The sequence below is a fragment of the Neospora caninum genome, chromosome IX (assembly GCF_000208865.1).
Source record: "Neospora caninum Liverpool complete genome, chromosome IX".
NCBI lineage: Eukaryota > Apicomplexa > Conoidasida > Eucoccidiorida > Sarcocystidae > Neospora > Neospora caninum.
The window spans coordinates 1,479,327-1,584,951 of record NC_018390.1 but is presented as its reverse complement, the minus strand read 5'-3'; the positions used below and the strand labels follow the sequence as shown (position 1 = coordinate 1,584,951).

The window sequence follows — 105,625 nt, the reverse complement described above, 5'->3', positions numbered from 1 at the left end:
GACACAAGTCCGAATGGTGGCTTCAGCCCCAGGACCAGTTCTTGCCATTTGCCTCCCACAAAGCGCCGTAGTTGTCTATTCTACGGTCTTACGCAGAAGAGATGCCACCCTCGGCAGAACATGGCTGAAGCGTTTATATTATCGGTGCGCGCCCGATGCCCCGCTGCACTGCGTACACTGGAGTAGGCGTTGTGACTCAAGATTCCTGCGCGGTTAAAAGGTGTGCCGTGGCGGAGAATTGCCAAGACGCCGGGGATTGTCCTGATACTCGGTAGGTGAACACTTGCGGTCACAAAGCAAATCCGGTGTATCTCTCGAAGCGGACTCTCTTACTAAAATGTCAAGAACCGCCGGGAAGTACTACTTTCATTTATCAGCCGACCCCCTTTCGAACCAGCAGCAAAGGCCATCGGGTTCGACGCCCTCGAAACTACGGAGGATACCGCATATAGCACCGCGCGGCTTCTCCCTTCACACGAATCCCCTGAAGCTTCCGGGACACGAGCCTTCCGCTCCGGACTCTCCCGTTCAGAAACGTCCCCGGTTTCTGGCCGTAGATGCTCCGCTCACTGAAGCCGTGGCTACTCATCTTTGCATCTCGTCGAAAAATCTCACGCGAGCAACATGAGCGTTGCAGACCTGGACGCCGCCGCAACGCCAGAAAGCGAAGCCAAGCAGCTTTCAGAACCTCTTTGCCGCTCCGCAAAGCATAACCGCGAAATTGGGATCTCGTCGCGCCTAGACGATGCCTCTTCCAACGGTTTGGACTCGCGTCCGTTTCACCCCAAAAAAACCCATGAGGAGCACGGGGACAGGCGCTCGCAAAGCAGGGAAAGCCTTGTTTCGTGCCGGGATGTGGCGCGTAGCTTCGCGGCGACCGGGCTGAGAAATAGTGCACGGAAAACCTTCAAATCATTCTCTCCCTGCTGCGTCTATGCGGCTGCGCAGCCGCACACGGGGATTAAATAAACAGAAGACCCGTGAAACGCCCTGAGTCGCAGCTCTCGGCTCTATGAGCAAGAAACGAAGAACTTGGGAAGGCGTCGAAAGAAACGAACTGTGTTCGCCCCCCCTTCTCCACTCAGCCAGCCGGTCGACACCGCTCGCTCGTGTCACAGTTGGATTGAAAACGCTCAGGACTTGCGCCGCGGTCCAAATTCTTGTACCTCGCCTACAGAATCTTGGAGAACCCACACAGCAGACCCGCACGGAGTCGGTCCGAGTCGTCTGCGGTCTTCCCCGGCGCTCCTCAGGGTAGTCGGTCGGACACACCAGCTCCGCACGTTCCGGCTCTCTGGCTTGTGTGACGAAGCGCATTCTCGAGGTAAGAGATCAGCGCCTAGAAGATATCTGGACTGTCGGAGAATCCGGCTTCAGCCTTCGCTTCCCAGTAGCCTCCCTGTGCGACAAAGCCCAGACACCGCCAGTTTCATGATGTTCGTCAGTTCATGGACACACGTCTCGATCGTCCGTGTCACACCCGCGTCTCACATTCCGCATCAGAAGCTTTCGTGGGAAACGCGCGGTCGGCAGTGAAGCGCAGATGAACTCCTGCAATGTGGAACTTGCTCGGCCGCTCCACTTTGTGTCTCTCAAGCACCCACGACCGGTAAAACCATGCGTCCACATGACGCATCTCTGATGCACGGGAGCACGCGGCATTCATGACGTTCACACCCCGATGGCGCCCCCGGCGCTATCGGCGTAGGAATTCTGAGAAACGTTTTGTCCAAAGAGAGCCGAAACCCACGGGTGGGGCAGCGTGACCCCCGGTTCCTTTCGATTCTTTGGCAGATCTGAAATCCTTCTCATGTGTAGGCAGTACCCCAGATCATGAACGGAGCACGCGCAGAAGAGACGAGAAGACAAGAAAGCCTAGCACCTGTCCACAGTATCTCGTTACCTTGTAGATCCACGCGGGTTCGTGAGTGATGGGGTCTTCGCCCTTGGCGAACCAGAGCGGATCGTAGTCCTCCTCGCCCCGGGGCCGGAGTCGCGCCGCGCTCCTGAATGACACGGGTGAGAAGAAGGATTCAAACGCAGAGACTGAGAGACGACAGCGCACGCACGATTTTTAGGTTGCGCGCGTGTCCACGCAGCACCTTCAATCGCGGTCACCCCCGTGACCAGTGCAGGCACCTGTTACAGTGAATCGACGGCCTGGAACGGCACGACGCGCAGCTCCTCTCGCGAGGCCGTGCGCATGCGCCATGGCTCCTATGCAGCTCATCCAAAAAGGTGAGACGAAACGTACCTCTGTTTCTCTTCCAGTCGCGTCTTCTCCTCAATCGCTTCCTCGACGCGTCCCTCCTCGTAGAGTTTCTGGTCGGGACGGAAGCGAGAGTCTGTTGGAGCGACGACTGCGCCCTTCTCAGGGTCGTACTCGTCAGTGATTTCATTCAGTTCCATCGTAAGGTACCTGGGAAAAAGAGGCCCAAGACACCCCCCAGACGCATGGCCGGCTTTCCTTTTTTGCGTTCACGATACGCCGCTCTCCCAGACGCTCACGGCCTCGTCTGCCTCCCTGCTGCCTGTCCTGTGTCTACGACGGCCGCAAACCTGCCGGCAAAGCTGCAGTTCGCTGAGCTAAGGGAGGACAAAACTCCTGACTGCGTTTCTGTTGTACTTTCCCACATGTCAGCTGAACAGACAAGGGACGCACCCAAAGCCGTAGTAGGCGTCAGAGTGCGCGGGGCGCACTGCAGGTCGCCAGATCAGCCGCCGGGAACCTTCTTTCACGGGTATCGTGTCCCACATGCCTGCACAGACGAAACACGACAAGGGGAAAGACCGCTCAGAAAACGGCGGATGCGCGCAGAGGTTTTTAAGCTAGATGCAGACCAAGACAAAAACCTGGGTTTCGCTCCTACGTGACGCGCAACAAGCAGTCCCCGCCCGTGTCTCAACCCTTCCTCGTGTGTCTGGCGCCTTATCCTGTTGTCTGCTGTTGAGCTTACAACGCCGCGTCGCATGCGCATGCGGGGACACCGACGTCGTCCCGCAAAAAGCGGAGCGAGCGCTCAGGGTTTCTCCCGGCCACCACCCTAGAGAAAAGCTGAAACTTCTCCGAAAGCGCTCCTTCTCACCTTGAACAAGATGCTGGAGTTTGTTGTCTGGGCTGTCGGAGGGCGGCGGCCCCTCTGAACGCCAGTAGTCCCGCATTGAAGAGCCGGGGACTGGCTGCGGCGCGTTGGGAGCGGCTCGGCACTGCTCGTATTCTTCCACGTACAACGCATGCGACCAGCTGCCTGAGAGGCGATACACCGGCCGGCCAGCCGCGGAGAAGACGATCGCCCGAATCATGTGCATCGACTTGTCCAACCTGACAGACACGACGCGCGGAGGCAGCAACAAATGGCCGAAAAATCCGTGAGGGGGGCGGCGCAGCTCCTCTGCGAGCAGGATGCGAGAAACGCGAGTTCAGCGACCCCTTACCAGCCTTTTCGGAGGAACTGAATGATGCTGTAGTCGCCTTTCTTCTGATTCTGAATGAGAGTCGTGCCGTCCCTGAGCGCAGTTCAGACACACCAAACCACCCAAGCTCCATACACAGATATGACTCTGTAACCAGCTGCACTCACTCACATAAACACATACACAGACGAACCTAGTCACATGTAGACTAGGAAATCTGTCGGCCTTTTCCAAACGCAAACAAACCAATTCCAGAATGTATATATATATATATATATATATATATACCTGCGCAGTAGGAGGCATATATATATATATATATGCCGGTGTACCGATGTAGGTTTTTATCCTCGTTGGATCGATGTGAACGGTGATTCAGTTCAGATGTCTTGGGGGTCGAGAGTCGGTACCGTGAGGCGACCCGCCACGGTTTCTCGCCCTGGGCTCTCGCCGTATACGCTTACACTTCGGCCCAGAGTTTTCCCCAGATGACGTTGTGGACGAGGAGTTTGACCCGGCGATACGTGTAGTGATCGTCGACGCTTGGAAAGACAACGTGGACGGTGCCGGGTGTCGTGACTTCCAAGGACTTGCCGGTGAACCGATTGCGCACGACGACGTCGCCCCAACAAAGGAAACGGTCGTTCGACACGTGGTACGCCGTCCGTGGCGGGTGGTGTCCCACCTGCAAAGCGAACGGGAACAGAAGAACCGAACACACCGTACGGATACACACACACACACACACACACACGGCTCAAATGCCCTCTTTGCACGCAGACCCAGGGCGCATCCCACGCACATATGTATGATTATATGCATCGGAGGAGCTAGGAAGAACAGAGACGAAAAAACCGCTCGTGTGCAGGACAGGGAGGCCTGCACGTGCACACGGATCTCCAGCCTCCTTACAGACACGTTTATATATATATATATATATACATTATATGTATATATATATATATCGATAGATAGATAGATGCACATGTGTCCAGAATCGTACACAGCTTGTAGCGGCGGATTTGATCAATCCTCTTGCATCAGCACGAACCTTCTACGCTGTTCCTTCCTCACTCATACACGCCCGTAGGCACTGAGCGAGGGCGACAAAGAAAGAGCGGAACCTCAATCCCCCGGGGGGACTTGAGGCGACAGGACAGAGAGCCCCAAGCCGGAGACAAGAACGGACGATCACGAACAAAATCAAGACCGTTAACAAAAAACGGAGCTGAGAAGTCGGCAGAGAAGCGGTGGCGCACGCAGCAGTCAGAGAGTCTCCGGACAGTGGTAAACAGATCGGCCGATCCAGTAGACACTCAACCACAAAAAAAGACGAACTTGCTCGGCGATGAAATTGTAGCCGCGATGTGTGAATTCGAATGTCTCTCCGAGAAGGGGATTAAACGGTTTGTAGGTTCTGTGGAGGAACATCACGCAAGGCAAACGCGACGGCGCAAAGACTGGAACAGCAGCTACCGGTCAGAGATTCAAACAGAACCTAGTATACCCCAGAAACAAGACAACGGGGAGAGGGACATACAGATACAGAGAGAGACGCTAAGGGAGATGGAAGAAGATAGAGCGTCTACGAAGGGCTGTGAAGAAAAAGAAGAGCTTCTGGCGAAGGCCTTGCCCCACGATAAACATGTGAATTAAAAAAAACAATTGGTCAGCCGCTGCTGCTCCTTCACGTTCGGTAAGATGTTTTCTTCCTTTTTCTGCTAAATGGAGCCTTCGTCTCCTGCCTCTCTCATCCTTTCCGGTGTCCTTCTATCCTACGCAAACCCGTCTCGTTGCGTCGCACTCTCCGGTTCTTTCCTCCTTTTTGCCTCCTTTATTCTCGTCCTTTCTCCGGCCCTACTCACTCGCAGCACCGCCTCGGACCTACCTGCCAGTAGCAGAAGCGTAGGGTGATATCGCAAAGAGCGTGACAAGCAAAAGACGGTCGACAGGGTCGGGGAAGAGCGAAGCCTGCAGAGATTCCCGGTGATCCACCGCATAACTCGAAATATATCTCCGGCCGTAAATGCATAAATGTATAGGTACATATATGTACACACGTATATATATATATATATATATTATCAGGGAGATACGCACTGACTAATAAGAGGACTGTAACCAAGGTCCATAGAGAGAAAGACACTCCGCGGATACGCATGCGATTCCATATGCGTTATGTACATGAAGATATATATATATATAATGTATATACATCTTTCTATCTATGTATATGTATGTATATACGTGTAATGAATGGGATTGTGGGTGTGCGGCTATGAAAGGTGTCTTTGACTCCTTTCTTGGTGGCTGGAGACATACCGCGTGGACAAGATCGGCATACTGGAAGTCCTCGAGGAGTCTCTGTAGGAAGGAAGTTGGTTCGTTGAAATAGACCGGCATGCTGATGCGGCTCAAATCTTTGCCGATGCAATCCTTCAAAATAGACCAAAGACCCACCTGCAGCACCAGACAGGCGCCACGCAACACGACTTATCGTCAGTTTCCTCTCCTTTTTGCATGTTTTATACACTTCAAAGCAACCTATTTTAGGAAGCCTGACTCCTGCCGGCACTCCGAACCTGTCGCCTTCCTTCCCTTGTGCGTCTCTGCTGTTCCCTTGAGACAGGTCTATTTTTAAACGCCTTCGTTTTCGAACCCGCAAACCGTGAAACAGAGAAAAAACTGGAGCCGTCGCGGCATGTGCTGCTCTGTCGCTTCGGCCTGCTACCCTCGCCGATATCTCGCCTGTTCGTTTGTCTTTTTCTTCCGTTTCTTCTCTCGAGAGATCCGCACTTTGAATTCCGTTCGCGGCTTCGACAGCGCCGTGCGCCGCTGCGGCATGACGCCGCCCAAACGCCCGGCAGAGGCTTCCAGGAAGTTCAAGATGGGAGGCACGTCAGACGGAAAGAGCAGAGAGAGCGCGTAGTAGGCCGGTGACTTGACAGGCACGAGCGTGTTCGACGGCTCCTCTCCCTTCTTCATCGCTTCCGCACCTGACGCAGTCGCCCGCGCAGCAGCCGACGCAGCCGTCGATCCGGAACCTGTAAACAGGTGAGAGAAACCGAACCGAAAGTGCAGCTGCCGCGCGGAAAGGAAAAGCGCGACAGCAAGCTCGCAATGCGCTTTGTGCTCCGGTTCACTCACCCAAGTCCTCGGGACTCTCGGGCACGGCAGGCGGCGGCGGGAGATCTTGAGGCGAGCCGTAGGCCTGAGGGGACAGAAGAGACAACAACAGAAGTTCCATTACGCATTAAGGGGGGAAGCGCAACGAGATCCACCGCCTGTCGATAGAGGGGCCTTTCCAACCACGGAACGACGTCGGTCTACTACGACGAAATGCTTCGCCTGCGGCCGCCCACCCTCTATTTTTCTGGAACTCTCTCTCCGTAGCTCGCCCGATGCATCCATGTGAAAGGCCACCTTTCTAAGGAGTCTCTTGGCAACGGAACATGGCTGGCGTTTCAGCGTAGGGATACCACACTCTCGCGATCTACCTATCTTCCGATGTATCTGCGTCTATGTAAATACGTTTTCACGTCAGAGACGTCCCCTGCGCAAAGCAGCGGTTTTCTTTCCTGTGCAACGAGTCGAGGAGCTGTGCTGCCTCGCCTCATACATTGAAGCCTACCTTTGCAGTTTCACAGCCAACGTAAAAATATACACACCGGCAGTCGCAAGCGATTCTACACGATCGCTGCCATCTGCCTGCGCATAAGTATATATGTAAATAAACGTATATGCGGAGAACCATAAAAGGCGACACGTGTGTGTCAAAGGCCACCGCTGCTGCGAAATCCACTGCGCCACTGTTCTCGCAAACACTTTCACCGCCATTTTGTTTCCTCATCAACGAACCTCCTGGTCTTCGCATTCGAAGAACTCGACGTCGTCGTCGTCTTCTTCTCCTGAACTCGAAGACAGCTGGTGATCCGTCTCCAACGGGACCCCGGCGCCTCCTCGCGGCGGGGCGCTGGCGCCTTGGGCCAAAGCGGAGACACTCGCGCCTGCAGTTGTCCCTCCGGCGCCTGAGCTTTGGGCCCCGTCGGGCAGTGCGCCGAGAGCCAGCATGCGTTGCTGGGTCTGAGCAAGAAATGCCAAAGGCAGAAAAAGGCGAAGAAACGAGGCCATGGCCACGCTAAACCTAGAAGCGGGCATGACATGAGTCGCCGTTGCAGAGAACGTAGCTACAAGCATCTGCTCCTGCATGCAAGCGTGCGTCAACCGTACACTGCGTCGCAGATATTCACATGCACACAGACACGAGCGCGCACATACATTTCTGTGCGTGTGCGTTGCGCTTCTTGAACGTCAAAGTTCCGGAACAGACACGTACCTTTTCGAGTTTGTAATTTTGTTTGGCCATCGACCTCAGAGACTTCTCGAGCTGTCTCCTTTGCGAGTTTTCCTCCGCCAGAAGCGCCTCGGTCGTGCTGAAGTGACGCTCGACGGTCACCTGGAGACTGTCGATTTTCTGAAGGAGTGCAACCAACTGCCGCTTAAGCTCGTGGGCCCCGGTCCCCGCTGAGCCTGGAAACACACGGAAGAACCCATTATATCTCATCGATTCAACCCGGAACAATCTGCCTGTCTCAAACAGGGAACGCCCTGCACTGCAGATTCCAATGGACACTTTCCGTTTTATAAAATATCGAGACAGTCGGAAGCATGCGCGTGAACCGCGAGGACGTACACCTCATCTCGCCACCTGGACCAAGACGCTCACTTGACACAGCGGTAGATATCAACCGATGCGCCGCCAAAACACAGTCAAGGAATGGTAAACCAATATACATATATATATAAGAGGTTATAACAGGTAGGCAGATATAAACCTCTAACCGACTTTCCACGTGTAAATATACGTATATATAAATGCACAAAGGGGTTGGTTCTGCTTGACTTACTGCTGACAATGGCGCCGACTTCTTTGAGGGCTCCGGCCTGCAGCGCCCGGATCTCGGCGCTTGTGCTCTGGAGAAGCAAGGGAACGCAAATCAAGAACCGGCGACATCTCTAGACCCCACTCACACTTGCTGGTACACAGAATACCGGTTGACAGCTTGTGGTCGAGAATGCCGGAGGAAGTCGCGACTGCTGCTGCCCCTGCCGACAGAAGCGCCAATGCACAAAGTCTGCTGACTCGGGCTGCTGCGTATGTCCACCTCTCGGCAGGTATCTTTCTTCCAGCGTTGTCCCTTTTTGTGCCGCTGGCGTTTTCATGGCGAAACTCACGTTGCTTTTTTGTCGTTCACCTCCCTCTGCTCCACTACCTGTACAGCTTCCTTCAGCTCCATGACACGGAGCATCTCTGCCCCCCCCCCCCCCCCGTCTGCTTGGCCTAGGCCGACCGTTCAGGCTTCTACGCCGTCCCCGCTTCAGGTGCTCAGCAGCTGCGGGTCCTCTATCTCGGCCTCCTGACGCAGGTTTCTTCTCCAGCTGTATTTCTGTTCGAACAGGAACGGCAACAAGTCCGTTTCGGCTTACCTGGACTTGCTGTCGAGACGCAATAACATTTTCAAGTAGAAGCACGAGGGGACTGCCTTCTTTGCCTAGCCACTCGAGAGAGGCAGAGCCTGTGCTGCCTAGAGACTGCAGCGATGGCGACAGCGGCCCCGACGCATTCGCTGGGGCTCCAGTCCCTGTCGCAGCTCCGACCGCGGTCGTGGAACCCGAGGTGGCTGTCCCCTCCGAGGCGCTAGCTCCGGACCCGCTGGGTGCCGCCGAGGAGCTGGGAGAAGACGCCGAAGACAAGAGCGAACCGCGAAATTTGCTCGTGGCGTACGCCGCCGCGTAGTTCATGCCGGAAGCAACGGCCCCCGCAAGAGCCCCGGCCACGCTGCCCGTGGACGAAGAAAGAAACGATCCAGTGGGCGAGAACTCTTGCGACGAGCCGCGAGGCGGAAGCTGCGCGCCAGGCGGACGCGAAGACGCGAGCGAAGACAGCGAAGACCGAGAGGACAGCGAAGACGAGGAGTGCGACGAACTGGGCGACGCCCCTTGCCTCGCTGGCGACTCGGACGACCCGGATTGGCTGAAGGCATACAAGAAACACGATTTGCATGTGTGTGTGTGTGTCGAGCCAAAACCGCGCTGCGGAGAACATAGTCGAGACGGGGTCATTAAAAGGACATGCATACACGATCGACGCGCTTATGGCCGCGGGTGTGCAGTGCTTCTACTCTGAGTGAACCCGAAGTTCGTTTCTTTGCTCTCCCTCTCTGTTTCTTTCCCTAGCACATGGTCCACCGCCGCGCGTTCTCGACCTCCGATCGCTGTAAACTAATTCCTCTCTTCTTTCGTTTCTCCTCTCTTCCCCCCGCCTCTTTCCCGTTCGTGTCGTTCCCGACGCGCCTGTCCCCCCGCGTTTTTTCTTGCTCCTTCTCCAGCAGCCTCTATTTCTATCCTCCGACCACCACGAACCGTCGCTCCTCGCTGTCTCCTCGCCCCCTTTCTCTCTCGCTTGTCTCCCGTTTCCCGCACGCACACGGATGCAGGAACAAATCGACATTTCCATTGCACTGACGAAAACTCCTCACCCTGCGTCGCCGCGGTGTCGGTCTCCTGATCCAGGCGGCGCGCGGTCGGCAGACCCCTGGCTTCCCGACTGGGCTCCTGCAGCCTCTCGGGGCGGTCGCGGACCGCTTTTCTCCGAGAAGGAAGACAAAGAAGCGAGGGGAAGAGCTGGGTGGCGTGCGCAGTTCAGGAGAGCGCGCTGCGCCTGTTTGAACGCCGCGTACCACAACTGCTTCTCTTCAAGCGTCTCCGTTCGCAGATACAGAGTCTGCTGGTCCACGACCTCGACCTCGAACCGCACTGGATCGTCTGAGACACCAGAACGACGGAGAGTCGGAGCAAAGGCCAGGTGAGAAAAACGAGGGAAGGCAGGAAAACGGAGAGGCGCAGAGCAAAAAGCGGAACGCGGAGCTACACACGCGGCACGTCGTTTCCCTGCGCGTGACCAAAAGGCGAGACGCGACGCCTGGGAGACAACATGACAGAAACCCAAAGAGATGGGAGTGTCTTTGGCGATTCGACAGAAATACCCGTTTTTATTCAAAGTACGCGTACGCGAGGGTTGTACATCCTGAGGGGCTCCTAGTTGCTTAGTTCCAAGACTTCTTGCTCTAGTCGTCACAGCGGAAAGTCGCGACGGGCAGAGTCACTCTTGCCTTCCCGCACTACCTGTGCGAAGGTCGACAGCCAAGCGTCTTCGCACGTGTGCCTCATTCCGGCACGGCCGCGCGTTCCCAGACTTACACGGACAGAGGCGAATGACGCACTGGTTGAGCATGAAGACTTCCTTGGGCGGCGCGCCTTTCTGCACGGAATACTTGAAGAGCCCCGGCATCACGTAAAAGTATCTCGGTCGCCAGCTGGACACAAGATTTGTCCACTTTTGCAGCCAGCCCTGCTGAATGACGCTGTTCAGGAACTTGGAGGACGACTGGGGCGAGCCTGTGTAGTACCCGACTGCCCCGCAAGGCCGCGGGCCCCCCGCCGCATGCACCTGCCGCGGCGCCTTGAGGCTCTCGTTTCCAGAAGCCGCCAGAGCGCGTCGAGACGCGAGAGACGCAGGCCGAGAAGACGCCTGCTTGCCGGGGCGTGTGCGCGGGCCGGAAGCTGCACTGTGGCGCAGTCGCGCATCAGCGAGAAAGGCAGATGTCAGAGGAGTCGCTGACAAATCTGATGGCGAGGGAGGAGGATTTCCCGAGGCAGCAGAACACAGAGGTGAAGACGAAGCGCCGGTAGACGGACACGGAGGCTCAGGAGGCGCCCCAGTCGCGGAAGGCGAGCCCAGAGGAACGGGCGATGCCGGTCGCGAAGGCGAGACAGACGACGCGAGCGATCCGGAGCCGCCAAAATGGGAAGCATTCGGTGGCGGGGACGGATTCTGGGGCCTCCACAGCGCCGATGGCTGAACAAAAGAGACGGATAAGGAACCACACACGGTGAAGGCGAGGCAGCCTGCCGCACACGTCGAAGGGACACAGAGACCCCGGCACGCACTCGATCTCCTCTGCGGACACTGCTCAGCACGCCCTGCAGTCTCTCGCCTCCTGGCGCATATATGTTGTAAAGGCCTATCTCCAAGCGATTCGTGCGAGACACAGCTGCTGTGACAAAAGAATGCACGCATTAATATCGTTCAGGTCGGTCCGACCTACATGCAGAATCACAGTGAACAATTTGAAATTTCATCGTGTAAGGGGATAACGACACAAACATGCGCACATGTAACAATATATATATATATATATAGCTTTTCAAGTGTTTGCGAATTGACGCCCTTCCTTGCGACTAGCGTAGACTTCTGTCCTTGCCTGTCCTCTGGGCTGGCTTCCTTTGCTGGGTATTGCGTGGGGGAAGTGCTTCTGGCGACTTTCGTCTCGGACGTCTTGCTCTGTTTGTTCTTGGCCAGTTTTTTGGTCTTCCCTCGAAGTTGGCGCCGCTTCTTGGTCCTCTTCCGTAGGTGGACCACCATAATGTGGAGGCAGAGCAGGAGCGGCAGAACCTCGAGGAGACGCCGAGGCGGGAGAAGATGCAAGGTGAGGAGAGCCTTCGGAGTCGTCCGGTGAGCTGGGAGACGCAAGGGGTCGGACCCTCGGCCCGGCGCCAGTCGCATGACTCATCTTTTTGTGGGCTGTGTCGAGATCTGTCTGGTTGGCGAAATGAGGAATTCCCTCCCTCCGCATTCTCCTCGGTTCAGACTCTCCCGAGCGGCTGCGCGGAAGATGCGTCCTCGCGGAGCACCCCGAAACAGACACGAGCAAAGAGAGTGCGAGCAAGCGCTGACGAGTCGGGTCAGGGATGATAGAGAAAGAGGGTTAACAAAGTGGAGAACTGAAGAAATCTGGCCTGGTTAAAAACTGAAAAGAGCGGAGAAGCCTAGAAGAATCGTCTCTTCCGGTCTTTTCTGGCATTCGGCCACCAGACGGTTTCGGATCTTGCAGCTCCGGTCAGTGCAGAACCTCCTTTCGCTGACCGCCTGCTGGCACCTCTGTGTGTGTACATACACTTGAAGCTGGAAACGAAACGGGAAGAAATCGCATGGACACAGCGACGGAGGTTTGCGGCTCTCCAGAGACATACGCAAACGCGTAGCATTTGTCCGTGGGTCCGCTCCCTGCGTGTACGCGCCTCTCACACACCTATCTGTAGACGAAAACGCGTCTTCCGCCAACTCTTGCAGAGGATGTGGCGGTTTGAATAGGGCAGTCGGGGGCTTCCTCGGTTCCACTTCGGCGTTGACAGGAACCTCGAGAAGAACCCGCAGAATGGAAAAAGTTACGTCGTGAGAGGAGGCACGAGCGAGCGCAGATGCATGTTGGAAGAAAATGTGTGTCCTTTGTGAGGAACCTAGACAGCAGGTAAGACGCAGCGCTCGGGAACGGAAGTCGGATTTCGGAGGTGACTTTGTTACTAGAGATTAGAAGCGCAGAGTCAGGGGAGAACTCTTGAAGACGACGGAGAAACAGAAAAAGAACGGCAACTGTCTGTGAACGATCCGAAGAGGCATTTAACATCCTCGTCCAGAGGGTGCGTATTAAAAAGAAGGGACAAAATGTGCACGATGACTTCCTCTACCAACTCTCACATTCGTCTTTTCTTGGCATGCGCCGAGAGACTAGCCGTCCACCTCTACGCTCAGACGGCCCCCAGGAGAACTCGGCACGGTGTTGGGTCGCTTCTGTTTGGCGCGAGTGGCGCCGAAAACGCGCGACGCCTGTTTTTTTCGGAAAGGCAAGACCGCAAACAGCTATGGTTTGTCTTTAAAAAGAAGTCCCAGGAACAATCGGAATACCTATGACCTGAAGAGGCGCAGAAAAAAGGAACAGGTTTCTTATCCGCCCCCCTCCATCCCAGTTTTCCAAGGAGCCAGATATCGCATGCGAGTTTTTGGCAAGCTCGTGTGCTGCGGAGCTATTCCCGAGGAGGGAGACTGCGAGTTCTCTCTCCTTTTAGTCCTTGCCTCTCCAACCAGAAAACGCTGAGTCTCCCTGTGTGTGCTGACTACCAACGTCAACTGTCAAACACGGGTGTTCTGGGGTTGCCTTGTCTTGCGAACCACGGGCGACAAAGAAACGTGCCATATCTTTGTCTTGGAGAGGAGTCAGGCCCCGGCCGTGGGTACTCTTAAACAAAGGGTCGGCGCCTGTTCGTATGCAGCCACGCGCGTTTCCTTGAGGAGCAAACGTCCAGTTGTGAGGAACCCGCGGCACTCGCTCCGTCGGGGAACTCCCGGAAGTTGGTGCGCAACGGGACTCTGTGTTAGAAAGCCGTTGAGGGGCGTAAAGTGGAGGTGTTCCAAGACGCAGAAAACCGCGTAGCATTCAGATTGGCTCTGTAATGGTCAAAGATGGGTTTGGCAGCTTTGCAGAATACCTCGAAAGTGAGGCCCAGGCGCATGCTTGCTTCACACAGCTCTAGCAAGAGAGGAAGGCAGGCGGGTAGTGCTCGAAAGAAAGGGGATCTTCCGGCTGAAACAGTAGCTGGAAAAAGGAACCTTTAAGTGCGAAACAACTTCCAGTGGAAACGCCCGCGACAGTTTTCCAGCATACCACGAAGGAAAACACGATCTCGATCATTTGTGCGTTGCGTCCGGGCACCCCGGCTGGCCGCCATCAGCGATACCTGCAGGGGTTCTCGAGACGCTCGACGTTCCCCAGCTGTTGGCCGAGAATGGCCCAGAATAGAGAAACAAACGTTGAGCGCACACGCGTTTCTGATCCCTCTGATTGGAGTGCCAGGGTACTTGGACACCATTCTCCCGTATCTCGTAATTTGGTAGTGGATCATCCCACAACGCTCGGAACAAACTTCCAAAGCCGCGTTCTGTAGTCGAAGCCCATCCGGTGACATCTGGTCTCGTTTCGGCCATTCACTAGCGCTTGCCGATGTTCGAGAAGAAAACGGTGATGTCCCCCAAGCGTGGCGCCTGCACCATTCGAGTCTCTTTTGCCATCCAAGCGACCGGTGTGGTATTTCAGGAAGGGCCGACACCCCTCCCCGCTCTCCCTCGTTTGACTTATGAGGCTTCTCTCGTTCTTACTGTCATTAAAAGGTTCGGACGCGTACGACGACCTGTCGGCTGTTTCCTGTTATGCAGATACGCTCTTGAATGTTGACGACTGTATACGCTGTCGAGAGGAACAGTCAGTGAAATCCGTCTCTCCCTCTCTGCCGCCCGTGCTCATCTTACTGTGATCGGTCACTCGTCCAGTTGGCCAGCAATGCCGGGTAGCAGAAGTCGCCCTTTTCACTCTTCTGTTCCACACTTCCTCATCCACAGATTGCGGGATTCGCTCAAAAGGCGCGAACCCCTCCAGGTTTTCCCAGTTTCAAAGGCAGTGCCCGACCATAGCGTTATCAACATCCTTTCCTTCTCGAAGACGAATGGGGGGAACGACCGTTTGCTGACCCACGAAACAGGCATAGCCACCTGTCTATATCTGCCAGTATAAATGCGTATGCATATGCATATCTACATAGCGATATAGATATGAATTGTGTTTGGTGCCCGTGATGTTGCGGCTTTCCAACTCGAGATGCCTGCGGCCGGGGCAGTGAAACGACATTCCCTGGTTCTGACCATGCTTTAGCTGTCTTGCCGCTGCATTGCGGGAGAGGGTAAGCGGGTAAGGAGAGGTCTGGGCGGGAAGCAACCCAACTCGTCGCGTCTCTGCGAGACTTGCAAGAAGCTGTAGTACCAGCACTCGGCGCATTCGCACATTTCAGTTCACGCACCAGGGTACAGCGGTGGCTTTCCAGCATTCTCCTCTTTGTTTTTTGAACGAGAGCGAATCCCGAAATTTGAAATTCTTAATTACTAACGAAAAAGAGTTTTATTCAATAGAGCTCCTACTTTTTACATAGTATGAATATACAAACATTTAAAACTACCGCTGTCAGTAAGGCAATGTCAGGGGCCCTAACATGTGGGTACACAGCGCCTGCGATTCCGATATTACATGGAGAGCTCTTCACTCCGCCAGTGTCTTTTCCTACGTTCGCCTGGCTGTCTGTCGCACGTGATACGAGCGGGGACGGTGCGGCGCCTCCTGTGCCTCGCTGAAATGAGCCTACTGGAAAACTCATCCAGATGGAGCTTTGCAGCGAAGTGGTGGAGATTCACTTCCCACACGGTTTCTGGAGGATGCCCGTAAAGAAAAGGACACACCACCAAACACCACGCCACGTAGAAAACACGTCTACATTCATATGTGAAGGAACGCGGCTTTAAACAATCCCGTTTACTGTGTTTTTCACACGCTTGGCACAGACACGCACACACACCATATAGCTGCTTTGTCATAGGTGACGAAAAAGCCTGCCTCACACACCATCTGTATGTCGTAGAGGCAGATACATATTTGAATGTACGTGGACAAACAGACTCACACTCGTGTATGCATTGCGTTTCGCCTTTTTCGTCGAGTCCTCCCTCTCGCCATTTGCACACCAGCGCTGGATTCTCTCCCTTCGTCGCAACTTGCGCTCTCGGGCTATACCAACTACGGACTGAAGAAAGAGCATTTCGTGTCGGGTTTAGTTGACACGCGAAAAACACACAGCGCTCCCCCCTTCAGACCTGCTGGCTTCATCGGCGCCACGCGGTTTCCTCGTCTTCTCGTTCCACAGGCTCTCTGTACTTCTTCCCGTCTGCTCTGCCGTAGCTTTTTTACGGTACAGCCTCTCCTCACCCTCCTCCGCATCCTCTTTCCTCCTTTTGCTACACCCACCTGACCGTCAAAATCATCCCATCTTCGTGCGTTGCTTGCCTTCTCTCTCGCGTTGTCCCCGCGCTTTCACCAAGCTAACTGCCTTTCTGTACCTCCTTTTCAAAGAAAGAATTGCCATTCAGTGTCTCGGCCTCTCTCCACCATTCTCTCTCTCCCGCAAACGCATACCTACACTACTATATATATATATATATATATATATATATATATAGCTCCCTGACGTCTTGGTCTCCGGACTCTTCGTCTCCCGTGAGTGTCTTTTTTCTTCGGCGCTTCCTAGCAAGCAAGAGCCACAAAGCCTGCATGTTCGATGATCTCAGCCGCTTCTTCCAGTTCCTTCAGCGCAGCCTCCAACTGCTCCTCTGCATGCGCAAGCACACCAACCCAGCAACAGCACACTGGCGTCGCGCATGCAGACACGGCCCCATTGGTTCTCGGGTTCAGCGTTTTGCAAGAGACGAAGCGTGATTTACTAAGCTGCAGGAACGTGCACGTTTAACAGCTGTCTTTGCAATTCGAGAGACAGCAAAACCAGCCGGAGAACAACCGGGACACCCATGAGAAGGTGCGCGCGAAAACGAGTCTCGTCCCAGCCCGAGCCGCGACGCAAAAGAAGGCGAAGAGAGAGGAACAAACACTCACCTTGGTTCCTCTTGCGAAAGGCCGATGAACGCCCACAGGCTGCTCTTTTAACAGGCTGAAGAGCATCGCCAGTCCCGTCCCTCGCGCCTGTCTCGCCTCGACGTGTGTGGAAACTTGCAGCGGAGACAGACACCCCTCGCCTGTGTTCTGCTTTTCTTCTGGCGTGCTTACCCGTGCATGCGCGGTTCCGTCGCAGCGCTTCAGCCTTCACCGTGGCCCTCGGCGCGCGTTTCGCCCCCCCGCCTTGCGTGAGGAGAATCAGAATGATCTCGCGCTGGACAAGGTCCTCGATGTGGCCGTAATCTGCCAGCAGCTTCTGCGCCTCCTCTGCAGCGGACAGAGTGAAGCGCCAAGGCACAAAGGGACACATTAGCCAAAGCCGCGAGAGTTCAGGTTCCACAGCGGCACACCTTGCCTTCGTTTGTCTCGCTTCTCAAGGTTGAAAACACAGCCGCTCCAGCGCACACGCCGCGACCGCTCCCTGGCAGAGGTTCTGACCGCATGCACGGACACGTCTGAAAGAGCACCAGACACCTCGGAAGCCTGCGCCACCAAGCGCGGCGGTTGGCGCTGTTTTCAAGGAGCGAAAAGCTATCGCAGTGTCTCTACGGCGATGTGGGAGCTCTCGGATTGAGTGTCTCCACTGCAGGCGCCCAACTGTCTGCCTCGCGTTCTGACGTTTCTGTCTCGTTTCCTTTCTTCAGCCGCTGGCCTCTCTCTCTGCGTGGCGACCCGATACCTTCTCTTCGCAGAGTCCTTGTCAACTCCCGCGCACACTCATCCCCGCCCCGATTTGTGGAGTCTCTGTCGCTGTCTCTCCACAATGGGTCTTCTCGCTTTGCACCCTCGCTCACCGGGGGACAGATGCGCCGTCGCCTCCGTTTCGCCGTCGCCTTCGTGCTTCGTTTCTGCTTTCGCGTCTTCGGTCTTGATCTTCTTGACGGCTTGGTCGCCCTCAGGCTTCACCTCCTTCTCTTCCTGCGCCTGCAGTGTGCCGCGTCTCGCGGCGAACGTCGCGGCTGCGTGCGCGACCGCTGCAGGGTGGAGGAGGACGAATTCCGCGGGGTCTTTGATGGGCGAGCAGGCCGACGCCGAGAGGGACACCTCGCCCTTCAAGTCCGTCGACACGCCTGCGGCGATGCGCACGAGGGATCCGACCTCGAGGAAGCGCTTCTTCCCACTCAGAACCTGGACAGCTTCCGCAGTCTGGTTCCGGCTTCCCGTCTCTCCTTCATCGCCATCCTTGCCTGCCTCCCGGGTACCGTTGGCGTCGAGCTCGGGCACCACCACGCCTGCAGCCTCTTCCTCGAAGACACCCCACCACGGTTTGCCGTCGACGACGTCGTACTCGACTTCGACTTGGCCTGTGCCGTCTTCGAGTTTGAAGCGCACGAGCGACGCGAGCTTCTCACACCCTGGAGGCGCAACCCAGCCGCGGAGCCCCACCAGGCCGACGTCGTTGCCATGGAGTCGGAACGCCTTCTTCTCGCTCTTTGTCTCCTCGCCGCCCTCGCGCATCTCCCGCGCGGCGCGGTGTAGCATCCCCACAGTCACGTAGACGAGACCTTCGGCGCCGGAGGCTGCGGTTCCCTGGAAGGAAGGCGAGGCGCGGCTCTGCTTGGTCTGCTGGGAGGGGAGGAGCGAGGGCGAGGCAAACTCTTCGAACGGCTGCGAACTGAAACCTCCGCTCGAACGCCGGGGCATCAGCGCGTCGCCGGCATGTCCGCCAAAATCCCCCCCGAAGGAGGAAGAAAAGAAACTCGACGAGTCGTCGAAAAACGCCATGGCGACGAGAGCAGAGACAGGGACGAGGGAGATGAGAGACGGGGGGAGACGAGCGAGGGGAGGATGGAGAAAAGGTAACTAGGGGATAGACAGGCTCGGACGTGAGGGGAGAAGAGAAACACAAACGGACAGGAGAAAAGGACACAGCACTACAAAAGGAGACACAGGGATTGTGTGAACGAGGCGGGAGAGACGCGGCGCGGCAGCGAAGAGAACCTGGAGGAAAGAGAGGCCGTCCTCGTTGGATTCGCGATTTCTGCCTTGACTTGAACACGCGAGAAGCAGAAAAGCGACCAGCTGAGAGTGCAAAGACTGGATGCGACACGAATGCGACGGCGTGCGGTTCAAGAGCGCAACTGGCGAACCAGAGGACGGAGCAAAGGACAGAAGAGAGTGTGTGCGGTTCCCAGTAGAGGCATCTTCACGGAACCTCCGTCTGAACCTCGGGTTCCTTTCCTTCGCAACATGCACGCAAACAAAGCAGAGATTGCCGGAGAGCTTCAAAGTGGAACAAGCGGCCGAGACGCGAAAGACACAACGCAAAGCGGCGCAAGGGTGTGCGTACAGCCCGGAGAGGCCGCGGCGGCGAGGAGGCAGAAGCGCAGAAGAGATACCGCGAGACGGTGCGGTTGCTCCAGAGGAGTTTGCCGAACGAGCGCGATGGAAAAGAAAGTCCAAAAAAAAGGAGACGGGAAGACAAGCGAGAGAAAACCTCGGAGGGGGGGGAGGGGGGGGGGGGGGTTGGCGCGTTTTTGCACGGAGAACACCACGCTCCTTCTTCTCCTCGCTGGTGAAGAACAGGGGAGGCACGGGATAAAAGGGACCGTTTCGACGGTGTGCTTCTTTTCTAAAAAGGAAAGGAACACAAGCGGGGCCATGCGCAGGAAAAGGAATCTCCGGGGAGACGCACCGTACTTGCGCAACCGGTGCGCCGTTGAGCGATGAGGAAAAGCGGGTTGTACCGAGGACACGTGTGTGTGTGCAAGACCACCTCAAGCGCATGCGCATGCACACGGCTCGACGGAGAAAAGCAGACGAAGAGCGACTTTCAACTGGAGGAAAACCACCGCGAAGAGAAAAGTCTGAAGAGAAGCCGAGACGGCAAGCGAGAGAGAGATGCATGCAACCCTGAGTTCGTATCTCTTTCACACTTCCACGAGCTCCTTCCTTCCAGGATCTCTCGCACACAGCCGCAAGCGAGAAAGACGCGTGCCAAGCCAGAGAGACACTCACGCTGCCTGCCGCGCAGCAAAGAAAAACGAAAAAGCTTTTTCCGTGCACGAAGCCGAGAACCGTTTTTCCTCACGCGACGGAGAAACCGACAGAAACCCGGGGCGAGTTAAAGGAGAGAGACAGCGTCTTCCTGAAGAAGCGACGGTGAGGGAAAAACAGGATAACGCTGCCTTCTGGAGCACCTCTTTTCGTCTGCCCCCTCCCCCCCCTCCCTTGCGTTGGGGTTTAGAGTCTTCTTCCCCCCCTCTCCCCTTCGCTGTTCCTTTCGCCGCCCCCTCCTTTCCTGGCGCTTTCCTCTCGCGAGCACCACTTGTGCGGAGACAGGAGAGAAAGGGAGACAGGAGAGACAACCGAGCGGAAACCATCGAGGGCATCCCCCGAGGACGCCGCACCCCGCAGCTGCCTCAGATGCACATCGTTCGCCGATCGATCTGGAGAGAGTCTCTTGCGTTTCTCGCGTTTCTCACGTCCGATGGGCGGACAAGGCTTCTGCATTCGGCAAAAGCGCTCCTTTCCCTTTCCTCCCTCACAGTCGACATTCGCTGTCCTCTTCTGAGGGCCCGACGCTTCGCCGTCCCATTTTGGTGTTCTTGGCCGTCTGAGAAAACCCAAGCCACTTCGCCCCTGTCTCCCCGTCTGCATCGCGCGCTGCCTGGAAAGAACTTTGGTCAATTTGACTCGCTTCGAGCCGCCAAGGTTTTTAAAGGCTTCCTACGCCTTTGCTCTCTGACTGGTGAAGGGACGAGACGAGGAAGGCGTTTCTCTTCTCCTTTCCTCTGTCTTCCAGCTGAAGCCCCCCGACTCCGGCTCTCCTGCAACGCTTCTCGCTCTTGTGTAGCACACTGCCGTGCGCGCCTGCCTCTTCTTCCTCTTCCTCCTGTTGACTTTCTTCCCCTTCTTTCCCCTCGTCTTGCTCTTCTTTCTCAGTTTCCTCTTCTGCCGCCTCTCGCTCGGAGTGTCCTCCGGGTTCTCCACGACCTCGTTTCCGGTGTCTGTCTCCGTCTCTGGCCTCGTTCCAAGATGCTGCCTGAGCAAGGCGACTCTCCGCCGTCTCCCCCTCGCGACGCCGGCGTTGGAGCCTGGGGGTTTCCGAACGGCACACAGCCCAGGCTTCCCGCTTGCTTGGACGCCGTTCGGTGCGAATACTCTGCTGCGCAGCAGGCTCACGTTCTCCACTTTCTCTCTCAGCTTTCGCCGTCAGAACAGAGCGCGTTTGCGCGCCAGCTCGCCTACTACGATCCCTGCAGAGTTTCCAGCATCTTCCGATCAGCTCTCAAGCGCCACCAAGACAAGGCTGCAGCCGCGACGGACGCTCAAACGTCAGAAAGGCAGCGCTCGGTCGCTGCGCCTGCCACATGCGCAGCTGGTTCGGCCTCCGCTCCTCTGCCTGCCGAGGCGAGGGGTGTGAAGTCCCGCGCGGTGTCAGATGCATGCGCAGGCAAAGCAGCGCGGGAGGGGAAAGACGGGGGAAACGGTTCCGCGCGGAAAGAAGGCCCGCAGCTGGACGGTGATGAGGCCTCGTGGGTCCAACTCCCGTCAAGGTGCTGTCGAAAGACGTGCTTTCCTCCAGATGTGATCTCCTGGAGTAAACAGGCTGGCGCCGAGGACTCGGGTGACGAGAGAGGCGACTCGGGAGGGTCAGGGGAATCTCGCGACGATGGCGGATGTCTCGCCAGTCTCTACGCCCGAATGGAGACGAGCGCCTGTCCTCTCGTTCGCCTAGACGCCACCCCGGAGCGCGTGCGACGCCACTGGTTCTCCCTGGGTCTAAAACTGATTCGTAAGACCAAGCACGCACGACAATAGGCAAGATCCACCACAGAGCTCTCAACTTTCACATACACACGTTCGGATGCTTAACATATATATATATATATATATATAGATACATATATGCGTGTTTGTGTATGTTTATGCTTTACATGTGCGTATGCCACTGTTCATGTGTTTGTGAGGGAACCAGATACGCGTTTTGAAATAGATGACTGATGAACGTCGTGTCCACGTGGATGCGAGAGACGTGCCGTGCATCCGACTCTATCCTCTTTGGTATGTGTAAGTGGGGAGAGGCGAGGTGCGCCGCTGGTGAAGCGCACGTAGCACTGATCTTACTCGTTCTCTTCAACCGCAGCCGCCTTGATCTTCTTCTTTTTTCGTTGCCCATCCCGGGCATTTCCCAAGTCGATATACTCGCTATTGCACTCGCTCGACACAGGCCGATGAACGTCTGAGGTTGTTGCTCCTTTTCTTCCCCTCTTTTCACTTTTGCTCTTTCTCTTTGTCGCTCTCGCCCGTGTTACCCGTTCCGTGTTTCTTCTCACGTTTCTTGTCGGTCTTCTTTATCCTCTCCCAGTGGGCTTCGCGCGCGTCTCCCGCGCGGTTCGTTCTCGTCCTTGTGTGTGTGTTTCTTCGTTTTCGTCTCCCTCTTTTTCTCTTCTCTCTCTTCTCTCTCTTCCCTTTTCTCCCCTCTCTCCTCTCTCTCTCCTCTTTTCTTTTCTCTCTCTTCTCTTTTCTTTTCTCTCTTCTCTCTCTTCTCTTTTCTTTTCTCTCTTCTCTCTCTTCTCTTTCCTTTTCTCTCTTCTCTCTCTTCTCTTTCCTTTTCTCTCTCTTCTCTTTCCTTTTCCCTCTCCTCTCTCTCTCCTCTTTTCTTTTCTCTCTCTTCTCTTTCCTTTTCTCTCTCTTCTCTCTCTTCTCTCTTCTCCCCTCTCTCTTCTCCCTCTTTCTTCTTTCTGTCCGCTATCGCCACTGTCGGCTTCGGTTTCGTTGCTTTCTGCAGGCGACGGGCGCGTGGCGGTGCTCGTGTTGGCGGGAGGCGACGGCACGCGCCTCGGCTTCTCCGGGCCCAAGGGCGTTCTTCCTGCGGGCCCCCTTTCGAGGAAGAGCATCTTCCAAATCTTTGCGGAGCGCATTCGGCGGCTGTGCCAGCTAGCTGAGGACGCACCGGAAACCGCAACCCCGGCGAAGCACAGGATAGCCGAGGAGACAGAAGAGACCGAAGAGACAGAACACACAGAAGAGAGAGGGGAGGAAGGCGGGAGCAGGAAGGTGTTGAGGCCCGATTGCGGCGCCACGGCGACATCCCGGAAGCCCCCACGCGTCTCCTTGCCGCTGTTGATAATGACGAGCGAACGAAATGACGCCCAGACTCGCGCGTTCTTCGCAGAAAATGACTACTTTGGCCTCTCGCCCTCCACTGTCTCCTTCTTCGTGCAACCCTCCCTGCCGACGTTCTCGCCGGACGGCCGCATCCTCCTCCAGTCTCCCGGATGCATGCACACCGCGCCGAATGGCAACGGCGGAGTGTTCAGCGCCCTGGCGACGTCGGGCCTTCTGGGGCAGCTGCAGCGACAGGGCGTCGTGGGGATCCAGGTGTGCAGCGTCGACAACCTCCTCGCGAAGGTGGGCGATCCTCTCTTCTTCGGGATTTGCGTGGAGGCGAAAGTGCCGGTCGGAAACAAAGTTCTGGCTCGGCGCCACCCGTACGAGAAGGTCGGCGTCATGTGCCAAGTCCTTGCTGAGCCTGCAGCTGGCCAGGAAGAGGATCCACGGGGAAGTGAAGACTGCGAGGGGACGCGGATCGGGAACGGGGACAGGAAGGGGGCCGGGTCCACGACAAATGGGAAGAATGGTGAAGAAAGGTCGGCGTCGCGGAGAGGAAGGCGACGCATTCCGGCCGTCATCGAATACTCGGAACTTCCGGACGAGGTGCGTTTGGCGCGAAGGGAAGTGAGTTCGGCTTCTGGAGACACCGGGCGAGCTGGGGCCGCAGAGGCGAGTCGGACGCCGGCGGAGAAGGCGCTGCTGTTTGAGTGGGGGAATGTTTGCCTGCACTATTTCGACCTCGGGTTTATCAGCGCGGTGTTGCGCAACCGGCGCACTCTGGACGGGGCGTACCACCTGGCGATGAAGAACGTCGACGCGATGCTCCCACGCGGCGACGAGGGCGACTCGCGGGTAGGGCCGGTGACGGAGATCCGGTGCCAGGACGGCACAGGCACCGTCGAAAATGGCGAGGCCATTCCAGTTAAACAAGGCTTGAAGTTGGAGCTTTTCATCTTCGACGTCTTCGCCCTCGCCTCCCGCGTTCTGGTGAGCAACGCCTCTGACTCCCCTGCGAGACAACGAAAAGAAAAGAGAAGGAAGGGAAGAAAGAGAAGAAATGAAAGAAAGAGAAGAAGAAGAGAAAGTGAACACAAGGAGAGAGTGAAGAGGGAGATGAGACGAAGAAGGGACACGGCCAAGCGAACGATGCAATGAAGAAACTTCGAGACTTCGGCGTCGCTCCGCACGACCTCTTGTGCAAAACGGTCGTCTCGTCCGACAGGAGGGGGGGCACCGTCTTCTTGTGAGAACTCACGCAGCCTTTCTATAGATGTATCTATACGTATATATATATATATATATATCCGGATATAGGTGTACATGTCTGTATGGTAATTTAGAGTGTCTTTGGTGGCGAACGCGGAGAAGGTCTGAACTGAAGCGCGTCTTGGTCGCGCGCCGGTTTGTTTCTGTCTACTCTCTTGCCACATAATCTGGCGTGGCGTGTAGCGACGTCTCTGCGTAGCGGCAGCTGGAGACGACGCACCGGAGCCTGAACCCTTTCTGGTTTTGTCTTTGCTCTCCCTTCAGTGTGTGGAGGTCTGTCGGACTGAGGAATTTAGCCCCATCAAGAATGCGAGTCCCGTTCCCGATCCGAGCCGGCTGTCGGAGGTTGCAGAAGACACCCTCTTCAGCGCCCAACGCGATCTGTCGCGATTGCACTGCTCGTGGCTGAGGCGGGCGGGTGTTCGCGTCGCATGCAGCAAGGCCACGGCAAAGCAGCCTGGAGTGGCGCCTGAACGAGGTGAAGAGGCAGCACCGAGAGGCGAGTCGCAGACACGGGAAAACGGCGAAGACGGCGAGGAAACAAGCAAAGGCAAAGAGGAGAAAGAGGAAGAAGGCCAGGGTTTCCGAGAACTGCTGTGTGAAATCTCGCCGTGCGTGTCGTATGGCGGCGAAGGCCTCGACGCCTTTGCTTCCCGTGGCAGTCTCCCGTCTACTGTGGCGCTTCCGTTTCTCTTTGAAGGCTAATGTCGTGCTTGCCTGTGCCGCGGCAGAGTTGTCGACCGCAGGCGAACCCATTGCGTCAGCTGCGAGTGTGTGTGGCAGGCCAAAGGCCTTTCTGTGGGGAGGCGAAAGAGAGGAAGAAAAGGAGACATGCACGTACAGAGACGCCCGCACGCGATCGCCGGGAATTCTGTCCCGACTCTGGTCACGTACCGAGGGCGGCGTGGACTGCCGTTCTCAGCTCAGATGTCTTGGCTTCAGAGCCTGCTCGAGAGTGGGGCGACGAGCGCCGACTCGACACAGTTGTCGCCGGCTTTCGCGGCGTCGCCAATCTTTGAAAAATTTTTCCCTCCTGCAAGCGTTTTGTGCGTCGTGTCTCGGCCCCGCACTCTGGGCGTCGCGCGCGGAAGACGCGCAGGTTCCTGAGCGAAGGACATCCCAAACGCCTCTCGCCACCCTTTGTGAGAAAGCGTCGACACTCCAACGGAAATCTGCATTTCCCTACCCGGTCGGTCGCGTTTGCTCCGCGCGCTCCTGTCCTCGAAGGACGCGCAGGCAGATAGGCCCTCTTTCTACGAAGAAGGAAAACGCCGGATGCAGCGCGTAAGTCGTCCCAGATGTCGGGGACGGGAAATAGCAGCTTCAGGCGACGAAGCAGAGGATGGAGACACCCTGGTCGGAAAAACACGATAGAGATCCCAGAGCGAACACAATTTTGAGAAACCGGACGAGCGGACGCCGTTTCACAGGACTCTCGCGAATCGTTCGCCGGAACCGAAGGGGCCCGGCGCTCTGGCTCTTCGTTCAGCGCGCGGGAAAATGTGGCAACGTCTTCGCAGTTCACGACCTCCCGCATGTACACTTAGGGCAGGCCTCGCAGCTTTTAGACTCTCGTTCGTGTTGGGAGCGGGAAGTGATGGCGACCTGCACAACACAGCCATTTGCCCACTGCTCTAAACAACGCGTGTGCCTAACTATCTGTAACGGCGCCGATACTGCCTTAATCTCTCTCTGTGTATACACACACGTCTTTATATGCATGGCAGTATAACAAGGAACAGATACAGTCAAGCTTAGGGTGTCATGACATGTATAGACTATCATCTGTAGCGAGAGAGACGCCGATGCCACTTGATCTGCGTGAGAAAGTACGTGTGGCTGGGAGCGAAGAGTCCGGCAATTCGTGATTGTGTGGGTGGAGCGGTCAAAACCAACGCGCACCGCAGAAAACCTCCTCAAAGGGGTCCCAACGTTGCTGTCGAGTCTCGCGGGAACGCCCAAAGGAAACCAATACCTCCGCGGGACGGCGAGCGTAGCCGCGAACCCGGGATCCACGCCAGCAAACACGAACATCTGGCCTTACAAATCAATTCAAATCTCTCTCTCTCTCTCTCTCTATATATATATATATATATATGTATATAGGTATGCAAAGGCGTTTCACATTTACACATACATTTGCATGTATGTAGATACGCTTGAAACATCTGGAGTCCGCACCAAAACTGGGTTAGGGTCAACGAGGCCAAAGAGGAAAAGGACAGCGTTGGAGAACCCCCCGACCGTGCTGGTGTGCGGAGTGCGTCGCACCGTCCAGGGCGGTGGGGGCAGAGAGCGCTTTTCCTGTCCAGTTGACACACACGCCAGGGTGGGACCGCCGACAACTCCGCATTTGCCTGCTTTAAGAGTGTGTCCCTCGCAGTTCGGTTCCGGAACGCCTCACACGCCCAAGACAGAGGCCGTCCCTGCACGGCACTCAAAAGAACGCGGCGCCAGCCCGCTCGCTTGCTCTTCATTGCTCTACCCCCTCTACCCCCACTGGACTGCTTAGGACAGCAAAAGGTGGATGCCGATATTCTACGATAGTAACGTTTTCCTTTCGCTCGCTTTCGCCGGCCACCGTCTGCGGTCTTCTCGGAAAGCCAAGCTGCTGCGTTCCGTGCTTTTCCCCCCGAGAATCGTCACGAGCTCGTGCCAAAGCGCGAGAGGAATCTGACACGAGAACTCCAGGCCGCGAGCGTCCGTCGCGCGCCGACTGTAGTGGAGCTGCCAAAAGTGGAGGAGACACCAAAAGTTGTGGACTGGGAGGCTCATGCCCCGCAAGTGTTTTTTGTCGCGCGCCAGGCCGCCCGTGCCTTCCTCGTGCTGTCGCAGCAGATGTGCAGCGCAGTGGAGGAAGTCTCCGCCAGCAGCGAGACTCTGACCAGCTCCACCCGTGCGCCTTTTTGTCGCGTGAACGCCTCTCAGTCGCTCCGCGTCGTCGTTTGCGGACTCCGGCGTTCCGCGCAGTCTGCGGCCTGGACGGCCCTCGGCGGCTCCAGCTTCACCCAGAGAAGCTGCGGGGGGCGACAAGGCACGGCCTGGGCTTCTCGACTCGCGCGGACCCTCGCCGTTCTTCTCTTCCCTCGCCCTCGTCCTGCCGCGGCCTGCGTCCTCGCCTTTTTTCCTCTGGCCTTCGCGCCGGGTGTCCGTTCTCTCCCGCCTCGCCCTCAGGCGGTCCAGGGCGGCCCGCCGACACCGGCGGCAACTTGCATGCGCCGCCGAGAGGAGCGTCGGGACGTTGCCGGCGTCTCGGCAAATGCGGAAGAGAAGAGAAGTCGCAGCAGGCGCGACGCGATGCGGTGCCGCAGCCGGCGGCGAGGGCCAGGCGCCGCGCGCCTGACGGGCGAGGACGGGGCAGCCGCCAGCCTGAGGGGAGAGGAGAGCGAGAGACACAGAAAGGCGGTCGGGAGAAGTGCGCGCGTGGGGGCCCGAAGGGAGGCTCGGAACGGCAGAATCCACCGAGAAGTGAAACACACAGAGTGAGCAGAAGGCAGGAAGCGAGAGGCGCCAAACCAGGAGATACACGAGAGCGCGCAGAGGGTGGAAAAGGGAAACGATTAACGGTAAGAGTGAGAGAAGCCGAGACAGGCTCGACTTTGAAGAATAACTGAGGATAGAGGAGGAGGGGGAAGCGCGAACATGGCGAGTAGATGCCAGTGCCTCGGGAAGTCGGTAGAGCGAGCGTGGCCAGGGCATCCACACGATGGAAGCGAAGAGCGACACGACACCCTGGTTCACGAAATCCAAGTGCGCTGTCTGCAGGTTGTCTTCAAGGTTCCTTCTCTTTTCCGTACCTCTTCTTCCGCCAAGTCGCGCCGAACTGTGTCCAGCGTCTCCTCCAGTTCGCCATCCAGCAACGCCAGCAATAGCAGAAGAAGACAGCTGTTGACGCAGCAGATCGTGTCAGGGGCGACGGTGTCGAAGGGGACCACTGCGGGAGACACAAGCACGAGAAAGGCAGAATGGGGGGAAGCGAAGACGAAAGGAACGCTGGCGAAAACAAAGCCTACAGGCCAGCGCGCGCACACACAAGACACACATCGGAACACAAAAACCGGCGGAAAGGACGGAGGTGTGAGACTCTCTTCTCTCGAGCAGACTGCTGCTCAGGCCGCGGCCGCGGGAGCTGGGGCAGAGTCGCCAGCCGCGGAGAGCAAAGGCGAGAGGCGCGCGAGGACGGCAAAGGCCGAGAGGTGAAGCAGACAGGCCCGCGAGAGGGGGGAAACAGACAGGAGAGACGAAAGGCGAGATGCGACAATACCGGAAGTCTGGAAAGTATATCGCAACGAACCAAAAACAATCTGCGAGAAGACCCGAGTGACCGAAAGAAGAACGATCCCTCCGCGCGGGACGGAGAGAGAGCGAGAGCAAGCAGCCAGAGTTTCCACCCCAACTTACCGCACATGAGCTTCTTGATCAACGCCGTGCGCTGGAGCCTGCAAAAGAGGAACAGGGGCCGTTGGGCCTCTGCTTCGCTTCCAACATCGGGAACGACGTCTTCGATGTCCACGGCGTATTTGGTGCGGAACACTGCATGCAGTTCACGGCACTTCTTCAGGGCGTTGTCGGCCATGGCTGCCGAGACTTCCACGCGCAGATCCGCACGCGCGTCGCGCAGCGGCGCCCGCTGCCAGTACCCCCCCTTTGCAGCTGCTTCCGCGAGGTCAACAGAGGCCGGGAACGGCGAAGAACCACATCGCGAAGACAAAGAAGAAGCTGCGACTTGGCGCAAAGACGCGGCCTCGTGCGTCGATGGACTGTCGCCTTCTGGGTACGGTTCTGGCCTGGATCCGCGAGAAGTAGCAGAGGGCCCATGGAACTGGTCTGAGGCCGCGTCGAACTCGCCGTCTGCTTCTTCGCATGCGCGATCTGTTCGCACCCTGTCACTCTCCTTCGCTTTCGCGTCCTGTCCGTTCTGGTCTTCTCCCGCGACTCTCCGTGTCTCCTCGTCGCATGGCTGTGTCTGCCTTCGCCCCCGCTGCGTCTCCGACCGCGCGAGAAGCGAGCGCAGGGAAGGGCCCTCGACAAAGGGTAGCGAGAGGCCCGAAGGCGCCGCGTGCCAGCCGCGAACGCAGCAGTCGCTGAATTGATGAGGCATGCCGAATCTGTCACAGGTCGGCAGGGTTTCTCCCTGTCTCCTCTCTGTTTTCCCGCGATGGCGCTTCTCCGTCTCGCCTCTCGCGGCATCGCGTCCGCCAGCCAGGGCGCGCGCCGCCGCCGCCACGGCGTTGTGGGCTCCTCTGCGGGCTCGGGGAGATGCGGCGGCGCGCCGCAGCCCTGAGGGATCTTCCGCCGCATGCAGTGCGTAGGGGTTATTCGCGTTTCTCTCAAACACGTGGACCGCTCGCCAGAGCGGCAGCAACTCCTTCTTCAGGAGCACGAGCGCATCGTCGACGTCCCGGGACAGAGAGTCTGAACCCGCCGACGCCTGGGCGTCTCCGATTCGTGACCTCGACGGCTCCGAAGGCGGTTCCCCCTGGCGCCCAAAGGCGGCTCCGTGTGCAGCGGGTGCATAGCCCATGTCGTCGGGCCCCGAGGCGAGAGTCGCGGCTGCAGCTGTGGCTGCAGCCGCGAGAGAAGGCCCCCGACTATAGGGCGCGCCGAAGGCACTGGCGGAGTATCGAGTTTGGAGGATGGAAGGCCGAGGCGGAAACGCGAGCGGTGCCTTGGGCGAGAGAAGCGGCGGGGCCCGGAGAGGGTCGTTCATCGCGGCCTCGAGGGCCTGGAGCTGAATGGATCGGCGCGCCGCCGGGGAGACAGGGAAGCAGCCACTGTCTCCGCCACTCGCGGGCAGCAAGGCTGGCGGTGGGAGCGACAGGCCGTCCCTCCCTAAGGCGTTTTGTAGACTCGCGCTCGGGGACACCTTCATCACCCTGAGGAGGCGAGCAGGCAGCGTCACGAGCGCTGCCTCTCGAGGCCCGACGAGCCCTGGGCCGTCGCCGAGGCTCCAGAGCGGCAGGGGCGAGGCAGGCGCGGCGGCGGCGCGAAGGGCCGTGCGCGCCGCCCCGACAAGCAGGCAGTGGAGATGACGCACTTGGCGACAGAACTCGATGGTGAGGTAGAGCGAGCGCAGGAGGACATTGCTGTCCACGAGGTTCTCCACGAGGACGTTGAGCAGCAAAGCCAGCGTCCGGGGCCGCGAGGCCAAGTAGACGTTCAGCATGTGCAGCACGTAGGGGTTGAACTTGATGAGCTCGCCGAGAAGGTCACAGCAAGACTGGAGAATCCCTCGATGGACAGGCGAAGGATGAAACGGCGACAACGCCGCGTCGACACCATCCGCATCTGACAGCTCCCCGCGTCCGTCTTCTCCGCCTCGCGGGCCCGGAGACCGCGCCTTTCCGTCCGCCCTCTCCGGCGTGTCTCGCCCAGGTTCCCGTTCGCCCTCATCGCTCGGCGCCGCATCGCCTCCGCACTGGTCGTTCTGGTTCGCAGAGGCTCTCCGCAGGCGCCTCCGGCTCTGGAGCGCCTGGACGCGGTGCTGCTGGCGCGCGATCTTCACGATGTCTCGGAGGAGCACGTGCAGCAGACCTCGCTCCGCAGCGAAAATCTTCAAGAGCGGATCGCCGCCCCGAATGCACGCTTCAATGGAGGAGGCCAGCCAGAACTTGTACACCGAGGCACACGACTCGCTCGCGTAGACAGCAATCAACTTCGTCAGCAGCCCACTGGTGCCCTTGAAAACATACCGCGTCATCACCCGCGGATGACGCTCGCCCGATTGATGCACACTCCCAGAACCCAGTCCGCCAGCTCCCCCGTACCCGCCACCGTCGCTCGCCGGATCGCTACCGCAAGCGTCCGGAGGAGACAAAGAGACACTCGAGGACCTCGACGAAACGGACGACGAACGAGAGGACGCGACAAGCGATGAGACAGAAGACGTGCGTGAGGAGGCGGCCTTCGGGGGATCCCTGTGAGGTGACCACGGTGTGCCATCAGAAGCCACGTCTGGAGTTGTGTCAATAGCATCGAGAGGTTTCGGATCGCCGTCGCCTTCTGAATTTCCAGTTTCGCCGTGGCGGTCCTCGGGCTGCGGCCGTCCGCGTCGTCTCTGATGCGTTTCCCGTTTCCTCTCCTGTCTCGCCTTCTCGTCCTCTCGCTCCTGCGCTGACCGCGAAACGCACATCATCGGGTGGGGGTGAACGACGGCGGCGCGACGCCGAACCACGCGGATGCAGCACGGCGGCCTGCCGTCGCGCGCAATGTCGACGCGCCGAATGCGGCGCAGAGAGTGCATGACCACGTTTTTTTCGTGGACGGTCAGCAGCTGCCTGTAACACGAGAGCGAAAAGAAAGGCGCCACCGATAAGACAGACGTGCAGGCAAAGACAGTGGAGGTCCCAAGAAACGCAGATGAGCCTCCTTTGAAAGCAGAGAACGAAGCGAGCCCGACGCGAACAGAACCCCTCGCTGCAACCTTCCAATCCGCCCATCTCTCAATCTCTCACTCCAGATGGATATGTACACACATGCATGCACGTATATATATATATATATATATATATATGGATGTATTTGTGTAGGGTAACGAGAATAGCTGTTAATATGTATGGATAAGTTGACATGCGTCGGTCCCCACTCTTTCCTCAGAGTTCCCTGTCTCTGCCTCTCTGGAGCTTGGTTCCAGCTTTCACCACGTGCCCCGACTCTGTCTTTTCTCTCTCTCGACGGAAAGGCACCGACCGCGCCCGACCCGCGTTCGAGAAGGCGAGCCAGCCCCTGCGCGACCGGCGCTTCGTCGCCTTCTTACCGTTTCGTGGCGCTGGCGACGGTTCCGGATTCGAAGTCGCAGACGTCGTGGATGACGCGGAGGAACTCGACGGTCAGTCCGCAGAGCGAGGACTCGCACGCGAGCTTGAGAGGATCCTCTCCCTCGAGGTCGTCCTCTTGCCGCTCGGCTCCGTCTTGGCTTGGGCTCCTCGCCTCGCCGCCTCGGCACCCAGGCGCCGCTGGCGTGGTCTCTGCGCCCCGCTCGAAATCGCGGTCGCTGGGCGGGTAGCCCCTCCCTTTTCCGCGGGACTTCTTTTCGCGAGAGGGGACGGGAGCGAACCAGACGAGAGTGTCGAAGAGCTGCGAGAGCAGCGGGAGGAACCGTCGCTGGTTGAGCCGTTGCTGGACCTCATTCCGAAAGCGCCCGGCGAGCAAACCGCAAATCACAAAGTACTGCTCCGGCTGATGCTGGCAGAGAGAGGCGATCCTCAGCACGTAGGATCGATTCGGCGAGGCAAAATGTTGCACGAGGCCGTTGAGAAGCACGTGCAGCCACTCGTTGTTGCTGCGAGCGGCCGCTTGCGCCAGAGCCGACAGCGCCGTCGCCAGCATAAAGTCCACGCTCATCGCGCCCCCGCCGAGCTGTCCCGCGCCGAGCGCAGCCAAGGCAGCGGCGTCTCCGTCGCCGACGACTCGCGGAACGAAACTGATGACGTTGCGCGTCTCCGGCAGGGTATCGAACACCAGAGGCCCCGTGGCCTGTGCAGGCGCGCCGCCAGCGACGCGAGAAGAGACCGACGAGGCAGAAACAGAGGAGGACGGGTTTGGTGGCTGCGCGGCAGACGGCGAAGGTCGATGCGAAGGCGCAGGGCTGGGGCGCGCCTGGGTCTCGCTTGCGCGAAGGGGAGAGATCGCCGAGGCGCCGTCCTCAGATGCCGACGGCTCGCCCTCAGGCAGGCGACGAGACGAAGACGAGGAAGGCAAAGGGACAGACGAAGACGAGGAAGGCAAAGGGACAGACGAAGACGAGGAAGGCAAAGGGACAGACGAAGACGAGGAAGGCAAAGGGACAGACGAAGACGAGGAAGGCAAAGGGACAGACGAAGACGAGGAAGGCAAAGGGGCAGACGCAGACGAGGAAGGCAAAGGGACAGACGAAGAGGACGAGGAACGAACGATGGAGGAGTGTCGCACAGAAGGGAAAAGTTGTTCCCTTGACGCGGAGCGAAGAGAACCTGTGGTCTCGGGACTCGGGGCCGAAAGCTCACCGGGGCGTTCGTCCGCGCCGAACCCTACGCGTCCTTCGTCGTCTCTGTCGGACCTTTCCGCCACGCCGTCATCTGCCGGATTGGTCCCCAGATTGCAAGGATCTTCGTCGCATCCGTATTCTCGCTTGTCGAGATTCGGAGGGACTGCCCGCCCTTTGCTCTCCCGACGCCAGTCGCTCTGGGGACACTGTTCACAGTCTCCGTCGCTTTCCGGCTGCCTTTCCGCTCTCTGTCTCCTCTGTTCGCGGTGCTCCCCCTCGGTTTGTCTCTTCTCGCCGGCGTTGCCCCTGGCAGGTTCCACAGGATCTTTTCTCGTCGGTCGTCTGTGCTCCTTTTCCTTTCGGCTGGCGAGGGCGTCGCCGCCGTTGCTCGCAGTGTCCGCGCCGCCACGAGCGGCCGTGGGGCGTCGTCTCGGCGCCCTGAAGAAATTGAGGGCGTTCGAGGGACTGGAAGAAGTGGAGAAGTTGTCTTCGCTTCTCTTTCTCCCAGCGACCGGCTTTCGGCGAGCAGTCAACGACGACAAGAACTCAAAGTCCGACGGCAAAGCCTTCCTCTCCAAACGGAGCAACTTGATGGTCTCGTCCGCCTCATCCTCCGTCGAGGTCGACATGAAGCTGCTGTCCGAGCTGGAACTCCACGAGCTCGTCAAAGTTGCAGTCGCGTTGCTCGACAGCGACAGGGCCTGGTCTCGCGAACTGTCCTCGCTTCTGCGAGAAGAATCGCCATCTGTGCTACCCTCCGACGCGAGACGCTCGCCACGGCCGTCGCCTTTCTCCTCCTCGCTCGTCGCCTCGCCGGAGGCGCCGAGGCTTCTTGCACGACGCGCAGCCTCCAGGTGTCTCTTGGGCCCCCCGCGGGCCCAAAGGAGCGCGCGAGACAGGCCCGAGGGCAGGGCTGCGTGTGGCGTTTCGCCTCTTCCTTCGACGTCTCGGGTTGGATCTGTTTCGCTCTTCGCCTCGTCGCCACCTGCGGAAACGGTCGGTGAGCCGTCTGCGCTTCGCTCTGTCTTGCCTCTCTGCTCGCGCGTCGCCTCTGTCCGCTCCATGCGCTTTCGGCGCTCCAGCCGAAGAATATACCGTCGCATGCGTGCGCGCTCTCTCTCTGTCAACCCACTCACCGGCTGCGACGGTCGGGCCTTGCTCTCGCCTTGAGCGCGCGCCTGACTGTCTCCTTCCGTCTTCACCCGCCAACCCCCCGTCCCCCCTAGGCCGCGCCCTTCTTCCCGTCCTCTCGGATCGTCGCCTCGTCGAGGCAGCTCGCCTCCCCTCTCTTCCGCGAGTCTCCACTCCGCAGTCTGGGGCGCAGGCGCCAGCGAAGCGAAGGAAGCCATGTCGCCAGGCAGCGCCTCAGAAAAAGAACGGAAGTCGGTGTCCTGTAGACTCTCCGCACTGAGCGTCGAGTACGATCGCTCGAGAGAAGGGAGGAGAGGAAAAGAAGAGGACGAGATGGACAAGCAAGGAAACAAACCGGAAACCGCAGACCTGCCGGAGCAGACGATCCCATCTTCTCCGCCAGTTCGTCTCTCGGCTGCCTCGCCTAGACCGTCAGCATCTTCCACTGAAGCCGTGCGAGGCCGCGACGACGAGGACGCAGGCGAGACCAGCGAGGCCGACCCCCCCCAACAAGGCGGGGGCTGAGGCGCCTGGCCGCTGCCTGACGCCTGGATTTGCGGTCTGTCTTCCGTCTCCTCGGGATCGGCCAGGCGTAGCGCTTCACCCCTCTGTCTGTCTCTGCTTCCTCGCCTCGCCCCACCCACGGCGTGGGAAGGCGAGCGACTGCGCCCGCCTTCCCTCCCTTCGCCTCCGTTTTCGTTCACTCCTCCCTGGCTTTCCTTCGTTTCAACAGCCGCCTCTGAAGCTGCCGCACGGGGCGAGTCGGCGCCTTCGGCCGGGCGTCCCTCGCGACGACTGTTGGCGTCTGCAGTATCCCACCTGTCTCCGGCGCGCGATTCACTCGTACGCGACATGAAAAAGGAGGAAGAAAGACGCCTCAGGAGGCGGGTGAACACGTTGCCGTCTGGCGGCTCGGCCTCGCCTCCCGCGCCATCCGCGCCCTTCCCGGTCTCTTCGGGTTCGACAGCTCGAGAAGAAGAGATCGCTCCCACGCGGGAGACGCTCGCGTCACTGCTGCGCTCCCCCTTGGGATGAATGCGCATGCAGCGCGAGGAATCGGTCGGGCCTTCTCGCGCTCTGCCTCGCTCATTGCCGGGGCACTCTGGGGCCGCATACCCAGTCGAACGGCGCGAGGCGACTTCGTCCCGACCGCTTCCTGCCCCGTCGGGGCCTTTCGCGCTTCTGCCCGCCGATCCGCCCGCGTCCGCAAACCAAGAACGACGAGGCCGACGCCGAGCCACCGAAGACGAGGAACAGGAAGAAGACCGGGAAGAGGCCGAGCTGGAGGGGCGCGCGCTGGCGTTTGACGCATGCGTGCCTTGACGTGAGTCAAAAAGGTTTATTCCGCTGCAAAGAGCCGGCTCTGGAGCGGCAGACGTGGCAGCGTCAGGCGCCGGCGGGTTTCGAGTCACGCGTTCCGCTGCATTCGGAAGTGTGCGTCGCCCCAGTGCTCTCTCGGGGGATTCTCCAGCGAGCGGATCCTCGTCCACGCCCCGCCTCTCGCGCCGGTGCCTCTCCCTGGCGGCCCGCGCCTCGCGTTTCACAGCTCGGCGCTGACTTCGATAGCCCTCGAACGCCTGGTCCAAGACGCGCTGAAGCTGCTCCAGATCGCGCTGGGTCCCCTGTTGAGCGCCATCACCGCCAGCTTGCAGCGAGGAGAGATCTTCCAGATCTTCAGTTGTCCACAGCGTGGTGCTCAGGCCCTCGCCGAGGATGTCGCCGACCCCTCGAGTCGCAGCGAAGTCAAAGGAGGAGACGCCCACGGGGCCCGCGCCTGCGGCCAACTCCGCCGAGTGGCCGCCAGTACCAGACGTCGACGCCATCCACCCTGTCTCGGGGACAAATGTCCAGCGATTCGCGGTCGCGCCCCCGGTGAGGCTCTGCGCGCGGTTCGTGGGTGCGGCAGCGAGGGAATCTGTCGAGTTCGCACCCGCCCCAGCAGGCGCAGGACGGAGCGAACTGGAAGGGTGTGCGGCAGACGCGTCAGCCTGAGGGGAGAAAAAACGCACAACGTCGAAAGAGGCATGGGCCCGTCGAGGACGCGGTCACCGAAGCGGGAGGCTCGCGAGATGGGTGGCCGTCCGAGACGCTTGTCGCTGTGCGATAACGAGAGCTACAAGATATATACTTATAAATATACTTATATGTATATATATATATATATGAGTCTGCGAGGGTGGAGCGCCCTCCGCCTATCAGTGGCATCAGCGCTTGAGCCGAGGAACCCTCCGTGCGACTTACGGCGGCACCAGCTGCGCCGGCGAAGGGGAGAGAGAGAGGGAAAGCAGAGGACGCTAGCTGGGCGTCGGGGCGCGCTGGCATCTGCGCCCCCAGGAGCGCACTCGGGAAAAAATCTTCGTTTCCCGGGACGGCTGCGACGGCTTGAACCATCACCTGGACGACGGTCCGCGCGCCCGACGCGTTCGCCACGCCGCCCGGAAACGGAACCGAAGGAAACGAGGAGACGACAACGGAAGGCTGTCCGGCCTGTGGAGGAGAGGCCGGAGTCGCCGCAGGTGCTTCCGAGCTGGCGCCGGAGGCCTGCGGAGCCGCATGCGAGACGGCAGGTTCGGGGAGAGAAGGAAGGGAAGCGTTGGAGCCCAGGGAAAGAAGATTCCACAGATAGTCCGCTGCACTGCTTCCGCTCGAAGCTGCCGGCGGGTCGGACGAACTGGGCGAAGAAGCCCCTGAAGACGCAGTTTCCGCCGAATCCTCCTGGCCTGGACTCGCGGCATCTGGCGAGGCGAGTGGCTGGGAAGAGGGGCGAGGCAGCACGAGGACGAAGGGCGAGAACGTCGCCGCAGTGCCCCCAGTCGTAAAACTCTCCGGAAGGTAGACGATGGGATGGCCCGCGGCCGTGAGTGGGAGCACCGTCGCCGGGTTCTCGACCGCCCCGAACGCCCTCGGGAACCAGACAAAACCTCCCATGGCTGCTAGGGCTGCTGCGAGCTCGACTTCAGTTTCCGCAGAGCCGGAGGCAGCGGGCGCGAACGGGACGAGTGTCTCCCTCTGCGAATTCGGCAACAGTCCCGGAGAAGCCTCCAGAGCAGCCTGGCGACTTCTGTGCCGCGCCTCGACGACTGCAGCGACGGGAAAAGTGATCCGCGGAAACTGGACGGGTTCGGGAATCACTCGCATCGTTCTCGTTCGGTGAGCAGGAGAGGGGACGAAGGTTGGGATGGCGGAAAGGCCTTCCTCAGCTGCCGTGCGTGTTTCGCCGGAGCTGGCCGGAAGCAACGTCGCAGACGGAGACAGCGCCTCTCCTCCCGCCGGAGCCGCGAAGCTGTCTCCTCCCTCTGCAGGCGTCTCGGCTGGGCTCTCGCCGTCTGACCCGCCTGCAGACGAGAGTGCCCAAGACGCCCCGTCGTCCGTGGCCGCCGCACCGCTGGATGCAACCCCGGGGACCATCAGCAACCCCTCGGGCGTGAATTCGAGCGTGATTGTGGCGCTGACTTGCCCCACAGAAGACCCGTGAGACGCCGCCAACTCGGGCCCCGTCGCGCTGCCAGGCGCTCCCTGAGAGGCACTGCCTTCTGCGCGACTGCTCCGCCGCTCAGCCGAAGAAGCGGAAGACGAAGAGGAAGAAACGGAGGCATCTGAAGAGGGCGGGCGACGTTCCCCAGCGGAGCTGCGATTTCCGGTCACGAAGGACGACAGACGACGCCAGACAGAGGGCGACGGGCGGGAAACGCCGCCAGGTGCGCCACTCGTCGTCTGCCCCGAGTTGGAAGCGTCGCGGCGGCCTGCAGGCTGGTGCGAGGCAGCCGCGCCGGGGACAGAGGCGTTACCCGAAGCAGACTCGGACAGAGATTCTTCTCCAGGCACGGCTTCGAGGGAAGACGGCGCGGTCGGCAGAGACGCTGCAGCCGGCGGAGAAGCCTGAGTGGCTTCGCGTGTCAGTGTGCGCGGCGCCTGAGGGCGACAAGCCGGAAGAGGGAGGGGTGCGCGTCAGTGGAACCCGGTAACGCCAGACGGAAACGCGAAGACGAAACGCGCGGCGAAGACGCAGAGACGACACGAACAGGCGCCACCGAGACGGGGTGACACGGAGACACCGCAAACGAGGAAAACGCAGAGAGAAAAGACACCATCGAAAAGGAGAGCTGCACGAGAGGTAGACATTTCCAGGTTTATATGAATGTGTGTAAGCGACAGATCAATTGACATTGATCCACGTGCGCACCTTTACGTACGTGGCTGCGTATACATTCAGGTGCGTGTGTATTCTACAGAGCCATGCAGAAACAGGAAGTGCAAGCACGGCCAGAGCACTAGGACGAGTCGGTTAACCTCCCGTTCTTCCCGACACTGGACCCGACCCGTGGACAGCAAACGACTCCAAGGGACCGCCGATCTTCGAACAGGCTGCACTCTGGCAAACGAGAGCAGAGATTCGCTTGCAAGTCTGTGGAGCGAGACCGCACCTGACTGCGAGGGGTAGGCTGCGAACGGGCGGCAGCGCTCGATGTGGAGCCTTGCCCGGAGCCGCTCGCGCCCGGCTGGGCGTGAGGCGAAGCACGGACGGCATGCGACGCAGATGCGGAAGAGACCGAAGCGGAAGATGAGGAAGGGAGAGAAGCCAGGCCTAGGGCCTCCTCGAAGAGAGGAGTTGTCGATTGACTGAGACGCTGAATGAGGGCGTTCGCCGAGTCAACGCCGGGCATGTTGCCACAGGTCAGCCCACTGATACAAGCCGGGAGAGGCAGAACCTGGGGACCAATCCACAGAGCGAGGGAGCATAGAGGTGAAACAACAACACACACACACACACTGGGAAGACCAAGGACAGCCACAGGAAGAGAAAAGGCACGACGCGACGCACAACGGCGCCAGCGACTTGGAAGAACGACGAGCAACGCAGAGAGGCAAGAACAGACGGTCGAGGGGGGACGAGGAAGTAACTGACAGAGAGCGCGACAGTGAGAGGAGAGCCAGTGCACGCAAAGGCGCACACAACAGGCAGTTTGGTGGGAGCGACAAGGCAGGCGCCGTCAACGGAAAGAGGCTAGCGACGAAGGGCCGCGCCACACAGCGACGGCGACACTCCAGACCCGCTTTCCTCCCGACCCGACGAGCTCTCTCGGAGCTTCACTCACCTGGAGCGCCAGCAGATCGACAAGGCGCTCAAGGAGTTGCGGGCAGTCGAGAATCGCTCTCTGATTGCCGACGAGACAGACGTCGCACGAGGCGCTGTGGAAGAGTCCCGTGGCGGCCAAGGGGCAGCAGCGAAGAGTCCTCGCCTCTCTTCTTCCGGCGCCGTCGTCTAATTCTCGAAGCAGCTCGGGTGTGCTCTGCGTGTGGACATCGACATAAAGCTGCCGGTCGAGAGCGAGACAGGACGGGCGGTTGAACCGCTGTTCGATCCACGGTCTCTCGCGCCAAACTGCACGCGTTCCCCCTTCTCTCCTGTCCCCCCGGTCGCTCGCTGCGTCTGCGCGCCTCGTCCACCTGCCGCGCCACGCATCGAAGTACAAAGCAGCCGGGACGGTGCGCCGCGACGGACTCTCACTCCAGTGCCGACAGGCTGGCCTTTGTCTTCGTCGACTTCTGCCTCTTGTCTCCAGCTGCGAGCGACCGTTTCCTGACGGAAGTGTCTCCTCGCCCCGTCGATCGCCGGCTCCGAACTCGCTTCCGCCCCGCCTCTCGAGCGAGGTCGAAGACCCGGGAGACCGATTTCGAGATCGAGGCAACTCCTCATCCCGGCTCGGTTCCAACTCGAGGCCGGCATGCGCAGGCAAACTGGCAGGAGGGCGCGGGGCGCCTTGCAGGATGAAGGCATATGCATCCGCTTCAAAGACGTCGCCCTGTTCTTCCTGTTCGGTTCCCCCCGCACCATTCGGAGCCTCCTTCGCAAGCGAAACCGACTCCATACCCTCTCTTTCGTCGCTGCGCGGGCGGGCGGGGCTGCACGTGGAGCACGAAGCGTCCCAGCTAGCGAGGAGTCTCCGTCTCTCTCCGGAGGCGTCACGAGCGTCGCTGGCGCCGCCGTCGAGCACGCCACCTTCGCCAGACGCTGCAGATGGAGACGACGACCGAAGCCGCTGGCTTTCCCCCCGGAGACGGCGATCCAGGGCGCGACGCAGAAGGCGACCTACGTTCTCGCGAGACGAGTAAACGGGTTGAATAAGGCTCGGGAAGATGTACGGGTATTTCGGTTCCTCTTCCTCCGCTTCGTCCGTGGACGTCCGGCTGTCGTCCACATCGCTCTGATTCCATATCGAATCTTCTCTCCCGCTGGCTCGAGAAGACGAGGATGACGAACTCGACGTAGCGCTGCTGTCGCTTTTTCCTTTCGTCGCCGGACGGTCACTTTGCGCCTTCGGCCGCTCCTCACCCTTGGCTTTCAGGACCGATCTTCGACTCTCGTCAGGTCGGTCCTCTGGCTCGGCGTCGCTCTCCGATGCGGCTTGTCTCCAGCGCACGCGTTCCTCGGTTTCCCTCTTTTGCCGTTTTCTCTGTTTTCTCCGCTCCCGGCCCTGTCTGTGCTCAGCGTCTGCGCGAGGAATCTGGAGAAGCGAAAGTGTGTCTTCGCACGCGTGCCGGTCGTCTCTTTCGAAGAGCAGGAGACTGAGAAGGCGGGTCATCACAGCCACATGGCGCATGCTGAGACGGGCAACAAAGTTCGTTTGACGGACTTGCCCAGATCGGAAAGGCGAGGACGCCGACGAGAAGGGATCCGCGAGCGGCGAGTGCTGAGTCTCTGTGCCTCCTGCTGGTCTGGCGACCGACACTCCGGCCTCGCCGTGGCCGCGCGAGGTCTCGCGGAGCTGCGCAGATGCAGACTGCGGGAGAGTGGACGACGGATGTTGGAACCACTGCGGGCACCCTTGTCGCGCGGAAAGCAAACCCTCGCGAGACGACACCAGTTCTTCTAGGAGCAGCTCAGAGCTGTCGAAGGTAACCGGGGATTCGATCATCTCAAAGAGAAGACGCATCAGTTCAGGATTCCAGGCACATATGGCAGCGAGTTGCATGTTGCTGATCGCCAGTTCCCGCAGCAGGTACATGCACTCGTTCTTTACGTAGATTAACAACTCTTTGAGTTCTGCAAAGATGCCGACGCCGGACACGAACCCGTTCGGCTCATCCGACGCAAGTGCGGTTTCCTTCACCATCAGAGTGCGGACCAGCAGCGCCCCCCCTCCGTAGCCGAGAAACAGGAGCACATTCTGCTGGGCAGAAGCAGGTGTTACTGTCGGAGCGGGCGCCGTCGACTGCGCGTTCACCGGGGACTGCCTTGCGCTGCCGCTCCCTAGGTTCCCCGCAGCATCTGCAGGTCCAGAGCTCCCGCCAGACGGCGAGGCCGGGTCCGCGAGCGGAGCTGTACTCGCGCCTGCCTCGCCAACGACTTCCGTGTTGGTGCCCGCTTCTGTCGGCGAGCGCACTTGACTTTGGAGGTCATTTTCGTCGGTTTCTGGACCTCCAGAGGCGTTCGCACTTGCCCACGACGCCGGGTCCGAGATGGTGAGATCTGCGATCTTGAAGATCAGCTGTCTTAGATCCTGCAAGTCCTGCCTCTGTTGCTGTTGCCGCTGTCTTCGGGTCTGCCGGGCCGAGGGGCTCGTCGCCGGCAGAGACCCCAGACTCGCACGCGTCGCCGTTGGGCAGTGAGGCCTTAGCAGAGCCGTACTCTCCTCCGTTGCGTCGTGCGAAGGCACTGTCGATCGCCCCTCAAAAAGAGTGTCGGAGCCCTCAAGGCGATCCAACACCTGACGTAGCTGGTCGACAACACCGAGAATGTCCGCCGACGCTGCGAGGCCTGTCGAAGGTTCCTCGAGGCCAGCCCGTCTCCTCACAGGTTGCTGCTGAAGAAGCACTTGCTGCAGAAACTGCTGAGGCCGTCCGGCAGAGGTGCTTGCGTTTCGGTGAGACCTCCCAGCTTGGACTCTGCGTGCGCGTTGCAGGAGAAATGCGTTCACCGTCTCTGCTGGTGCCGCATCTCGCACAGATGCAGGGGACTCCGCTGCATGCGCCGTCGGATACAGCGAATCCGTCCCTTCGCGCCACGGATACGTGGAGGATGGAGATGCCGCGAAAGGGTCGAAGAGGGAAGAAGAGCTCGAGGACGCAGCGCGGTGCTCCAAGGAGGCACGGTCACCCTCCGAAGGAGCATGAAACTGACAGAGCTGCTGTTCCACCTGCGGACGAAGACGGCGTGGAGGAGGAAGAAGGCTAGACGCAGGAAGGTACGCAACCCCGTCAGAGCTCCTGACAAATGGCGGAGAACGACGCGGATCGCCTCCCTGTTGTGGTCCTGGCAGAAGCGAGGCCGTAATCAATCGACTGGAGGAGACCGGCAAAGACCACGGAAGGACGGCAGGAAGAACTGTCTGGGTCTTCCGTTTCGTCACTGCGGAGGCGCTAGCTGTGGTTGACGCAGGTTCACACACGCTCTCTGCACGGGTGCTAGCGGGTGCGGCGTCTGTTTCTCTGGTTCGAACGGCAGGACTAGCCTCTGGGTCGGAGTCCCCATCGGCGTCGCCTCTTTCTACGTGCGCGGTCGCCGCCTGCACACCGTCACCCGTCATGCTACCCATTTTTGAAGTTGCCTGCGAAAAACTGTGCATTTCTATTCAGAAATAGAAGATCGACCTCCCTCAAAGAGAGCTCTCTTTCGGCCGCTACCAGGACGTCGACGAGAAATCGCCCTTGACGTTACGTTCTATACAGGAGGGCAGCAGAGCGCGGTTGGGGACACCTGATGTAACAGTTGACGGCAGAGGGGGTTAGGTGCTGTCGTCACATTAGATGCGCAGTCATCTCAAAACACTAGTACTATCAGGTGAAGGAACACCAGAGTGCGGAAAAACCTCAGCGAAGATTTCCACTAGACGAAAAGACGCGCACTATCCTGAGACAGCATCGGGGGGAGTAGTCGAGTTCACGTGCTCTTTGATGTCTCCACCATTTTGTCGCACAAGTTGCCAGGAAGCATCCACACGACTTCGTGCCGTTAATTGCTGTGTAATACCACAACGCACTGTTTCCTCCCACAAACTCGGAGGAAACATGAAAACGCAGATGCCGCTGCGTTTGGTTTGAGTTGGCCTGTGACAGACCCACGACACAGGCTCATAAAACGGCGGTAATGAAGCAGGCGACAAACGACTTCCGGTACAACCGAGAGGCGAGACTCACCGACAGTGAAGGAGCTATCTTCGTCCACCTGGGAGAAGTGAAACAGATTGCCTAAGTAGACGGCTCAAACGGGGAAAAAGGCGGCTGTCTGTGCCAGATAAAAATGCAGCTACAAAAAAACGGTGATGGGACCACGAAACGCGCAGAGGCTAACATGAGTCTTCATAGCTTTGTCGCAGTACGCGTAGGGCCTCGGACAGGCTACCTTTTTTTCCAGCAAAAAAGAGAATCCGAAAGGCAAAAAAGTATTGCCTGTGAATCGGCAAAGGAAAAGGTTCAATACAGCGTTCATAACAGATGATTCCTTTCCCACGCTCTGATAACGCGTGGGGAAATATGGTGGTCTGGCGTGCAAACTGTAGAAGAAAAACAGCAGCTCGCATCCGGAAAAGGATTCATGCACGCGGCAGAAAACGCCAGAGCTGGAGGGCGAGGGGGGACCAAGAAACGGTGCAAAAGTGGCGCTCTAGCACTGCCCTCAAACTTCAGTGTGCTTTGTTTGACATAGCACCCACAATTCCCTCCTCTGTACTAGTTTTCGATAGCATCGACGACGTAGGTTTGAAGTGTGTCAGTAAGTTTAGACATCAACGCTGCTGGCGACTGACCATTCCCATGTCGAAAGGAGCAACATCTCGCGAGAACAGCCCACGTCATCCTGCATGCTAATGCCGCAAAGCAGGCATTGGCTACAGAACGATCAGAGGAAGTGGGACTGCTGCCGCGTGTGCTAGGCAGCCAGTCCAAGGCCACATTCTACGCAAGAAGATGAGTGGCGACTTTTTGGTGCCTTTCTTTCTATAGGGACACGTATTTTCCTGTCACCGCAGTATCCTCTGGCTACCCGTTGTGCGAAGGGGTCATATATGTTCGGTAATTGGACGGCATTTTACCATTACTGTGTTTGCTCCCTTGCGGTACGGGGTTCTTACCGTATGGGAGCGCTTCCGTGTAACCCGGTGACCCCACGGCTTGCGCGGTCAGTCACACAGGCACACCAGCCGTAAAAACCCGATTCATCTTTTCAGACACAGGGAACCGGTAATGAAATTAACAGCGAGTGCAGTAACCGAAGCCTTGGTTGCACGGGGACTCACTGGGGTGGATATACAGCCGGTGCAGCCAGGTGTAGAACTCATCAGTCCTGTTTGCCTCCATGGTCTATGTTGGCATAGTGTTTTGACCGTGACAAAAAGGTTTACGCCCTGATTTGCTGCAGCAAGGCACAGGCAATAGATATGTCCAAGATTCTTTCCGTATCAGAAAATATGGAAACGGAAGCACGCGGGACTGGGTGGAGGGTGGTAGACGAGATCAGGCTCATGAATGGACTGCGGGACGACCTGGCCTCTGCTATGCAGAGCAGGACAGCTTACTGTCTCAGGTGAGGCGCTACCCAGGAATTCGTTTCGCTTTCGGCACAGAAATAGCTGATCAGATTAAAAACATCTTTCGAGGCACATCAGTCAACACTGACGTTGGTCGATGAGGAAATGGCTTCCATCGACTCGCAAGTGCTCGGAAGCTCGGAAGCGCTTCGACAAGCGAATTTCCTTCTCGAGAAACTCAGTGTTTCTGCCGTACACCTGCAGAAGACTAGTGGCATTTTTGAGAGTCAACTCTCCAAAACACATGAGAAATTAGAGCAGGGCCAGAAACGTAGGTCGCTCTCCCGCTCGTGAAGGAATAGTATTCCTACAGGCGATATCTTGCACCCAGGTGTTTACGAGCTTCGGCAACAACTCGACAACTACAAAGACGCCATTGGATTGGTGCAGCAAGCGTACGTTCTTTGCTTAAGCGGCTGTGCTTCAACTGAAGCTCTGTTTTATGGGCTCGTTTGCAGGAAAGCTACAAAAGCGGCCATAGTCGAAATTCAGGCAATCAAGGCAGCTAAGCAAGCACTGGAGAGTGAACTAGAGGCATGCAAAAAACAAACAAATGAGCTGGAGCAAGAAAAAGAAAAGCTTGAGCCGGAGCTGCAACGGCAGCGTGCATCCCTGGGTTGGTCTGCATGTTCGCTGGAGTTCCCGGTTCATATCGTGAAGCCTTGAAACAGTTGCAGCTGAAGAGGCGCATAGACTCCACCAAACAAAAAACAAGGAGCAACTGGAAGAGCTGCACCGGTTCAAAGAGGAATACATTCGCCTGCAACATGTAATCATCTCTTGACTGACGTTATGCTCACATTTGCTCAATTGTGAAACAGCGGCAAAAAAGTCTCGAAGACCGCTTCGTTCAGCTTCAAGCTGAGAAACAGCAGTTCGAGGCAAGCAGACATCTTATGTTGTGTTGGACTATTTCTTGCGAAGAGCACCAGTTCAGAAAAATGCATCAGATCTTAACGAAAGGATCGATGCCGAAGTGTTTGCAACAAAATCCGCCTTAGTAAGGAAATATCTCGAAGTGGCGTGATCGGGTGTCCCAGGTCCTGTGGTGCTCAGTCAGAGGCAACTGCAATACTGCAGCAAACCGTATCGGAGATAGAATCAAAGCAAAGGAAGCTTGCGCAAATCCTGGATGAACGAAAGCAGCTAGATGCCGAGATGGTTGAGACAACGAACAGGATGTATTCCTCAATCTCAAAGATGAATGAACTGAGAGATCGGTAATCAACAGCCTATCGTGTCCTGCATATCATGTGCGACTACTGAAAAACACTATGCTTGTTACAGGGACAAAGAAATTTCCGAGTCAAGAAGCACAGTCGAGAAGGATATCAAAGCTCGAAGGCATGAGCTGACCCGTCTAAAGACGGAATCGCATATTATTGAGGAATCCAATGAGGCGGCCGCGAAGCTGAAGCAACTGCAGCATGAGATCAATATTGTGGAAGGAACGTACCATGAGAAAGCACAGGAGGAGGTACATAACCGTTCCGGTCTCGCTTTGTTTCCCCTGTACGCTTACACCTGTTCAGCTCCTGTTGATTGAAAAGGGTAACATCCTGAGGCAGGAAACATGTCAAGCTCAAGAAAGGATTGAAAAGGTCCTTCTCAAAAACACAACACTCGCTGACTGCTTGGCTGCCAAGAGAAGCGAGGTATGACCTGATGTGCACCTGCCACAGCATTCTGCGCAAGCCAAGGAGTCGCCAGATACAGAGCCTCGAGGCGATTGCTTCAGAAATTACACATGGCTCACAGAAGCTTGTCGAGGTCAACAAGCAGGTGAAGGAGGCAGAAAAGAGCACGGCAGTCTGGAAAAGGGCCGTAAGGCACATGCTTTACTTTTGCAGCTTTCCTAGCAACCAGCCTGCTGCGTAAAGGTAGAGGAAACCGAAGGGCTGCTTAGGGAGAAGCACGAAGCTGTAGAGCTTCTGCAAGTGAGCGAAGCGCAATGCACTGCCAAAGGGTACAAAGATTGCATGGTAAAATGTTTTTGCAGCTCAGGAAAGAGGAGTTGCACGCCATGCAGCACATGGAAGAAGAACGACTTGCGGGGCTAGAAAAGCAGATAAAGGACGTTAGAGAGCAAATCAAAGAGGCTGAAGAGATGGCGAAAACTGTTGGCGAGGTGAGGATGCCGCTAACGAAGTGGCACGTTTCCATCACCTTAAGTGCGATTTGCAGGAGCTCCAACATATGGACCCTGTGTCAGATGAGGATCTTGAGGTCATCGAGTGAGACGTTTCTGGGTAGCTTGCTCAAGGCGTTTCTTTGATAGCCAGCAACAACAGGCTCGAGGCGAAGTTAGAGGCCGACTTAGATGCATTCAAGAAAGTGAGTCGTGAAGATTTTGCGGGTATCGTGAGGAAGATGTGCAGCGCCGACTGTAGGATCTCGAGGCGCGCTACCAAGCTACAGTTGAGACAATTCGAGTCGAATGTAAAGCTCGTTATCATTCGTTCCTTTCTCGCTCGATCGAGGTAACTGCCAGTTAACTGCTTCCATGCCAACGCTGATGAAAGCAAACACCTCCACCAGAATGAGAAGGAACGTCTGCAAAAAGAATTTGCGATCCAAGAGAAGGAACTTGAGGCGGAGTTGTCAAGAGCGGCAGAACTGCGCCGACAAGCAAACCAGCAAAAGGCACAGTTGGAAGCTGAGCAGGCGAATTTGAAATGCGTTGTGTAGTTAACTGTCAGCTGACTCGTAGCCTTTGTCCCTTTTATGACTTCAACTTCGTTCTGGGGAAAAGATAACCGTATTGTCAGTTTCGAGACAACCTTTCTTTCACAAGCGCTCAAATGAAGGGGATCCCGTTGTGTAGGGGGCAAAACCTGTGACTCTTGGGGTTCATGGTGCCGCGGCAGCCTAGCTTTATTCGAGCCTAGTTTCTGTACTCCGCATATGAACGTCGGATTTTCACTATGCTAAGGCTACTGGCTCATGCCACGGCTGTGAGCAAGATGATGTCTCACTCAGAGATACAGTTCTGCAGCTGATGCTAGTGTGCGCTAACCGAACAAAAGCCTGCGCAGACTTGCTTTGTTTCCCCGACGATATCGCTAAGGAGAATGTTACGGGTCCGCTCTCCTGCGCTACGATTTGCTTTTGGACCCCAGATGGAACTTGTATCTGCACGCGGTACGAGGGGGGCGTTCGTGCTGAATCGCTTTTTGAGGTTCCCGGAACAATGAAAATGGAATGAACGTGAGAAATCACCGTTTGATTCGGCGGCAGAGCGTTCTAAGGCAACGGTCTCCAGAAGCGGGAGTGCTCCTTGCTTCTAACAGACTAACGCATGCAAGCTACGTCCCTCTGGACGCGTAGCGATGTCTGCCTGAGAGAAATCTGCGTCAAACGCACTTTGCTGATGGCGTGAATGATGGTATGAGTTTCGTCTGATTTTTCCAGGAGAACCACCTCTCTTCAGGATCTATGCCTGGTACGTGTTTCTCAAAGTTTTTCGTGGTTCGAGGCGGCGCGATAGGCACACAGTACGTTGCCGAATACCGCTGACAGGAGGTTTCTGGAGCAGTCACCCTCACCGTTGTTCTTTCCATCCTTGTTTCGTGAGGTCGAGTTTCTTCAGTCAGATGTGCTCATCATATCTGTGCGTGGGAAGTTGCCTTCCGCGTCACTTTCTGTACGTATAGCAGCTGTCTCGTGGGGGCAACGCACAATCTGTGACTCTTGATAGACTTCGGGCGTTCTTGAGGAGGCGTGTTGAGGGGCTTGGTGGAATTTTCAGGGTGCGACCGTTCAAAGCAATGCCCGCCACGAGGCGACTACCTGGCAGACTGAAGGGTGTTACTCGTTGCTGCTCTCCTCCACCGCCTGGGTGCACTAGCGGGACCTTGACGAAGTTTTCCCCCGTAGATTCCTGTTTCGGAGCTCCATTTGTCACACGTCGTCTACTGCTCTGTTGATCGTTTCTTCAAGTGCCTTCATCGCCTCTGGTACCCCGGTGACACGCCCAGGTGTTTTGCCTTTGTTTTTTCGTGTCCGCTTCCTTGCGGACAGATGGCATGCGAGACCCGCGGCCCACCTCTTCCCAGTGTACGTACCGCGTCGTTTGCCCCCTAGCGGCCTCTAACGAGCACGGAGTGAGTTCTCAGCTTTTCGTCCCCGTCGAACAACACAGGACGCGGAAGAATCCGTGTCGCGACCATCTCAAGACAGGCCTCATGTGAAGGAGCAGGGAAGGAAGGATAGTGCAGTTGAACAAGTAAACGTGCTTTTTTTTCGCTGATGCAGGCTAGCGCTGCATCGATTTTATCGGAGGGGTTGAGTCTTTCCACATCTCTGCAAAGACAGGGAAGATTGGTAGAGTGCAGCGATAGTTTACTGACACTTTGGTGGTTTGGGTCGGGCGGCATGCGTCCGGTGTAAACACTGTTGTACCAAAACAAGGAGACCAGCTGAAGAAGTCTCGGCTGACTACACGGATACCATATCGACCTGACGCTGAAAACGCATCGATTGCTGCGTCTCGGATGGCCCTCTCCGATGGCGTGGGGCCCGTGAACAGCGCCAGGGTGTTTGCGCGACCCAGACAGTCCCCGACTCTTCGGAAGCGCCTTCGGAAAGACACAGACTCCGCGGCGCGGAAAGCACGAGACCAAAGACGAGCCTCGCGAGAGGGTGCGAAGCAAGCAGAAAGAATGGGCGACAAGAGCAGCAGCACGCGGAGGTCTGTGGAGGGCGACGGCGCAGTCGAGATGCCACCTGAGGGCGCGCGAGAGCACAAGAGGACTCGAGCTCGCCTCGACGCTCGTCCAGCAGACTCCGCGTCGCATGCTCCTTCCCAGGCGCACCAGAAGAAAAGAGACGGGAACGTGTCAGAGGGCGACGGGTCTCCGGGCCCAGGGCGACCGCCTCCTTCGCATGCCGGAGAGGCGATTCCGTCTTTCTCGAAACGCGGCACCGGCAGTCGAGAGGCAGGCTCTAAGAGAAGAGAGCGCGAGGGAGGGGCGACGACGAATGAAGCCGGGAGGGGAGAAGAGAAAGAGAAGAGAGGTCAGGGCCCAGAGAGCGACGGCCACGAGGAGACTGCGCCTCCGTTCTCGCCAGCCTCCTTCCGCGCAGAAGCTGAGCGCGCCCCTCTCCACGTCGACGTCTTCGAGACGGCCCACGACGGCCGGGCGGGACCGAAGCACGTGCCGCCGAGCCGTCTGAGGACTCGGAAGATCTCCCGGCACCGCCTCGATCCGTCTCCGAACGCGTCGCCGCGTAGTGGGTCTCTGTCTGTCGAGTTCTCTGCGCCAACCTCTCCTCTGGCGTCTCCGTCTGCGCTCCGGGACGCTCTCTCTGCGTCTTGCAACCTCCGGTCTGCGCTGCATGCGGCGAGCAAAAGTACTGCCCATCCCCTCTATCCTGACCCAGGTTCGTCGCGGTATGGTTCGCGGAACCACCGACCGCGCAGCGTCTCTCCGGACGCCCGCTGTCGTCGCGGCTCGACAGACTCCTCCGAGCTTTCCTCGTGCAGCGGTGGGGTGGGGGACCGCTTGTCGCCTTCCGCTGCTTCACACAGATCGCCCTTGACGTACTTGCCAGTGTCTCCCTGTCTCGCACCGTCAACTGGGAAGAAACGGGCGCGCGGCGAGCGACGCGGAAAGGGAGGGAAACGGGGAAAGGCCGGAGTCCACAGGGGCGACGGCATCGCTGGGATCGCGGGCAACCAGTCAGGGGAGACGGCGACAGCGCCCTGTCTTGCGAACGCCGGAGAGGAGGGGGGAGCGACGCGCACCGCGCTGCCTTCGGCGACGGGCGCGAGTGCCCCAGCGGCCGCTGCGACCGCTGGCGGGGCCGGAGTCTCCGCGGCTTCTCTCCAGGGCCTCTATCGCGCAAACAATCGACATTGGCAAAACAACTGCCTCCTTCTCTACGAACATGTGATGGCCCACACGCTCGAATGGCCTTCGCTGACGACGCAGTGGATGAAGTCGCGCAATCCGTACGTCTTTTGGGGAAAACGACGGGGAGCGGAATTGAGACTTTACGAGAGAGGTTTAAGGTGGGTAGGGAAGACCCGCTCGCAAAACTGGAAGGCATACAGTTGGGGCGAGAAGCATCCTAAAATGTGTGTAGAGTCTTGCCCCTGCATGTAAAGAAGTGGGGGGGGGATGCGGTGGTGGCAGCAGAGAAGACGCCCTGAACGAACCCAGGCGTGTTGCTACCGCAACACGTTTGTACGCACGTCGCATCCGACCACCCGGCGTTTCGCATATCACGAATCTATTCCACATCGGCTATGTTCTCGGCGTAACATAGGGAATTCCGCTATCACGCGTAGTAACAGCGGAGAAGATGACTACTCAGGTGCTAGTATGATCAGCACGATCATTCTGGGACTGATACTCTGTGAGACAGGATGAGAAGCGTGTGGGGAGGCTGTTAGCCTAGCCCCCTCTCTGTAAATATTCCGTCTGGTTCGCTGTCTCTGCACTTGCAGACTGAGCTCTGTATTTGTGCGCGGACTTCTCGAAGTGCTCACTTAGAGATAAAGGGAGACAGAGACACATCTCCGGATGGGTTGGTTTTTTTTTCTGTCGGACGCGTCTTTTTTGTCGCGTTTTCTGCATGCAGGAAAGCCAGCGGCGCGATGGGCCAGACTGTGCTTGTGGCGACTCACACTAGCGGACCTCAGCACCTGAATTATCTTCTTCTGATTGAGGTAGCGCACTGTGCCGGAACTTTAGATTTCTGGAAAGACCGACTTTTCATTCCCTACGGTACACCAAATGTAGATATTATAGCTCTGCAGCTTTCTGTCGCTATAATATACATATACATATATATATGCATGTATGGGTATGTAGGTATGGACGTGTAAGCGTACATGTGGATGTTTCTGCCAGTAGAGAGTGTGAAACGGACGGAGACCGTTGAGTGCATTTGTGCGTGGGGATACGGGCCAGCGTCATCCGGTGCTCCTGTCGAGCACAGGGTGTACTTACACTTGCTCCAACTGCCGCTCTCTAAGCTTATCTTGCCGTTTTTGCGTACGGAGATGTACGTGCACGTTTACACGCCTGTGAGGATGGCAAACTTGGCTTTTTTTCTCGCGTGGGCTGTCGGCTTCTCTCTCGGGTTACGTTGCTAAATTGGGGCGCGCATGCACAGACCCCATGAGCAGAGCATGTAAACCGCTGGAGGTGTCCCCCCCGCGATTTTGGCCGCTGCGATTTCTTTACTTCTCCCTCTTTTACGTGTGATTGCGCTGTCGCGTTCATTTCAGGTGACGCTTCCGCTGGAGCCGATCCATCCTTGTGGCATGCACTTCGGACAACGCCAAGGCAAGCGTCTCTGCATGCACGAGAAATCGAAACCTGTGAATCATTCATTCACTCGACTCAAGTGTCTCCGTTGCTCGTCTGCCTCGTCAGATGCTTTGACGTTTAGACCGAGGAAGAGGCGCGAAGAAGAGATCCCCATGGCGATTTCACGCGTGCAAGAGCAGCCTGTGCGCTTGCGTTGCGTTGTGAACGGACTACGCAGTGCGGGTCTGGGCGTCACCAAGCAAATCAGCGAACCTCAATCGCAATAGCTCTCTTAGATTCTGCCGAATCCCGTGTGCCGTCGAAGCTGTCTCTCACCCTTGGTTGAGTCCTGTATACACATGCAAATGTAGAATGCATATCTTCATATATATATATATATATATTCTAGGAATATATATGCATATGTATGTATATAGATACGCTTGCATGTTATGTTTTTGTCAAGGAGCACGGGTACGTCGACTCTTAGCTACTTCGAAGCCCCAGACTAGTGTTTATATGAGACATGGAAAGGTCCCCGCCTGTGCGAGAAGAGGGTTTTGCTTTCTTCTGGGGTCGAGAGAAGCGCTCCTTGCACTTTCCTACTGCAGATTACGTAGGCTTCGACTTCGGGGAGGAAGACAGTCGGAAGTTCACAGTCACGTGTCGCATTCCTCACGAGGGCGAGTCGAACAAGTAAGTTTTTTTCGTCTTTTCTCAGAATCACAAAGTGCCAAAGCACACGAGCTGTTCGAATACAGGAATATGAACTTGCGTACATTTGCATGCGCGTCACCGTCTGCATTTCGTTGTGCGTCACCGCCGACATCCGAGGGGTGCGAGGTCCGTCGTGAGGCTAGACCAATGCACGCGTACATGCATATATGTATATATGTATATTTGTGGATAACCACGATAGGTTCATTTCCACTCAGGATCAAAGACATGCCCGCACATATGTGTGTGCACCATGCACCATATGTATATATATTTGATGTATGTGAAAGTGTAGGTGTCTCTCATGTATTTCGGCTTTTTTTCTTTCAGTTTTGTAGGGCCTTCGAACAGACAGACATGTGTGTGCTGTTTTTTTATTCTGTCTAAATTCCTCGCTGCATATTTGATCACCAGAAGCGTCCATGTTTCTCGCTCTCGTGTAACGCGGCCTGCTACCGCACACGTACACACTGGCAGAAGACAGGGCGGGGTCCCAGAGACATTTCGGCTCGAGAGAAGGCGAAAAGCGTTTTCACTCGCGTTTTGGCTGCTGTGTCTCCCACGCTTTTGCAGAGCCCGGTTTTGCCCGAGCGATCAAACGAAAATTGCGTCGAAGGCGCTCGACGGATGTGGTGAGTTTCTTTCCTTCGCAGTCGCTTTCTGCATGCGTATCTTCCTCGCTTGCCTTTGCTTTTGCTGTGAAGTGTCCTGGATCTGGACGGTGTTGGAGCGTCCGCGCCTCGCCCGTTCCTTTTTCTCTCCCTCTCGCCCTGCGTCGCGACGTGCCTTCCTCGCGTGTGCATCCCTGCAACTTTGAGTTTCTTTCCTTTCTGCTCGGACCAGTCTACGTCTTCGACTTCTGCAAATTTGGGCCATACGCGCTTCCTTTTTCAACTCCCCACGGCGACGGATCGCGAAACCAGAAAGGCGGAAAAGTTCGCGAAGTCGATGAGACGGCACCTCCCACAGACTTCATGGCTCTCCAGGCGGAGGTTGTCTTAAGTGGACATACCGACGAAGGGTGAGAGGCAGCTGCGAGAGGGAAGGCCGATTTCCTCGGCGTTCGTGTCTTGTGCGAGAGTCGAGGAAATGCGAGAGAGGTTCCAGAGAAAGACGCGAGACACCATAGATACCTCGAGACACGTCGGTTGCATGCAGAGAGTGCGGCGGGCGCGCCGGCGAAGAGCAAGGACACAGAAGATGGAAAACTGTAGACGCCTCTCCACTGAGATCAGTGCGTATGTAGAGCTGAAAAGATCAGAAAAAGCGAAGCGTTTATTTCCACCAAAGAAAGTCCGTCTTTTTTCCCAGCTCGCAGAGGCGAAGACGATTTAAGAGGGAGAAAGGCAAGCACGTGCGAATGACAAGAGAGTGAGAAGGAGAGGAACGCGAGAGGGGATGGGAGGGGATTGCTCGTGTCCCTACCACTGTGAGTGTGTGTCGCGTGCAGCGCCCGAAACCGGCCGATCTCTGCTGCGCGCGTTTTGTTCTGTTTAGGTGGGGTCTTGAGTGGGGGCCGCCGGGGAGAGAGAACTTCGTCGCGTCGGCTGCGGATGACGGCATCATATGCGTCTGGGACGTTCAGGCCAAGCGTAGGAGGAAGAGACACAAAACTTCCAGAGAAGGTTCTCGTGCTGTGACGCAACCCGTTGCCTCGCTGCGCCACGCACACATGCATCGGCAGGACTCTTCTTCACACTGAAGGCAGTGGGAAAGTCAAGCGACGCATCCTCTGTTTCACCCCCCCCCCCCCCCTCCCCCGTCCCTCGTAGATTTGTCGTAGCTGCCTGTGAGAGAGCAACCGACAAGAGTGTGTGAATGCTTGAAAAAGAAATCTTTCTCGCTATAGTTCCGGCGCGCCCGTTGGGATGTGTGCTCTGAGGAGCCGGAGCCTGGACGCGTGGCTACACGGGGCGCATGCAGCAGGAGCACAGGACAAAAGGCTGAATGCTAGGTCCACGCGATTGTATTTCGTTCCCAGAAAAGGCATGTGCGGAGAGGGATGTCGAGTTTCGTCTCTGGCGTGTTCGCTGCAGCCGCGGAGCGCAAGCGCCTCCCACCCCTCCACAAACTCGTCGCAGATTGCAACCTTCGCCCCCTTCAGGTGAGGAAGAAAGCGAAGAGACGGATCCGAGATCAGAGAGGCGGGAAGACTTCCAGGTGGACAGGAAGGTTCGTGGCAGAGACTGAGAAAGCCGACCGGCGCGGGGCCCCGTCGGCAGTCAGACGCCAGCGGCAGCCTGGGATACTGACGATGACGCCAATCGTGAAATCGAGACTTCCCCAGAAAACTGCAGTTTAAGTAGGATCCAAGGAAGGTTATGATGTTCAAAGGTTGAACGCCGGAAGGGGTGGGAAAGTGTTGTATTGCCAGCAATAGACAACGACTTCTCTAGAGGCCCATGAGGACGGAGAGGAACGGAAGTTTCCGTGGCGAACGAAACCGGAGGGTCTGGGACTCATATTGTGCTGGAGAAGCGGAGCGCGTGGAACGGGATGTTTCGATAAAGATAAGAAGGGCATTGTCGTCTCAAGGACAGGACCGATGGAGAGCAGCCCCGTGGCCACCGAGGCCGAGAGGAAGAGTGGACGGAGGCAGCGAAAGAGGGTGCGTGTTTTTTAAAGCGGCGTTGGATTATGCGACCCTGCATGCACAGATTTCTCACGTCAAGGTGCCGGGAATCCGCAAAACGGTTGACGGATGCCGGACGTCGATTGCACACGAGGATATACAAAAAGTGTTTTGGAGAGAGAAGGGATGCTGACCGGGGGCCCTCCGCACCAAAAAACGTTTTTGCTTCTCGCCGAGGTTGCGAAAACGTGTATATGCGCAAGTGCAAGTGAGAAAAAGGCAAGGCTTTCGCTTCCGGTTTCCTCTCTGATCAGGATGTGTGCTGGAAACGCGGTGAAGGAGACGGCGACGTTCTTCTCGGCATAGGCGACGACGGCTACCTGAACATGTAAAATCTTCTCCTTCCTTTCCCCTCTGTGTTCTTCGCCCGAAGTGCCGCCTTCGTCCCCTTTCGCGGCCGTCTCGCTGACCGCAGACAAAAACGTCAAGAGCCAGCGCGCCCTTCAATCTCCTCCGTGTTGGATTCCCGCATTCACTTCCCGCACGCGTCTTCACCCGGATGGTTCTCGGCTGCTTTTGCACTTTCTTGCCGTTTTCCCTGCGCTTTCTTGCTGACTCCCATCGTCCTCGCTTCCGACTTTGTTCTCATTCCTTTTTTTGCGTTTCAGGTGGGATCTGCGCGTATCGCCGGCGCCTGTGGTTCGGGTGAGGAAGCGGCCGCTTGCCACGATCTCCAAAATCGCAGGCTCGCGTGACCCTGCACGTTTCGGGTTTGTTTTTCGCCTTTTTTTCGCATGCAAAAACCCCCCCGTCGCGTGCCTGTTCACCGACCGCTCTGCGCGTCTCGCGAGTTTGCTGCACGCGTCGCTGGAGCGGGAGCGGTCGCTCCAATGTCTCCACCCTGGCGCAGACGTTCCGGTCGTTGCGCTTCGAACACCCACGCCTCCGCAGGATTTACCCGACACACACACACACACATCAACGCTTCGGCTGTCTTTTCCAGTCGTCTCTGCTTCGCCCCGGTTTTGCGCACCGAGTCTCTCGCCTTGTTCACTCTGCGTGCCGGTGGGAGCGCCTGACTCTCTGTTTCAGCTGCGGCCTTGCGTCTCCACTCGCAGTCCCACCAATCTCTCTCTCTCGGAGGGTCCATGTGGCATTCGCGTGCTTTTTCTGTCTTCCCGCATGCTCCGTCACTTTTCCTCAGACGCAATGCAGCTGGACGTCCGCCAACGCTCTGGCGGCGAATGCGAACGCGCCCTACGTCGTGGCCACTGCCGGCGCCGACAAGGTCAGATCTTTTCCGCCGAGAGAGAGCGTCGCGAGGAGCCGCGCGGCTCCAACTCGAGGGGCGTCTGTCTTTGTATCCTCGGGTCTCACAGCAGGGCTGGGTGTCTTCTCTGTGTGCTGCGGGGGGGGGGGGGGGTGTAGCTCCGTCGCTCTGTGCTTCCCTCGTGGGTTTCGCCTCTTGTTGTGCCCGTGTTTGCGCCCCGTTCGTTGTGCTGTTCCACTGGAGCGCTGCATGGAGTCTGCCGTCGGTTTCATTCTCGTTTCCGGTTTCGGTCTGCAGGGAGTGAGCATCTGGGACTTGCGGGCGTTGCGCCGCCCTGCGCATCGCCTCCTGCATGCGCACGGCGAGGCAGTCACGTGCCTCAAGTGGGCTCCCGGCGAAAAGACAACTCTCGCGTCAGGTGAGAGGAGGCACGCGCTTTTGTTTCTTGCCCAGGACGCCCGCGTCGCGCGTTGGCTTCGGGGCGAAGGCGGGAAATACGCCGCGTGGAGCTCTCGTGTTTCTTAAAGGCCTCCGGGTGTTTCCCGAGCGTCGACCTCATGACGCGGCCTGTGGTCGTGGAAGAAAGCTGTTTCGGACCCCCTCCGATGCGCCACGTTGTTCCTCTCGCTCTTCCGCTCGTTCTCGCGTGCTTTTTTGCGTGGCCTTTGTCAGTTTTTTGTACCACGTTTTTTCCCTGCATGTGCGCCTCTGCTCCGTCAGGAAGCACAGACCGTCTGATTCGTATTTTCGACCTTTCGCTCGTCGGCGCGGAGCAGGAGAGCGACGATGCAGAAGACGGCCCGCCGGAGCTGTTGTTTGTGCACGGCGGGCATCTCGGCGCAGTCAACGACTTTGACTGGAACCCGCAACCCGATCTGTTTTCCTCGCTGGTGAGTCGCAAAGGGACACTCAACCGCGCACATGCAAGTCGCAGGGCGGGCGCTGGGGGGTTCAAATCAGAAAGGCTTGGCGCGCGTCAACACCCTGAAGCGCGACGGCCGGTGCCGCGTCGCTCTGTACTTTCCCTGACACGGTTGAGGCGGGGACCGCGACTCCCTGAGATCTGGGGGCTCAAAGAATCCACAGCAAACAGGAAAAGAAAGTCTGACCCTTTTTTTTTGTTCAGGCGAGGGTTGTCAGAGCAGGTTGACGGCTCTAGCATGGATATCGGTTCGGGAAACAAAGGGTCGGGTTTCCAAAACGGGACGCCGCAGCGGGTTGTGACTGCCCTAAACGTGAGTGTGGTCTTGCAGCGGGGGAAAAGAGCGTGTGGCGCCGCTCCGACACACAACAGGAACTTCGCTTTGTTTTTGTTTCAGATGCTCGCGTCAGTCTCCGAAGACAACGCGCTCCAGATATGGCAGCCAGTAAGTGCACAGAAGCTGCGCGTGATGGGAGACCGCGTCGCGTGCTTGGAGTGATTTGCCTTCAATCGCAAAAGATATGAGCCGACATCGAGAGCGCGTCCTCAACCATTGAACACACTGTCGTTTCCTCGGAGGACCGGAAGGGTGCGCCTTTCGCGGTTCGCTCATAGAGTGGCGCACGAGACACAGCGTTGCGGCGTGTTGAGTTTCCGAGTTCGCATGCGGTTTCGGCCGGTTCGGACCCTGTCGCTTTTTTCCGCCGCGCTTTCACGCCGTTCTCTGCCTCGCGCGTACACCCGAAACCCCAGTTGGAAGCGCACACTTGTCTCTTCGTTTTCTGTCTAGACACGCAAGGCGTTCAAACGCGAGAGTCTCTTTGTCGAAGGCCGCGACGGCGACGACTGCATGCAGTCCTGCGAGGCGGACGGGGACGACGTGGAGTGAGGCTCCACTGCCGAAAAAGGCCCAAACTCACGACGGCAGCCTCGCCCGTGTCGCGTGGAAGACGCGGCGCGGAGTGGCTGCGCATGTGCATCTTTTGCATGCATCTGAGGCTGGCCCGTGGTTTTTGTGGCCAGGGAGCGCGGTCTGTGGCGCGACGTCATGAACTTCCTTTTCTACTCCTAAACCTTTCCGAGAACGAAGAGAAAACGAGTGGAGGAAAAACCGGAAGCAAAAACCGACTGGAGTTTGAAAAAAACAAACGTCTCGTTCTTGGGAAGGCGCGGCAACAATCTCGCAGCTACCCACGGCTCAAACCCCGAGCAGCCAAAAAAAGGCAAACCTAGCGTTCCTCCACGGTTGAGATCTACGCCTTTGCATGCACAATACGCATGCAGGACACGTGTAGTACTAAAGCGACTTCCTGGCTTCAACTGTCTCTTCTGGAAAGCTTAGCCTCTCGTACTACCAAACTGAATAAAGATATCTACACACACTCAGGTGGAACTGCGTGCATGCAGACACGGCGCTGCCGACTCTCACGTGCACAGGACGAGCGGCGCTTGCTCTCGCGCAGTGGAAAGGGCTGCTGAGAGAAAACTCGGAAACGTCCAGGCCGACACTCTCGAGGCGACCTCTTGAAAACCGCTCTCGATATCCCAGTTTGTTCTTCGAGAGCAATACCTTATTTATATATTTATGCATGCGCACACATATACATGTGTGCGCATGCATAAATATAGATATGGGAGGGACGTCGTAGCGTCGCGTTACCACAGAGGCCGCGTTCTTTTCTCTGGCGGTCTCGCGCCTTCGCAAGTAGATTTTAGAAAGCCTCGCAGAGGAGTAAGAGTTTCGTTTCTTGCTTCTCACTCCACGGTTGAAAAAACACGTCGGCCGTCTCTTTTCTCCGGAGACTTTTGTGCGTTTCCTTCACGTCGCCTTGGGGTCTTTCGCCTTTTCCGTTTGCATCTTTTTGGCTCTGTCTGTTTTCCTCCTTTCTCTTCCCTGTGGGTCCCTGTGTCTCTCGGATTTTCTGTGTTTTCTCTTCGCTTGGCGCTCTGACTTGGCCTTCTCATCGGCCTTGCTGATCTCTCTGTGTTCCGCCTTTTATCCCGTCTTCGTCTGCCTCCTCGCGTGCGCGTCTCGGTGACCGGTAGAGCCGCCGAAGCGTCGCCGACCTTGGCCTCACGCGCGGTTTCTCAGGCATACTTGCTCACATCTGCAGAGAAAGGCACGGAACCGAGAGAAATCACGCAGTGAAATGAACGCACACCCGCCGCAAAGCGCGAACACCGGATGCGGAGAGAAAGACGACAAAATTTGAAGCGAAAGAGAGCGCGCGACTGAGCGGAAGCCCGCGCGACTCATGCCGGGTATAACACACAGCAAAAACTGAGATACAAAGGCAACGGCGAACGGGGAGAGCGGCGAGGAAAAGGTGCACATCCAGGGATCGGTTGTGTTCTCTCAAGCGTTCCTTCTCGGCGCCGCGAGTGCAATTACCTGTAAGCCAGGCCTTCAACTGCCTCGGAGACGCCGCCAGTCTCCGGCCTACAGAGCTTCGCCTGGTTGCGAGAAAGCAAAGAGAAAAAGCGGACGCAGCAAATAGACAAAGATACAAGGCACGACAGAACGAAGACAGCAGAGGCCTGCGAGACACGCCTGAAACAAAACTCCATGCGCCTCTAATCGGGCTGCGCGCTTACCAGCAGCTCGGTTTTCATCGCCTCGCTCGGCAGCACCGCAGGCGGGAGAACAGACAAACCTCCTGAAAAGGGCGAGAGAGGAACACGGAAATGCGTGCAGGCCAGAGACCGAAGTCGAAGCAAACAGAAGCACAAGGCGCACCACGCACACGCTAGCCGTGCTGAGCTCAAATCCTCCTTTTCCACACCCACAGGCCGACGCTCAACGTGCATTTGCGCTGGAAGAGCCTCCGCCGCGTGGAGCAACGAAAAAAGACAGCGCACGTGCTAAGATCTGAAACGGCCATCCGTACCTATTCCTACATCTATGTCAACACTTGCTTCTGTCTGTATCTATCGTTCCTTCTGTAAATAGCTAACCTTACTTCTACCTGTGTCGTCATCTACCGCGGCATCTACACGTACAGTTCTCCGGTTCTATGTCTATACATATACAGATGCAGATCTATCTGTGTAGCGACAACGTCGCCGAGAAGTAGACCAGGACCAAGAGAAAGATCAAACGAGCTCCTGCGCGAGAGAGCAGAAGAGTCAGGTGGAGAGACGGCTCGGATTTTCCAGAAACACGACGGCGAGCTCAGCTTGTTGGACGCCGACTTACGCGCTATCCACTGCTCTGCGCGGTGGCGAAAGACTTGGACAACAGTAATTAGAAAGCCCTGGAGAGGAAAGGAGAAAACCGTAAACACGAACCGGAAATAAAAACCTCGACGCGCGGAACCCCGCAGACGGTCCGACCAACCGCTTGTCAAAAACGGGTTATCTTCCTCTTCCTCGCAATCCTCACCTCGATGAGACCGACGACGTAACTCGGCGGGGCTTCCATGAGCAGCCGAAACGCCTCGTCCACCAAAGGCGGCAAATGCTGGGAGAACAAAGGTGCCAGGATAAAAAGTGAAAATGAGGCGGGACACCATGGACAAGTAGACCCACAGACGCTCCACTTGGCCCGCATCCGTAAACAGATCTATATATACATATATACACGGTAGATTTCGTGTTCAAACATATATATATATATATATATATGTACGTTAAAATGTGTAAATATGGTGTGTACGTAGATGGATGTATCAACTGTACATATGTATGTATATGTATATACGGATATAGATATAAGGCGGTGCGGAGAAATCCAAATACCAACGGGCGTCTGTCAGAAGATCGAAAACAGTTGCTGCCTAGTCTCAAGCTGCAGGCACGTACTCTACCCGAGAGCGAACCGCACAGGGGAATTAGACGCGGAAGAGACCCGCGAATCGAATGACCGTCGTCCCTCTTACCTCCACGACAATCGAAACGAGAGCATTCGACAGCGGCTCTACCGGCCTTTGTTCGTCTGAAAAAAAATCACAGAGTCCTTCAGCATTGCTGTTTGGAGTTTTGCTTCACCCATGCTGTGTCCCACAAGCGCTTCGAGATACTTGTTGTCCTCTCCTTGAATATAAATAATTCATAGAGGTGTATATATATATATATATATACATATGTGTGTATATTTATATATTTACACTTATCTGTATATGAAGTTGCAAGATAGCCACAGAACAGGCGGCGAATATGTCATCTCAGCGAGCGGTACAACTGGACGATTTACGCACGGTGCCCCAATGCAAATTTCTACTGAAGAATAGATCTTTACACACATGTATACACACGTGAGAAAACCTATGACCATAAAGAGAGACGTAACAAGGACTGTGAGATTACGTACATATAAACATATATTTAAATGCAACACAAAGTGGTTAGATATAAATGCAAGACGATAGCAAAAGATACATATATATATATATATATATATATATCAATGTATACACGTAGGGACGCGGCGTCAACGTTCAGAAATGAATCAAGAGAGAGCAGACGGCAGATGGCAACGAAACAAGAAGAGAACTGCAGACAACTCCCGACAGGGGAGAGACTAACCGCAAACGAAGGCGCAGGAGTCCAGGAAGATGAAGACCACCTGCGCAGCCTCGCGCTGCTGCACGTACATGGCAGACCGAGCCGCCACCAACGCCTGTGCGAAAAAGAAAGAGAACACCAGCAGACGGTCCCAAAACGCCCGTCCGTGAATGTCGACGCTATATCATCCACTGCATGCTTAGAGAGATATATGTTGACATGTATGCGCGCCATCACATATTGTTTGTATATGCCCATACATACATACATACATACATACATACATACATACATATATATATATATATATACATATATACATATATATATATATATATACATATATACATATATATATATATATACATATATACATATATACATATATATATGTATATACATATAGGTATGCATATTTGTATCGTTGTATAGAGATGTGTAGGCAGGCAGCTATGACGGTGAGTGTCCACGTAAAAATGCGCGTGCATCTGCAGCTTTTCGGCGCGGGTCTGGGCTTACCTGCTGAATTGTGGATGGCGAGAGACTGACGAGGAGCGGGCAGTACCGGATGTACCGGTTAACCATTCCGTAGCAGTCCTCGACAAGGTCGCAGCATGCATCGACGTTTGGGCCCTGAGCGAGGAAAGCGCCGAACAAATGAAAGAGGTGCATGCAAAATCGACTTGTGCATGCGGCCGCACGAGACGTGGCACAGACGCAAGGGAAGGGTTGGAGCGTTGTCGACGCGAAAAGCGGTTTCGGAAATGAGCGGTAAAAGAGAATTTCAAGAAGACAGAATCCCCTCTGTGCTGGAGACTCAAGTAGCCAGACGCGACCGGCAGACACAGCGGAAGAACGTGAAGGCCCCAGACTGAAAATCGCGAGAGAAAAAACACGTCGCGCCTCACCTGTTCCTGGATGGCTTTGAGGGCGTGAGTGCTCAGTTGGCGGAAGAGATGCTGGAAACACGGAAAACAAGAAGAAACGAGGCCTTCGATTTCGCCTCAAAAACACCTGAAAGGCGTCATGCGTTACACATACACGCACCAGTCCTACAAAGCAACAATATACATATATATATATATATATATCAATATATATATATATATTACCTCGTAGAGAAATATAAGTTGTGCAAATGTATGCGGGCTATTTTCAGATACATCCTAGTCTGTGAAGAGAGATCCGTGTCCCTCTCTGCGTGCTTGGATCTGTGTGCATTGACTCCTTCACACGTGCATCCAGCGATTTGTGCACCCTCCAGAGATGGAGAAAAGCGTGGTTTTGCGGAAAACGCCGCTAACGCCGATGTGTCTCGCTTCACTTCCGACCGCTCTCTTCGCGCTCGTGAACATCCCTGGAGCGCGATGCATGCACGCGTCAGTTCCCCAACACAGAGCGCAGTCGTGCCGTGCTTTTTTGACGCCTACCATGAGAGCCTGCTGGTACTGTTCGTCTTTGCCAAACTGCATGGCTAGCCACTCGGCCGCGTAGAGGTACGTGCAGTGAAGACAGAGCTGAGCATTCTTTTCGAGGAGGGCGAGGAAGTCTGGGAGGAGAGGCTTAAAGCCGTCGCCGGCGCATCGGACTGCATGCTTCAGACACCGCAGAGACTTCTCGACGATTCGCTGGTGCGAGGGAAGTTTCTCCAGCTGGGCTCGCAAGAGTGGCCAGAGCGAGGACGTGATGAAGGCCGCGACGCGCAGGTGTCTCTCGCCTCCAGGCGAAGCCGCCGACTGGGCGGAGGCGCCGGGACACACTGCGTCTCTGGCGAAAGCAGAAGAAACCGCGGGAAAACCGTGAAAAGGAAGGCAACGGATCCGAGTGGACCCGATGAGCGGCGCTAAAGCCAAGCGCGCAAAGAGAGAGCGGAAAGACACACCGCACACGCCCCCGGCGACGAGGGAAGGCATGCACTGGCCGCACGAGACGGAGAAACGTTTCCGAGAGAACACGAATGTGAATGTGGGACGAAGAGAGAAACACTGGCGACGAAGGGGATTGGGGGACTCGAGGGCACGGGGAGAGACGGGGTTTAGGGCGCCAAGACAAACGAAGAGACTGGGGAAGGACGTGAAAGACTGACCTCAAGATGACGGCGAGACAGTCGAGGTGCTGGCAGATGGCCGCTTCGTTCGTCTCTGATTGCTGGAGACCAGCAATCGCAGGCTTACACAGAGCCTCCAAAACCTGAACAACAGAAAAGGTGTCTCCAAAGATAACTCCCGCAAGGACGTAAAAGGCATCATTCAACTACACATAGAAACGCCTGAAATGCGGACATTCAGTTAACTCGTAGAGAGACATACTCGTATGCACTCCAAGTCTATACAAGTCAATACATATATATATATATATATATATATATATGAATAAACAAGATATGTATGAATAAACTGTATGTGTATGTGGCGCATGTGTGAGCATAGCGATAGCATCTGTATAGAGGGCCGTGTTTGGTAGAAGAGTAGTATGGCAGCTGGAAGTCGCAAAGGGAGCTAACAGCAAAGGAAAGATCGACAGTTTCTAGCACCGCAGATCGCCGCAAGAGGCCATATGTGGCTGCCAACACTGCGACGCATCAGCACCGATCGGCTTATAGACGAACAGAGTTTAACGAGTTCTTTTGCGAGCCGCTGGTTCCGTTGCCTCTTTTGGAAATGGACGTACGCTGAGGAACGTGGCCGTGTCTTCCATTTTGCTCGCCACAGCAGAGACGCCCTCCAAGACGAACATGTGCACCTGCGCGCGACAGGCACCGCGAAAGGAGACAAAGACGCTGCGACAGAACCGCGAAAATGGCAAGAACACGCAGCGCGCGAAGAAGCAGGACGAGAAACGGAGACACCGGAGCTAGGCCGCCATCGGACGGGGTCACGGAAACTCCACACGGACGAATATAAAGAGCATCAGACTATGATAACACCGCTTCTACGATTGTTTAGCAGTTGCGTCGTCTCACGATTGTACGCTGATAAACGTTTGGTGGGACTGATGATCTTCAGACACAGACTAAAGAGCAGCGTATTCACATGTATATATATATATATACATATATATATTATGTATAGAACTGTAAATGGTGGAGACAGAGACTGTAAATGGTGAAGACAGAGAGGCACAAGGGGCTGTGGTCTTACATCTTCATCTGCGTTGACATTGGCAAGGGCAATGGTGAGGTTGACGAGTTCGTTGACAAGGGGAGGGTGGAGAGCAGAGGCGTTTGCGGCAATGCACAGCTGTCGGACCGCTCGGGCGGCATTGACGTGGAGGTTCTGGATCATCGCCTGGCGTTCGTCTTCTGCTCTGTCTCCGCCTGCGGCAGCCTTGGGCTGTGTGAGCAGTTGCCGCACGAGCATCTGCAGCGCCTGCTGGAGGGAGGCGGCATCGTCGACGAGGGGTACGAGGAGTTGCTTCAGCAAGTCGATGGCGGCGATCCGTGCAAAGACGGTCGTGTGGAGAAGCGGTAGGGAGTGTGCGGGAAAGGTCTCCGTCCCCAGCACCTCGCTGACGGCGCCGAGTGGAGCCTGGAGATGCTGCTTGAGCACCGCGAAATCTGTGTCGAGGCTGCACAGCTTGGCTAGGCCGACGAGAGCGCCCTCGAGCAGGCGTTCCTGCCGTTGCTGGAGCTCGGCGGCGGAAGGCGAGAGCGAAGACATGCGCTGCAGCTCTGCCTCCTGCCGCTGACGCAGCTGCTGCAGATGGTCAATCGCGACCAGGCTCCCGCGCTCGGCTGACAGCAGCAAGGCGCAGTCTTCCACGCAGTCCAGCAAGGCGCGCCGGTACGCGTCGTAGTCCCCCGAGAGGGCCGAGTCCGCGACCCGCTTCGGCATGGTGAGCTGCAGGAGACACTCGCGCAGGAGGTGCGTGTACACTTCCTTGAGCGCATCGATCGACTGACGCGCGTCCTCGGGAAGCGGTCCTTCCGCGTCGAGGGCCCGATCAGTCAGCGAGGCCTTCTGGCTCGCACCTCCCGCGCCGTCCCCCTTCGTCTCGCCCCGCACCGCGCAGGCAGCGAGGGCTGTCTCCGCGCGGTGCGCGGCCTCTGCGAGCTTCATCCAGAACCGCATCGGCTCCTCAATCACGAGGAGCGCCTCTTCCTCGCCCTCCTCGTCGTCGGCTCCGGCGTCCGTCGCCTCCAGCCCGTGGGAGACCATCCCGCGCGTCCGGGGAGACTCGGAAATCTTCATCAACAGGTGAACGAGTTCCTGCAGCTGCGCGTCCTTGTGGCTTCGACGGACGAGTGCGGGAATCAGGAAGATGCCCACGCCCGCGTATACGCGCGCGAGAGTCGTGAGCGTTTGCATCGCCTCGAAGTCGTCCTCGAACGCCCCTGAGGCCTCGTCTTCACTGCGCTGAAGCGCCGCCAGCAGCCGTCCACGCAAAGGCCCAACGCACCGCGCGAGGATTTCCTGCAGGAGCTGGAGCTCAAACGCTTCGGCCGTCTTCAACCGCGTCTCCGTCTCGCGGAGTGCATGCGCGAAGACCTCCGGCGCGGGCGGCGAGAAGGCCGAGGAAAGCGTGGGGGCTCCCGGCTGCTCAGGCTGCGCCTGGGCCACTTCTTTCTGCAGGCGGAGGAGGCGCGAACGGAGTTCCTGCGTCGCCGACGTGACCGACTTGAGCAGGCGGAGAACGCAGCTCGCCGCGGCTTCGTGCGCGTCTTCGTCGCCGCTCGAACTCGGGTACGAGGCCGCAGACGCGGGGGTCTGACGCGGCGAGGCGAGAACTTCCAGGCAGTCTGAGAAGACGAGGGCGAGACTCGCCTGCTGCTCGCGAGCGCGCGTCGCGTCGCCAAGCTCCCGGTGAAGCGACAGGCCTGCGCTGTCTTGGCGCGCGGCCTCGTCGCCCTCGCCGGCTGTGAGAGGTTGGAGGAAGGGCAGCCACACGCGCCAGCATGAGAGGATCGCCCGCAGGAGAGAGTCGTTGATGGCGATGGCGGCGAGGAGCGCCGCTCGCGCCTCGCCTTCGGACGACTGGAGACTCTTTGTCTCGAGGCTCTGCTTCGTGTCGCGGACACGCTGCCGGAGATCGAGCAACGTCTGCATGACCGTCGAGGCAGCCTTCGCCATGTTGGCGAGGTGCTGACGGCGCACCGTCTCGTCGGCCATGACGCGCCGACTCGTGCTTTCCTCCGCCAGGTGCCGCAGGAGAAGAAGCAGGAGAGCCGTCGTGTGGCCTCGCGTGTCGCCAGGCTGCAGGCCAGGCGCCCCGCCCGCCGCGGACGGCAAGGCGAGGGGAAACGCCTGGAGAATCACCTGAACCGGCGTCTCCCACTTGTCAGCCGTCTGCAGCGCGAGGTCTGCGAGACAGAGAGAGAGCTGCGTGACGGCGGCGCGGTGCCTGTCCCTCTGAGCGTTCGCCGAAGGGCCAGCAGCAGGCGGCGGCCCAGCGGTCGAAGCAGGCGTGTCGGCGGCACTGGCGTCTGCATGCGGCGCCGGAGCTGTGAAGCTCTGAAGGAGACGGATGACCTGTGAGCAGAGAACCTCGTGGGAAGCGGCGGGGAGTTGGTGGAAATCGAACATCGTTTTCGTACGCAGCGTCTGACTGAGGAAGTAGACTGCCTCGTCGCTGAGGACGGGAGACTGGGCCGGAGCGGGAGTCTGGGCGTACTGCAGCAGCATCTCCATCGACAGAGCCCACGCTTCGGAAGACTTTTGCCAGTGCCTCAGCCAGATGTCCGCCTGACGACGCGCGTGAGGGTCGGCGCTGCAATAGAGCGTCTCCAGCATCTGCACGACGTCGCCCTGTCCACCCTCAGGACTTGCAGAGCTCTGGTGAAACGCCATGGCGACGGAGAAAGTGGCGAGAGAAAAGGAAGAAACGAAGCGTCGACAGGAATGCAGAGCGGAGAGGAAGACGGAAGCAACAGGGGGGTAGCCAGCCGGAGAGTAACAGTGACCGCAGCGCAGAGGGAATCCGAGAACACGATAGAGAGAGAGAGAGGGGGAGCCGAGAGAGAACAAGAGAGAGGAGGAAAAACCGAGAGAGAAGAGGGAAGACCGAGAGAGAGAACAAGGGAGAAGAGGGAAAACCGAGAGGGAACAAGAGAGAGAACAAGAGGGAGAACAAGAAAGAGAGCGAGGGAGGTGAAGCAAAAGGGTAGAGGTGCGGCAGTGGGAAGGGGCGGGCGAAAGGACGCGAGTTTGTACGGGACAAGGAACCTGTGGCCCAAAGGAAAGCGAGATGTCGGAACTTTCTCTCGGACTCCAGAGAAAGAGGGATGAAAGCGGCGACGAAATGACAAGAGAGAGGATATCCCCGAGACGAGGGCAGGCACGGCGCGCGCTTTCCTCGGCTGAAAAGAGCAGACGCCAGAGCGCCTTCCCGGCCCTCCTTACGCGTCCCTGGGTTGACTAAAAAGTTGAAGGAAACGAAGTAGAAGAGAAGGGAGACAAGGAGAAGAAACGGTCAAGGACGAGGGCCAGAAGAAGCGGATGCGACGACCGAACGGCGCACTGGTCACCCGCCCTGCATCTAAACAATTGAGCAGGGAAAATAAAAATTTACGGCTACACTTGTCCAGACAAAACAACGATTGCCTTGGCCAGGGGAAGGCCCGACAGAGAGCAGAGACCGCCGACTGTGTGTTGGGAGGGAAAGACACTCAATTGGAGGGAAATAACGGACGGAAAAGGGAAAAAAACGCGGAACCTGGCACCTTCAAAAACGGTGTGTGTCTCCGATTCCCGGACCCACAGTTGCCCGTGTGCACGGCGACTCCTCCTCAAAAACAAGATTTGCTTTTCTTTCCTGAATGAGTTTTTCGGGGCAGAAAAGAGACAAAGCGAAAATCAAGGAATCGCCAGGAGGGCCAATGCGAGCACCGCGAAAATAACTGCATGCACCCGAGCGCCACGCCCCCTGGTGTCTCCCGACGGACGCGCGATATGAGGAGGAGACGTGCACTAGAGCATTCGCCGGCTCCTGTTCTTGCAAGAAAACTGACAAACAAATTCAAACTCCCTGCGCTGAAAAGTGAAGGATCCACTTTTTCCTTTCCCTGCACTGAAAGAACCTCTACTGTTGAATACTCATGAACAGAAGAAGTACAGATGATACACCTGTACATTACATACGAATATTTATGCGTGTGCGTATATGCATATATATATGAATAGATATATGTAGATGTATATGTATGTATATGTATGTATACGTATATCTATGTTATATATAAAGTACATGCAGAGACATGGGCGGATAACCCAAGGCAGTGCGGAACGCTTCAGCAGTGAGACTGGCCAGATGCATTGTCAGCGCCGCTTTTAAGGGCATGCCTTGTTGTGAACGGGACGAACTCGAAACAAGGTAATCTCGCCCCGACGCAAAACGACAAAACAAGAAAGAAACCAGCCCAGGAAGGAAGGAGTCAAGCAACTGTCCTGTCCGACAGCCTTTTCATACATTCATACGTCTAAATGCCAACCTCTGTGTACATCACATATATATATATATATATATAATTCTGTGTATTCAAGCAGCTTGGGCACAGATCAAGGTGCTATATGTGTACGTCACTAGCGCCGTGACTACAGTAAATGCGCATATACGTGTAGATGTATCTACACGTTCGTTTGTATGGTCCAGAGAAGTTCTTTTCATTTCGCGTGTTCTGAGGCAGTGGGAGATGTAGTCTACAAGACCCGATTCCTGCACGTCGAGGAAGGCCTCTGCGGTTGCTTGCAAGTCCCTTCTTTTTTGTTTCGTTTTCGCTAAGATCCACCTACAGAGCTCCGCGTGTGACCGCAAGGACTAAGCTCGCGAACCAGCTAAGCATTTTTGTCAGTCTTCTCGGTAAAGGCAAATGAGGGCGACAGCGGTTGAATACCGCTTGGAAACGGCGTTGCAGATGGCCTGGGAAAATGCTACGCATCGAGCAGATGCTCCGCCAGTCCACTGCTGATGAGGTGCCTGTGTATGGGGGAAGTATAATGCACACCGTTCCGGCAATTGCGTCTGAATCCACACTTGAGTAACCATTTCTGCATGCGCCGGACGCACACGCCCACAGTCCAGGTAACACAGGCCTCTCTGTCGGGAAGCCGTCAGGTCAACAGCGAGGAACCCTCATTCTCACAGAGGAAACGCGTACGCATGCAGTGATACATATATATATATATATATATATATATATATATATATGTATACATGTATATCTAAGAGATAGTTCCCTGGATGCGTGACTTTATGAACGTGCGGACCATTCGGTGGTGCACCAGTGATGCATCTGCCTTGTTGACCGTGAGGCTGTTTAACTCCCCAAGTGCGGGAGAAGCGAACTTCACTCTGCGCTGTTCTCTGCAAGCGTCGCCACACTCGCAATTACGGTTCGACTGAAAAGAAAGACAACTGAGTCGTTGGTTTCAAATTTCCGGTTCCAGGCGTGAAAAATCCAGTCAACACACGCCCTGGCCCTCTTGTACAACAAAGAGTGCTCGCCAAAAGCGAAGAAGACAGGTGAACATATACCGCATCAGAGGGAGTTGCCAAACCATCGCCATGTTTCCCCGAAACCGTCTGCTTTCCAAACAACAGATCGGCGTCCAGCGGCACCCATCGAGGTGGGCAGAGCCCCGCTGACTCTTTATAAAATGTCGAGCGAAAAACCAGAGGTTTCCCATCTTTAACTTCACTGCTGTCGGCGTCTTCGCCAGGCCTTCACACACTGAAAAAACACACGCATGGACATATGGGTAGCTCTTCCTGTCGGCGTTTTCGTGAGCCGGGATTGCTCTTTGAAGGAATGCAGAGACGCGTGAAAAGGAAAGAGAGTGCCAAGAAAGACGAGGTTGTCGACTGTGGGCCGCATGGCGATTTAGAGAAACGTAGCTCTTCGCTTTTTGAACAACGTGCCCAGGGTACAAACGTGGGGACCATTGTGTGATCAGATAAATCCTGGCCGTCGCCGGTTCGGACCGACGTCATGTGCAAAACTTGGAAGACGTGTTAGAAACGCTAAAAACGCTCTTGCCCGACACATTCTTGATGACATATCCTGCATCGCGAAGCTGTTTTCTGCCGGCACTCTGTGGGACACGTTCTCCTTTTCCCTCCATCTTCTCAGGAAACAACAAACATAGGGACAGATGGACGTTCTTCCGGTCTACGGCGGTGTGCCGCAGCAGAGAAAGCGTGGAGGAGGTACCAAAACAGATCTAGCTTTTCCATCCTTGTCACGACAAGGTTCCGGAAGCGGTCTATGTCACCGCCCAGCCTCGTGGTTCTCCTTTTCTTTCCCGATCTGACCGCTACAAAACGACTCCTCTTCGCGAGCCTGATTCAGAGCCTCCCGTGAACAAAACCTCCACGACGCGCACCCGCGCCCCTCTTCCCGTGGATTGCCGCGACAGTGAGCAGTGCTTCGCGCTGTCTAGAGAAAAGTGAAATCGTCTAGTTCTTCTACACTGACATAACTCGCTGATCGCGAAGCGCGATTCTGTCTCTCCTTCGCCTCAGTGTTCCCCTCATGAGGCCATGCGGCTGCGTGCGGCACAGGGTTATTGAATATCGATGTAGATGCTTGTTTGGTGTTCTCTTTGTTTTTGTCCGCGAAATATCGGGACGCGCCGACGAGTCGAGGACCGCCGAGGCAGACCGCCGTCGTGGTGCGCGTCTCCAAAAGCTCGCAGCCTCCCGGTTCCGCACGCCCCGCTCGGCCTTTGCGCCGCGAGATGCTGGAGTCTGCCGCCAGCGACGAAGACTTCGACGAAGAACAAGCAGCTCGATGGTGCGAGGAAACCCGCGCTGGGCCGCTGCCTGAGACCGCGGAACCGCCGGCATCGCTCTCGTGCACGCGCGCGGCTCGGTCGCCAATGCGCTCAGCGAGACTCATGGGGCGTACCCACCGGGCGTCGACAGTTCCGCTGCTCTGTCCAGAGGAAACGGTATCGCCGCCGATGCGAATGTAGCCTTCGCGCGAAGGCTCCGCGCGCTGTTGGACGCGACTGATGAAATCCAAAGTGTCTGTAGTTACACTCCCCGGCCCGCGCCGAGGCGAGCCAGGCCTCCCTGACACAGCGCCTGTTTTGGGTCCAAACACACACACAACGCCGCAGGCGCTCTTTGAGTGGAAACAGTTCTTAGCCAGTCGCCGAGCAGTGCCGAAAAATGTGGAAGGTTTGTCCCCCATGCCGTTGACCCTCTCGCGACGCCATATGTTTACCCCAGTATCGACCGTACAGGTCTCGAGGCGTTTACGGACCGACCCGCCACGTCCAAGCTGCCCGAAGCGCAGCACAGACACCTCGCTACAGTTGGTCGTGTCCCTTGGTTTTCGTACCCTTTCGGAAAACCCGGCCTCCCTCCTCTTTCCACAAACGCGGTCGCCTCCCAGGTCCCCGCTGGTTTCCGGTGCACCAAAAGGGCGTCACGTTTCACGCGCCGGCTCTTACCTGAGGAACGCAGGACTCCCTCGAGATTCCGCTCCACGATGTACTGGCGAATCGCATCAGTAAAGACCGTGCTGTACTTGTTCAGCTGCGGGGAAAACGCAAGAGGCAGGAGCGAAGGCCACCACACGTTTACACGGCATCTCTCTATCTACCTACCTATCTATCGATGTATATATATATATATATATATATATATATATATATATAGGTTGGCGACGTCCCGCCCACCGTCTTCAGCTGGGCAATCTGACGCCCCGGCACACGCGTCTCTCTCCTACACGAGTGGTGTTGGGCGGCAGGCGCCGGTGGGCGAGTTCCGGTTTCTCTTGGTCTTGCCTGGAAACGGGGCGATTTGCATTTCCGCCGTTGTCTCTCACCTTATATTGGCTCTTGAAATCAGGCAGTTCGAGCGCCTCGAGGTCTTCGCGACACCTCGGGAGGTGCGTGACCATCTGTTCTAGGCCCTGAAGGCTGACGATCGACGATGAGTTCTTGATGCCATACACCTTGGCGGACTCCTTGCGAAGCTCGTGCAGTTTCCCTTTCAGTTCGCTTCTTTGCGCCTCCGACAGTGGTCCCCCGCCTACCGGTTGGGCGCCGCGACTCGTGCTCGCATCTTCGCCTCTCTCTTTCCACGCCCGCGCGTCAGCATCTTCTCCACGAGATCCCTCACGAGGCGCCCCGCCCTCAGCTGCAAGCGCCTGGGGAAGAGCCGGCCGGCGATCTGCAGAAGCGACCGAAGCTGAGGGAGAACTCCCCCCCTGGCGTCTCCCTGACGGGCCACGCATCGGGGCCTTGAGAGCGCCTTTCGATTCGAACCCCGCAACCGGGAGTGCCTTGCCGGCGAGCGCATGCAATTCCTCTGTCGCACTGGCGGCGCCGGCCTGGGCCCTGAGAGCCGCGCTCGAAGTCGCCCACGAAGAAAGCGAGCGGGCGGGAGACGACGGAGGCGAGAGCGTGGAAGTCGCGTCCCCAGGAAAAAGCCTGTCTCCGGAGTCCGCCCCGTCCAGTCTCCGCTTTTTCGCCGTCTGCCAACCTTTCCCCTCGACGCTTCGCTTCCTGTCGCCTTGGCGGCTAGGCGCAGCCCCCCCGCGCTTCTCCCGCGACGCACCGTCTACTCCAAGGAGCGGTAGAGTCCAGGCAGAGACGCAGCTGGAAGCCTGTCCGGCCTGTCGGCCTAAATCGACATACGCGGTGAACCCCGAGAAGCCTGACGAGCCTCCAGAGGAGCTTGTGGTGACGCAACGCTCGTGCAGGATCTGCACACGACGGGAGATAAACACAAGAACGAAGCAAGACATCAATTCACAAATTCCAGAACTCCAACAAAACATATATATATATATATATATATAAGTACCATACACATGTATATATTTTGTATTCATACCTACGCGTTTATCCATATAATCATAGATGCATTTCCACATATACGTCCATGTATGAATTCCTTTTCGTGCACATGGGTATTTGTACGTGTGCACTGACGCAACTGTAAAGGCGTTTGCATGCATCTGTGAATGAGAGAACAGAGAGAGAATAGGCAGGCGCGTGAAACGGGGACTCCGAGTCTCACAGAGCAACGCGGTAAAGTGTCACCTCTTGGCCCCTGAAACGCACCTGGTGAATGATGAGGCGTTTTAACAGGCGAAAGGCTGTCTCTGGGCTCCACGCTCTCTTCGCTAATAAGCCGAAGTGGGGCAGTCGCTCGACGTCAGCTCCGCGGCGCGTATTTCGTTTCCCGAGAAGAAGATCGCGGAGAGAAGACAGCGTGAGAGGGAAGCTAGGACAGTCAGCTTTGCAACGACGAACGAGGTCGAGGATCTGAAGCGAGCGCGAAGAACCGAAAAGAAAGCGAGGCACGATGAGGCAGGCCTTTCGCCGTGAGATGTCAAAGATCGGGGCGGAGCAACACACGCGCGGAGGAGACGAAAGATGCCCAGGGGCGGAGCAACACACGCGCGGAGGAGACGAAAGATGCCCAGGAAAAAAGAGAACGCCAAGAGACCGAGAGCCCCCCACGTGCAGGCGTCACCCTTTCGTCGCCGGCTTTTCTTCCAAACACTTGGTTTCTTCCTGCGTTCCGTCCCTCGCTTCTCCGGCTTCAGCACGCCTCCCTTTGGACTTTGACAATCCCTTTCGGCATGCACAGCCTTCGATTGCCTCCTTCGTTTCGCTCACCTGAGCGACTTCGTCGGCGCACCGCATGACTCTCGGCGGCCCGACGCGCGTGGCTCTTCGTCGGCAGTTATCGCAGGCGACCGCGCATGTCCCTCGGAAGTCTTCGCCAAAATGCTGGAGAACAACGAAAGACAAACGTGGCACAACATGCGTCGTCTGTCACACCACTCTCGATACTTCTCTCGCTGCCACTCTTTCTCTTCTCTGGCTCTTTCTCTCGCTGGGGCTTGGCAGTCTCTCCTCAGTCGAGGCGCGAGAGCCGAGGTCGCAGCATCGGAAACGGAGAGGCGCAAAAGCCTTTGCTCCGGTTTCACGTTCCCTCGTCGCTCTCGATCTGTTGCCTTCGGAACTAGGAAAGACCAGGCGCAAACAGGAACCCTCTTCCTCGCTCCTTCGCTTCCTGTTCCTGAGCTAGTACATGCCGTGAGAAAACGCAAAGTGCCCAAGAGAAAACTATCTATAATCCCTTTCCCCACATCGGCCGTAAATATGCAGACGGCGGAGACGTGGGGACGTTTCCGTTTCCTCGGGAGAAGCGAAGAAACCGCGGAAAGGAGGAACAAAAACTCCCCACTGAACAGTCTCCTGACGCGACGCCCCTGCGTCGGAGGCGCAGCGGAGAAATCCCGGTCGAAAAAACAATCGCCTGTCGTTCGTCACCTCTCTGGAAGAGAGAGGAGCGCTTGCGAGTCGCACGGAGGCATGCGAATGCTTTGAAGACAGAACCTCGCAACAGCAACATCGCTCTCGGTCGCGATTCGTTTGCGCTTCGATCGGCGTACCCTGAGGATGAACCGCCTTCTGCATTCGTCTTCCTCTTCACAGTAGGCCAGCATCGGCAGGAGATTTTCCTCGTTCCGAGAGGCCTGGCCGTCGTCGTGTCTCCGGCAACCTGAAGGACCGTCACTGCGGAGACGAAAAGGGAGACGGGGATTTATGAAGAACACTTCGCAACGAATTTGAAAAAGGCATTGTCCGCGTCTTTACGCCTTGCCCAGGGGAAGCTGAGACAAGCGATGGCGCTTCTTCCCAACCGGACTCACACTGATCGACACTCACATATACGCACTTTTACAAACGAGCAAAACATATCTTTATACATCCGCCAACACGCCCCCGCAATATATATATATATATATATATATTGTATGTATGTATATATATATATATATATATATATATATTGTATGTGTATATACATAGTGTGTATATATATACAATTGTATATTTGTGAGTAAACATCGCGATGGCTTGGCACCTCGAGGCGTTCATTGTGATTGGCAAGGATAAAGAGAGAGTTTTCTTTTCTCTTTTTTTTGCTGAGGCCACGAAAGGCCAATGTCTACTCTCGCGTGGCGTGGTCAGCAGTGACCACAGGGCGAGCACGAACAGGACAGCAGACTGTCGAACTCTCCAGCAAGGAGAAAAAAAATGTATGCAAACGAGCCTTCGTAGCGTGAGGGACGTCGTTGCATGAAGGGGCGTTGCGGTGCTCACGCGCTGTTTAGCTGAATCAGGTGCGATTGCCGCTGCTTGTCGTGGTAGTTGTAGAACAGAATGCAAGAGGCTTCGTCGCCGTTTCGCCCCGCTCGACCAGACTCCTGAGGAGAGAGAGTGTGACCGTAAAGGGGGGTTCTCCGGGCGACGATACGCGGATACATATGTGAAGGACGGAGATGAAACCGCCGACTGTGCAGTTTACGGATGGAAAGTGCGTGGGAGACACTGGGTCAAAATACCCTCAGAAAAAGGAGGTGAAGAAAGCACAGAGACACAACTAACGACTAACGCAGAACCTACAGAACCACGCACGCTGTAGATACAACTGTATAGACAGCTGCTGAAACCGAGGCACGTATTTGATTTACACAAATGTTCAAACACACGAAAAACTACACGGCGGCGCAAGTATACCTACTAAAAGTATACGGAGAGTACACCTACAAACACCTAACTAGGCAGGAAGCAATGACCATATATATATATCTATATATATATATATATATATATATGAATCTGTCCCGTCTCGGTACGGAGTTCAAATAACGCAGTTGGTGATACACATTGTCACCTACAGGTGCAATCAACGCGGGTATATATAAATATGTGTGAATAAATCTACGAGGGTACGATGGATACTTAAACATGTTTGAGCATTGACAAGGACGCCCTAAGACTATAACAATACACAGCGAGTTCAGACACAAATGCCCGCATTCAGAGATGAAGATACTGTAGACATGCATGCACACATATACTTACGGTCATCAATGGAGTGCACATGCAGGTATATTTATATCCACACATATTGAAAAAAGCAGAAATGAACAGAAATGCCTATACATACATACACATGCTGATTAGGTTCTAGGTTACAGCGCCAGCTTCTGTACCTGATAGAAGTTTTCGAGGCACTTGGGCATAGCGCAGTGAATGACAAATCGCACATCTCGCTTGTTGATACCCATGCCGAAGGCCAATGTCGCAACAATCACCTGCTCACCATCGCACACATTTCTCCAACGACACGACTACAAAGAGAGCGGAACGGAATTCCATTAGTGCAATGACGAGCGGGTGGAGAGTAGAACACAGCCGCCTGTCGATCAAGGAGACAAGGATGAAGCAAAGCACGTGAGATCAACAAGCAGAGACATAAAAGTTACCGTAAAAAATACGCAGGCCGATAGCGAGAAGCGAGACTGACACAGGGGGTTCTCGAGACAAACATACACGCATGGACTCACCTAAACTATACTCATGCATATACACATGTGCCTAGGTATAGAGAAACTATCTATCTAGCCATATATATATATATATATATATATATAATTGTATTTATGTAGAACACTGGCTGTACGTTTGACGGGAGATATACGGATCTCGAGAGAAGGCTAGATGCGCTGGCCTGTACGCCCGGGGGGCCGGGGTACCTTTATGTCGTCGTTCATCCAGTCTCGCTGGATCTCTTCGCGCTTTTCCGGGTCAAGCTGAGCATGGTAGAAACCAGCCGAAATTCTTGCATGCTTCTGAAGGCCTTCCGCGACGCGTTCGCACTCTCGTCGACTCAAGCTGCAAAGAAAATCGAAAACGACAAAGTTATCCTCAACCGTAACGGCCATGAGTCTGGTGACGCTCCTGGAGGTCTATAGACACACAGACACAAACAGCTGCATCGAGTCTGGCTCTACACATGCACAGATACATGTATATCACTGTCGATTTACGTATCTAGATATCTTTGAGCAAGGACACAACCCCCGAGAAAACCTCCGAGCAAGCAAAACACATAAGCAGGTCTGCATAGGTGTGTGAAGCGCAGGGAAAAACAAATACTCCTTCTTTCCTCAGTGCACATACACATACATATATATATATATACATATACATGCATTAATACACGTGGAGATCTGCGTATGCACAAGAGGGCATCGCGTAAGTGTTACGGGGGGAGAGATAGGGTGCCTCACCAGTAGACAATGCCTGAGAGACCGTCAAATTCGGTTTTGATGGTTGTGGCGATGTCTTCAATAATTCGCTTCGTCACTTTGGGTCTGACCTCGTACCTGCATGCAGATTGCAGCGGGCATCCGGCAGACGGTGCGGCGGAAACCAAACAGAGCACCGGCGAAGCACGAGACGACGAACAGACACCGCAGCTTCCAAAACGACAGCAAGCAGGCACGCATCCGGCTGCAGTCTCAAGCGCGACCGCACGAGGTGACCGGAATCCGAAACCCTCTGCAACACGTCGCTCACGTACGGTGACAGATCTACGTCCTCCAACACACATGCAAAGCTGTAGATGCACATGACGACACCTATGTTTATCTAAGTCCGTATATCAACATACGATATATATATATATATATATATATATATACATGTATATAGGCACGTCGGCTCGGTTTCGCGCAGCAGACTAAGCGCTTGACTAGAAATGCATTCGAGAGAAACAGGTGGGCTGCAGGGCCGATTTCTGTCTCCCAAGCGCCGTAAGAGAGCAGAGGGGGTGCGTGGGAGAGAAAGAGGAGCGAGAGCGAGACACAGCCTCCCCCAGTGCGTCCGCTCTCTCGGCGACGGCGACTCGACGATGCGCCAAGCAGCTACCTGAGGTTCGGCCGGTCGAAAGATCCTTGGAAGACGACAGGCTCCTGCATTCTGAGTTGCGCAATCACGTCCTGGAGGACCGCCTTCGTGGCCGTTGCAGTCAAGGCAACAAGCGGGACGTTTGGGTACTCTGAGCGAAACAAAACACACGCAGAAAACGAGACAAAGACGCACGATGGGAAACAACAGAGAGCGTAGAGCGGACGTGACAGCAAGACAACGTGAGAGACGAGAGCGCGATGAGGCAGGTCAAGAGTGGGATAAAATGCATACGAAACTGAGAAGGAAAAAACACGTAGCCACGAGGAGCAGAACCCCGAGAGGAACCAAAAAAACGGGGGACACGGGGTAGGGGGAAACTGCTGGTGGCGGGCAAGCGAATTGTTCAGACAACACGGTCGTATCGAAGGAGCAAGTCGTTAGAAAACCAACGCCAGAGGCTTCATTCGCTGGATACTATTTTTGTGTTTTCCCAGTCGTGGCTATCTCGCATGCAGTCTTCGCTCCTGTTTTGGGCTGCTCGGCGCCTCCCTCCTGCATCCCGTTCTCGCTTGCGTTGCTTCCGTTGCCGTGTCTCTTCAGACGCTTGGTCCCCCTCGCCTTTTTTTCCGCGAGCATGCGCTCCCCCCCTCGCGCGCGCATGCGCTTTCCTACCTTCTCGGAGACTCTGGAGCTGCCGGTAGTCGGGCCTGAAGTCGTTGCCCCACTGACTCACGCAGTGCGCCTCGTCGATGGCGAAGCGATCGAGGCGGCCCTCGCGGTTGAGCTCGTGGAGACAGGAGCGCAGCAGCGAACTTCCCTTCAGCTTCTCAGGGGTCACCAGAAGAAGATTGATTTCCCCGTCGCCTCGGCGCCTGCAGAGACACAGCGCGGCAGAAAACAGATCGAACAGGTCGGCAGGCAAAGACAGGTTTGGACAGGTATTGGCGAGACTCCTGAGAGCATCGGCGATAGCCTGGAACACCCACGTCTCTACGCGCAGATAGCGATGCGAGCAAAACGTAAATGCCTCTCTACCCTACGTCCTTATAACTGTGTAAAACTTCCTCGGCCAACCAATAGCTATAAAGACACATCACACATGTATATCAATACGTATCTATCTATACGTATCTATCTACATTTATATCTATCTCACTATATCTGTATATATCTATGTATATCTCTATCTACTTATATATCTTTATCTATAGCTGTATCTATATTTATCTATCTATATTTATCTATCTATCTGTACGTACATATTAATATACAGTTGCATGCATTTGGCGAAATGTTACGTTTCCCTGGAGCGCTGCGTGGGTCTCAAGAAGCTTTGCACAGAGTGAGGGCGGGGAAGAGACGCTGAGGACTGCCGAGTGGCTTGCGGCGAAGCAAAGGCCGAGCGCTGCAAGTTCATGACCCCCCGTCTAGGGGAGATCGCCCCGCGCCCCCAGCCACGAGACAGCAAAGAATAAGAGACAGGATCCGCAAGCAGTTCGGAGCCCGTTCGCCTCACAGTTCGTCGTAGACTGCCTTCTGCTCCTCCCAGGGCTGATTGGCGGCGAAGGCGCGACAGCCCACATTCAGCAGCTGCATCTGCTCCAGCTGGTCCTGAGAAATGAAACACGAAAGGCCGAGACGCGCCCGGAACTCTCACGACGAAAAGGAAGATGTGGGATCTCTGCGTGCCTCTGTGTTTGCGCGGGGAGGTCGGGGGCAGCCCGAAACACACGGGAGGAAAAGGCAGGCGAGACAGCAACTCGACGCCTGCTCCAGGAGAGCCCGGACGGATCTTGCTCGACGGGGCTGTGTCCATGAAGAGGCGGCAAAACAGCTAAGCGCACCGCCTTGCAAGGAACTCTTTCGATTCCTCTGTGATTGGCCTCCGCACCACAGAGTCTGCAGCTCCGTGTCTGTGGCCGTGTCGCTCCGCCTCTCGGTCCCCGGCGCTTCCAGTCTCCATCTTCCCTTCTCGTCTTTCTTTGCACCGGTGCCACGCATCGTTCCGTCGCGCTTTTCCCACTCTGGCGTTCAACGCCTTCCCTGTTCACTGCCTCCCCTCGCCCTGCCTCTTCCTCCCCGTTGCTCCTTTCCTTCCGCTTCGCCTCGAGCTTTACGCTGCCCAGTGCGCGCGCCATCCTATCTCCCTCTCCGCCTCTGCCTATCTTTCTGTCGCTCTCTGGCCCTCGATCTGTCTCCGTTTCTGTCCCTCGATCTGTCTCCGTTTCTGTCCCTCGATCTGTCTCCGTTTCTGTCCGAGCCTGTGCGCGTCGTACCGTGATGAGGGAGACTAGGGGCATCACGACGACTGTGACGCCTCCCGAGACGACCGCAGGGAGTTGGAAACAGAGCGACTTCCCGCCGCCGGTCGGCATCATGACGAAAACGTCGCGCTGGCTCAGCACGGCGTTGATGATCGCGCGCTGTGGAAAGAAGCAAGAGAGAGACGAACCAAACGCCAAACCCAGGGTCCGCCTTCTCTAGGGAAAACGGCGGGGCGGGGTTCTGGGACTTCCAGAGAAGCGCCAAGACGGGGCCCGAGTCTGAAAAGGGTTGCGGAAAAAAACCCGACCCTCATTCGCAGCACGCCTCCACACCTGCGTGCCCAGTTCCGATCTACTCAGACTTGGGCACTTGCCGCTCCTCCGTTTCACAGAGACACGTGTCCGAACGTCTTTTTTCGCAGCATCCGCTTTCGCCGCTGAACGGACCTGCTTCATACCCCGGTTAGAATGCTGCAGTCGCCTTCTTGGAAGCTGGTTCTCGTCCCGGCTTGCCCCTTCGACTTCCTCCTCGTCTGTCTCCCCAGGGTATCCCGCTCCTGTCTTCATTTTCGCCCCCGTTTTCCGTCTTCTCTGCTCACCTGCATGGGCCTGAAGGAGCGGTTGCCGAAAACCTCCTGGTTGCACTGGTGGATCTTCGAGTCCCACTCGAAGCTCCGGTCGCCTTCCCAGTTCCGGCTCGCCGTGTTGACGCGCACATTCCCGGCGGCCCAGGCGTCGTAGTCGTCGCGGCCGACTCGGAAGTTGCTGCGGAAGGTCGAGGACGCGCCCGAGCTGACGGACGCGTGAGAGGGCTGCGACGCAGCTGACGCGGCAGACACAGAAGCCGTCGCATGCGGCGCTGCGCTGGCCTCCCGGCTGAAACGCGGGACGTCTCTGTCTCCGAACAAATCGACCTCGTCTGGCTGAAATCGCGCCTCTGACGAGCGCCCTGAAAGGCACGCATGCGGCCCCACGAGAATCCGCTTTGCTCGCGACTCCGAAGGGACCGTGGAGGCTTCGTCGGCTCGGAAAGCGTCTCCTCTCGCGTAAGCTGTCTCTGCGGACTCGCGCGCCTTCGCGGCCTGCGTCTCTCGCTCCAGCCGCAGCGCTTCCTCTCGCTGTCTCTCCAGAGCCTGCATGCGTTCGCGCTTCCGGCGCTCCGCCTTTGCGCGCGCCTGATCGAGCAGCTCTTGCAGGACGTCCCGCGTCTCGAACTTCTCGATCTCTTCGTCGCGCGCAGCGTCTCGGGGCGGACCGAACGGCGAGGCTTTCTCCCCTTTTCGCAGAGCGCCGGAAGGCGGCAGACGCGGCGACGCGCCGACTGGAGGTGCGGGCGGGAGGCGATGCGCGACGCAGTCGCGGTGGAGACGGGCAAAGGCCTGGAGGAAAGAGAAAGAAAACGAAGGACTGGAGACAGAGGAAAAACATGGAACGACAGGAGGGAAGGGAGACGAAAGAGAAACGCCGCACATCGGTTGGACACACGGGGGATGATGGAGGGAGCGAGGGACGTGTGCGGGTTTGAAGAGAGAGGCGAAGGCCGACGAAGAACGAAGGACGCACCCACAAACAACAGAGAAGGCATGAACGAGGAGCGCGCCGCGAGAAAGAACACGATGCAGGAGAGAGACACAGACAGATCTTCGACGGACCAAAGCTGAGACATTGATGAAACACAAGGCAAAAGAGAGAACACGGACCGCAAGAAAAACATGAATGAGCACACGAGCCCTGGACGTGCGCGAGAACCGCCTCCGGCTTCTCTTTTCTCCTTTCCTGTAACCGGAGTTGCAGCGTTCGTGTCCTCGATTTCGGCAACGGATTGCTGCTTTACGTGTGCCCCCCTCTCGTGGACGCTGTGTTCAGACGCGTATAGAACCACGCTTCCTTTGCGCGAGTTCTCCCTCTCCTCAGTCGTCCGACCCTCGACTTGTCTCTGCCCCAAAATGCCCCACCCTGTGAAGCCTCACCGCCACTGTCAACGGAGACGAGGCAGCCGCCGCCCTTCTTTCGCCGGCACCGTTCGTGTCTCCGCACCCGCTCCTGCTCGCCTTCGCTCTCGCCTCCTGCAGGCGCCTGTCTCTCGCCTCCTCTTCGCGCGCCGTCGCGAGGCCGGCCGGCCCTAGGAGACCTCCCAAGAGAGACACAGGCAGCTTGCGATAGCGCGCGAGAGACAGGCTTTCCGACGAGGCGGAGGAAGACAAAACAGAGGACGAAGGGGAAGCAGAGGAAGAAGACAAAGAAGAGGCGGACGCAGCGAGGGAGGCGAGCTGAGCGTTGAGATTGCAGCGCAGCCCTGACGGAAGAACGTCAATGTCCCGCGGGTAACCGGGGGCCCTCCATCCACCTCCGGAGTCGGGGTGAGGGTTGCCAGACGCGAAGGACGCAGACAAAGACAAAGAAGACGATGAGGCAGCAGCAGAGACAGACGAGATGGAAGGACGAGAGCAAGAGCTAGAGGAGGTTGCTTGATGCGAGTCCGAGTAGGAGAAAGGCTGATCGTCGAACTCAGCCTCGTTCTTCCCAGATGCCGTTCCAGCTCTTCCCTTCGCTTGAGAGGCAGACAGTTTTGTGTGTTCGTTCGTTCGCCCAGCCTTGCAATTAGCGTCTCCACTGAGTCTCCGTTGTCGGCCAGGGGTGCCAGCCGGCCCTTCTGTCTCTTGCTTCTCTCGTCGCTCTTTCTGTCTCTTCCTCCCCTGCTGACTCGCCGTCCCGCGAGACCTCCGTGTCCCCTTCTTCTCTCTGCATTCCCGCCCCACATGCCCATCAGTCTCTTTCTTCGTGGCCCGCGCTCGTTTCGCGGGAGGCTGCGACGTCGGCGGAGACACAGGCACCCATGCGTCTGTCGCCGGACCGACGTCGGCTCCTAAGGCTTCCTCTCCCTGCTGCTTCACGCGCCTTCTGCTCTTTTTCGTTCTATCTCCAGTTGCGTCTCCTCCTTCGCCCCTGCCTCGCTTTCCCCCCGCCGCCGCGCCAGGTCCCCCCGGGGCCCCTGCCTCCGCCGCCGCGCCTCCGGCCGCGCGTACGCCTCCAGCTAGTTGGGCGAAAGGTGGAAGGGACTGCGGCGAAGCCAGGACATCGGTGGCCTTCGCGTGAGCGTTTGGCGGGCCGGAGAAGGCCGTCAGCGCGTTTGCACCAGCATACGCGTTCGTCTCTCTCCGTGGGAAGTTGGATTCAGAAGGCAGCAAGCTGAGGGGATGAGAGGAGAGCAGTGAGTTAGAAGACGCACAGAACGACGAGGAGGCAGGGCGGAAGGAAGAGGTGCCGTGTGGCGAAGAAGAGACAGGGGAACCTGACGAAGGGACCCTCGAAGAAGAGAAAGACGACGTGTAAGCAGAGCTCGACACCGACGCGGAAGAAGACAAGAGGACTCGCGAAGCCCGGTGCGAGAAGACAGAAGAAGACACAGGCTCGTGAAGCCTAGAAAAATGCTGCCGCTGAAGCATTTTCTATCTATCCTCGGCCACGGGCGCCCACAGCATTCCACAGGCTCCCGTGCGAAGAACTGTTCAAGCTAAAGGGGACACTGCCATCCATGATGGAACGAGAAAACGAAGGCCTCACCTCCTCTCTGTCCACTTGCCTCTGATCATAGATAAAATGGACAGAGAGAGAGCTAGACAGACTGATACACAGAAACGGTGTGCTTTTCTTGGTTGCTAGCTCGTTGTCGCATTACGCACCATCGTTGCATAGATATATTGTATGGAGGAGCATGTATACATTGATAAAGAGAGCTCTTTTCTCGTTGCGATCCTCTTTGTCTCTTTCGGAGGCATTCGCCGACGTCTCCGATCTCGAGAGGGCCTGTCTCCCCTCGCCAGCGCGATTGTCTCCGCGGCCGCTTTTGGTTCGTTCCAGTCTCCGGCGACTCTGGGGGCGCGGAAGAAGAACAAGGGAATTCCTCAAGAGAAAGAGAAAGACACAGGTACGATCAACCGAGACAAAACGTCTCGCGCGGTGTGCGCGAAGACACCGGTGGCGAAAAGGAAAAAGGGGAGTGGTGGACAGCCAGGAGGGGTATCCCTCTTTAGGGCACGTGTTTGGTTGTTTGTAGAAGAGAAAAAACGCGAGAAGGAAGGAGAGAAAAAAGACGAAAGAAAGAAGACAACGAACGGAAGTCGCGGGGTGGCGGCGGACGACACAACGCGACAGCACATCCAGCTCAGGGCCTTGTGCGGAGGTTGCTGAGGGAGGACTTCTCGGCTTTTCAGAAAAAAGACGAAATGCGACAAAACAAGACGAGACGGAAAGGCAGAAAGAAGACAAAGGAAAGGATGTACGCAAGAGCGTCTCGATGTACAAAACCTACGTTGCTCGTCCTACCTACTTTGCGCGTTGATGTCCACGGAGATGTCACAAAACACACACAGCAATCTCGTGTTCTTTCTCTGTGTTTCGCGTCGTTCCTCTCTTTCACCAAACGGTCCACTGTAAAGGCGAACCCGAGGACAAAGGAGGAAAGAAGGTGAAGAGAGAAAGGCAGAGAGTGCCTGACGGCGGATCGGGCTGTCAGCGAGCGACAGCTTCAGTCTCTCTGCATGCGCGTTTCGCAAAAAGAGAGCCTTTCGGAAGGGAAACGCGACACCAGTCCACCGCTCGCTTCGCTAGGAGAGGGAGAGCCGTGGAGAAAAAGAGGGGAACGAGAGACAGCAGACAGTTTTTTCTTGAGGACGTCCTCTCGTGGCTGTGGGGTGAACTATTCTCCCCTCCAATTGCCTCGAAAACGACATCTGGTGGTTCGTGGAGGCATCGGAAATTCCTCTTGTCACTTCCTTCTTTCTCGTCCGATTCATGCCTCCCTTTTCGCCCCAGAGTTGTTCAGGGCGATCGCACGTCGCCTCTAAAAAACGGAGTTTCCGGTCTCTCAACCTTTTTGTTTTCGTACCTCCTCTCCCTTACTCCTTGTGCATCTTCTCTTCTGTTCGGCAGTCGCTTGCCTCAAAAGCTGCTCTTCTTTGCCTTTCTCTTCTTCTTTCTCTCCTTTCTCTCCTTCCTCGTCTATCTTTTCTATCTCTTTCATTCTCTTCTTTTTCTTCTGCCTCTTTGCCTCTTCGTTCTGTTGGAATTGTTGTGTTTCGTCTTCTGTGTAGCTGGTCGAAACGCAGAAGCCTCTTGTCTCCTTCGTCTCCGTTTTTCGTTTTCCGCCTCTCCAGTCTCGGTCTTTCTTTTCTTCTCCTATCCTCCCCCCACGGCCCCCCCTCTCTCGGCTTTTTTCTCCCCTCACCCTCTCTCTCTTCCTCTCCAATTCCTGCCTGTCCCCTCCTTTCTCCTGCCATCTTGCTTCGCCCATCGGACCCTTTTTGGCGATAAAAAAGAACCCAGCATGGCGCCCGCAGACAAGCCTTCCCAGCCATCTGCCTCCCGAGGCAAACGGTTGAGTGGCAAGCAACTGAAGCATCAGCTTCGAGGCGAGGCAGCGTCCAGCGCTCGCGCGGCCCATCTTGTCACTTCGCTGTCTCCGGCGGCGGAGCCTGCAGCCTCAGGGGGCGCGACACAGCTCGCCGCCATCTTTGCGCACTTTGCGCGCGTCTCGACTGCCTCGGCAGCCTCCACAGACGATCCAGAAGACGGCGCGGCTTCTCCGTCGTTTGCGGCCTCTGCGCAGGCCCCGGCAGAGCGCAAAAGCCGCCATGGGGAGCGGCGCGGGGACTCGCCTGCTGCGTTTTCGGGGCAAGCCGGGGCTGGAGGGCGTCCCAGCTGGAGGAAGGCAGACGCAGCGGAACAGGAACAGATCGACGAGATCCACCGCGCGCTCGTGAAACTCACAAAGCGGGATTCTGTCACGAGACTCAAAGGCCTCCAAGAGCTCGAGTTCCTACTCCAGGCCTCGCGCGCGCCGTCCGCGCCCTCGTCGCTCGCCTCTCCTGCTCTGTCGTCGCCTTCATCGTCTCCCTCAGATCTCGCTTCTTCGCCGTCCTGCGCCTCGCCGCGCCTGTCGGACGAGGCCTTTCTGGTGATTGCCGAGGCGATTCTGCCCCAGTTCGTTTACGTCTACGGCCGGCTCGCAGTCTGGGACGCTGAGCGTCGCATTCGCACAGGAATCAACCGCTGTTTGTCTCTCATTGCTTCGCGAGCGAGGAAACTTCTCGGCCCTCATCTGCGCTCCCTGCTTCCCCTCTGGTGGGCGTCTTCCCATGACGATGCCCCTGAAGTCGCTCTGGCTGCGCAAGAAGCCCTGACTTTCGCGTTTCCCCCCTTCTCCGCCTCCTCGTCTCCGCCATCTTCTTCCTCCGTCTCCTCTTCTTCCTCTGTCTCCCCTGCTTCCTCTGTCTCCTCTGCTCCCCCTGTCTCCTCTTCTCCCCCGTGTGCGAATGAGTTTCGAGGATTTGTGGGCGACAGAGCGCGTTTGGCTGCGGCGTTTGACCACTGCAGAGAAGCTCTCTTTTCTGAGTATTTCCAGCTGCTCGGCTGCGACGCCAAAGGCCTGAGCGCGCTGGTGTATGGGACCAAAGGGCCGCAGCAAAAGAAGAGTGGGGAGAACAGGACGCCCCGCTCCGGCGAAGAAGAGGACCGCTACGACCGCACGCTCTCCTGCGTCCTCCTCGCACTCGGGCACCTCGTGCGCCTCCTCGTCACGACACACACGTCGAAGCCTCTCTCTTCTTCCGCTCCTCCTGGCTCCGGCGCCAACGCTGCTGACGCAGAGCGCGTCTGTCTGATGGTTCTCTGGGCAGACGCCTTTGAGCCGCTTTTCTCTACTGGCGACTCCACGAGCATCGTTCGCTTCCTCGCCCCGTCGGCCTTTCGCCTGTCTGTGCGGCAGGCAGCGCTCGCGTCGCTTCACTCGCTCCTCAGCAGCTTCGCGCAGGCGCGGATCCCCTTGCCGTTGCCCCCGCTCGCCTCTGCAGCGGTCTTCTCTTCTCTCGGCCTCCTGGGCGGGAAACGCGAGAAAGCGGCCTCGAGGAAAGATGAGAAACGGAGGGCCGAGACCCAGCAGATCCTCGCGGGGTCGGCTGGCCTCGCTTCTCCGTCGTCCTCTGCGGCGGCTGAAACATCTCCAGGGCGTGGATTCGACAGCCGTTCCGCGGCTGCGAACGAGGCCTACATTTCAGCGCATGCAGAGTTCCCTTTTCCGCTCCTTCCTCGCAGCTTCGTCTCCGCCGTCTTCAGCGCCCTGGCGGATCGGCCGCTCTGCGCCGCGAGGCTGCCAACGTACTGGAGCGCGGCGCCTCTCAGGGACACCAGGGCGCGTGCGGGGCTGCCCGAGGAAGGCCGACGCGCGCGCGAAGGGCGCACAGAATGTGGCGAAGTTGCGGGCGACGGCGACTCTGCAGCGCATCTGAGCCTTGCCACAGGAGACCAGGCAGAGTGCGGATCTGCGCGCGTCATGGGCATCGTCACGCTTCTCCTATCGCACTGTGGAAACCCTGTCCGGCGTCAACCTCTCGCGGCTTGTGCGAGCGGGAAGGAACTCGCAGGTGGCATGTCTGTGTCGGAAGCGGAGAAGAACGCGAATCGACGAGCGGCAGAAGAGAGGGAAGTCGAGCAAGACGTGCTGCGCGCGTACGAAAGCATGGTTTCCCAACAGCTCCGCCTGTTGCTCCCGAAACTCCTGGCTGCGATCCGGCATGGAGGTGAGTCGCTGAGGCGCGGAACTTGGCGGGCTTCTTACGTAGGACCTTGCGAGTCCGTTTTAAAAGGAGAAAGTCGATTTGTAGCTAGCCTGTGGAATGCTGCGAAGGCATCAATCAAGACTAGACAGAGAGAAAGCTCGCAACGCGCAGCGACTCTAAAGCGAGTGTGGAAGTAGGGTAGAAAACAGCGGCGCCAGGCGCCCAAGCTCCGCCGACGGAAGGACAACTGTTTGACATATATCCCCACGCGTTGTCACACGGTATTGTGAGGCTGCATGCCTGTCGACGAGATCGAGGCACCAACGGCGCCGTTACAGCAAAGTGTCGGGGAGCGCCGCACTCTGCGCGTCTGGCTCGCGCGCCGAGGGGCAGAGAGAGTCGCGACGGTCGGCTACGCGCGCCGCTGACCAACCCTTCTCGTCGTCCTCACTTTGCGTTCTATGGCTTCAGGATACGCGTCGTCTTCGTCTTTCTACGACGGCCTCCTTCCTCTGCTCGCTGCGCTCCCTGGCGACGTTCTCCTGCGCGCCAAGGAGGGGCGTCAGTTTGTGTTCTCTCTTCTCGGGGACTGTTCGCTTCTTCTGCCGCTTGTGGGGACCGCTGTCGCCGTGCGGGAGGCGAATCTGAAAGCCAAGTCCGGCAGAGACGCCTCGGCTCCCGGGGCGTCTCTTTGCAACGCCTGTCCGCTGAGTGCGCACGCGTGCCTGGAGCTTGACGGGCGAGTCGCGAGCGGCAAACCGCGAAACGAAGACAAGGCGCGAAGTTCGCACGAGGCTGGGAATGAAGGTGGGACGAACTGCGAGGCGCTTCACGCAGGACGCGAAGAAGGGAGAGGCGACACTCAAGTGCACGAAGGAAAGAAGGCGCACAAGGCGAAAGGCGGCGAGGCGGCAGACGCTGGCACTGAGGCCGGTCATCGGCGCGAAGGCGCGAAGCATGACAAACAACGCGTCGGAGACGAGGAAGGTTCCTGGGGCTCCGCAGGACCCTCGGTTTCCGCTCGGTCGCTCGCCGTCCCGCACGCCGGCGCGCGCGCCCTTCTGACCTCGCATTTCACGGTTCTTCTCTTCCTGCTTCAGAAACGTATTCTTCCGCTCCTCGCCGGCCGCGACCCAGACGGTCGCATGCAGCCCTCCGCGACATCGCCGTCCTTTTCTGCCGCTTCTGTCGATGCTGGCCCTAACGCTTTTCCGTCTCTCTCGGCCGCTGCGCTCGGCGCCAGCGAGGCCTCTCTTCTCAGCGAGGAGGATTTCAGGCTCCTCCGACTCGCCGTTGCACGGGCTGTGACGGTACCTCTGTGTCTTCTCTTCCTGCCTGTTCAAGGCCAAAATACGGGCCCCCGCACGCCGCCTCCCCGGCAGCTGTGCGCGGGCGCGGACGTAGAGAGCGCGGCAGGAAAACGGGAAAACGGCGGGGCCAGGGAAGGCGCGACGTCGCAACGACCTAGACGTGAATTGGGCGCTGATCAAGGCGCATTTTTCTGGTACCGTGAAGACGAAAGGGAACTGTATCGTGTCTCCCTGCCGCTCCTGCTTCGCTGGTTTGTCGCCGAGGTGTTCAGACGGGACCTGTCCGGCGCTGCCGACTTGGCGCTCTCGCCGCTTCTCCAGTGCACGGCAGATCACGTGCACCACCTTCTCGCTGCTGCATCCGTCACGACTTCGCCGGAGCCGCCCTCGGACGCGGAACGCGACAGCGGCTTCACCGCCCTTCGTTTCGTTCGAGACTCCCTCATTCCGGTCTTCGCTGCACTCGCCGAGGCGACTCCCGCGGCATCCAGAAGCGCAGGCGCCTCAGCGCCTTCTGCCGCCTCAGCTTCGGCGCTCTGCGGCACGTCTGGCTGTGGGACTACGGAGGATTCGTTGTCGGTCTTTGCCGCAAGCATGCAAGGCCTCCGTGCCTTCGCGGTGTCGTCGCTCCTGTGCACCCTGAAGGCTTTGCTTCGCACCAAAGATCAGGCGCCCGGCGCGTCCTGCCTGCGTCAAAGCGGAGACCCAGAAGCGATCAAAGAAGGAACGGCTGACGCGACGCAGACTGTGGACAGCTGGGACACAGACTTCATCCGCGAGGTGGTCCAGACCCTGCGCCTGTTCTTCGACGTGACCGCAAAGTGGGGCGGGGCTGCTGGCCTCGGGGGCAGCGAAGGCGGTCAGCGGGGGTTGCACGCGAGGCACGACGAAACGGCGCTGGAAATCGAGGAAAGCCGCGTTTCCCTGGGTCTCCTTTTGGGCGCGAAGCGACAGATCGGAAAGAGAGGAGACGTCGAACCGCCAGAGGGTGTCGTTCATCTCCTCGCCTCGCTGGTTCGAAACTGCGTCGCGCATACAGCCCTGCTCTGGGGCGAGACGAGTGGCGGATCGGAGCCGAGGCGACGAAGCGAGGAAGGAGAGGCGAGCGGCGGGGCGACTGCGGGGAACATCTCCGATCGAGAGCGCTTGGCCTCCATCGGGGCCCAGTGGCAGCTCGCGCGTCTCGTCGTAGACGACCTTCTTCTTCCTCTTTTCAGGAAACTCAGAGGGCGTGTATGCGATAAGCCGGGTTCCCGAGGTCGTGAGAGTTCTCCGCGAAGTCTCAGCGACTTCGTGGAAGCGTGGCGACCCCTTGTCTCGCTGCTTCTTCCTTCCGCCTCGGAAGACCGCCACACTGCCGTGGAGCCACGAGACGAGAACTCCACAGCGTCGCCTTCTCGCAGGCGTGCAGAAAGGTCCGCGCTCTTCATACACCAGGCTCTTGTTCTTGGGCTGTTGCATCGCCTGTGGAAGGCCGTGCATGCGTCGAGCGCTCGAGCAGGCGAGGTTGGACACCAGACGACGTGCACGCAGGAGACGCCGAGAGAAGAACGGACGGAAGAGGCCGCGGGTGTGTACGGGCTTCGCACAAGTCTGCGGGGTTCCACAGAATCCGATGCAGAGGGGACAGCCGCCATCAACTTCGATGTCGCCCTTGAAAGGAGTCTCCTCGCCTCGGCGCCCTTGGTGCTTTCTGCGCCGCTCGGCGTCGCGCCGGAGGTGCCTGCGAATGACGGGGCCCCTGTCTGGAGCCCAACGCGGTCGCGGCTCCTCCAGCTAGCCACGCGCGAGCTCCTCCCTGAGTACGTCGAACTGGTCAAGGAGACACTGCTACGCGCGAGCGGAGGAACGGTGCAAACGACTCCGCGGCGCGAAGGTGCGGCAGACGACGGGGAAGGCCGAGGTCTCGCGCCCCCAATGATTGTTCTCAAGACGGAGCACGCCCTCCTCAGCTTAACCCAGGCGTGCGTTGCGGCTTTACATCGGCTGTACGTCGGCCAGAACCGCACGCGAGAAGCGTTAAACTCAGTGGCGAAAGGGGCTCTGTGTTCCTCGTCCTCCTGGACGGCGCTTGGCTGTGACGGGGAGAGTTCCCAGATCTTTCGCCCCTGGTGGGAAGCTTCCGCGCGCACCGCAGGAGAACTGCTTCATCTTCTCCTTCCATTAAACATCCAGGTTGTTCTGCCGCTCCTGCTTTGTCGAATGCCGACCGCTCCCGAATCGCCACTGTCAGAAACCATGCCGTCTTCCTCTCTGTCTCCTTCCACGTCCCAGGCCTCGACCTCTGCGGCTTTGAGTGCCTGGCTCTCTGGCCTCGTAGGCTTCCATCTTCTGCAGTATGGCGCGCTTGATCTTGCTGAAGACAGCCGCCCTCCGCCGCTGTGTTCCTTTGAAACTATGTTCGAGACGCTGCTGAGTCGCCTCCCGCCGGCCGTCCTGGATGCGCTCCTCTCTCTGCTTCGCGCCTGCTTGGTCTTCCCCTCGGGTCTCCTGTCCTCGCCCCTCTTCGAGCTGTCGGCTCTGACGCCTTGCGCCCTAGCGAGGGAAGACCGGGAAGAGAGGGAGGAAACGAAGGAGGAGGAACGGAAGAAAGAATCCGACACAGAAGAGAAAGTGGAAAGAGAGGGAGGCAGCTACAAAAACGGCCTTCTTTTCCTCCGGGCCTCCTCTGTCACCGTGGAGAGGTGGGCGGCGTGCCTGGTTCTCCTGGCACGGCCTCTCGTGCGTCGACTCTCGCCTCGCGCGGTTGAGAATCCATCCGGCAGTTTGACGCCCGGGCCCTTGCCGCCGTTTTCCATGTCTCAAGCTTTGGATGTTCTCGTCTATCTTCTTCGCCTTCCTCTCGCGCTTCCTCCACAATCTGGCTCTTCGTCTCCTGCCAGCTCGACGCTTCTTCCCGCTGTGCAGGCGAGCCCCCTACACCCGGCGACTCCCGGCGAGCAGCCGCAGGCGAAGGGCGAACTGCGTGGTCACCTTTCGGCCTGTGTCTCCTCGTTGAGAGTTGCCGCGCCGCTGTCCCTTCCAGAACGTGCGGAGAACCTCAACGTTTTCGAGCTGGGTCGGTGCGCCCTCACGCATGCGTGCTTCGTCGCCTTCCTAGATGCGTGGTGGTCTCTCGGCGGTTCTGCATGCGCCTCTCTCTCGCATGATCTCTCTGCTTCCGCGGTTCCCGCCACCACACCTGTCTCCACTGGAGACACAGACGACGGAGCGCGAGATGCCTCCCTTGCTGATGGGAAGGAGAACAGAGAAAGGCATAGTGTCGAGGCGCCTTCCCCCGTTTTCCTTCTTACACCCCATCTCTTGCAGGCAGGCGAAAGGTCGCGAGAAGCGGGGCATGTTGAGCTCCTTCTTCTTCTACTTCTCGCCTCCTCCCGTGTCTCCGTCGAACGTGAGTTAGGTGTCTCTTCTCTCGCCAGTCGAGCTGCCGCCGCTGTAGGAGAGCAAGAGCTCAACTCGGACGCAAACCCAGATCGGTTTACGCCCGTGGCTCCCTCGTCTCCTTTCGCATTGATTTTTCCTCCTTCCTTTTCTTTCCTTCGGAGGCGAGAGAGAACAGGAAGCCTCCTAGACTTGGCCATGCCCGCCCTCGTTTCCACGCTTCTCTCTGGAGGTGCCGGCACGCTGCCTCCGCCGGAGATTCTAGGACGGATTTGCGCGGCAAACGAAAGGCCGTCAGGCTCGTCGGCTGCGCTCCCTTCCTCCTCTTTGTTTGCCTTGTTCTTCTGGCGGTTGCTCTGGTGCTGTGAGACAGAGGGCGAACAGCGCGGCCTCACGCCTGTCTCAGACGAGCGAATCGAAGAGAGACAGGTGTCTCCTTCCGTCACCGCCGCGTCGCCTGGAGTCGCCTCCGCCGTCGGCCCATGCATGCTTCGCTCCGCCATCTCCAGCGCGCTGCGATGTTTCCTCCTTTTCTCGGGGGTGTCTACTCGTGAGGCGCCGCGCTCTGCTTCAGTCCCATCACGAGGCGCCGAGAGCCGAGCCCCGGCCCCGCCGCCGGTGCCCCCAGCCGCGACCGGTGCGTGGGCTCCAACGTCGCGGGGCCCGAAGGCTCTTCGGACGGCCTTCCAGGTCCTCAGATGGCTTCTCGACGCCAGTTTGGAGGTGACGCGTGAGACTCGAAAGCGGTCGGAACGTGATTTGATCGTGGGTCAATCGCTGGCGACTGAAGACGGCGACCTGGCGGCAGATAGCGAAGAGCGACCAAACGTCAACAGAAACCAAGACGCTGTCTCTTCTCTCCCGTCTTACGCGAGCGCCCTGGCCGTTCATGTGGTCACCGATGCGCTCCAGGATTTCCTTCGCTCTCTCGGCTCGTGCTTCCTCGCCTGGCCCGCCCGAGACGACAAAGAAGATGAAACGCGTGCATCTCTGCTGCATCTACTCGACGAAGTGGATAACACGCACGTCTTCCTTCTCGATCGATTCCACGCGCAGACCGCGCTCCTGTCTCTGCTTCGCTCCAGGACAGAGACCGCGGCGGATTCGCGCCAAGTCTTCTCCACAGCTCACACCCCGCGACCTGCCGGTCTTTTCGAGGAGCAAACAGCCCGCGCGTGCTTGGATCCTTCGCCAGACGCCTCTGCTGAGTTCGGAAGGGCGGAAAGGGAAGGCGCTCTCGCGCGCATTCTGACAGGTCTAGGGTCGGCCTTGATGACCGTCGCTTCCGTCGGCAAGGCGTTGGGGGCGGCGGCTCAGGACGCAAGTCTTCCTCCGTCGCTTCAGCCGCTTCGAGGCGAACCTGGCGAGGAAGGAGATGCGAGCAGAGATTTCCTTTCCTCGCTCCTTGAACGCGAAACCGAGGTGCGTCGCCAATGCGTGTCGCTCCGATACACGCGCCGAGCGCTGCTGCCTGCCGTTCAAAAATCTCTTCTTTCCCAGCATCAGCGCGGTCTGCACTCCCCAGTGGGGGAGTCCGGAGACTTGCAAGGAGTAGGCGAAGAGGGAGAAGGCAAAGTGAGTCGGATGCGAAGTTGCGAGGAAGCGGAGGGATGCGAAGGTGACAGAAATGGAGACACTCCAGGCCCCCGACGGCTCTATCTGGCGTGGAAAACGCTGGAGGCTGTTGACGCAGCCTGCGGCCTGCGTCTCCTCCTCAGCGCCCTGGAGGCGCGTGACGGGCATGGAGACGAGGCCGGACCTGAATCCGAAACAGAGGTGCCCGAGGGAGAAGAAGAAATGAGTGACGCGGCGTTTCTCTCGGAGGCTCTTTGCCTCGCCGTGTCGGTGCTGGAGGAGACAAATCGACAGGAACGCGAGGGTAGACGAAACCGAGAGACAGCAACGGGCCGAGGCGAGCAGAGCGACTGCCTCCCTCCGCGGAGAATGGCCGCTGTCGCGCAAATCTTCTCTCTGTCGTTGAGCCTCCTGGGGGCGTCGCCCTGGCTCTCGGAGTCACGCGGTCCGGAGCGGGCCAGCAACGGAGACGGGAAAGAGGCCTTTTCTCCCTCGGAGAGTCAAGCTCGCTGGCTGCGTCTCCTGGCACTCTCTGTTCGGCTGGCCGTTCTCTACGATGAAGCTGTGCGCATGCACGAAGCAGGAGGACCACTCGTCAGCGTTTCCTCTTCTCTCTCGCGTGCGGCTTCTGCTCCTCTGGTCCGGTCGAAGATCTCCTTTGCGCGCTGCGGGCCGCAGCGGGTTTCCAGCGCCTTCTGTTCTCAGTTCTATGACGACGCGACTTGCCGCCTCCTTCGGCTTTTCTGCGACGCCCTGGACTTGTCTGGGGGCTCTCCGGCGACGGGGCCGGGATCCGCTGGCCCTGGCGGCGCGGGGCCCAACCCCTTGCTGCCATCCGCAGTCGCGGCGCGCATCTGTGGCGCGCTTCTTGGGTGTCGCCGGAGCCCGATTCAGGCGAACATCGTCAGCTGTCTCCGGCGGTACCCCTGGTTCTCGCAGCCGCTCGGGCAGACGAGCGTCTTTCCACCGTTTCTCCGATCGGCCCACCCCACAGAGACAGCAGGCGAGGGACGCAGGCCAAGGCCGAGAGAGAAAGGAGACACCGCATCTGGCGAGCGGTCGCCTCCCTCGTGTGTTTGTCGCGGAGACTTCTTCGGCGAGGCGTTTTCTCTCCTCGCCGCATCTGACATCTGCGACTGTCTGGGCTCGACAGAAGCCCTGTCTTGTCTTTGTGCCCCACGTCCAGTGTCTCTGCAGCAAGTGAAGCATCTTCTTCAGCGCTTTGATCTGTCGCTAGATCGGGCTTCCTCGCACGCTGCCGACGACTCGGACTCCGACAGGGAGACGCGGGGAGGGCCCGAGGAGTCGATCGAAGACGAGGAAGAACGCGCCGTGCAGGGGGAAAACGGAGATGAGGAGGAGAGCAGGATTGTTGGCAAGGCGCGCGCGGCGTCTACAGGCGCCTCGTCGCCGCTGGCGTCTCCTGGAGACTCCTCGGACGGGCCCCAGTCGTTGGTGGGGCGACTCCGGCGTTTGTTGTCGAACACGGCCGATCCGAAGTCGGCGAGCACAGATTCTGGCGGAGCAGATGCAACGGAACGTGAAGAGGCACAAATTGTGCAAGACGTGTTGCAGGCTGTCGAGGCGGCAGACGGCTCGAGAGATGAGAGAGAGAAGCGTGGCAAGTTCGCGCGAACACGCGGCCCCGCGCGTACGGAGGCGCCGCAGGGGGAGGCAATCCACGGCGTGGACGGAAGAGACAAGGATCAGTGCAGGCATCCCTCGCCGTCTTCTTCCCAGTCGCGTTTGACGTTCGGCCTCTCTCCGGCCGAGGAAGGAACGGCGATTCTCGGCTGGCTGATGCAGATTTTCACCGGGCGCATGCTCGCCGCGCAACTGCTCGAAACGTTCCGAGACGCGAGCTGTGCGCTCGCCCTCGCGGCGCACGGCCGCGACGAGCACAGGGGAGGCAAGGCGCCTGAGAGACGCGGTTCGTTCCCCTCTGGCTCTCTGAACGAAGACGAAACGTGTGAAAACAGCGAGAACGCACCGCGCGAACGCGAGAGAGAACAGACCCTCGAAGACATCGCTCTCGGGCTGCGGGGATGGGTGATCATTTTGCCCTCGCTTCTCTCGCTCGCTTCCGGAACTGACGCGGAGGCGTGGGAAGCGGATGGCGGCGCGGCGCCTACGCCAGACACGGAGACAGCGGAAAACGGAGAGAAGGCGAGTGAAGCCGCGCAGCAACGCGCCTGTGTCCCGTATCTCCAGCTGCTGATGCAAACGCCTCCGTCGCAGGCCGCACGTGCGCGAAGAGTCCTGACCCAGGCGACGCCTCCGTACTCCACTTTCTCTCCGTCTTCGTCTCTCTACCGCCACCTCGTCTCTCTGTCTGCCTTCTCGCCCCTCGCGCTCGAGGTCTTCTCTCCAGGCGCCTCGCCGGCCTCGTCCGCACCCTTCTGCGCTTGCGCGGCGTGTCAGTTGCTTCCAGATGTGACGGAAATGTCGCTCGTTCAGGGCCTCGTTGAACTGCTCTTTGTCACCCTTCTTCAACTGACCTCGGAGACCCGACGCTTTCCGCCCCAAGAGTTAACTTGCTTGCGGTCCTTCCTCTCTGCGGTCTCCCTCCCGACCTCGCAACCTCCCAGCGCGCCCTCCGCGTCTTCGCTGTCTCCTTCGGCTCATGTGACGCCGGCGAGTGTCGCCCGATGGCTGGGGGCTCCGCGCCTCGAAGAGACTCGTCTCTCTGGGAAATCAGGAGCGTCGCAGGCGGGGCACGACCGTTTCTCGAAACCGCTGGCAAGTCCGAAATCTCTCCCCGACCTCACTGCGGAAGAAGGCGACTCCGTCTGGCTCGAGCGAGACTGGAGGGAGTACATCGCCAGAGAAGGACAGCAGAGCTCCGCGGCCGAGAGACGAACAGACGAGAAGGAAACCGACGCGTCGATGCTTCAGGATTTGCCTCTCCAAGGCGTTGTATGGGACGTGGCAAATCGATCTTTTCTCTGGCTACTCGCAGCCCACGTCTACTACCTTCTCCTGCAAGTCAACCCCGGTACGGCAACTGATACTTTGACACAGACAGATATAGATTTCGATTGACGGAGGTTGTCAGATTTAGAGTGCTCGAGTGGCAGACTACTAGACAGATACATATATATATATATATATATACATCTACATATGCATTTAGGAGCATACGCGTTACTTTTATGTATGCGGGAGAATGTGCAAATGTGCGTCCTCTCCGAGTAAGGTGGCATTCTGTTTTTCGCTGCCATCGTCCCCGCCCACAGGGTTGCACTCCGGCTTATCCTTGCATGCAGAGATAAATGTAGAGAGGAAGCAATTCAGAGGCAGGTGTAGTTTCGCAGTTCTGGTCGCGTTCCTGATCCCTGTGGTTCTGTCTCCTTTTTGATGTGGTACTTGGATTCTCTCCGCCTTTCGGTTTTCTCAGAGGCCGTTCGGCGCATTTGGACACGCTGCCGCAACGGCCGAGCTCGGAGGGAACTGGAGCTCTTCACTGAAACCTACGTCTCCTCTCGGTAGGAAACAGTTGGCGATGTCATCGAGGTGTTTTTCTTGCCTTTCAATATCTTTTGGGAGGGTTCCCCGTGTTTTGTCTTTCCACTGTCTTCGAGGCGTTTTTGCTCCCTTCCTGCTTTTCTCTTCTGTTCTGTCTCTCTGCCAGGAGGGGTTTGACGAGGAGTGCGCCTCACTCAGTTTTGCGTTCATCCCTTGCTTCTGCTCTATCTCAGGTCTTCGCCCCTGTGTCCCTTGCTGTGTTGCGTTTCTCGGCTGTCCTGGAGGTTGATGGGCCCTCTCAACAGTGTGTTCTTCATCTCGTCCCCTCCCTAGAACGGCTGCGCCTACCAGCAAGCGTGAGACTCTGACCGTGTGTCTCCCCCCTTGCGCGCTGTGGCATTCTCTGGCGTTGTCTGCCTCTTCAGGCTTATGCGGAAGGAGGTGCGCGAGGCTTCGAAACTCGCAAACTCCTTCGACTTGTCTCTGCATTTCGACGGCCGCCAGAAAGACCTCGCGGTGACCTACCGAGACGAGAAGGGCGAGATTTCGGTGACGTTGAATGTCCTGTTTGCCAAAAATTTCCCTCTGCAAAAGATCCAACCTCATCTGGATTTAGATCGCATTCCCGGTGAGACCCGTTGTAGCGAAAGGAACCGACGCGCTGTCGTTCTCCGGGCGGATTTCCCTTTCCTCGTCCTCCAACGACCCCCCTCCCTCTGTTGCGGGTGTCTCGGTATTTTACCCCTGTCTTCTCTCGCCTTGTCACTTTGTGTCTCTGTCTCCTGCCTGGCCCTTACTCCTTTCTCCCTTGCGTCCTCGCTTCTTCTCTGTCACCATCTCGTCGCTCTTCCAGTCCCGCGTTCGTGCTGCTGACCCGGAGGCTTTGACTCGCTTGCTGGCCCTATGCTCTTCCACGCAGTTCTCTGCTTTCGTCTCTTCCGCATTTCTCCTCTCACCGGCCTCTATATAAAGTCGATGCGTTTGCTAACAACTCGATACCGATGTGAATGCTTACGTCCACTCATACATATGCCTATATATATATATATATATATACATATACATTTCTGTACTTTTCTACGTGTATATCTTCATCAATATGCTTTCAAACTCAGTTATGGATTCGACCGGTTTGTGGTCTTCACGTGTTTCTCCACGTGTCCTCTGCCATCTGTAGCTTACCCGTGGCACATCCCGGCAGGCTCAGTCTCCTTGTCAGTTTCGTTCCTCGTTTTTGTTTCGGCACGCGTCACTTTTCTTTAGCCGTTCTTGTCTCTCTCTCCGTGGATCGCTTGCAAGAGCACTAGCCTTCTTTTTGCTTTCTCTTTCTCAGGCGTCCCCAAGAGTCGCAGCAGCCGGTGGATCCTCGCCGCCTTTGGCGCGATGAATCGCTCCTGCCTGGCCGCGGGGCTGTTTGTCTGGGCTGCGAATCTTCGACACTTCTTCGACGGCCTGGAAGACTGCCCCATCTGCTACTCCGTGGTTCACCCCCAACACCGCTCCCTCCCCAAGAAAATGTGCCCCACATGCAAATACAAATTCCATGCCGAATGCATCTATCGCTGGTTTCGCACCGCCAGAAAAACCAACTGCCCCCTTTGCCAGTCACCCTTCTAGACAGCAGAACACCCACGCAGACTCCCCACCACGTCCCTCTGCCATGATATATATATATATATATATGCATATTTATATGTATATTTATATGTATATATATATATATATATATGTATATTATATGTATATTTATATGTACGTTTCACACACGTGTATATGTATATATATATATATATATATATATCGATTGTCTGAAATTTCGCTGCTTTTGTCGCGGCATGAGTTTCGGTTCTTGTCCTGTGAGAGGCTTCTGCTTCCACCGTTTTGCACGCAGATCTCCTGGTAGTGTGCATTTGCCTTCTGTGACCAGTGTAGGATTGAAAAGGCGGTTGCCTCAGACGGCGTAAAAGGGGGAAACTGTTCGCCTCACCTGTTTGGTGTCGGCAAATATTATTTTTGGATCACTTTTAGCTGTCTTACGCGGTCCAGTGGGGTGGTGGTGTGCGACAATCATAAAGAGCTTTGTTGTCTGTCTCTCCAGCTTTCTTCTCCATATCCTATCGGTGTTGTCGGTTCGTGTTTCGTGTCACTGCTTCGCTCCGTGCGTCTTCAATTCTTTCTCTTCTCGGCGATGGCGCTCTCTCTTCCTGTCTCGTTCTTCTCGTCTCGAACTGTATGCGTGGTTTTCATGGCTTTGATCTTTCTGCTTCACATCGACCGCACCTCCAGATAGTTACACGGCGCATTGTCTCCAGTATGCCTCGTATAAACATGCATAACTCATGCATGTGGGGCAAATAAGAAAACGAACACTGTTTGAAGAAGTTGATCTGACACCAAAAAAGATTCGGCGTCGACATCAACCGCAGCGAATGATTTTACTTTGGGGCTATGTTTCTCGCTTTGACCGATGCATACAGCAATTATGTATATATATATATATATACCATGTAGAGATATAAATATATATATATATATTATTATCTAGAGATATACATAGATCTGTAGAGGTAGATGAAGCGAGTCTACACGCATGCGCTTCAGTGCGGATGTGAACTAAGCGCACATAGGGTAGGAGTGTGTCTATTCACAGCCCTGGAGGTCTGTAACTTCTTCTGCACATGGGCAACGCTCTATTTCGATTTCTTGTGGCGACCAGCGTATCTCTCGGAAGAAGTGGATATACGGATGTGCCCAGCTCGGCAACGGGTGCGCATCCACAGACTGTGCAGTCGTTTTCTCGACCTTTTACTTCAACAAGTCTGTGAAAAGTTTTCACTGGCCTTGGATTGAAAAAAGCGTACAAGTAGTCAAACACGTGCATGTAGATGTACACGCAGATATGTATAGATATACATACCTATATCTACAAATATACGTACATACATACCTATATATATATATATATATATATATATGTGCGACAAAACGCTTGACAAAACGCCGAATTGCAGCGATTACATCCACGAAGTCAAAATGTGAGATTCTTTCTCTGCAGGTCCAGCAGTCTCGCGCATACTCGCGCAGGGACCGACGGAGCGTGACAACGTGTGTCTCCTGTGTCGCACTCCGAGTCCTTTTCTTTGCCATGAACATGGGAATGTGTCCCGCTCATTCGGCCTGCTTTCTTTTTCTCTTCCCCCTGTTGCCTAGCTGTCTCTCCTCGTTCCTTTGTTGGAGACGAGATCCCCGTCAGTCTCCGTGTTCTTTCTCCGCAACCGGATGTTTCATCTCTCTCGTGTCGCGCTGCGCGCGACCTTTCTTCTCTTCCTTCCCTGTGTTTCACGTCTCCTCTCCACGTCCCTAGCTCTCTCTCTCTTCTGGTGCCACCCTAGAGTTCCTTTCACTCTGCCTCCTCGAGATCCACTCCTTCTCCTTCGCCTCCCCCTCTCGCGTCTTCATGTGCCCAGTGCAGATTTTCCCTAAAATGAAAAGGCTTCCATCCTGGGCGCGACAAATATTCTTCAGTTGCTCCTCAGTGCGGTCTTCCCTGCCCCGCGCGCCGCGAAGACAGCCGACAGGGGCGCTCCTGCAGTGACGCCGGAAGCTGCGTCGGTGGCCCAGTCTCCCTTTCCCTGTTTCCCAACCGCTTTTCGTCTGGGGTTTTTCTCCGGCACGAATCCACCCCAGAACTGGGGAAGAAAAACGCCGAGGAAAACCAGGAAGGCGATGAAGCCGAGGACGGCGAGCGCAGCAGCGTGGTAGGGCAGCGGTAGTCCGCCAAAAGAGAGGAAGGCGCCTTTTCCGAGTTCGTTAAAGAGGAGAAACAGGAGAATGGGGGGGCAAACGTATTTGATGACAACAGACCAGGCGGGCCAGAGGCAGACAACGCGTGCGTTTGACGCCGTGATCGCGTTCAGGTTCAGCCGCAAATGCTCCACGTTTCCGAAATACAGGCAGTACATGCGGTCGCGAATCGATAGAGTTGCGGGAGCAGTCAGAGAGCTGCATGCGCCGCGAGAAGGCCTCAGGGAAGACGGCGACGGGGTCAAGGCCACCCCACTCCTTGGGGAATCTCCCGTGTCCATCGCGGCCTCGCCCCGCGCTTCCTCTCCACAGTTTCCCGGCAGAGTGGGGAAGGCGCCATGGCTGCCGCATTCTCCCCGTGCTCCAGCGTCGCCGCCACGCTGCCCCGGCGCGGGAGACTCTCGAACAGGATCCTTTCCAGACGCCTCAGAGAGCGAGGCGAGAGACGGTTTCCGCGCGAGGCTCTGGAGGGGTGTGGGGTGGAGACCCGGTGCCTGTTGCGCTGGAAGCTGGGGACTCAAGTAGAGGGCGACGGCTGAGCCGACGAGCATCAGAGGAAGACAGACGGCTGAGGCGAGGACGAACCGGTTAGGAGGGGAGACGACAAAGAGAATCACTGCAGCCAGAGTGGCGCCGCCGAGGTACGAGACGGCGTGAATGGCGACGGGCAAGAGTCCCACTGCCTGGACTTGTCGCCCGAGGCCGTAGACCCATCCAAAGGCGAGAGACTCACAGCACCCCAGGAAGGTCAGACCAATCACACTCCAGTGGTAGTCGGCGGATTCGATGAGGTAGATCCCGGAACGGAGACAGAAGGGGAGACCGAGGAGGAATCCGACGACGCATGCAGCCAGGGTCAGTTTCCACCGCTTCGTCCGCTTGAGTAGGCGGGAAGCTTTGAGCAGATCAATCACGGGCTGCACGAACGAGATCGCGCTGGTGATGCCGAGGAGAAAGAACGCGAGGAAAAAGAGCGCGCAAAACAGCTGCGGGGCCGGCAGAGTCGCGAGAGAGATCGGGTAGAGAACAAACACGAGTTGACTCCCCGCAATGTTCATCGCCGAGAGGTCTGCGGCGCCGGTTACTCGGTCGATCGCGCCGACGCGTTTCGCCACGTGCCCGGCGATGGCAAACGTCGCCACGCCGCTCACGAAAGACAGGACGGTGTTGCTGCCTGCGACTGCTGTGGCGTCGACAATCGTGTTTTGCGTCACTTTTTTGTGGGAGGCGTACGCCGTCATGACCCCCTGGAAAACTCCCAGGGAGAAGAACACCTGGGAGGCCGCTTCGCCCCAGATCTCCGGCTGGTCCACCAGCGTTCGCCAGTTGAACGAGAAGAGGTACGAGAGCCCGAGGTCGGCGCCGTCCAGAGTCAAGGCGCTGATCATCACGAGGAGAATGGCGAAGATGGGAAGAAGCACAGCCGCATAGATGACCGCAGTCAGCGACTGCAAACCCTTGAAGAGCGAGAAGAACACCTGGACCCAAACAAAGGCGAGGCCGAGGAGGACAGTGAACGTGAGGCTGCCGGGGTGCTTCGCGCTCAAACCCAAAACCTCTGTGAAAAGAAAGTCCTGCGCCTTGGCCCGAATGTCTGCGCTGCAGCGGCCTTCGCCCACGCCGCCACCCGGGGCTGTGAGCTGGGCAGGAATCCACGCACAGACGTTGGGCCCTGTCTCCGAGACACCCCCGTGGAGCCTCTGTGTCCCCTCGGCCCACTGTGGGGAGGCCGGAACGTCCAGCGTAGCCGGCCGAACTGCGTTCTCGCATGCGCTTTGGTCGCCGTGGAACTGAGCGCACAGATCCACCTGCTGCGGGGAGACAACCCAGGGAAGCGGCGCTTGCCAGCAGGAGAGGAAGTAGTGGAGACCCCAGGAGAGAAACACTGAGTAGTACGCGCAGATGAAGAAGGCTTGGAGAATCGTGGCGGCGGCCAGGCCTCGGAGGCGCGGCGAGATCAAGTTGAACAACTTCATATGCCCGCCGCGAAACACCTGTCCTAGGGCCATCTCGAGCGTGAGGAGAGGCATGCCGAGCAGGACCAGCATCAGCACGTAAGGGACGAGGAACGCGCCTCCGCCGAACTTGTAACAGTAGGTGGGGAACCTCCAGACGCAGCCGATGCCGACGGCCGCTCCGATGGTGGCGAGGACAAAGGCAAAGCGGCTCTTCCACTCCATGACGGAGGACGACATCGAGAGCAGGAGGCCAAACGGCGGCCCGTCATCGTCTCCGTGTCCTCCCGAGCTTTTCTCCACGCACACGTCTTCCTCGCTCTCTGACCAGCCGGCAAAGAAGGCGCCGCTCCTCCCGCTCGCGCCGTTCTGAGTGGAGGCGGTGGACGACGCACTCCCACGCTGCGGCCCCCTAGGTGAGACCGCATGCAGCGGCACCGAAAAATCCTGCTGCTTGTAGATGCACGGCTGCTCAAGCACAACATCCACGGGGCCTGGAGGCTTATCCCCAGGGATCGGCGGGCGCGAAGCGGAGTACGGAGAGTTCAGCGTTCGGCCCGACAGCGACCGCGAGAAGGCCGAAGAAGCGACTGGCTGCGCAGGCGGCAGGCAGGCGAGAGGCGAAAGCGGGTATAAGGTCGCGGGGGCCGAGCTGTGGTTGTTTTGAAGGGCGAGAGGCGACGCAGGAGCGCCAGCCTCCGCGTGGTTATTTCTTTCGAGTGTCTCTCCCTTCGCGGCAGACTGTGGAGACGATCCGGCCGCCGAGGCGCGAGAAGAAAGCGGAGACTCACGCCCGTTGGGGCGTGGTCGTCGCTTTTTCTGAATCGCCGATGGCGACTGCGAAGCGGCGTGGAGAGGAGTCAAAGCAGAAGGCTCGCCCGAGGGAGACACGCCGGCGGATGTTGACGGCATCTTGGCGCGGAACAGCGAAAAAAAGTGGAAGAACAACTTTTCTCCAGAGCCTCCCCTCGCAACCGCAACGAGAGCCCCTTCTCAACTGCAGCACGCGGAGACGGGGAACTCAAACGAGCACGCGTTTGGAGAGCAAGGAGGAAGAACAAGTGGGGAAACAGAGAAAAGAAAGCGTTTGTCGAGGAAACAAAATAGTCGTCATGCCGTGGCCTGGGTTCTGTGCGACAACCCTTCAAAAACGATAGAAAATCGAGTGGAGAAGGGAGACTTGATGGAGAAGGAGAACGGAAACTGTCCCACGCGTTTGAACTTAGGAAAGAGGGTGACTGCGGGCGCACACACGGGCATCGAACGGTCCGGAACAACACAGAGAGGTCTGGTAGAAGAAGAGAAGAGCAGCGCACCTCTCTCCACCAGTGAACTGATATGTCACGAAAAGCGAAACCAAGAGATGAAGAAGGCACGTGTCATCTCTAAAACGTATTTCCTCGCCACAAACAGATGTGGAGCTGGCTGCACGGTCACCAGACGCCTTCTGCTGTCCCTGTTGGTCTTCGATCGTTTCCTGTCTCTCTTCCTGTCCCAAACGGAGAAGGGGGTATGCGTGGCAACCGAACAACTTTCAGGTTGTTATCTCGCGTGTTGAGGGGATTTTCGATTCCAGAGCGCAAGAAATGCGGCCTTTC

General features: G+C 57.4%; 10 protein-coding genes across 10 annotated transcripts; 4 read left to right on the top strand and 6 right to left on the bottom strand.

The window, feature by feature from the left end:
• Positions 1 to 1,339: 1,339 nt before the first annotated feature.
• Positions 1,340 to 12,047, bottom strand: NCLIV_040420 (oxysterol-binding family protein, related; the record flags this gene model as incomplete). The annotated part of the gene is made up of 19 exons (XM_003880951.1): positions 1,340 to 1,399; positions 1,904 to 2,006; positions 2,255 to 2,419; positions 2,663 to 2,759; positions 3,087 to 3,322; positions 3,436 to 3,507; positions 3,879 to 4,099; positions 4,753 to 4,831; positions 5,303 to 5,385; positions 5,737 to 5,874; positions 6,211 to 6,458; positions 6,562 to 6,625; positions 7,273 to 7,497; positions 7,751 to 7,944; positions 8,322 to 8,388; positions 8,902 to 9,448; positions 9,954 to 10,239; positions 10,675 to 11,332; positions 11,811 to 12,047. 19 exons carry the CDS (start codon positions 12,045 to 12,047, stop codon positions 1,340 to 1,342), a joined length of 3,780 nt encoding a protein of 1,259 aa, XP_003881000.1.
• A 4,386-nt stretch (positions 12,048 to 16,433) lies between these two features.
• NCLIV_040410 (conserved hypothetical protein) lies at positions 16,434 to 18,584 on the bottom strand (the record flags this gene model as incomplete). Its single annotated transcript, XM_003880950.1, has 3 exons — positions 16,434 to 16,519; positions 16,971 to 17,126; positions 17,654 to 18,584. The coding sequence occupies 3 exons, from the start codon at positions 18,582 to 18,584 to the stop codon at positions 16,434 to 16,436; spliced, it is 1,173 nt and encodes a 390-aa protein (XP_003880999.1).
• Positions 18,585 to 20,837: 2,253 nt separating this feature from the next.
• On the top strand, positions 20,838 to 24,890 carry NCLIV_040400 (hypothetical protein; the record flags this gene model as incomplete). The annotated part of the gene is made up of 3 exons (XM_003880949.1): positions 20,838 to 21,597; positions 22,594 to 23,906; positions 24,450 to 24,890. The coding sequence occupies 3 exons, from the start codon at positions 20,838 to 20,840 to the stop codon at positions 24,888 to 24,890; spliced, it is 2,514 nt and encodes an 837-aa protein (XP_003880998.1).
• A 1,833-nt stretch (positions 24,891 to 26,723) lies between these two features.
• On the bottom strand, positions 26,724 to 42,818 carry NCLIV_040390 (conserved hypothetical protein; the record flags this gene model as incomplete). The annotated part of the gene is made up of 7 exons (XM_003880948.1): positions 26,724 to 27,554; positions 27,983 to 28,119; positions 28,587 to 31,462; positions 31,942 to 36,269; positions 36,523 to 38,193; positions 38,706 to 38,990; positions 39,378 to 42,818. The coding sequence occupies 7 exons, from the start codon at positions 42,816 to 42,818 to the stop codon at positions 26,724 to 26,726; spliced, it is 13,569 nt and encodes a 4,522-aa protein (XP_003880997.1).
• A 3,654-nt stretch (positions 42,819 to 46,472) lies between these two features.
• NCLIV_040380 (conserved hypothetical protein) lies at positions 46,473 to 47,302 on the top strand (the record flags this gene model as incomplete). The annotated part of the gene is made up of 6 exons (XM_003880947.1): positions 46,473 to 46,631; positions 46,688 to 46,744; positions 46,807 to 46,935; positions 46,992 to 47,041; positions 47,099 to 47,141; positions 47,198 to 47,302. 6 exons carry the CDS (start codon positions 46,473 to 46,475, stop codon positions 47,300 to 47,302), a joined length of 543 nt encoding a protein of 180 aa, XP_003880996.1.
• A 1,923-nt stretch (positions 47,303 to 49,225) lies between these two features.
• NCLIV_040370 (hypothetical protein) lies at positions 49,226 to 58,436 on the top strand (the record flags this gene model as incomplete). Its single annotated transcript, XM_003880946.1, has 14 exons — positions 49,226 to 50,760; positions 51,393 to 51,538; positions 52,678 to 52,762; positions 53,357 to 53,415; positions 53,627 to 53,804; positions 54,281 to 54,375; positions 54,820 to 54,887; positions 55,670 to 55,743; positions 56,024 to 56,060; positions 56,560 to 56,643; positions 56,923 to 57,043; positions 57,346 to 57,515; positions 57,945 to 57,992; positions 58,338 to 58,436. The coding sequence occupies 14 exons, from the start codon at positions 49,226 to 49,228 to the stop codon at positions 58,434 to 58,436; spliced, it is 2,799 nt and encodes a 932-aa protein (XP_003880995.1).
• A 1,499-nt stretch (positions 58,437 to 59,935) lies between these two features.
• Positions 59,936 to 67,836, bottom strand: NCLIV_040360 (conserved hypothetical protein; the record flags this gene model as incomplete). The annotated part of the gene is made up of 12 exons (XM_003880945.1): positions 59,936 to 60,001; positions 60,143 to 60,204; positions 60,744 to 60,801; positions 60,930 to 61,007; positions 61,426 to 61,481; positions 62,072 to 62,165; positions 62,570 to 62,683; positions 62,959 to 63,009; positions 63,481 to 63,817; positions 64,137 to 64,240; positions 64,721 to 64,792; positions 65,191 to 67,836. 12 exons carry the CDS (start codon positions 67,834 to 67,836, stop codon positions 59,936 to 59,938), a joined length of 3,738 nt encoding a protein of 1,245 aa, XP_003880994.1.
• A 3,584-nt stretch (positions 67,837 to 71,420) lies between these two features.
• Positions 71,421 to 84,574, bottom strand: NCLIV_040350 (hypothetical protein; the record flags this gene model as incomplete). The annotated part of the gene is made up of 17 exons (XM_003880944.1): positions 71,421 to 72,070; positions 72,442 to 72,526; positions 72,819 to 73,700; positions 74,062 to 74,265; positions 74,623 to 74,736; positions 75,405 to 75,528; positions 76,120 to 76,223; positions 77,016 to 77,117; positions 77,559 to 77,697; positions 78,096 to 78,191; positions 78,736 to 78,865; positions 79,390 to 79,589; positions 80,234 to 80,328; positions 80,994 to 81,140; positions 81,581 to 82,360; positions 82,952 to 84,170; positions 84,546 to 84,574. The coding sequence occupies 17 exons, from the start codon at positions 84,572 to 84,574 to the stop codon at positions 71,421 to 71,423; spliced, it is 5,100 nt and encodes a 1,699-aa protein (XP_003880993.1).
• Positions 84,575 to 86,307: 1,733 nt separating this feature from the next.
• NCLIV_040340 (putative zinc finger (C3HC4 RING finger) protein) lies at positions 86,308 to 99,885 on the top strand (the record flags this gene model as incomplete). The annotated part of the gene is made up of 5 exons (XM_003880943.1): positions 86,308 to 88,558; positions 89,009 to 97,798; positions 98,201 to 98,288; positions 98,694 to 98,896; positions 99,602 to 99,885. The coding sequence occupies 5 exons, from the start codon at positions 86,308 to 86,310 to the stop codon at positions 99,883 to 99,885; spliced, it is 11,616 nt and encodes a 3,871-aa protein (XP_003880992.1).
• A 1,904-nt stretch (positions 99,886 to 101,789) lies between these two features.
• NCLIV_040330 (putative sodium-dependent transporter) lies at positions 101,790 to 104,939 on the bottom strand (the record flags this gene model as incomplete). Its single annotated transcript, XM_003880942.1, has 1 exon — positions 101,790 to 104,939. The coding sequence occupies one exon, from the start codon at positions 104,937 to 104,939 to the stop codon at positions 101,790 to 101,792; it is 3,150 nt and encodes a 1,049-aa protein (XP_003880991.1).
• Positions 104,940 to 105,625: the final 686 nt, after the last annotated feature.